The sequence below is a fragment of the Syngnathus scovelli genome, chromosome 1 (assembly GCF_024217435.2).
Source record: "Syngnathus scovelli strain Florida chromosome 1, RoL_Ssco_1.2, whole genome shotgun sequence".
Lineage (NCBI taxonomy): Eukaryota > Metazoa > Chordata > Actinopteri > Syngnathiformes > Syngnathidae > Syngnathus > Syngnathus scovelli.
Genome location: NC_090847.1, coordinates 16,167,854 through 16,288,665, shown reverse-complemented (window position 1 = coordinate 16,288,665; position 120,812 = coordinate 16,167,854). Strand labels below are relative to the sequence as shown.

Genomic DNA, 120,812 nt, shown 5'->3' with positions numbered 1-120,812 from the left:
ATTAACTTATTTGAAAACTATCGACTAAAGGAGAGCTTACGCCTTTTGGCAACCCGTGTCAAGAAGGGTTTTTCTTTTTAGTTCAGATAACTTACTTTAACCAGGATTCCTTGATAGCATGGCCAAATGTAGAACATTTGGAGTGTTTGCCAGTAAGTTCTTGTCAGAGGCACTGCCTTCTTTAAAAATGGCATTTAAACTGCCAGAAACTAGTCAAAGTCAAAATGGCGCCTTGTTTACATCCAGTGTAATAAAACAACCAAGTACTTTTTTTTGTTGGCTTTTTCTAAAAATCTGCCTGCGAGTGGGCTCTTACCTTTTTAGCCCAAAGACATCTAACAATGGGGCTGATGTACATAATAACCACCCCCAACTCCACTTTCTCCACCTCTGATCAAGCTGAAAGACAGCGGAAACACCCGCATACCACATGGATGTGACGCCCCTGTGCACATGTTGCATTTATTTTCCAGTCATTACTTACACACTGTAAAGTAGCACATGATGTTTAAAAAAATGTGCGAGTTATACACAGTCAAGTTTAACAAGTGGAGAAAATGTGACTTTGACAGTTATAAAACTTATTAGGCCTTCCTTTTTTGGCACACTAAAGTGTGATGCCAAAAGCAATGTGGTGCCTTGGATTGATGCACGGTGACACACTGGTTAGCTCGTCGCCCGACGGCTGCTGGGATGGGCTCCAGCACGACAAACGGTCCAGCGAATGGATGGATGGTTCAGAGCATTTTAGTAGTTCATAAACTAGTAGTAGTTTATGAATGCCGATCGCTCATATTACTTTTTCCAGTTTCTTCCCAGCACTTTTATGTATGTTATATAGTATATCGATCCATCCATTGTGTGACCTGCTTGTCCTTAGGTGGGTTGCAGGGGTGCTGGAGTCTATCCCAGCTGACTATGGGCAGTAGGGGGACATCCTGAACTGGTTGCCAGTGGCAGGGCACAGACGAGCAACCATTCGCACTCGTACTTTCAATCCGTCTACCATGTTTTTAGCATATGGGAGCAACCCGGAGTTCCCCGAAGAACCCAACATAGCCACGGGGGAAACATGCAAACTCCACACAGGAAGGCTGGCGTCATAATCAAACACTGTGAGACTGACATGCTATTTAACCAGTGCACCTCTGTATATATGTATATAGAATACACCATAGTAATTTTTGCTATTATCAAAATACTACTATTATTGTCTATAGATGGCAGCCCCCTCAAAAAACCTAAATATTTATGAATGGATAGTATGGATGGTTGAAAGTTAAAAAAAAATCTTCATAAATGATTTAGTTATCACACTTACAAAGCAGTGCCATTTTTGGGACAAAATCACATAAGTCATCTTTCAGAAAATCAGTCATTGTCAAAAAAAAAATGGGCATGCAAAAATAATTCTATTATGACTATTTGATCTATTTAAGGCTCTAATGTCATATGAAACCTTGCCATTTTTCTTTTTTTTTTAAATGCGGATACAGAATAGGTCGTTTTTCTTTATTGTGCATTTTTGGACCTTTACTGCCTATTTGGAAGAAAAAGAAAAAATATATATACATGTATGGATAGGACTGATGACAACATTTTGAGTAAAAAAAAATATTCATAAATGACTGAGTTATCACCTTTCAAATGCAGTGACATTTGCTGGGCAAAATTAAATTAAATTAAATTAACACCCATAGGCCTAATGGTCTAGTGACAGTCAGTAGCCTGATTTTGAGATAAGTGAGCATGCCTTTTCACTTGAAAAGTGAAGGCAGCAAGACCTCCCAACAAGCAGCAACTACCAAGATTCAGATACACGCTTCGGTTTAAAACGAAAAAATGTGTAGTGGAAAAAAATTGTATGGAAGGAAAGTTCATGTAAAACACAAATCGAAACCCTGAACTCTCACAACGCACTAGCACAAATGAAATTTACAGCTACCAGTGTATACACTGTCAATAAAAAAAAACAAGCTAATGGATATCTTTTTCTTTTTTTTTTTACATTTATTCAAATACTAGCTTCCTTTCCAGTGAATGTTCAATTCATTGGATTTATCACGTGTTAGCAATAGAATGTATTTACGAATGAAAATAAGAAGCCCATATATGGAGAAGGAAAGCAAAGCCAAGAAAGAAAACTCAATATAAGAGGGACTCGATATAGTCAAAGCCATAAATTTTAAGTTGTGAAGCGTATTCGTAAAGTTTGCATGTATCATTGTGAACATTTGCTCACCCCAATGATTTGCAATCTCATATCCAATCAACAGATCAAGCATGTCTCATGAGGACTGTGTCGTTGAATTTTATGCAGAGATCCACTTCTTTCCCTTTGTGATCATTAAACTTTCAAGATTTATGTATCAATGCAAATTTTTAAGATTTGTGCAGACTGCTTTAATGACTTTTGTGTCTTGTCTGTGCCATTAAACGGAGCCAATGTATTTTTGAATCATATCACTAATTATTTTACTGACTGGTTAAGAGACGAGATACAGCCTGGACATAGTATGCATACAGTATATTTGTAACATCTTCCTTTTGATTAAACACATAAAATCAATCTGCTTTTATGGCGGACAACAGAAATCTGGGAAAAATTACGAATGTTGAGAGGGGAAAACTCTGAGGACGCTTATATTATTAAATGAAACAAGGTCTTTAAAGGATTAATTGATTCTCAATAATTAGAGTAATATGATAAATGATTATGCAATTAATTGAACCTCAAACACGTAGACGGGCTTTTCATCTTGACAGTGGCTTCTTTTTTGGACGACAGCCATAAAAGTTTATATAAAATAAATCCAGCAATTGTCTGATATTTTCAGTTAATTTATTTGTTGATACAGCAACTCTCAGTCTGATGTGAATAGTTAATTAAATATTGCACAATAAAAAGCTCTGACTCATTCCACAAAGGTGAAATTAATAGTCTATGGAGGAAAGCAATTACAAAGCAAAAGTAGCAGTTTTAAAGTGTATTGGACATTTTCCTAGACACCAAAAAAATTGAAGTTTTCTGGGACTTGTATGGAAAATTAGCTTGTGGTTCTCAATTGTCACACACAAATGCACATATGCAGTTGAGACCAACCTCAGGCCCGAGACAGCTGAGCTAAGCTTTTTCACACACACTCCATCCCTCTAATGTAATTATGTATGTCACCAATGTTAACAGAAAGGCAGGGTGACCTGTCAGGCTATGGGCCCATACTGGTAATGTGATTAGCAGTGTATGAATCATAATGAGAGTATGACAAAGACAAAGTGGCTGGAGGAGGAGAGGCAGCGACATGTCACACGGAGAATAAAAAGGAGGCAGCAGGTAAACACTAACGTAATTGTCATTACATCAATGTGATCGTGGTAAGAGATCACTGCATAGGATAAATATAGATTGGATAAAACCACTGAGGCACATTTACAGGATGACACAAGACAGGCACAACCGCAGTGACCCGTTGCTTTATATTCAGACAAATATATGAAACTGAAGCTGAACTGCTGAAATGAAAACCGCAAATTTACGAGGCAAGATGCTCCTAAAATGTGAGGATCAATCTGGCTCTGACTGTGACTGCAGTCTTGTACAGCATGGATTCTAGTTTTCCTTGTGGAGGTAGCACAAAGCTGCAAAATTACATTTGTCAAATTGTGAACATGCAAAAATAGAACAGAGACATCCCTAAGCATAATTATGACCCCAACCATGTCAACATTTCCAAGCAAACAAGTACCTTTTGCACTGTCGGAAGCTAATGTTACCTCGAGATTATCTGCTCATCCCACAATACTTAATGTGCTGCTGCTGCTTACATTTGGGGCTTTGATGTCGTGTTCTTGCACTTTGTGTTTTTTGTTGTTTTGTAATCATATCCAGACTGCAAATGATTTAAACCTAATTCTAAAGTAATCCTTTTGAGCATTTGGAATGATAGACAAGACAAACAATAGTTTAATATTAAAAATGGCTCAAATAAGTTCTTGCACTTGTTCAGTTTTGTGTCATCCTGAATGGTCTATTTTATGCTTTGTACTAAAAAAGAAAAATACTCGTTTTGTGTCAAACCACTTGTTGCTGGATTAAGACAATGGACCTTTAGTGCATACTTTGAGAAATGTATTATGGAAATTTTATTTTGTCAATATTTAAAATAGCACATTCAAGTTAGCAAGTTTGCCTGACAGTTTCAGCTCAGGCCATCCTGTGTGGCGTTTGCTTTAACTGTGGGTTTTCCTGCTTCTACCCACATTCCAAAAACAGCCATGATAGGTTAAGTGAAGCACACAATTGTGTCTGTGTGCCTTCACTGCCTTAGGTTTTGACCACTCCAGGGTGTAGCCCACCATCTAAAGTTAGCAGGAATAGCTCACCCATGACCCGGTGAGTGCAAGGCATGTGGAATGTGGCTGCTTGTGTATAGCTTGGCAAAACCTCTCAACTGAAAGCCTATGCGGGATGATTGATCACAAAGTAGGATTTTAAGACTATTTGATTAGATGACTTTAAAGTGCTAAATGAACACATGAACTTGGATTACTAAAACATCTTCCTCTTGCCATGTACTGTGGGGCAGTAGGAGGGATGACATGAAATTTTTTGTGCAACACTAAAACCCACCACAACCACACTGATTTTGTAGCCAGCAGACAGAATTTACTTCTGTTCACCTGAACTTTATCAAAGATGGCTGAACCACTCAGTGGCACCTCAAATTTACACACTTCCTGATGAGAAACACATCAGAATGGATCCTTTCTTCTGTCATGACAACCTTCTTTCATAATAAAATAAGCTTGCTAATGTAGTGACCCACAAGGGAGAGGCATTCACTAACAGCATGTTCCTTGTGGCTTAGTTCAAAGGGATAATAGATTTGAAAGGTTTGAAGGGGACTTGCTTGCTGCTTGTTCTGTAAACAATCAGCTTTGTGCTCAGAGTAAGCCACAACTCACCATCTCATTCAATGCATCTGCACACAAATTTATTCATTTGCTTGACAATTATCTAGCCATCCATGTGAACTGAGTATTTAAATAAATATACTTATAAATATGAGTGTTTCCCTTTTCTGGCTTTTATTGCACCTGTGCACTTAGCAGCCTGTCATCATGCTTTCTTTCTATTAGTCTTCAGTCCTGCTGTGAGGTCGAGGAGCTGCAGCTTCATTCTCGTATACTGGACAAAAAAGAAAGAGTCACACCAATGAAGCATCTAAATTAATGGAGTGGGGGGGGGGGGGAAGCAAACTTACAAGAGGCATGTTCTTCATCTTCATCATACTGTGCGGCCCACGGCGTTTATAGATGTTATCGTCCTCACCGGGGTCTTCTTCTATCACGTACAGCTCTCCAGCATGGACATCAGACGTATTGATCTTTAGGGATTGACGATTGTGACAAATGGCAACCACGTAAGACAGCCGATCAGTCATTCTCCAGAGGAGCTTTAAGAAAAATTGAGTTCATGTTGTGTGGTTATATGCGAAGAGTGAACTCCTACTTTATAGGTTTTGGGGTCAAAGCCTAGCCACAGGGTGAAGCGGAAGTTATAGGTGCGCACAGAGTAGCCCATCACCTTTATGTCTTTGAGGTCAGGGAGGTCCGAGTTCTCCTAATAGATAATGACATATTACACAATCAGACATCTGTACAGTGGACATTTCAGGACAAGCATCAGCAACAGCAGAATCACAGTCCAGTTTATGGCGCTGCATTGTACTGGAACAGACAGCAGCTTGAGCGTCAGACAAAACATGGGGGTGCATATATACGCGCACTCTTATAAAAGAGCGCGTTTCGCAGGGCACACAGCAGTCATACCTACAGGCAATTGGTGAGGTCAAATCGGCCTACCATGCAAGTTTTGAGGATATAGGAGGAAACTGGAGTACCCGGAGGAAATCCACACAGGCACGGGGAGAACATGTAAACCCCAGACAGAATAGCCAGCGACTGGAACAAACCTGCAACCTCTGCAACATGAGGCTGACAAGCTAACAAGTCAACCACCGTGCTGCCCCATATTGATTTAAAATTTTGCAGCCTCTGATGAGATGTGACGTCACCGGAACTGCTGTTTTGTTTATAAAGTAAGGTTCACGCTAGCCCTCTGACAGTTACTGACCAACTTGCTGGGGGAAATGGCAGTTGAGGCAAAAAACCCATTTCCTACTAAGAAATCCTACTTTCTAATAATATATTGCGGAGTCTTTCACGCAGTAACGACAGCCATCAAAGGGAATTTCATCACTTGCTGGATGCTGCCAGAGTGAGCAAAGTTCCGGTTACCTTTGCATTAACTAGGAAATTGAACCAGCGAATGGATTTGAAGTTGGACCAATTATCAGTCCAGAAAATGAAACGATGGTTAGAAGCCCACCCTGGGATCAATTGCTGGCCAGTGTATGGCGAGGGGAGATTAAAGTGTACATCCGGATATCCCAAATTGAGGTCTTGATGGTACATCAAACTGTAACCAGGGGGATTATTTTGGCAAAAACAATGTGGACACAAAAATGGGTCACACTAATATGTATCAAACTTTAAAACATTGCTCCTTTACCCATCAAGACCTCAGTGTAGGATCTCCAGATGTACACTTTAACCCCTCAAGCAACACCTAATTTAAATAATCTGCTCATCAGCAAGCTTTGTACAAACATGATGGCGTCCTGATCATTTCAATTAGGTGTTTTGTAAGAGGGACACATCTGAAACACTGGACGGGTGCCCCAAAGAACCAGAGTTGGTGACCCCTGGTTTAAAGCAACAATGATACTCATGATAGTACCTGTGGTGTATCAGCAGGCCGTGGATATTGGCTGAAAGCCACAGAATCTGGATCGATTGTTTTTTCACGGTCAAAGTCTTCTGCCAAGTTCCTTCCATCTGTACACAGCACCTCCTGAAAAAAGGAGAAACATCAAGGCGAACAATAAAACAAAATCTCATTATTAGGCATGCTTGCATCTTGGGTTTTTTGGGGGATCATTCTTGTAAACAACCCCTTATGAATAAACTACACCCACATGGTAGGGTAAGAGGTGGGACTGCACCATGGATTGACCAATTGGAAATTGAGCAGCTGACTTAAGGCAGCCAACCATTCACATATGGGCAATTTACAAGAGTCCAACGTTCTAAGACTGGACAGTCAAATACCCAAAGCCCAAACTACTGCACCACTGTGCCTCCCCTGATGCAACAATGTTCAGCCAAACTAAATAGTTTTGAGAGGTCATTAGGGCGAGTCTCTCCTCACCCTTAAAACCCTTCCTACCTCACTGATCTACTACACAAACCCCACCCCTCACCTTTGCACAGGCAGCTTCTGTTCCTCTATTTTAAGCCTACATTTCTGACCACGCAGAACCATAAACAGAACTTTGAGTTATTTCATTGCTCCCCATGCCTCTGGATCACACATGGCAACATTCACAATTGCACAGATCTAGACACCTTCAGAATCAGTGCTCAAAACCCAAGACTCGCCTTCAAATGCCATTTACCATTTTAAACACTATAGTTTTCCATGCTATGTAAAACATAGTTTAGCATTCTAAAAAGATAATGTACATTTATCATCATTATTTGGAGTGCTTAACCTAAAGTGTTGGCCCAAGTGGTGTTGCTAAGCAGCTTTGTAAGGCACTTAAGCACAGGGTGCCCAAGCCATCCAGCTGGTCACAGACTCATTTTAACAATTAATGCAACTAATCACACTACAGCACATGTATTTAACAATATTTTGAATCTGAATTAACATCAAGAAGAAAAGTGAAGACTGTTATGGCTGACTTCCATACATACTGGATGTTTTATTTAATTCTAATGTTATCAAGTCTTTGGTGATAGTATGATTGTTGTGGTTTGTCTTTATGTCCATAATGTATGAAATTGGGGAATGATCTCAGGAATATTATCCAAGTCTATTAATTTAGGAAGAGTACAGGCTCAATGTAGTTTTTTCCTTCATCTCAGCCCAAGTAGTTGGTACTAACATGGTTACATAGCTATACTAACATGGCACTTTGTTTTAATTGTTTTGTAGGGTAAAAAAAAAAATGTCTGGAATTATTTAAAACGTCATGATAAATACCTGGTGAGGAACTTCAGGACAGGAGTCAGGCATTTTCAGGCCAGCCAAGTAGCACACTGTTGGAAAAACAGCCACCAACTCCGCCACATTTTCTACGACTTTATCATCTTGAAAAGACACAAGTCAATAGTTTCAAGAATTTCAAATCGAAGAAGCTATTTCTAAAATCGATAGCACTCAAGATGTATAGAAAAAATAAAAATTCTGACAATGCCATAATCTAAAATTAAGCATTGTCTTTGTAAAGACAGATTTTTTTTTACGTGGCTTGTATATTAGCCCCATTAGAAGGGGGTCCATATAGCGTCAACAATCTAATTTGAAATTCAAAGTAAAGTGAGTTCTTACTCTTAAAACCGAACTCTGGTTGGCTAAAGACATCCAAAAATGGAAAGGTAGGTTCTTTCAGCCCACTTTGAGATACAGGAGGCTCAAGGTCATAAATGATAAGAGGGACACGTGTTGCCACACCAAAGTTGGAGTATTTTGCCCATTCACCATGCTCGCCTAGCGACCATCCTGAAACAAGAGCAAAAAGAACAAGGTGTCCAACAAATAGAATTTCCCATCTTAGCAGGTTATAATGAATTTGAATAGTATTATAGACTGTACTTTATGCATCAAGCTAGATTGAAAACTATTCCCCTAAAATAAAATATCATTACTGTTACAACACTGCCCTCTAGTGGCCTTCATTCAATTGAGGTACTTAAATAATGCTGATAAGCCAACATGCTGAATATACTCAAAAAAAATCTCCAGCAAAACCAATGATCCCAGCATGTTTTAACTACAACATCCCACACAAACCATTTCTCAAAACATTAGTCATGGCTAACCATGATCGGAGGTGAAAACCACTATCGTGCTCTGAGCCAGCCCCAGGGCATCAAGGGCACTGAGCAGCTGTCCAACCTGGGCATCCATGTAAGACACAGCGGCATAGTAGTGCTGGCGGATACGGAGCTAGAAGACAATGACATCTTGTTCAGAAAGAGAGACACAAGATCATGTTCAATGATTAAGTTCACAGATACATACTTGGAAGTCTTTAGGAATTGGTCCATACGGGAAGCTAATATTAAGTTTTTGGACATCGTCTCGCTTCCTAATGTCTGTCCAAGGGTTATATGCCACAGGGGGGAGGCGTTTCGGAACATCTGTGTCAGGGGCCAGAGGGATCTTCTCTATGGGATAGAGCTGCAGATACTCCTGGAATAAAACAGTACAGAATATTTTCATTATGTTACAATTACATTTTAGTCAAATCTTCACCAACAAAAACGTGTATCAGTATGACTCGTAAATGTAGATATTCTTTGCATTGTTTTGCTTTTGCTATCATGGTATGACACCTTGCCATCAGCAGAGTGTGGTTTTTCACATGTGGTAGCTCTACTTACGAAAGCCGACGCTTTTTTTTTTTGCATCTACTTCCAAACCAATTTGCGACATCTGAACCGACGCACACGCATTGAGTGATAGTCGGAAGCCATTACCAGCTTGTTTTCAATAAAAAAAACAAAAACATGAACACACTTGTGTTTGTCAATTTCTCTCTTTAGAAGCTAGGTTCCTTTTCTTTTATGGTTCAAGTTCTCACTCTCGATCTGCGCAAGGTGCAATGACCTCTCAGTCGGAAAACCCATGATTTGACCAACAAGCAATGAAGAGTATGTGAGCACATTGCAGGGATTATGTCAAAGCATATAATAATTTATTAGCCTGACTTTTTTGTGTATTCTTGGGGGTATTTTTAGCAAGTGTAGAAAATTAGAACAGGTTCCTCCCTTCCCAAGCAAAGTTATGAGGTCAAGAATAAAGTGACATATTTTTGTTTGTGTGTTTTACACAAAGTAATAAGGCAAAAACTAAGATTTTTGGGATAGTCCAGCACACATTTTCTTCCTATGGAAACCATTGCTTCTACAGGTGCCACCACCCACACGTTTTTAAGTTTTTGATCTGTGACAAGAAAATGACCTCTCTGTTGCAAGACTTTCAGAGGAGAGCGCAATAGTACTAAAACCATTGTGTGGTTGAAATCCCAAACAGTGGAACAACTTCATAGCATGCAGTACCTGCGGTATGCGGAAGGGAATGTGGGGTTTGTGAAAGCCCACAGCCAGGAAGAAAGGATTGCTATCTGTGGCTCGAGTCTTCAAAAGTCTCACTGCCTCTTCTACACTCTCCATGTCAGGCAGCGTTCCTCCAGGCTGCTCTGTGACATTCACTGCACACAGCAGGTTGGCATGAAGGCGACCGTCTTCTCCTTTACACATCTGAGAACAAAGTTTAGTGTCAATTTAATGCATGTACACTTCTTGCTTTCTGTAACACTGGTCAATCTCTGCTTTGTCTGGCCTGCAAATTTACCACAAACTTTGTCACTTTGATCAAAAGGAATTGCAAGTCAACAGGAGCTGAAAACCCGATGAACGCTTTCGATAGCATGATTAGCCTCACTTCAACTTTTGCTACTAATTTGCACACTACTACATCAGAAAATGTATATGGCAGATGTGGGGATAATGCCTGAAGGAGACAGAGTCAAAGTTGTCTGAACCACGTTTTAAAGAGCTAAATTGTTTAAGTGCTGTATGGTCTCAGCCAGGACAGCGTTACAATTGCACAGGTCTAGTACTGTACTATAAATCTTCATTTTTGGTTGTACCTTTTGTTTCTCAAATTTGAATGAAGCAGGGTGGTACGCAGGGATGGACCAGCTGTAAGGGTAGTCATCAGTGTAGTTTGAGGAGATGCCTGCAATCAAATACACCAGTCATTGTTCTCAATATTCAATTAGAAACTGGAATGATAAAGCAGGTTGTTCAAAAATGCAGAAATGACAAGAAAATGGGCAAATGCAGTATGTCAGGAATTCAATTTACCTGGGTGAAAAACTTTTCCCACAGACATGGTATCGTAACCATGTGATTTAAAATACTGTGGGAGAGTGGTGAAATTTCCAGCATGCACTCTCCAGTAGGATTTAAAATCATACAGCCTGGTTGTATCCGGTCTGCGACTTGTCAACATGGACGTTCGACTCGGTGCACAAACGGCTTGCTGCAAACACAAAAACATTCAAATATGCAAGCAAGCATCTGCAGTAGGCTACAGTCTAAAAAAAATTGAAATCCCGAGGTCAGCTAACCTGTGCAAATGCATTGACAAAAACATAGCTTTTGGATGCCAGTTGGTCAATGTTCGGCGATTTTACTGTCAAGTCTCCATAACAGCCCAAAGAAGTTCTCAGGTCGTCAGCAATGATGAAAAGAACATTTCGCCTGTCTGTGCAAAAGAACAAACATTGTTTAAACATAAAGTGAATTATTTCGAATGTTGAAAAAGGAAACAAACGCTGCATGGTTATTTTACAACTTAGTCAAGCGACAAAGTGGATAACAAGCAACTAATCATCATGAATCACTGCAAAATTAGATTAACATTATTTGCAAGATAACATGACAAACTTTGAGGGTTACCTTGTTTCCCAACGACAAGAATCACATGAAGGAATACGATGAGACATTTAAGCACAGTAATGCACATGTTGCTATGACGTCCAAATGACACTTTAGACAGCTACATGAAGTTCACGGCAAATATTTAGAATCTCGAATACACAGCTGCAGTCAGTGTGTGGCCACCTAACAGAGAATTACCACTCAACCTCATTGCAGGAATTTTCGATAAACATATATATACTCTTCGCTTCCGATTAGCGTCTGAATACTGTATTTTAATTGGACCACTCCGAAGTAACCCCGCCCATATATTTAGACGATTGCGTACGTATTCTCTTGGCTCAATAAAATGTCAATCACATTAACCATGTGCAGCTGCCAAGAGTTTATGCGCCCCGCCCCTCCCATACAACTTTGTAATGACGGACAGTTCTGATGAATCGAGTAAGTGAACGAAATGAGTCGAATCAAATGAATAAATAAATCATTGCAATCTGAATTGTATATATTTCTGGGTGAACAATAATACTTAACAGATTATAATGATAGATTTCCAATTGATTAAAAAACGAACTAGTAATTACAAAGAGACCGTGCACGCACGCTCGTACGCACGATTCTTCCAGTTTTGTTGTTAGTTCGAAGTGAGCGATCTTTCCATTATTAACTATCTTTGGCATTGCGGAAGTAGCGTCAAACATGGCGGACATTTCAACTAACCGTGAAAGTAATCCCGAAGCATTCGATGAATTTACTCAAAGAACCAAAAAGACAAAAACAAACCACGAAGATGGACAAGGAGAGAATGGAAGGGAATCGGAAAAAAATGTCCTGTCAGGTTTTCAAACTACTACCGTGTTGAGTGATTCTGCCACGGAGAAAACCATCTTCGTCCACGGAAAGGTAGATAATTAAACATCCAGCCTTTCATTTTCTGTAACATATGAATTTAATTTAATATATAGCTACTGAATTGGAATAGAAAGCGGTCATTCTTAACGTGTGGTTTTGGTTTTATTTGTAATCGAACGAGAGTGAGACGTTTTGGCTTTGAGCTCTAGTTTTGGTAGTTTACTAGTTACGTATTTAAGGTGGATTTTAAACAGTTCTCTAAAATTGTTTTATTTTTTGCAACGTAAGACGGGAGATTTTATGACTTGGAGTCAACCTGACATCAAGTTGTTTGGGGGGGGGGGGGGAGTATTATCTCCTTATATTTATGTTTGGGTTGTTCAATTGGTCATCAGCTTGCTGACCAGAATGCTGTAGTCATCCTGGAGAAGACTCCCATCAGAGAAGATGATCTGTCTGAAATATTTGATGCATCCACCCTGGAGTTAGATATGAGGAATGACATCTACTCCACCTACCGTCTCCGGTCTCCACCTCACCTTAATGGTACTGCTATGACAAATTTATAAATATCTGTGAAGAAGGATGGAAGCTGGATGACTTTTCGATTTGTGCCTTTTAGAGATGAAGGCGACTGTGGTGTGTCCAGCCACTGAGAAGCATGTGCAGAAATACCAGCGTCAGGAGAGCTTCTTGGTGGAGGAGACAACAGATGACTACCAGTCCATCACTCTTCCCTTCATCCAAAAGCAGAGTTTTAGTGTGCAGGTTAGTGAGCCAGACAAAGATAACGTTTAAATCCAGTGGTGATGGTCTTCACGTCACATTCACTCCCTAGTGGGTATACAACATCCTGGAGAAGAAGGCTGAGTCTGAGCGCATAGTGTTTGAAGATCCAGACCCAAAGCTTGGGTTTGTCCTCCTCCCGGATTTCAAATGGGATCAAAAACAGGTGAAACACGCATGATGCATCTTTTATCCAAATGAGTTACTGTTCATCCATTCCCTCTTCTTTGCAACCCCAGCCAGTGATCCAGACACATTCTGAAAATAATTAGCTGGTTGTTTCACATAATGAGTTGGTGTTGTATCCTTTTTCAGACTGATAATTTGTACCTGATTGCCATCACTCATCAGAGAAACATCAAAAGTCTGAGGGATCTGACATCAGAGCACATCCCACTCCTTCAAAACATTTTCCAGAAAGGAAAGGTGAGACACCACACCAACTTTATTGACGCACTTCAGCCATCTAATCGTGTGGCATTTTAGGAGGCCATCCAGCAGCACTTCAGCCTTCCAGGCAGCAAGCTGAGAGTCTACTTGCACTACCAGCCATCTTACTACCACCTTCATGTCCACTTCACCAAACTTGGCTACAATGCGCCGGGTTGTGGTGTGGAGCGAGCCCACCTCCTCACAGATGTCATCCAGAACCTTCAGTCAGACCCACACTACTACAAAACCAGAACTCTCTCGTTCCCCCTCCGGGCAGATGATGGATTGCTCGCTCAGTTTAAGGAAGCCGGGAAGTTATAATGCTCCAGCTGCAGATGAAAAGGTGCTTTTGAGTCTGTCATTGGTCGTTTGATTTGATTACGGCGAGACTCATTCCAAAGTCTTGACAGCAGTTGTGATTACATACTGTTAGCTCATAGGTGAATGTGTAGCTTTTATCTGAAAGTATTTGTTTTAATGTAGGAATTTTAGGGTGGATTGATCATGTGGTATAACCTAGATCATTCAATAAACAAACGGCTTTTGTGCCTGTTTTATACACAGTCTTTGTAGGTGTGTATCGTATACATTTATACTGATGCTGATTGCTGGTGATTTTTTTGGCACACAAATTCAAGCCTCATTCATGTATCTTTCTTTTCACCTCATGTACTGTATGCTCTGAAGATTGGAAATATGTATTTATTGAGAGCAAGTTTAATCATGTTCTTTTCAGAAGTCTCAAAGCAGGCTCACTGAAATCTCTCTAATTTTCTTTGTTAAATTACTGACACAAGAGCCACATGATAAAAAAATACATGTGTATATTGTTTGTGATTGTGACCTACGTGAAGTGTTTGCTGTCCACATTAGGACAACGTGATCAAGCTGAAGGGAGGTGCACGTAATCATGTGATTTTACATTAAGTCCTGCACCTTTGTCATCCCTGAGTTCAGCACCACTACGGGGGTTGGCGCTGTGACAATTGCATTAATTAGCCACTGAAGGGTGCTGCAACCTGCACAAATACCAAAGCCATCCCTAATCTTGCCGCTGGTTGACGTATTTTCCCCGATGAGAACAAATGAGTGGGGCTGGGAGTTGCGAAAGGTCAATCTGTGAGCCTCTAGATCAGGAGTGGGCATCCTTGCATGTTTTCTATGTCTGATGCAACACACGAGATCCTGACCATTTGCATCAGGTGTGTTGCAGAAGGAAGACATAAATCACGCAGGACACCGGCCCTCAAGGACCAGAATTGCCCACCCCTGCTTCAAATGTACCAAAAGCAGTTGGAATTCCACACTGACGCCATTGAGCGATGGACTGCAAAATGGCTTCTGGAACAGTATACAGAGCTGACAAACCAAGTGAATTGAGCGAACACCTTTATTCTGGTTTAAACACATTTTCATAGTCAGTTGAAAGACTAGATATTTAAATCATCACTTCAAAATAGTCAAAGAACTCATCAGAATTAATGTTTGTTTATACTTGTACTTTATTGTTCCACATAAGCATGCCAAGATGCTGCCATTTGGCCTCAACGCTGCGAAAATGTCATACTGTGAGATTATCTTGCACTGTTAGTCTAAAGTGAACAGAACTGAAGGTGGCGACCGCTAAAGAAACAATAAGGAAAAAAACACATCAGAATGGAGCCGATTGCCGTCGGCGTGAAGACGCCCAGACAGGAAGCGGCCCTCGGACGGCTGTGTGGTCACATCAGCCGGACGTGACTCTGCGTCACTTGCCACACCAACAGCCAGTTGATGGTTTGCAGGTCCTGAATTTGATAATCAAAGTCCTGCTGGCGCTCACCGTTGAAGGTCAACTGGAAAGCACCACTGCCACACTTGATGACAATCTAGACGGCGGAAGGCAGAGTATGGGTTACTTTCTACGGGTTTAGAATTTGGGTGACGATTGAACGCCAACTTAGCGACAGACGTCACCTCGAAGGCGAGTCCTGCTCCGAAAGGGCGTTGTTGGGGAAGGGTCCCGGTCAGCTTGCTGCCCCACTTGTAGCTGACTTTGGCGTTGACAGTGAAGCTTTTGGTGGCAAAGTCGAAGTTCAGATGCAGCGCCGTGCTGCCCGTCTTCTTGCCGCTGCTCTCACGCACCTCCAGGTTGATCACCAGACTGCAAGCACAAATGTCGTGTCGGCTGCTTTCTTTGGCTTTGTGTGTGTGTGTGTGGGGGGGGGGGGGGGGGGGGGGGGGGGGGATAATTACTTGGTTGCTCGAGGAGTGGATTGTCCCTTGATGATGAGTTTGCGGCCCACGCTGAGACCGCCCAAGACACCTTGGAAGCCGCCTGTCTGCGCACGGAGAAAGATGGCAACAAGTAGGCCATGCATTTTGGGGACAGCTCGGGTCCTTGGACAAACATTCCTCAGTGAGTCCAATTTACCAACGACGTTGGCAATCATTGATGTTACACTTGAAGGTGTTTCAAAAGGTTCACATGATTGCCACGGGAGCGTAAAAATGCTTTTGAGCATCCACAGCACTAACTCACCTTGCTGAATTTCATGGCGAGCTGGCACTCGCACGTCACATCCTGAGAAGAACACGACGCCCCATTGGTGGCGTTTGCGCACATGCCCAAGCCTAGAAGTAGATAAAATGCCAAATATTAAATACATTTAGGCAAAAAAGTGACTACACACAGGTTCTCGCTTTGCCAATTACAAAACCATGCAAACTTCAAAATGGGGGAGTCGACTCATGAATGTTGTTGTTTTTCATGTCCAATGACAGCCGAACCCCTCTTTAGTGACAAATTCAATTATTTTTCTCAAATTCAAGACATAAATGTATTTTACTGGTGCACAAAATGAGCCGTGCATGATCATCACCTTGTTCAAAGAACAAAACCAACACAGTGCATGAACTCACAACAAATTACATACCTGTAAATCAGTGTGCCTTTGCGAGACCAGTTCAGATATGAGTCATCACAAATCTACATGATAAATCAGGTGTGTTCGGACCTCCGCAGTGGAGGCTCTGCCGAACCCCTGAGACCGACTCACCGAAGCCCTACGGTTTGATCGAACCCAGGTTAAGAACCACTGGTCTAGACCAAAGCTGATCGTTGAAAATGCGTGGCTTTGATGGCGGTTGCAACGGAGGAGCCTGATGCCCTTCCCCATTTGGGCAGGAGGTAGCGGCATCGTTTGCACACAGGAAGTCTGCCTTGCCCGCTTGATCACACCTTTCGCTAGAGGAGGAACGCGTCTAGAGTGTCACATTGATACACAAGCTCGTGGCTGTGTTGCACAAACCTTTTTTATGAAAATCACGCTGCAAGTCAAAGGCTCTCAAAATTTGACATCCAATTTGGTCGTTAAAAAAAAAGGGACTTTTTTTCCTAAGTAAATATCACCCGCACCAAATAAATTTTCAGTGTCGTGACACGCTAATGCTGCAGCCACAAAACAAGGTGTGCACTCACTCCCTGGCAGCTTGCAGATGTAGCCCTGGTTAGCGTTACAGTCGTCGTCGTTCCAGCGACCACCAAAACTCCGCCGCATCTCACCGCAGTTCTCCAGTCCCTTGTGGTAGTCTGGCTGCATGGGTTCCCAGGCCCTGCAAGAGAGGAAATGCAAAGGTTTGAAACCAACTATTCCAGTCATGTTTGCAAGTCTTTTTTATGAATATTGAGGTATCGAGTTGAGTCATCATCATCAAGGACACTCACGAGTAGGAGAAAGGTGTTCCATCTGTCCACTGCCACACGCTGCTCCCAGGCGTCGCACGTCGCAGGCCAATCCAGTTTTCAGGGTCTTTCACTCTTCGCTGCGCCAGCCAGTCCTGCAAGAAAGGCAAAAATTGCGACAAAAGAAAAGGAGGCGCGAGTGAGTGAGTGAGTGAGTGAGTGAGTGAGTGAGTGAGTGAGTGAGTGAGTGAGTGAGTGAGTGAGTGAGTGAGTGAGTGAGTGAGTGAGTGAGTGAGTGAGTGAGTGAGTGAGTGAGTGAGTGAGTGAGTGAGTGAGTGAGTGACGTTACCCTCTCCTGTTGGTCCCTAATGCTCGCCAGGTGGCCTCCCTTGGACACACAATAGTCCTCAGCCTGGGTCCAGGACTTACTGTATGTTCCAAAGAAGTAACAGTGGTTGTTGTAGTCCTGCCATCCAGTCGGACACATGGGCACCCCTGGAAAAAGAACAAGAACCAGATGAGAGCCGTGCCAGCATCCAGCTGGTGTCACCTCTTGGCTTGCACATGTAGCAAGAAGAAAAGGTGTGGTGACTATACTTGTCCTGAGAACATGCTTTCATGAAATGATCCCTTATTTCAAACCTGTGCCTTTGAAGAGATTTTTTGATGGTTGTCACAGTTGAACTTTACAAATTTGATGGCGTATATAGGTCGTGCTTATTTAAATAGGGAAGTATCACCCTGAAATCCGCTGAGTCAAAAATCATAGAGACCCAGTTAGGTCGATTTACCTGTCCAATTTTCGACCCAGCAGTTTTACAAGTGTGCCGGGAAAAAAAACTTTCAATACCTCACTGATTCCAAAAATACAATACATTAGCTGACGTTTATACACGGTCTGCATAATCGTTAGGCAAGTGAGCATTTTGACGATAGTACAAGTTTCATGCGTATTTTCCAACTTTAGGTTGTTTATGCACAAACTTTGTCAATAAAGCAGATTCTAATTTAAACTTGAATGCCAATTGGTTTTAAGCATATCAGGTGACGTGTATTCATGTAATGCGGGAGGGTGCAGCCTAAGGAGGTCAACACCCTAAATCAAGGTGTGCATAATTATCAGGCAGTGTCGATTCCTCAGGCAAGATGGGCCAAAAAAGAGATTTAACCAACTCTGAAAAGTCAAAAATTGTGAAAAATCTTTCAGGGAGATGCAGCATTCTTGAAATTGCCAAGATATTGCGGCGTGATCACCGAACCATCAAACGTTTTGTTCCATATAGTCAACAGGGTCCCAAGAAACGTGTTGCGAAGAACAGACCTAAATTAACTGCCAAAAAACGTGAAGCCAACAGGAACCCGTTATCCTCCAGTGCTGTCATATTCCAGAACTGCAACCTACCGTGAGTGTCCAGAAGTACAAGGTGTTCTGTGCTCAGAGACATGGCCAAGGTAAGAAAAGCTGAAACCCAACCACCACTAAACAAGAGTTTGTTGAAACACCAAGACTGGGCCAGTGTCTGGGAGGCTGTGGTTGCTGCAGCATGGAAAGTTGATTGTCAGAAGATCAAGAAACTGACAGACTCCAAGAATGGAAGGCTTGTGGCTGATATTGAAAAAAAGGCTGGCTATATTGATCACTAATTTTCTTTTGTTTTTTTAAATGTCAGAATTTTTCATTTGTAAATTTTATGTTTATTTGTAAATTTTGAGTTTTATTATTCTCACTTAAACAGAATAATCAAGTGATGTGGGAACATTTTCGCTTTTCATTTAGTTGCACGTTCTGTACACAAATAGTTGCCCGATAATTATGCACACAGATTTTCTCCTTAGAAACCCAAAACCTCAGTTTTACTTTATGAAATGATCAGATCGAAGTTTATTAACATTTTGGATTAACTGCAGTTACTGTAGTTGTTCAATCATAAAGTTAATCCTCAAAAACTACCTAATAATTGTACACACGGTGTATTAAATTATACGGAAGATGATCCTGTCACTCCCGCCTCCCCCTCCTTTTTTTCTACACTGGCCCTAATCCTCCACCGTAAAGTTAAGTTAGATTCGACCAAAGCATAATAAATGCAATTCTGTCTGTCTGCACCTGATATATAAAAAGGGGGGCATTTCCGTCTTAATAGAATAAATTGAATAAATGCTCACCGACACAGGTGCGACGCAGTGCGAGGGCAATCAAGAACCAGGCAGCGAATGACAGAACCATGTTCGGGATGTGAGGACCCGCGCATGGACACAACTCAGTTGGAAACAAAGCAGCAGACCACTCGGAAAGATGCTAGTGCGTCGTCGACAAGTAGTCTGCACCTGCCCCATACCTGTCTGCACTTAATGCATGTGCAAGCCAGCTCCTCCCAAGTCACGCCCCCCCCCCCCCCACACACACACACACGCACACACGCACACACGAGCGCACGCGCACGCATGCACGCACCACGCCACACAGGATGCCGAGATGATGTTCTTCGCGCTTTGCGTGACCTTATACAAATTTAGTACACTATGTCCCCTCTCTGCATCCATTGCAGCCTGATCATTCTGGGAGGGGGATCCTCCTATCTGTGGTCTCCTCAACCTCCTCTTTCTCAACAGGTATTGTATCTGTGAATCTTGAGGATTTGAGTCTAGTAAATTGTGCTCCCAAAAATCAACACTTGGTGGCAGTGTTTCAGTCCAAATTAATTTAACAGCCATAGTGCAAATTAATTCAATGCAGTCATTGTGTACTTTACCATTATTCATTATCCGATGTGCGAGTGCGGATGGTTGTTCGTTTCTGTGTGCCCTTCGATTGGCTGACAACCAGTTCAGGGTGTCTCCTGCCTACTGCCCGATGATTGATGGGATACGCTCCAGCACCCCAGTGGGGTCAAGTGGTACAGAAAATGGATGGACGGACGGACGGACGGACGGATGGATGGATGGACGGATGGATGGACGGATGGATGGATGGATGGACGGATGGACGGACGGATGGATGGATGGATGGATGGATGGATGGATGGATGGATGGATGGATGGATGGATGGATGGATGGATGGATGGATGGATGGATGGATGGATGGATGGATGGATGAGAGGCTGAATGAAAACTTGTGGAATGATATTGAATGATTTGAAATAACAACGCAAGACATACAATGACTGGGAATGAGCTGAACATGTTGAAGTTGTAATGAGTAATTGGTCAAAAAATGTAGAAATTCCATAAGAAAAATAATGTAATCTCTTGTAGGTGTTGTAATGGAGAAAATGTTTGAAAGTCAGAATTTTTGGTAATCGGTAGGTGTAAGCTGAAAAGTTTAAAATTGAAATGGTTTGAATCAGTTACAAAACGTAGACATTACAATTTTTAATTTTTGGTGGGTATTTTAATAGGAGAAAATCGTGAATCTGTGTTATAAGTGATATAATCTAGGTATAAACTACACAGCATTACTAAAATTGAGAACATCACACAGAAGTTTTTGTTTGATCCGGTGCAAAAAGTATTTGACTTCTGTGAATGTGTTAGGGTTTACAGTGTAGGCATTCTTCAGGTTGTCAGTTTGCTTCATACCTACACTTTCCACTGAACTAAGCAATTTAAAGTTGGGAAACTCCACTATAACCGCTATCACAGCAGGTTAACGAAAGAGAGTCTTGTGGCAGACTTTAGGATCAGGCCTCTCACCCAGCAAGCTTGCAGTTAGGGCCGCGGCCACACTTGGGGTCCGACGAGGTCACGGATCTCTCACAGGGGTCGCCGCTGGGAGGATGAGGGTGTGGTGCTGACTGTGGAGTGTAGCTGTCCTGTGGGCTTTGTAAATTTTGACTTGGGTGTCACGGGGGCTGGCTCAGTGAAAGAGTATTCGTGTCTCAACTCTAAGTTTGTTTGATTCATCCTCAACCCTGGTGTCCATGTCGAAGTGTCCTCAAGCAAGACACTGAACCTCAATTTGCTCCCAGTGGACCTGGCAGTGGGCTCTATGTAAATCTAACTGGTGATTATTTTATTTTTAATCCGTATCGGACATTTTCAAACAGGTGCTTTTACAAGGCATATTTCCCCTGAATTTTCTGACATGTTACAAACCAACACATTAACTGAATCATTTGTTTGTGCATTTTATGCACTCTATTTGAAGCCTTGTCCTGTTCTTGAAAAATAAATTCATTTAACAATTGTGAAATAATTTAAATTTTTTTTAACAAATTATTTAAGAAAAAGTGGTAGTCGTAGCTCAAAACTGAAAAGCGATTGGCTCGGTATATCGGCGAATCACACTCCTGGTCCTATGGCACAAAATACTGATCGGAACACCCCTAGCAGGGTTATCAGACTTCAGAAAATGATACATTTCCACCAGAAAAAACATTTCCACCAGAAAAAGATTATTTATTTTAAACCAAGCTAAAACAGCCATCTATCCTTTTCCCGTACCACTTATTCTTTCGGTTTTAAAGTAATTTGCCCTATGACCTGCCTTGTGACGACGTGTGTGCCTTCAATGCCTTTAAGTGTCGCTGTGGACCCCAATGGTCAAGCTGTCAATTGAATTTTTAGAGCGTGTCATCAATTGAATCTTTGGAACACCGAAAATATATATATTTTTTTAGAAACTCAGAACTGCAAAATATACTGCAAGTTGATTGCCATAGCCATACTGCATGCACTAAAGTGAAGAAACACTATTTTAATAGTTAAATTACGTTGTGCCATGTCCAGCTTTTATTTAAAATTTACCTTTGTTACTGTCGATTTGGAAATGTTTATTAATCATACCGCGTTCAATCTCTTTTCAAGCAGTTTTGGAGAGATAATGTGCTCATCCTATAACGTAGTAAATGTACTTAGAAACGTCATTTACTTTTTAGTATTTTCTATTTTCCGAGGCGGCTTTGAACGCATCGTGGTAGAACCGAGGAAGCTGGGCAGGACTGAGACAAATAATCCAATCATTAGTCCACCAACAGCGCTGATGTCTTGGTTTCACTCCCTGAGAGATGACTTCACTCTGAGGCCGTTTGAGATCCAGGAAACACCGTAAGTGCTTTTTGTTTTCATAAACCTGAAACACACCAACTTTGGCTCTTATGTGCGAGAGCAACTTTGACTTTGGTTTGGCGCAGATGACGAATTTGTTGGCTGCGGGGAGTAGTGATCGGTGATCGATATATGCGGTCCATAAATTTGTTGAAATTAGTATTTCAATCTGGGACGGTGACATTTCATCCAAAGCTACTTGTGTTTCTCTGCAGATCATTCATTTTCACTTTTAAGCGTTTTTGTCCTATGAACATTCCCAATTAACAGTGCGTGATTTATTTAAAGGCTGCTTTGCAGGGTTGTAGTTTAGAATTACTTGGCCCCGTGCGAGGTAGAATTCTAATCTGTCAATTTTATGACGGCATCTTGTCACATAGTTTAATTCCGTTTCTCCATGGCACAACAGTATGAGAGAGTACGGTGACCGTGTTTGACATAGAGACAAATCAAGGGCGCTGCAGATTAACCAGTTATCTTTAACTGCGATGGAACGACTGTAATCCTAAACACAGAGATTCTGGTGCACACGCCTGTTGGTCTGTGCGTGCGCGTGCACGTGGATATGTACGTACGTGAACGGGCGTGAAATACACTGGCCCATATAAGGAAATAATAATTTAATTCTATCTCCCACTAGTACCTTTTTTGTCCGTATAGTAGTACAATTCACCACATTAATAGACTATGACTGGGGTGCACTAGTTAAACGACTTTGACTCATTGTTAACTTTTCCCCCCATTACTGATTTCCACTACTGTAGGGCATTTCTGCATACCAATAGGATGGTGTAGCATGTGGATGTTGACTAGTTTTTCTCCACTTGTAACATGTAGTCGGTCTTTAGTGTAACCAAATAATTCGACCTGCACTATTGCGCAACTTGTAGACATATTTTTGCTCCCTCTAGCGAGTGAAACTGTGTCACTTGTAACAACAAAGCCGATGCTTGTAGGTGAACGATTTAGTACACTAGTCAGATGTTTAATGAATTCTTCAATAGCTTATTGTAGGCCCTTCAATTAATTGTGATATTGAGTATGTCCCAGAGTTCTAAATTGATTTCTGGGCCAGATACTTCACTCAAAAACTGGCCCACATCTCGATTGACCGAGTCAAGACAGTGCCTGCTTTGCCACTCTTGGGCCATGTTCTGTTCACATGCCTTATGGCAGTGCCGACTGAATGCCATCTGTGCCAGCTTCATGCCAAATATGGGTCAAATGTCTTTGCTATGTGGGATGTGTTTAACTATTTTGGATAGGTTATGTCCATTTAAAAGCTTCAGAGCTGTTAATCTAACTGATAGGCTTGGTGTGCAAAAGTACGTGTGTGTTTGCGTGTTTGTGCGTGTGTGGGTGTTTGGTTGTGGCCGGACGTGCCACTCTCAGGCATCCTGATTAGAGAAGCCTGATCAGGTCATCCCTCACTCGGTCATCAGACAAACCATGTGAGAGTGTGTACAAAGATGTCATGTTCAGTTCTCTATCGTGATAGTACTTCAGTAGACAATCCAATGCTTGTTGTAACTCACTGTGACAGGTACACTATGTCGCCATGGAAAAGCTAATTAGTTTCACCATTGATTGTCCCTCCATGATCACACTGTTAGAGCTGCCCACACATGGAATAATTGTTTTTTGAAACAAAAGGCATCTATTTATACAAAGCAATTTAGCAACACATGAGACATGTGACATAGGCCTCAGATGGACGGTCAATGTAAATCAATTTACAAAGTTTGTGTGTATATTTGGTAGCTGTGCCACACAGTGGGATGATTTAAAAACTATAACCCAATACATATAGTTTGGTGTAATAGTATTTATGAATGAAATGCGCCACGTTTAAGACCAACTGGCAACCAACATGAAGCTCATGGGCATCAAGTAGCCCCCCCAAGGGCCATAGAATCTCTCCGCTGTGAAGCAAAGGTGGTAACCACAACTTCACTGTACAGCTTGGAATCCTGAATATTAAATGCATTTTTGAGTAAAACATCTTAAGTTAAAGCCTATTTTTCGATCTCATATTGTTTTAATTTGAATATATTGTTGTAGTGTATACAGGCAAACTCATAAATGTGTCATTTTCTGAAAACCTCTGCCACCAACTCCCTTAAGAGTTTCAGTGTCCTAAACCTTCCTTCACAATTTCAAACAACGGCTTACAACTTGGAATTCTCCAATGTTGGGTTTAATGGTCGGTCATTTATGAATAGTATAATTTTGACCCATTTTGGAGTTTGCCGTGACGTTGTCACCATACAGACATTCTAAGATGGAACAGTATTGATCAATTTTATAAGGTTTCAGTTTCAGACCATGAGTTTAGTTTACGTCAACCGGCGGCCCTCTAGTGGTCTGTATTAGTATTGCAGGGGGTCCGGAAAATTGGAAATGGAAAATAATTGCAACATTTTTGAAAATAAAATTGATTTATTATATAGACTTGATTTATTTTCCAGCTACATTTGCTCATCCGAATTATGTCAAATGTTGCTGAGATTCCCAAGATAGACATACAGATGCAAATAAATAGCCTGTATGGGTCTATCCTCCTTTGGTGAAAAATAAAATAATATTTAGCCAAAACAGTGGGCCCTGAGTTGCCTCTTGATTATAATGGTGGTCCCTTGGACCATGACAGAAAAAAAATATAATCTGCACACAGAAAGGATATTTTTAGTTCCAGGTAACAATTTATACAGATACATTTGATTTTATGTGGATTTTAATCCAAAAATGGCAATCATTAAAAAAAGGGAAAAAGAAAAAGAAACTAATTTTACTCATCAGATAATTCAACTTCACATGGGACCTCAAAGCCAGGAATGTAAAGTTGTGCCAAGTTTTTTGTTCTTTTTTTTTTTTTTTTACACGAGCATCATGCAAACCCTTTTAAGGGGAAAGTATGTTGGTAAATTTGGGGAAACAACAGCGCTGTGAATGGTTAGTCTACAAATGTTAGGGAAAAAAGATTTTTGTAGAGCTACATGAACGTGATCCAAATCATAGAAACCCTAATGGAGAAGATGTCGTAATTCCACCGCATGCATGGACACACACACACACACACGTTCTTGATGTAGAATTAATGAAGATTGTTGTGTTTTTAGTACAGCATAAATCTCAGCTTGGGATGGCGAAGAAGAAAAAGATGATCTTAGGTGGAGGAGTGCTTTCTATGTGAAAACAGACTCGCACAGCATGGAGGGTGGCAAACTGAGGGCAGGAGTATGATTATAGGGTTATTTACATTACAGCAACGAGCTACACCAAAAATCAGTGAGTGTTTGACTAAGAGAGAGAGAGAGCGAGAGAGAAGATGGCTTCCAGATGTGAAGTGGAATTCAGGGCGCCAGAGAGCAGCGACGGCGGCGACTCCTCCTCCGCACATGAAGAAGATACAAAATGAGATCTGAAGAGAGGATGGGTGGAGAGAAGTCACACAATAAATAAGACGGAAGAGATGATGTCAAAAAAGCAGCATGGAAAATCTTCCGTGGAAGGTTTCTAACAAAGCTGTAACAAAATTCACTTAGTTGGGTAGGTCAGGCAAGGCCAAACTGAATGCCACGGCTTTCAGATTTGCATACATGAGTCATTTTGAAAAAAGAAAAATTGGAATGGGCATGATATTCATTTGTCAATAATGATGTTAAGTAGGATTATCAGGCCAGCGTATATCCACACAGACCTCCACAATGACATAACTATTCCCGGCAGCAATCTGCTCAGTGTGACACTGGCAATCAATAAGAATAGAAACAAAAATAATTTGCCTCATAGCTCCAGATTCCATGGTTTGAATGTCAGCCTTTGTAAATTTAGCATGTTTTCCCTGTGCTTGTGTGACATTGCTGTACTGCGTGGTTGCTCTCAGAGGGACGTTATGACTGTGAAATCCCTTTAATGTTTCATTACACTACATACCGAACAAAAAATTGATTTGCTTTTGCGGGGCACAAAAAAAAAAAAAAAATTATGTGGCAAACCAGATATGGACCTTTGACTTGACACCTCTGCTCTCGAAACTATCCATAGTTGTGAGTGCGAGTATGAAGAGTTGGTTGCAGTTGGCCGGTGACCTGTCTGATGTGTTCCTTGCCCCACCGAGCTCACCCGCATCTCTCTAAGGGCAAGCAGTAATATGGATACATGGGAAATGACAAATAATACATTTGATTAAGCTTGAACATGTCAGGCCTATGGCCTAATTTCAACTTTGTTCATTAATGCTTTAATAAATCATGAGAATAAATCCAAAGTGGGGAATTCCAATACTTCTAACTGGTGGTCTCTGCAAAACAGGGCTTCTTACAGAAGATGAGATGGAGGCCTTAATGGTTTGACAGCAAGACTTGCCTTGTTGAAAAAGTCCAAGGAGACAAAGTGGGTGTTCTCCAGGCTCATTCAGGAAATACCAATTTCCACGTTTTTTTTTTCTTCCAAGGGAAACTCACTTGACCCACATTCCTCTTGGCTGTGTAAACACATAGTCACATAATTGATAAATATGTATCCTCACACTTATTTTGGGAGGGACAAGCCCTTCTGCTCTTGGTTGAGCTTTGAAAACATTAGAGACTTTCAATTCACGTGTTTTTTAAACACTTTGAGAACATCCTCATCTGATGATCCTACACGTTATTTTTCTTGTTCATAGAATCAGTGTTGCTTTCAGACTACTCATTCTGTGGAAGTTTTATACAAGCAGCATTTAGCAAAAGAGCATCACATTTCCCTCACAAACCAGCTTGGGACTTGTTGTGAGACTTTATGGCATGGGCTGCGGCCTTAGTGGTGCAGGAAGTATTGCATCGATTTTCCTAATGGAAATACTGTCCATATCTCCCACTTAACATGGCGCAGAGTTTCACCAATATAGCTCAAATATGTGTACAAAGAAAGAAAGAAAACAGCCATTTTATCTACAGTAGATAGACACAATCGCAGTTTGTTCCATGATTATGGTCAGCCTCTAATTCGTTTATATTTAGAATTTTTTTTCCCTCTGTTGTGCGACTTAAGATGTGGATTTGACCCAAATTCCTCTTGGTTGGAGACTCCACTGGCATTGACTTGCTACTGTGGAAGTTTTGGTTTTATTCACTCAGTTATGTAAGAAAGTGATTTTAGCGACTGTTATTCCAAGTTTAATCAAGTAAAACTACAAAGATAAATCTTTTGAGGGCACTAAATGACTGCTAATGGCACCAGTCTGTCTTTGGTGTGTTGCTGTGTTTAACCTGCGCATTATTATGCACTCCATTTTCTGGCAGCCAACAGAACACACACTGTGACCTACTTTCTTTCTTTTAAGTAACTGAAGCCAGGCTTGAATGTGGTTTACATGTCATTAAATTTTATTTGAAATATTTTGGGACAAAAAAGCATGTGTTGTTTCAGTTAGAGATTGCATGTATGTACAGTTGGTTATTAGACGAGGAAGAGGTCTTCTTTTTACGTGGTGCCCCTCTGGTATGGTATTACATTTCATCTGGAGTCAATCAAGTCAGGAAAAACCAACATCCAAGACACAGCCAAAGCAGTGTAAAATGTGTAAAACATTTTTCAGACATTGTGTGAATACACGACTGCAAACTATTACACACTACTTTTCACCATTTAAACGTTTAATTTAATTACTGTATTTTCCAGACTAAAAGCCGCTACTTTTTGCACGAGCTTCGAACCCTGCAGCTCATTGTCCAGTGCGTCTTATGTATGATTTTTTTCATGACTTTGATGATATTGTATAATTTGTGCATATTCTTTTACATATGGAAATTGAACATTAAAACATCTGCGGCTTATAGTCCAGTTCGGTTTATATATGAACAAAACAGGATTATCCCCAAATTTTAGCTGGTGCGGCTTATATTCAGGTGCATCTTATAGTCCAAAAATTGTTATGTATGTTTTTAGCACTAAAACATGAAGACATTTCTTTCTAGTTTGATGATTACGCAAGAATGTTTAAAGACAATAATGACTGTACAGATGTAAATTTTAGCAGTCCTATAAAATATTGATTTAGATATACTACATTATACAATAGAAAATTAGGAACATGTTCCGATGGAACAAGATGAAAGTTGTGACAATGTAGAGCTTGTTATTTTAAGCTGGTTTCTTTCTTTCTTTCTTTCTTTCTTTCTTTCTTTCTTTCTTTCTTTCTTTCTTTCTTTCTTTCTTTCTTTCTTTCTTTCTTCAGAAAATGGTCCCTGTCACCATCACGTTTCTTCGGTACACACATGCCATTTCTAATGGAAAATTAGAACTTTTCTTTTTGGCAGTTTTACAATGCACCCACCTTGGGACATTGCATTATTGAACCACACACACATCTTCAAGCAATGACGCACAGATGACTAAGTCAGAGCATGTTCGAATTGAGAAATTTAGTCTGTTAGTGGTACTCATGTTGTTCCAATTTCCCCTCCTTTTTCACATCATTATTTTTGTGACTAGACCAAGTTCGATGTGCTGTGAGTCAACGCAGCTTTATTCCATGATCTTTTTTTTTTTTTTTTTTGAAAGCTCGATAATTCTCTAACAACTTTGACCAAGTTGAAGTCTGCCTCTTCTGCAATTTCCCTCCGAGAGGATCCACCTTGGGAGGATTGAGCAACAGTCCAGCTCAAAATCAAGCCTCATGTCACCTCGCGGCCACACATAAACACACAGATAAGCCTGTGGAGCTGAACTTGCAGTCCGTATTTACAGTAAGCTCCCTACTTACTGTGATCAGCTGCGACAGGCCGTTTGCAGTCTCTTGCCCCTGAGCTTAGATCAAATGAATAACATAAGGCCCGTCAAGCATCCCTTGTCTGTGTTAAATCGAACAATGATGACCACATTACACCTCCGGCTCATTCCTTTTTTTGTTCACTTTCTGGTAGTGGTGATGCATCTAGTGGCTGCAAAATGAATGGAAGACCCATCATAGACATTTAGTCATCAATACAAGCCGCAGTATTGATTTTTGTGCACAATGGAAACTCATTTTTTGGAAGTGGAGCATGACAATGTAGCGGGTTGTAACTGTTAAATCCGGTTCAATACGCACCAGCAGGCAACAACATTATGACTACGTGCACATTATAAAGATATCCAATGACTACGTGCACATTATAAAGATGGCCAATGCCAATGGAAGATCAAAATTAGAACAATTTTTTTTTTATATTTGTGAAGACAGGTTCATAACTGGTCAGTGTTTCTATATTTTATGTACACACAGCACAATATGCTATAAACAATATGCTAACATGAAGTCCAATCTCAAAGCAGTAAGAACAGTTGCTGAATTATTTGCAAAAAATAATTTGGTATCTATTTGTGAGGCTTAAAATGTTGGAAGCAACAATAGATATGATGCAGTGTCAAATAATACACGTGCACACAGTGTCAAGCTTTCATGTCTTAATGTGTGACATTGCTCTTAGATTGGGTTATAGTGTGCATGTCCCATCAATGTTGTAAACACAAACAGTGAGTGTGTGTGCTCCATGGGCCACTGGTGAATTGCTGAAAATCAATCAATCAATCAATCAATCAATCAATGAATAACTCTACAGTACTATATCCTAGGATAACTACTACAATGCAGTGCAAACATGGCAACACAGCGAAATGATGGTTGTGAGCTAAAAATCACTTAATGCAGGGATGGGCAATTGTTGTACCCTTTATTCCTTAAAAAAAAAAATGGTAAAAATGTGTTTTTTTTTTATACAAACCCAAATAATTCTTCAAAAAAAATGAAAAACATTCACTATATCTTTCCATAAATTGTATGGGAAAGAAAAACAAAAACAACAAAACAAATATTGAAAAACAAATGTTGAAAAAATACAATATGCCAATTTGCAGATGCTAAACTGCAAATATGCATCAACTGTAGTTTTAAGTTGTAATACCACGATTTACCACTAGGTGGCAGACATGTCTTGGTTGTGCTGCTTACTACTTACTACAGTACTGTAGTAAGGGTAGTAGTAGTAGTAGTCGTAGTAGTAGTAGTCGTAGTTGTAGTCGTAGTAACAGTAGTAGTAGTACTCTTGCCCCATACGAGAAGATGAGTAGGTCTAATATTTTTTTGTGAGTTTGGAATGGCATTCAGGACAAACATAGTCCCCCAATACCTTTTGAGTGAGTTGAAAAATTAGGTCTTGTACTTGATCTTGGCTTGCTGTTCAGCAGTTTAGTGCCATCCTTGAATGGTAAAATTAGATGCAAGAGTCCTTTGCATTGCCCCCCAAAAAATTGTTATTTTCTTGTTTTGCTTCAAAATATTTGTTGTTGGTTTCGAATAATGGATCTTTTATCGACGGTTTCATCATTGGCTTCACCAGACTGTTGCATTCTTTATTTGAAATGATTTTCCAGGCCTTTGCTTTCAGTTATTTGTTTCTTGATGTTTTTCCATTCAGTCTCCTCTTCAGAAGGTAAAATGCAGACTCTATTGAGTTAAGGGATGTGTTGGGTCATTATCTTGTTGCATGATGAAGCTTCTTGGATTTAGTTTGGAGGCATTTTTCTGTAAACTGCCAGACAAAATAGATTTCAGAATTCATTCTTCTGTGACCGTCATGAGGTACATCATCAATAAAGCTGCAGCTGTAAAAAAGCGCTTTACATATAATTTAATGGTACAACTGCAAAGACAGTGAAAACACAAATTAATATACATTAGTGGTAAGAAATATATATATAAAGTAGACACCAATGAGACATTAGCAACAAAGTCAGTCAAAAGCCATAGAATAAAAATGGTTCTTCAAACAAGTTTCTATACAGAGAGGGGGCTTTCCAAACATTTAAGGGGAGGTCATTCTAGAGGGAAGGACCAGCAATAGAAAGGGCCTGCTTTGTCTTCTGCACTTCCAGTAGACTCTAGTCTGCGGACCTGATGGTCCCTCATTAGAGCCTGAATTTTAGCTCTCGAAGTGGAGAGTGAAGGGAGAAACTATCTAGATGTACGTAAATACCATGAAATAAAAGCTAGTGCAGATCCAGTCTTTATCAGTGGCTGAAGAGGTGGCTCTTCCCTTTCCAAACAATAATAAAACACATTGTCCCAATGCAATTCAGAGCTCTATATTGGTTTGCAATATATTATAATAATATCCAAGAAATGTCCAAACGTTTGGTTTAACATTTTGAAACATAGGTGTCCAACTCTGATTTTAAAAGAGAGAAAAAAAATGCAGTGTTCAGAATTTAATCCTGTGTAGAGATGGAAGCAGCAATGTTTAAAGTGCTCTGCTAATATCAATGCTACTAACTTGATCGCCGTGAGCTGCCGTGCAGACGGATAACGACCATAGACACAGCTCTAAAATGTCTCTGACTGATCATCAATATACCTTAGGTCTAAAGAACTATAGTATATTTTACACACCTTAACACTTGTCTCACTGACATTTGCCGGATGAATAAATACTATGCCGTGCAACATAGCATGCATCATTATGGGCCATTAGCAGATTTTGCGTTTGTTACCATTAAAAATGTCCCAAGATTTTTTGACTTCTTTCTACAAACTCAACTATATGTTTAAGAATTTGCAATATGCACAATTTAAGACGACAGAAGAGTAGAGTCCAGGAAGTTGAGTGGGCAGTCTCGCCCTCCTCCCTCCTGCGGCCCTCCCGCTGCCCTCCTCCCTCTGCAGCATTACCATCCATGGTGACCGGGACGAGAGGAGCGAGGCATGCAGCAGTCAGCCACTTAGTCATGTAGTCCATTGTTTCCCCTTTAGTTAAACATTGCACTGTAGCTCTCAGAGGATCGCTTGCAAACTACTGAAGGAAAAAAAAAAAGACAAACTATTTTTGAAGACTCACAAAATCCGGATTCATCTGAAAAGAATGATGGTTTTGTGGTATTGTGCATTCAAATCCTGGAACGGGTAAAGTTTGCCTTGCTTTCCTGCCGTCCTTTTTTTTCCTTTGGCCAACATTTGGTTAAAGGGAATTCTGTATGTAATCTGACTACAGTGAAGCTCCATAAGTGGGAGGAACTTCAGAGGATAGTTTGACTGGGACGAGAGTAATCATCTCACACTGAGAAACAAATTTAAGACGGAAAGAGGTCATTGCTTCTGCATTTCATGCAACAGTTTCTGCAGTTGGACAGAGATACGCGAGGAAGATACATTTGATTATTACAACCAAGATTTGAGTCGTTCTACGGCACCGCCGGAATGTATGGATGCTTCAAGATCAAAAAGTAAGTTTCCTCTGTCAGTATGTCTAGCAAGCAGAATTAGATGTCTGTTTCTTCTTAATGGCTGCCAGGCCATTTTTATACACATTACGTGGTTAGTGGATATTGATGAGCTGAGTGATTATGGGTTTGCACTCTGCGGGTTAAAATTCCAAGTGTGCTGGTTTTAACTTGTATGTCATGCTGTCACCCCACAGAGTTGAATCAGTCTTTTGTTTCATGAATGCCAGCTAATGATGCTTTTGTTTGTCTTTGTTTGTTGAGACAGTTGATGACTTGTAGTTGTCACTGACAGTCAGCTGGATGACTCAGAGCTGATGGACTGATTTTTTTGTTTGTTTCTTTTTCCACACTGTGAGTAAATGATTGGTTACACAATTTCAAAAATGAGCCTGCTTTTTGTTGGTGTGCAGAAGAATCGGCATCGGTCATATTCTTGCTCAGTTGATAGCTTGCTTTGGATCTTGCTGAAGTCCCCGCGTGATTTACTGTTGGTGCTTTGAATTGGTTACGCGGTATATATAGAATTTTACTGGGCTTGGCAGTGTGATTTGAGCACAGACGTTTTGTATAATAAGCGCTTTGAGCTACATTCAAACATCATTTTTGTACTAGATGTGGTGTGCACTGCTTGCCATTTGACCTTTTTTTAAGCAATGTGAGCTTTTAAGCTTAACTTGGTAGATATCAGAGACAAACATTTGCTTTGTTTATGTGGCACGTTGATAGAAAATATGCTCATACATACTATAGGTGGTCAGATTAACTCTGAGACGGGCACATAGCTTGCTTGAAAGAATTATCCTTATAGTTTTCATTGATTATCATTTTAGCTGTCAGAAAACACAGTTTTAAAGTTGACTATGTGTTTCCAGCAGTTGCACATTAAATGGATCACATCATTTAATTAAAACTGCTGAATACTTCAACTTGATATATTTGTGCCATGAGTAGCTTTCCTTAGCAAAATCATTCTGAACAAGGCAACATTGTCACATTAAGTGGCATAATGCTGCCCAGAGAAGAATGTTGTTGCTGTACAATTGCTTCAGCCAGCAAACTACAATTGTGCCTGATGGTCAGACCCTTGGTCATGGAAACAGAAGGATATTTATTTTTGAGCTCTCTGTTTCATCCCAGACACAAAGAAGTTGGGTACTCCGGTAGTGCTGGATCAATGTGTTCCTAAAATGGACCACAAAAATCCGCTTAAAGTAGATGGCCCATAGAATTTTGCAATGAATGGGGCTGCTCCGACCAGCATGATTACTTTCTCCATAAACAAGCAAAGCTGCTTAATATTGTTTTGTTTGTTTTTCAGTGTATATTTACATCAATGTAATACGTAACACGTAAAGAATAAGAATGGCCTTTCATTTCACAATATTAGATGGAGAGGTTTTTACTATACAAGCAAAAGCCCACGAGTGCAGCAGTTGGCCGCGTTTGTTTAGCAGGACTGGTGATGTGAATGAATGTAGCACAGACGGGGGCAGAATGACTGATGGCAATGTTTGGTCAGGTTCTGTCTGGAGTCCTTGTAAGGTTCGTTGCTAAGAAAACAGTTGCATTTCAAGTAGGAGAGTGTGTGTGATGGTGGGGGCAAGGGTGGTTTGCAAATGTGTGCCTTTGCGCATCCCAAGTGTGCGTATTTACAAGTATGCTGCTGTACACCATTCTCCAGATAAGAGAGGTTCTGTTCTAACCAATGAGACGAGTAACAAAGGTCCTAATGAAATTTATACCAGATATATACTGTATACTCTTACAAAGTACCACACTGTGTCGAACACATTGTAAAAACTTGTGTAATTGTCCCAGTGAGCAGTAGAACACGGTTCAGGATATCCTCTTTGAGAAATTCCTCACATTTCCAATTGAGTGATTTCCCCGCAGCTATTCAGGCCTTGACTAGTTCACTTTGTTACAGGCATTTTTATTTGAAAGACTCGACTCGTGGCCAAGCTGCCTTGTGACTGACTGTTGGATTACTTGCGTGCAAAACAGCATTAAAATCAAAATTCTAGAATCAAAAACACTCAATCGGAGTGTTCCAGCAGCATTCATACCGTAGAGTGGAAGTTTACAGAAGGCCAATTTATTTTCACTGTAAAAGTTGTAGTGGATTTTAGGTTGAAATTCAATCAGCAAATTCTCAATCACTTAGATACGCATATATCATCTTCGGGATGAAGCTTCACTCTTGTCACTTTCCACTTTATCTCTTCTGCATTCTTTGCGTATGACGCTTAGTGCTACTGCTCATATATTCTCATAGCCTTCTTTCCAGATTCCCTTTTGCATTTCCGCTTCTCTCTGTAAATTGAAGGCCTGTGGCTCATCATCAAGTCACCAACGTCACATTACCAAACTCAATCCATCTGCACTCTACACTAAGCAATGTGCTCACAATATGTGTGAGTGTGTGGGATATTTTTATAATTAAGTTTAATGTTTGCCTTGTACAAAACTGAACTCAATTTAATACCACAATAGTGTTTTTTTTCCTGCAGGAGCTTGTTGGGAAATTCTAACTCTGATATTACTATTAAAAAAACAAAAAAAATTGAATCTAGTCAACTGGGATATTACTCCTACAGTGTGACCTTTTATGCCATGACTACTCCATTTAAATAAAAGATGCATGAAAACTTCACGCTCTTTCCTAGCATTACGCCATTCCCTTACATACGGGAGCCATCATACCTTTGTTACGGCTCAAATATATATCTCAATGTGTCATCATCCCTTCATTCAATGTCAGAACTGCGAAGAGAGAAAACAAAGTTTTTGAAAAATATGAGGCAAAATAATCAGGGTAAAGGGAATGAAAAATCCAGCTTGTACTGCCGATATTTTAAACACTAATAGGGAATTTCAGAAAAGTTTTCCTGAATAGCACAAGAAGCCAGACAGATACTACCACGATAACCTCGCTGAATTCTGCAGTAGTGTGCCTTCGTTGTAAAGCTTTTTTTTTTTTTTTAATTCAGATTTAGAAAGAATGAAATACATTTTTATGTTCCAGGCTAGAGAAGATGTTCTTGTCAGCAGTCATCTTATTTAGCCTGGATGTTGTTCATTAATAAGTGCTGTGCGCCTGTAGTGCAGTGAGTCTGGTGACACTGGTTTCATTGAGCAATTAAGGTGAATTAGACTGGATTTTTGTTGTGTCATTCAGGCAGTGGCCATAAGAATAAGCTTCACCAATTTGACTGTTCGCTTGCACACATCCCTCACTTCTGCAGGAATTCTGAATGCATGTCTAACCTCGGCAGATATTTTGATTGTCTCATTTGTACCCACTGCTTTGACGCAAGTCTTTATATACTGCATGTTTAGATGCGAAACTGATGTTATTTTATCTGCCTAATAAAGGCAGGCATTTATGTGCTAATCCATTATGTAAGAATTCTGGCACACATACACGCGCGCACACACACACACATGCACACAAATACACACACCTACACACATGTACACACAATACACACACACGCAGAGACACGCACGCATAGACACATACATGCACGTGCTTGCCTAGACTAAGGCTGTTGGGTTCCAGCTCAGTCATACCATGTTGACACTATTGTGGTTTTAAGAGAACATTTAATTTTTTTTTTTTAATTATTGCACAATCATCTTGGAAAGAAAGAGAACAATCAGATGCCTACACTTGTTCAGACCTCCAGAATGATGAATCTTGTTTTTATAGGTGAACTTAAACTTGGAGTGCATCTTGTGAAATGTTTCAACAAATAATACAGGTTTCAGAATTAAGTTGGTGTAAAACTATATTTTGGTTCATTCCTGGTCACCATTTTTCAATTGTGCTAACAGAATGTTTATATTCTGCCCAAATTTATTTCTAGCAATACAAGAATGAACCTCCTACTCAAGCTGGAGCACAATAATCTCTGTTTTGTAAACATACTTTTGTATCTAAAATACTCTTCAGAAAGACTTTATACATTTGTAGTGTCTCAGGGAGTGTTTATCCATGCCATTCAGAAGAATTTAGTGAGAGGTCACTAATGTTGGGCCAGCAAGGTCTTTTTGCATACCACGTTGCACGGATTTTGCATTATATTTTGTATCGTTTTTGTAATTTTTGTGCATACTGAAATATATGGTAGTTATTTATTAAAAAAAAAAACTTGATCACCATGACAGTGTCCTGCAACAATCTTTTCCAAGTGATTTGTTGCTTGACCCTTCATGTCTGTCTCATCGACACATCCTGTGTGCTTGACCCCGCACACCCTCCCAAGTTGATGCCCCCTTTATCCAAGTCCTCTTGCGTTGGATATTGAATGTTGCCTACTCTTATTTAAGTGTTCTCCTCCATTCACCCTCTCAGTTTGTAAAGTCGTGTTTATTCCATTCATTAAAAGTTCTTTTGAGATATCATGAAAGTTATCTAAGACTAGAGAGTTATCAAGGACATTTCAAGGAAAGTTAGAGGTTATAGATGATCCATCCATACATTTCCTCTTGAGTTTATTCAGTTCAGGGTTGCGGTGTGCTGCAGCAAATCCCAACTGACATCAACTTAGACTTGAACCTGGACTGGTCGCTATGCCCCTTTTAGAAAAACGTGAATACAAATTTCCCAAAACACCAAAATATCTGTAATGTTCCTTTTCCACAACACTGCGCTTAGATAAGCAGTTATTGCTGCGTGCCACATTAAGACAATTTGATTTGTTTTCAACACAGAGATGTGATATATTGGGTGTTAAACTTCCCTCTCATGCACGTAGGATGCATTATACTTGTTAGGCCTCAGAAGCTGGCAAATTGCTGCTTTGACTCGAACACCCCGTCCCGCGGCAGTATGTGGACACCGAGCTGGTAAAAAGATGGCAAAAAACATGTCAGTGTGTAAGGGTGTAACAGTGGGCTTTATACCATGTTTAGTTCAAAAGCTCACTGGTGCGTTCTGCTGGAAGGGCTCTTCTGTTTACTGTAAGTTTGCTTTCCTTCTCCTCTTCCCGATCATTTGTTTATCTAACTGCTTTTTCTTTCTCTTCATGTTGCTCTTTCCCACAACCCCATCTGTGACTCCCTCTGCTCTTGCGATCTTTCTCCCTTATTTGTCGCCACTGTTTTCTCATAAACTCCCCCTCCGTCACTTCCTTTGCGCTTCATGAATGACCTCATCATGACTGCTCATCTTTTCTCTTCCTTCGTTCTTCATTATCGTCCCCCATCTTTCTCATAGATGAAGCGGAGGATGTCACCGTGGGGAGCCAGCTTTGGAAGTGGGCGAAGGTCAGTCATTTAGACCCCCAGCTCCCTGACACCGAAAATAAGGCTATGAAACCTTGTGGATTTCTTAAAGTGGACAATACTAAGGACATTTGGTGTGCAAACCTTTATTTGTCTTTTATGAACACACAAAAACTGTCACTGTACAATGTTGGCAGATGACTGATAATAAAGGCCCAAGCTCAAATGCTTCATGGGCTTGAGCGGGTTAATGATCCTAACCTTTTGCGTGAATGAGGGGGGGTAATTATTGGGGTATAATTTTAGCATGAAAATCGGTGCAGGTTTAGCCCTTCCTTTAACATGAAAATTGTGTTTTAGAGCCTGAAAAATCATTTTTAGAAATGGTTTAAAAGAAGGAACATTGTCATTTCCGATGGAGTGCTGAAAGTGGTGTTTAGTCTCGGCAGGTCTAAATCATGTTGTAGTGTTTCAAAGATCAATGTGCAACTTTTGCACAACAGAAAGGTAAACCATTTCAATATTTTATTTTGATTGTCATGTCGACGGATTGTGAATGACTAAAATTAAGGATACGATACAATAAACATACATACAACTTAAAAAATCAGAACAAGTTAAATGTGCGATCATACTAAAAATTCTGAAATGTAAAAATAAGCAGAATTTACATTGAAGATAACAAAACATTTCATCGTGTCATTCAATAATCACCAATCTGGCCTCGGTCACTGATGTTCTTAAAGAGACTCACAAACATGTCCACCAGGTTTCCCTCTTGTTGGCATAGTGCATTTAAGTTCCCCCCAAAACCTCTCTCGAATACCCAAATCATCTAAGCAGGACAGAACATTTTCAGTTGCAATAGATGTATTGGGTAATGCCCCTCAAGTGGCAGAGAATTTGGATCCGGCTGCAATGTCTGAACTAAACCGAGACGATGGGGGGTCTTGCCTACACCAGATGATCTTTTCAATGAATGTCCTTTAAAGATTAGCAGCTGCTACTTTATCTCCTCTTCCAGCAATCTATAATATCTCTTTTTAGCCAATTGAAGGCCTCTCTCTGCCTCTCACAACAAAAAAGTGCATGTGATGTATTACGCTTGTAATTTACCGGCTTGCAGCCTTATTTGGACTTTAACTGTTGTTACAGCATACATTTTATGAGCAAAGAGACATTGGCAAACAGTCATACAATAACTTGATTTCATTTATATGAAATTTGTTGCCTCGTGTTTATTTGTGCCTCTCCATATATGTGAAATTCTGGCACACAAATGCGTAGGTCTGTCGCTGCAGATGGTTAGACTTCCTGATTAGTTTTAAAACCAGACAATAGTTCAAAATGTGGGTTGCTGCCGCCTTCAAAAGTGAAGTACAACAGCAATGATCCAAATATACTATGCAAGCAGTAAAGTCATGGCGTTCCTTTGTTTGGCAATCATTAGCTTTGACTTTCCCTGACAGGTCATTTACAAGCGTGACTTTAAATGGATCACTTTTAAAACAGTACGACATACACTCCCTTTTAGTCTAAAGGAATAGGAAGAGCTCAACGCCAGAACCGAAGTAGACTGCGGTTGCCAGATGGAGAGCAAAAACTGCATCATGTGATGTGGTCCATCAAAGAAAATTGCCTGCGAGCCACGAGTACACATTCAGTCTTTTTCCAAAAAGTCAAAAAGGGCAGGTTGATCCGGATGTTGGTTTGATTGTTGAATTTTCTGACCCCAAGGTTTAAATCAATTGTTGGTTTGGTCACAAAGCACTCAAATCCAATTCTGTTTGTCAGTCTCACTACTGAACCCACAACACACGCATGCACATGCACATTCAGTATACTGAAAACACAAGACTTACACAACCTAATAACAAAAGACTAACACTGGCACTTGTGATACTGAGGGTCCATAATAGTCTTTCCTGAGAACTGTATTGTTTACTGTGTTCAGATCTGGGAGGAAGTGAGTCCATCACTATTTTTGAGATTATTACTGATTTAATGTCTGTGCGTTGGGGTAAAATGCTGTTTAGAATCAAATTGTTTTACAAATTCTTTCCGTTCTGCAGAATGGAGAATTAGGAAAGCTTTTTGCAAAAGGGGGTTGGTTATATTTGTTGTTGTATAAATGCCATCAGCATGTGATAAACTCCAGAATGTTCCATTTGCTACGATTTTATAATCTAAACACAGATGACAAGAAGCTTGTAGGCTACTTCCTTAATGTAAAAAAAGAAGACCCTCTTCAAAACAGAAACAATGGTGAGCGTTGTCGACATGTAAACCTTCTAAAAATACAATTTTTTAAAATGCCAGTACAACAAAAATTAGTAGACCATTTAAATAATAATAAAAATAATAATAATAAATAAATAACAATAATAATAATAATAATAATATAAAATAAAAGCTGGGCTTGCTTCATAATGATGTGAGAATTTACACTCAGAAGTGATTGAACGAATAATTAATAAAATTATAATAAAGGATTATAATGAAATATTAATAATAAAAATAAAATAAAATTGATAAAATAATTGTGTTACACGGAATTCCTTGTGTTCACAGCAGTGTGACTAATACTGAAAGAACATACTGTAATTCCATCACATCCATAGACCCCTTTGATTCAGTATTTTATTAATGATCACCTTTCCAAACACAAAATAGCAGGCAAATGATAAAATTCAAGTACAAGGAAAAAACTAAAAACTTTAAATCTAAAGTCGTCAAACTAAAAACTTTAATAATAATTGCTCAGCATCCAAATATTCTATCATTTCACAATTTTGGGGCTGTACTCTTATTGGCTCAAACTTTTTGGTGTCCAATAAGATATTAACGTTTAACGAGAAACTGCAGGTACTTTCAATATGAAAACATTTCACCATGTCTGGCTGAGTGACAGGACATGGGCATCAGCAGCAGGCGATGGTAAATATAGCTCAGATGCCCCCGTGGGATTATTTGAACTTGATTGTGCAGTTTGTTTGAGGTTCTTGGATTGTAGTAAAAATAGAAATGCCTTTATTAACTGAAAATAGTTTTGTCCTACCCAGCCATAACGAGACACAAGTTTAACTTGAATTACACTTGAATCACATAGTCATCATGTGAGTTCAATCCCCTTGCAAGTGGACAACAGTCACATTTATTAAAAAAAAAATTTAAAAAAATCTCTTCAGGAGGGGAGAGGCTCACCATGCTCATTTCTTTTGCAGCAGTGACCCTGCAGCCATGGCATCAGGACCTCCAGATGTGATGGCCAACCAGGAGCCTGTTGAGGTTGTGGAAGAGTGCTCAGGTATATTCATTTACTGAATACAACATAATGTAAGTTATATTATTCAAAAATTCTGGATTTACTTTTAGGCAATGTTATTATACAAAATTTCAGTGGTTGTACTGTTTTATTTTGCAAAAACTAAATCTGCTTATTTGCATGCAAAAGTAATGTCTACAAAAACACCTACAGTTTGTATTACAGTCAGTGGAATCCCCAGAGTTGTCCAAAATTTATTTTGTAGTTCATAAACATAATAATCAGGTTACAAAATTCTCAGAATTTCCAAATTGAAGTTTGTTTTGTGATTGTTAACTTACATTTATTATTATTATTATTATTTATTTCCCAGAATTTTAATATTTGATAATAATTTCACGGTTTTAGAATTTAGAGGTTGCACTACAGATTAAAAGAAAAGATACATAGAGATACTTGCAGAAGGATATTATTTTCAAAGAAAATTGTGTTTTATCAGCGTATCATGCAGCAGATATTTACAGGCCACTGGAGATATTTCTCTGGTCTTACTGAAGGTGCTAGCAGGAAATGAAGCAGAGATGCACCTAAAATTGTCTCACATGCCCAAGCACATCACATTGTGCGTCACGCAGATAAATAACACGTGATGATGTTATGATTGTAACAAGGAGGCAGTGTTGTGTACTGCTCTCACACCATGTCCTGTTGTTCTTAACTTGATTCCAGTGATAGTACTGAACAGATGACTCATCTCCCTTTCGGGTCTCGTAGAATCTTTTGTGCTTTGATTGGATCCGTAGAATGAGATTCCTTGGAGCTGTCCATCAGCCCACGGACTAGCCGTTTAGTACTGACAGTTAATTGTTAAAATAGAAATTGCATTACATCTTACTTTTAAGAAATGTGTGTTTATTTAAAACCCATAAATCCGTGATAGGCTTTTCTCCTGCTGCTTGTTTATTCCTTTTTGTTCTTCCAGTTAGTACTTGAAAGTCATAACGCCAACTGCTCTGAGAGACAGCATGACCTCATAGTGTCATTCCTAACACATGCTGATGCAATGTCAGTATCAATGTGCTTCACCTCTCTTCCCTGTCAAAGGTCACAGTTTTCCCGGGACATGTGCTGTTGGTCGATTCCTATTGCACCACATGATAACATATATGTGTGCAAGTAATAATAGTGAACGAAATTGTATTGAATAAAATATCCCATTTTTTTCCAAAAGTTACTCAGGCTGACCTTCCTTTACCTTAGCAGTGTATTGCACCTGAAGTAGCAAAATAAAAGTACCTGATGGTGTTTCAACCTGACTTTCACGTTTGTATTGCAGAAAGGCCCCTGAAGACTCATCAAGAGCATGCTGGAAGCTCTTCAAGTACAGCTAAAGCTGTTCACTTTGTGAAATGAGAATTAGTTGCCAACATCCCCACAAACGCACAAAAAATGACTGGGAAAAACACGTTCCTTCATGTTTGACATAAAGGTAGCTAATCTGGTTAAATGCGGCATTTTCAGGCAAAATGTGCACTAGTCCTCAGATTCCAAACACATTTCCAACTGTAATTTAGTTTAATCGAGACTTGAAGGAATACCAAGAATTCTTTCACATATGACTCAGACAAGTAAATGAGATTCATGTCAAATGTTTTAAAACACTAACATAATAAGCTCTTCAAGCGGTAACCGTAATGTTTTTATGTCTCCCTGCCGCAATATAGCCGATTCTAATGATCAGGATGCTTATACAGCTTCTGCAAATTGATGGATTATTTGATGATTTGATTTAAGTGTGTTGCACCAGGGAGACATAGAAAGCATGTAGGACACTGGACCCCAAGAACCAGGATTGTTGAACCCTGCCCTAAACTGTATGTTTGGGTGTTTTTTTTCTCATCTCAGTATTGTGCTAAAGCGCTGAATTGGACTTTTTAGTTTTTTCAAATAACTAGATAATGCAGGTTAGGATTAGGCTGGGAAGTCGGCTGTCTTTCACCTAATGTACACTCCGTCCTGTATTTAGTTTTATTTTTTGCTGTAGCTGTTGTATTGGAACAGAGAGACTTAAATTAGAATGAAGTGAAAAAAGGCTTGATCATTTTTTTGCAATAGCTTGTATCGAGAATGTGACCCATCGGGATCATAGAATGGGCTTTCATGACAGCCTCTCGTTTACTTTTGATTGTATCTTTAGTTTCCTTTTCAGCATTAAAATGCATACGCTTTAGAGTCAAAGATGTATGGGCAAGCCCCAGAAGAACCCAAATCATGACTGTAATTCACAGATGAGTGCGTATGTTTGGGATCAGGTTCTTTTTTTTGCTCCAAATTGTCCATTACTTGGGTCAAGGTTAAGCTTTGTGTGATCAGTCCATAAATCTATTTCTCGCAGAATATAAAAGACTTCACTTCTGCGTTCTTGCAGTTTGTTGATATCACTTTATTCTAAGGTTTATTTACAGCTCTCAAAATGTTAGGTCTGCATCTGCTCCTGTTTTTGGTCTACTTGCTGGATGTCTGTTTCTTAATCCACCAGTAGTTTCTTCCTTTGTTAGAACAGTCCAAACAGTGTTAAACCAGCTACTGCCAATGTTTGTGCCTAGACTTTCTTCGTTCCTAACTGCAGACAGCTCTTGGGTTTTCATCTTGTTTACATTTCAAAGTAGTTATTAGTTGTTATTAAATGTAGTCTTCAGGAAAATCCGAAACGGCATTTTTTTTTTTTTTGCAAGATAAGTAAGGGCTAATATTGGTCTTAGTCTTATTGTGGAGCCATTAACTTCTGGTATTAATAAGTTGAACCAGTTAGAATTATGTTATACATATAATTACTAGCTACAGCTGAACCTTGATTTTATGTGCTTCAATTCCACGAGACTTTCTGTCAAATGCGGTTTGGCCATGAACCCCAATTTTCTTCGTCATAAATACATTTTCTTTTGAACTGTGAGCACTAACCTTAAAACATTTGGAAAACAACACAAGCGCATGGCTGCTTATGCGAATAGGATAGGACATCCCTACGTGATCGCTACCACGATTGTTAATATAATAATTTGTAATAATTATATCATATTAATTTTCATCTAGAGCAATGATGTTATTCCCCAAATGCAAACACGTAGCACGTATTTCCCTACTGCAATTTCCTGTGGCTTTGATTTTACTACACTTCCAAGACTTTCTAAATGACACGCTTTTGGGGTTCCCAAATTCTGGACCTCAAAGTCCGCATATAATCGAGGTTCAGCTGTATTTTGAAAATCATTAGATAATAAAGAAAATATTTCATTTCCATTCAGTCAGTGAAAGGGTAGCAGGCCGCAGTAGCAAATTTGCTCATTATGTCTTGAAATCAGTCTCATACTCTTACACTTAATCATTCTCAACCCCCCAACTTCCCCACTTCCGTGACTTTCTCACTAAAAGCACTCTGTAGCTGTTTAAAAGCTTATAAAAGAGTTGTTGCGTTTTCTGCTACAGTGCTAATGGAGCCGCAGTCACTTGGGCACCCTTTACAGCATGTGTGTTGTGTTTATGTGCTTATCTGTGTAAACACTCATACGCGTGGTTTTCCCCTCATGTGCCTACCTGAGCTATTAAAGCCAACAGGCAAATTGCGGGAACTGCACTTCATATTTTGGCAGTGTATAAAGATGCTGTGTGCGTAATTGCCTCATAGCGTACCACCGCGGTGTTTGTTTGAATGAGTCAGAACACGACCAACCGGAGAGCAAAAATTCTGCTTGTGTATTTCAAACATGGTTCTCTCATGTATCCCTTCAGGAAAGAAGAAGTCCAAGTTCCAGACTTTTAAAAACTTCTTTGTGAGGAAGAAGAAAAAGGAGCCGTCAGGAGATCATGCAGAGCTTAAAGGCAGCCAGTCGAGTGATAACATCAGCAAAACATCCGAAAACAATACTCTCAGTCGCTCGGAGAAGGGGAAAGGGTAAGATCATACTCGTACACATGCTCTTTGCAAAAAGTCCAATGTCTGTTAAATAGGGACCCAAAGTTTTTTTTATATTCAGATGATAATTGTATTACTTAATTTTACTCAGAATGTTAACAAGGAGAGCAACACAATGGCCAAATGTCTTTCTCACAGTGTTGAGATTCGGGGTTTGAATCTCGGCTCCATCATTACAATGCGGTGATTGCATGTTCTTGCCATGGGTTTGATCTTTGTACTCTAACTTTCTCACACATTCCAAAAGGATGCATTTTTGGTAATTTAATTGATTTTTTTTTTGTGTGTCTATAAGTGCCTTCTAAAAAGGTTTGCCAAATGCCCAATGCAGAGTCACTAACCACCAGTGTCAATTGACCTTTGCTATTACATGCAACACGGTTAACATGCATGGGACACATTTCTAGTTTACTATTTTGTACTGTACATGCTGCTAAAAAAACAACCACTGTTAATCGGTCTGGGATTCCTTTACGATTGTTCTGTTTATATGACCGATCCATGCTCAAGGGTTTCATGGTTCGGAGGAAGAACATGCAAAAAATAATAAACACAGCGTTTGTCAAGTGAAGTGTTATTTTCCTAAATATGACTTGACTAAATATTAATTGTGATCCTAAGTGTTCATCTCCTGATCTCCCAGTCTCTGGAATGCAGGACTGCTTTTTCCCGTGTTTGTTTAAAAAGTGGAGCATCTCTTCCTGAGAATAGTACTAATTTCCTTTCTTTAAAGAAAATGTTTTACTGCCTCTTCCTGTTGTGGCTCAGTAGACAAATATACCCCACTTTTAAAATGCAAGAACATGCCATAGTAGGATGAAATGTTACTCTATTACACATAGAAGTAAAGGAGGAAAATAGTTTTGTGGCCTAACCCCCCCCCCCATATTTCCTGTTTTCTAAAGGTCAAAGATTAGCCTGGGCAGCAAGGCCTTGTCACACGACTCCGTCTTTGTCTCGGACTCGTCGGAGGCCAACGAGGCTCTGGGGGCATCTCAGGACAGCATTCATGGAAAAGTGAAATCTCTTCAGGTACTCTTGTAACTATCATCACAAGAGAAATTCATCACAAACTGAGCCAAACATTTGATCTCTGCAGCCATCAACAAATAATTGTAGCCAAAATGTCCAATACATGAAAAAAAAAAAAAAAAAAAAGCTCAGAGTTGAAAGAACAAGCCCTTCATGTCATTGTGATTAAACTCAGGGATGGGAACGTAACCAAAGCGAGTTTTTATAGTGATATCATCTTGATGTGCTAATAGTAATGTAAATTCCAGGCAGTCAGAGTTAAAACTAATGATGGTAAAGGGAGCAGACTGACAGAACAATGTGTGTCAAAACAAGTGACTAAAAATGGACGATGTAAGACTGACCCGCAGTTAAACCGCTCCTCTAAGCTGTCTATACAATAAAGCTCCCTTAAGCAGATTTGACACTCAGGAAACTTTTGCTAGTTTCTCATGGTCACATTATTTACAGCGTAACAGAATTCTAAAGAATGACTTGTTCATTTGTAAAATATTTTCGAGCTTCAAAATATACACTTTTGAAGAACTTGATTATGAAATCCTGGCCGTAAACCTCAACTCTGAACCGGCCTGTCATTTTGATATGCGAGGAGTCAGATTCGGTGCAAACATATTATGTAACAAGCAAGCTGCACATGGGATAAAGATTGCACGTTTTGCCACCCACATTGTGGCCTTGTTTCTGAATGTTTGCCCTCCATCCCACCACATGATCCAGGTCAAAGTATTATTTTTGTGTGTGTGGTTCCAAGAGTATCACGATACAGGCCACAACGTGTATCAGCTGAAAATGTTTGGACATTTTTATTTATGATGACTGATTGACCTATTGATGATGGAAACATAACTCTTTAAGTGTCATGTACTTGGATCTAAATCCTGTTAACATTACCCCTCAAGGTATTCTGTTATCCCTACTGTAAAAATGATTTAAAAAAAAAAAGAAAGGAACATACTGTGTTTCTTTTGCACCTTGATAAATGAGTCACTGATTGACAATACCAGCGTAACATGCAGCAAACCGATAAAGTATGTCGGTTTTAGTTTCTATGATACTTCACGGCAAACAGACACACTTTCAAAATTAAACACTCACCCCTCTGTGGTGACTGTATGAGCAAGTCATTGTCTGTTAATCATACTCTACATCAGTGAGACTGTAAACATGGGAAGACATTCTCAAAGAACCGTCTGTTGCCTCTTACAATGACAACATTTTTATAAAGGCCTCGAATTCCACCTACTGCGTCTACTCTAGTGAAACATGAATAAAAATGCTGTCAAATCTATCACTTTTGGGAAGATAGGATCACGTAACGAGATCCAATACAAAATTCTGTGTTTACATAATACACGGCATAGTGAGTGTGGTCAGAAGCAAAGCTAGTTTGTCTTGGATTTAGCGTCTGAACCGGACTTGTGGTTTACTATAGCTAAGTGTTGACATTTGGTATTTGTGTGTTGGATTGTACTGTTCAATAAGATGCATCAACAACTGTTGTGTGTGCCTTTTACACGGAATTGCAGCTTCAGCTGAAGCAGGCCATCAGGCTGGGCTCTCCTCCATCGCTGATGTGTGTCAAGAGGACGGAAGATGCCGGAACCATGTCGGAGGATGACGGTCTGCCCTGCAGTCCCCCTGAGTACACATCTTCTCAAGCAGCCACGGTAACATGCACACTACTGTCACGCCACCTAATTGCCACACCTTTTCACACATGCATCATTGTTTCTTTCCACCTGTGTCTTTCAGAATCAGGCTGAGAGGAACAATTCACTCAACCGTACGGGGGTAGATAGTGACGAAGACCAGGTAATTGTAGAGATCGAGCCACACAATCGGCTTGTAGAATCTTCTATACGGATGTCTTTGGGTTTAGGACAGTTCTAATATATACAATATCAAGGCATGAGCTCTGTTTGATAAACTGGTTAGTGTGGTGGCGTAAGATTAAATGTTAAGATTTCTAGAAAGGAAAAGTAATGTTTTGCAGAATGTAGGCCAGGAAAGCCAGCTTGGTAAAATACTTGATGTGATTTATGAAAGCCGTGAGGACACTTTAGGCTGTGCAGCAGAGCTTTGTATTATTGAGATATTTCCCATGTGACTACGTCGAGATAAAAAAAAAAAATCTCACGATTCAGTTGAATCACTTGTGGTTACTCTAAAAGCCTTCATGTGTTTTGATCTCCTTCCTCAGCTCCATCTCACCACCTTGTTCAGACCCTTAAAACTGTGTTTGTCTTGAACCGCACTCTTTATACTTCACTTGTAAACCTCTTGACCTTCTGTTTAGCACAAGCCCGATGGGCTAAACAGGCATAGTTTTACATCTATGGTAGAGAAGCTCATTTCAAGGTGGGTTGACAAGTTTTCTGCCTTTAAATGTGCACAAAAACTGCAGTCAGTAAAAGTTTGACTATTTAAGTAAACGTGGGCTTTCCGTGCTAAAAACAACCCTAAATGATGAGCAAAAAAAAATATGTGGGGGGGGATAAAAAAAAGAGTTTAAATATTCCTTTTACAGTTGGGAATATGGTGAAAAAACCACAGTAAACTAATGCAGCTGTGAGGGACATATTCCAGAGCGTTCTAGGGCGTACTCACACTTGGCCATCTGAACCATGTCAGACTTGTGCGGGGATTCCGCTCTTCTTCTGCCTCCTGCTGTGCGTGTTTATGACCATTAGTTCCAGATCTTGGCCCACCAGGATGTCTACCAGACTTGAGTATGCATCAGAGCATTCACACTAGCCAAACTGGTCTTCAGGTGTCAAATGCACTCAAGCATGGCACGGATTGTGTCATGCTGGCCTCAGCCATTAAAAGTCACTAAGGACCGAGGAGCATACTCAAGAAGACATGTTGCCGTTGCTTCAACTAAGGTGTGAATATGAATGCACATAGAATGGATAAAGAGGATAGATGGAGATAGATTGAAGAGGGTTAATTTGAATCTATAAGCTAAAATGTGTTTGTACATTTGGAATTAGGCTACAACATGACAAATTGGGCGAGAAAGTGAAGAGGTTGAATCCAACACTTAAAACGCAACTGGGAAAGTGAGTTCTCTCTGTCATACTTTAGTTTTTCTTGAAACTTTTCCAAGTTTGAAATCTTTTCTTGATGGAGCAAAGCACAAGACTCTGCTCTACTGTATAATCAACACCACAAGTGTTTAAAGCACAGCTAATATTTAGACAGCTGGATGTAGTCACACACAGTCGTGCTCTATTTCCTTTTTGGTTTCCTATCTGCAGACTTCATCATTCAAGGAAGAATTGTAACTTTTCAACACCAACTGACCATCAGTTCATGGTGTGCAGTTTCCTTCTCAACACCAACTGACCATCAGTTCATGGTGTGCAGTTTCCTTCTCAAATCCACAACAAGTCAGTGACTCATGTGTGATGTGAGTTGCACTGTCTGGAACTAATCTCTCCAAATAATGGCAGACAAGGTTGTGGTTACAGTTGGTATTTGGGTTTCATTTCTCAAACGTAATCCTTAAGACTTGTTTTTTTAACGGAACATCTTCCTTCGAGTGGTTAGTATGTCTACTTAGTTGAGAAGCTTCAGGTTTTAATTATCTTCTCGACGTGCTTGCATGGGTTTTACTCTCTGGTTTCCTAAAGAATTTGCATGTTGGGTTTAATGAAGACTCTAAATCATCAGTGTCAAACTCAAGGTCCGGGGGCCAGATCTGGCCCTCCAGATCATTTTATGTGGCCCGCAAATGCGTATGTCAACTCAGTGTTTCTTGTTAAAATACCCAAATTGTAAATTGTCTTATCTTTTAATAACAGTAAGGTATTGCAACATTTTTTTTTTTTAAAACCCCACTTTCAAAATAAATTAGAAATTGTTTTTTTAATGCTGCTGTGTGTATACGATAATATAAGATAGTATTAATGGCCCCACAAGGGAAACCATAACTACGATATGACCCGCAACAAAAATGGGTTTGACACGCCTGCTGAGTCTAAATTGTCCAAAGGCATAAGTTTGAGTGTTTACAGTTGTGTTGCTAAACAATGCCCTGTGATTGGCTGACAATCAGTCCAGGGTCTACCTTGCCTCCCGTCAGCTCATGAGGACTGAAGAAGATGGATGGCAATGTAAATGAAGTGAAAAATGTAAGTCAAACCTTCTTTTCCTGTTCTCTCCCCAGTTGTCCAGCAGAGCAGTGAGCCCCCTGGTGACGGTTCCGGGGGATTTCAGTCAGCCGGCAAGCCCTTTTGGCTGTCTGGATAATTCTGCTGCCAAGCACAAGCTGGGCCTAAGACACAAAGCCTGTAACCGGAGGAAAGCTGCCAATGTAAGAACACAAATATGTGCGGTGTATTGCTCATACTGTTGAAAAGTGGTCCCGCCCTCGGAAACAAACTGTTGTAGCATCGACATGCTGAAAATGATGCAACATTTTTACTGTGACAATCAGCTCTCCAACTTTCTGTCACCCATTTTAATTGCTAAGACCAACCCTACAGAATAGTATTGGTTCGGAAGAAAAAAGGCTCTAGGTTGTTCATGTACAAGATGCTGTACATTATGTAGACAAATTTATAGAACTCAACAAAACTATATAATAATAATAATAATAAGTATATCTTGTCTCATCGGATAGCTGGTCACCAATATACAAAATTATTATTTTGCACAAAATTATTGGGTAATTTATTGGTTCCTATAGCTTCACTTTCTTGTCTAGTTTTAGTTTCTCTTCAACACACTAAAACTATTCATTCCTTTTTTGATGGACTCCAAGTGTTAATTATTTCCATTTTAAAATTCTATCTGGCTTAAGTGCAGATCCTCATCATGCTCAAAATATGATGTAATACCTTGGATGTAACCTTTATGTTAAAGTTAGGCCTTTGAAAAAGCCTATCAAATCTTTGCACAGACGTCAAAGTTAAGAACATTTTAATTATTATTGTGATTTGAGCGCTTCTTGTATATCCGAAACTGTCGCTGCTTATGGGAACGATGATAGTTTTGACCTGTATCTTGCTTCTTTCCTTACTCTCTGAACCAATAGTATCCTTATGTAGTGCTGATGTTTCTACTACTTTGTGTTTGGTCCATGCAGAAGCTTGAGATTAAATCAGAGGAACACAATGGCATGGATGGATCATTGAACATTTCCTTCCCGGACAGTTTAGAGGCACCAGAGGAAGAGGAGAAACAAGGTTAGTGCTCCCCCTCCCCCTTCTTATTCCAATCTACCTCTATGTGTTGTTTCCTTCATCTGTTTCTGCTTATTGATGCAGATGCAAGCGAAGATGCGCTGAAACAAAAGCCAAAAGAGGAGAAAGAAGCTCAGGAGAAAGAGCAGCCATTGTTGCACGAAGCAGCGGAAGAGGATGAGTTGGACGTTTCACTCGTTCAGGACACTTCCTGTCACTCGGGGGTGGTAGCAGCTGACATTCAGCTTTCGCCCTCCCCCGAACTCAGTAACGGAGGCTCTTCTCTGGACAGTCCCATGTGCGTAAACATCATTTTCTAATTGTCTTTATTGTGGTGGGCTCTCCTACGAATAAGACCTCACCATTTCTGCTTTCAGAGCCACACCGGAACCCCCTGCTGGCCACCAAGATTTCTGGGACCATTCTCTTGTGAATGGAAAAGAGAAGGGCATGGATGGACTAGATCTGGGAGAAGAAGATGGACTTGGAGAAGGTGTGGAGGGTGACAGCTCCTTCTTACAGGAAGTGCTCAGCTCCTTGAAGACGCCCCTACCTTCTTGCACTCCATGTGTGGCCTCTGAGGATGTTGTCCTGGATCTGAATGAAGAGAACAAGGAACAGGAAAATGAAGAAGAGGTGAAGGATGAGCCTGCATTTCCTCAAACTGCTCCATGTGACATCCTATTGGATCAGTCCAGCGAGGAGGAGGAGGAGGAGGAGGAGGAGGAGGAGGAGGAGGAGGAGGAGGAGGAGGAGGAGGAGGAGGAGGAGGAGGAGGAGGCAGTTGCTTTGACCAGTCCTTTCCTACATGTGGATGAAGAAGAAGAAAGTGAAGATGACGATGAAAAAGAAGAGGAGGAGGAAGAACTTGTTGTGGAAAGATTCAGTCAGCCTTGTGTAAGTATTTTTTATTATTAACATGTCATTGATGCATCCATTCACCTAAAAGTTATTTACGGGGTCTTTTGACTTCATGACTTCATTTGTTTCTTCTTTCAGATCCATTTAGAGGATGAGCATCACGACTTGCCACAAGAAGTGAAACCTGAAGAACAGCACGACTTGTACAGAACAGAATCGAACCACAGGGAAGAATTGGAAACTGAAGCAAGTAAGGAAGATCAGAAGTTAATCAATCTTCAACTGGAGGCAGAAGGTCATGAGGTGAGGGCGTATGTGGAGGAAGAGGAAAAACAAGAGTGGATTGAAGTGGCAGAAGACGAAGACTGGGAAATGCTTCCCGTTGAAACATGCCAAGAGGTTTGCAATGTGACGTTATTGCCGGAGCAAAGGGAAACTTCACATGTCGATGCCATGGGTAACCCACAATGCACACATGAAGTTGAAACACTTCAGGAGTCATGTGATCCAGTAACCGACCTCAAGAGCCAAATGTTTCCCAATGAAAATGATCGTGAAAGTAAAGCAAGAGAGGAGAATGAAGACTTCAAGCATACAGAGCTCCATTCAGGAGAAGACGATGGGAAGGATGGAGATGTGGAGCAAGAGGAATTGCTGGAGATGGAAGAAGAAATTGGAACAAAGCAAACGATATCATTTAGATTATCTTCTTCACACTTTGAATCGCCTTCACAAGACACTGAGACCTTGGCTCTGAGCACAACAAACACTCCCAGCGAGACTGACCCTCCCGCCGAGACCAACACTCCCATCGTTCCCTGTGAGACTGTCACTCTTGAAGAGACCACCATTTGCACCGAGAGCCTCCATGCCAGTGAGACCTTCCCTCATGCTGAGGTCAACACTCCCACTGAGACCTTCTCTAACTACCAACCTCTAACCACTCCAGTCCACACAAACCTTGTCTCTCCGTGCTCGGAGTCGGGCACATTTGCCTTTCAGTTGTCTCCATCTGACGAAGATCCTAAAGTTGCGGCATCTTATACAATAACAGAGCAACATGTTGATGAAGAGACCATTGACACTGGAATGGAAATCAAAGAAGAGCCAGTGACTCCGATTTGTGATACAGATGTTGTAGATGAAGCCATGCCTCCACCTGAGGAGGAAGTAGTCAACCAGTTACCGGAACGTCCCAATGAGAGCAAAGTTCGCTTCACAATCATCCCTGCCTGGCAGAGATCCCTCTCTGGTGGGGAGGCCAAAGAGATCCCGCCCCCTTCATCAGCACCAACCCCCAGCCAAGAGCCCGGAGATGAGGATGTGGAGGAGACCACCAAGAAGGACCCACAGTTGGAGGCCCAGATGGAGAAATGTGTCAAAACAACAGTGGCTGGTGGGACTGCTGTCAAAGCTCTCAATGATGTAGTCCAGGACCCGGAGACAGCACAAACCTCTGCTGCTGCAGGTAAAGAAGGTGAGCAAACATAATGGACGAGCACTTCAGCAGAAGTGTGTGCAGACCCCTAATGATTTTTGCAATTCATGGATTCACTCATTTGTTGATTTTTTTAATTTTATTTATTTTTTCTCCCCGGGAACTTATTCTGTCGTTGACTGAAAATCTCACAAATTTACCTTTTGTGCACAAGCCAAAGCATTAATTTGCTGCCATCTTGGTGTTAAGGAAACATGTTTAATTTAGTTGTTTTATTTTCCCCAAACAAATAAAAAATCAGTCAGTCCCCTGCTGCCATCTTGTGGCATCTTTTTACGCCTGGATTGGAACAAAAAGAAACGACACAATTGCACAACTAAAGGCTTGGCCATTTATACGAATTGTGTTAAAAAACAATAATAAAAAAATAAATGTTAATTTAAAGGAGTCGTATCTTTCACACCTAGTTCGGTTTATCCTGCACTTCTATGTACAGAGAGCGCTGTGGCGATGGAGGGAAACTGCAACAATCCCTTTGGAATTCGGCTGAGGAAGACTGCAGTTCTGCATCGCTTTAGTTCGGAAGAGGAAAACACAGAGGTGAAAACCAATCCCTTATTTATTTATCCTTTTGGGGTAGGATTGAATGTTCTGGATTGATTAATAATACTGTAATTGGCAAGAGGTTGTCTGTGCCTACTGCCACCTAGTGAAATATTGATTTGTTTGTCTGTCTTGCTGACAGATGAATGAAACATTATTTATGGTTAAAAAAATATTTTCATGAAAATTGTGATTTTTGTTTGTTTTCAAAGTGAAATTTCCTGTGGTAATGTGCACTGGTGAAAGCCACCCGCAACTTCATTTTTTCTCCCACCACCAAACAAAACCTGGTGTTTGTAAAGCAAAATGCCACAAGAACAAACAATATACAGATTTTTTGGGCAGTTTCATGATGGGCAACTGTTAAATATGTTTAATAGGTTTTTACGATTGATTTAGTACTATAACCAGATCCCAAATCAAACAATTGTGGGGCCCACTGCAACATTTCCAGTGTTTGTCTGGTGACTCGTAGTGGTTTCGACAGACCATGTAGCTATGAACGTGTCACTGCATTTGATGTGCTCTTTTTTTAGGCACCCGTTGAGCCTCCGGCGCAGCCTGTTACTTGTAAAGTTGAAATGAGCAGTTGTAAACCGTCCATAAGTCCACCGGTTTTCACCAAACCTGCCCTTCCCAAGAAACCAGATGTCCACGGGGAGACTGGAGTGAAAAGCAAACGTGTCTCAGGTGCATACGAACGCACACAAATGCACTCTTGGGAACACGGAGCCAAACTAACATTGGCATGGTTATTAAGTTCCCATAAAATTAACCCTGTGACTCATTTAGAACCTGCTGCAGCTCGTGGTGTCACCGTTGAATCTGAGGGTCCCAGCTGGATCTCCATGGCCAGACAGAAACAGAAGATCTATAAAGAAAATCCACTGGACGAGATGACCGTCAAGAAGGTTAGTTTTTGCTTAATTTTTGATCTAAAAACACAAATCCTAGTGAGACTGCATTTGTTCGTGATGATTGTCCATCCTGTTTTTTGCTCCCCCTCTCGTTGCATTTGCATACATAAAAGACATCAACATACAGTTAGAGGTGCTTAAACTAATGAATGTGGTTCTCTCCTTTGTCATCAGGAGGACCAAGACAGTAACTCTTCATTGCCTTCGTATGTCAGCCAAACATCAAAAAAGGAACTCTGCACTAAAACATCCGACTTCATCGGAAAAGGTCTGAACACACACAGACACAACATCAAGAAAGGAACACACACGCAAATGTACGCACACACGTACCACAGCCAACTTTATCCTTGTGAATTATGCTTGCTCTTAGAGAACCAACTTTGTCTGGGAAATAATATAAACATGCAGTCCTCAACATCAATTAGTGTGCCCCATTTTATAAATTGAATTTATACCCTCATTTCTCAGTGAGCACAAGAACATTTGAGAATTTTGATGCTGACTGGACTCACATGTGGTTGAATTAAAAAAAAATGATTTGCTTGACTTTTATTGACGTGCAGAGATTTTTCAACCGTATTTATGAAAAAAATACATTTTTATGTATTTTGTACTTGAGTCCAAGGGCATAAATATGTTCTATGTCAGGAAATGTTGATTCTGGATGCAAACCAGAGTTTTTTTTTTTTTTTTTTTTTACAAATCAGTTTAGTTGGGTGTACTCGTTTACTCTGGTATGTTGAGTATTGTGTAATGTCCTCACCATGCAAACTAATGGACAGCTAATTTTAAACTTGCTGTGTATTATTTCTTTTTAACTTTACTTGAGTATTTTTTTCTCAACAGCATTTTAACATTTACTACCTGCATTTAAAAGCAGATATCTGTACTTTGGTCTTCTAAATTTGACATAATAAGCTTGTTAGTTTACCAACCAGCGTGGATGATGAAAAAAAAAAACAGCAGCTAAGAAAAAAAAAAAAAACAAGGACAATAACAACATGAAGTAATGTGAAAGGAGACATTAGAATGGAAGCTAATTCAGAGTAGCAAAGTATTTCTTATCTTGCCTTAAGAGACCTTACAATACTGGTGCATTAGACTTAGGCCAGAACAAAGATACCTCGCTAAAAGGCAGTGGACGCATGGAGTTCCCTCGGCCAACCAAAATCAATGGACATGTCATTATTGTCATGTATGGCGACATCTGTATTATATGTATATCAAGTGACACAGGTTTTTTTCCTACCGCGAAAATAAGTTCTATAGGTAAGACAGTAATTTTTGAATTTATTAGTTTTGAATTTCTAAATAATTGACTTGACTCCTATCATTTGATTGGATGCCCTCTTCACGAAGGACAGATCGTTTGAGTCAGTAATTGTCAAAGTGTGGTAGGCAGGCTCCCTCTAGTGGTAGATTAGTAGTTTTTTCTGGACAGTATTTTAGAGCAGCGTTATGGTCAAATTGTGCTTAACGTTACAGTGAAAATATCAATTTTATAATTAGAAACTCTGGCTTGCTTTTGCTGACCACTCAAGCCTTCTATTATTGTATTGCTGGTGTTATTGGTGAGCGGAGTGTTTTCTAGCATGATTTGGATAATTTATGATGCATTTCTCAATAAATGATTCACCTGCATTTTCTTCAAAAATGCTCACAATGAAATTCTTTTTTTCCTTTAGTGAGTTCATCAGAGATCAGTAAGTCTTCATCAACTACCGAAAACGAGACCAGGAAGCCACTCTCCCCTGTTACTCCAGTGCCACCTCAGCTTCCCAAATGTCAGCCACTCCCTTGCCCTGTTACCCCTAAACCCACTCTTCCTTCAGTCATCTCCAAACCCGCACCACAGGCCCCCTCCTCTCAACGATCCCTATCCCCTCCTACTCCTGTTCCAGTTCCCATAAAAGCTCCTTCTAGCTCCAACCCGCCCGCTGTGTCCAAACCCCCCATAGAACCCAAGCCAGCGCAGAGCCCAAGCACGACACTCACTTCGCCCCCTTTTCCATCAAGAATCAACCCTCCGCTGACGGCTTCAAGAGTTCCTGCACTTTCTGGTCCGCCGACGGCGTCTCAGCGTGGTCTCCCACCTCCATCTTTGCCCCAGGATGAGCCACCGTGGATGGCTCTGGCCAAGAAGAAGGCCAAAGCCTGGAGCGAGATGCCCCAGATAGTTCAGTGACAAACAGGGACGCTTCGGTACTCTGGCTCACATTTGATGATTGGACTCTACAGAGAGTCTGAATGGACCAGAATGCATTTGCACATTATTGAAATCTTATTATTGTTGACTCTTGCTTTCTTGTTTCTAAGCATGTCTCACACAAATTCTTTATTTCCATATTGTGTACAGCGATGTTGCATGAATGGCAGGGTAAGTAGCTCCAAAATATATATGTAGCTCTAACTTGAAAGGTTTATCCACACATCTGCACTTTTAGTTTATAATAAAGTGCCTGTTTGTGATAAGAAATAATAATAATAGGATATTATGAGTGACTATCATGGTCAAACAAAAAAATGTAAAAAGGAAAAAACCCAAGGAAAAAAGTCATAAAGTCACATCAATGATCTCAGAGTGCTATTACAAGACTAAAGTTATAATTTGTCAAGGAAAAGAGGATAGTTTACAGGTGAATGGAAAAAAATACCACACAACATAAACACAGCCATCTAAGACCTGCTACTTTATATATAAATTGGGTAATGTCAACACTTATAGTTCGATAAGATGTTTCGTCTGAATACACTAATATGAATGATCCTTCTTGGGGGGAAAATTTTCTGAAAAGCCAAGACTTGACTGTAGTAAATTGCATTTTCCCCCCTCATATTACAACTGACTTGTTATATGTATTTTTTTCATAACTAACTTTTTTCCCCCCCTCCTGATTTCATATTGTTGAGGTTTACTGTCCTAACACAGTTAACAAAAGCCAAGAGCGACAAAGTCCGAGCTAAAAGAATGTGCTTATTTTAGAATCTAATACCAAGCCACATTTTGGAGGAATCTGATCCGATTGGAGCAAAATCTACATGAACTGACCAAAGTTGTGCTGGTGTTTCACCAAAATGATCTAATCTGCATTTCCTTAAGGGGCCACTATTAGTTTTCGGTGGCCAATGTAGTATTTTTAAGTCTTCATCATCATACAGGAATATGATCTTAGAATGCTTATTACATGGATTTAAGTATTTTTAGTTTTGTTTCATCTTGGCAGCCATATATGGACTGTTTAATTTCTTAATCACTACCAAATGTACAGATAATGATTCAGATAATCTACAGACGCAGTCAGTAGCCATTTGGAGATTGTTTTTCTGCAAATGCAGAGAAAATCATCAAGGAAGGCAAGAGAGCTTGCATTGGTATCAGATTGGATGAGATTGATTATCTCACTATGAGTTGTTTGTTTTATTTTGTACTGCCTTTTGAGTATTTTTTGTGTACATATATGGTGCAGTAAATAACAAATGAGAGTTTTTTTTCTTTGCTTTTGTTTCGTCTCATTACTACTGTCTTTCACAATGATAAAAACGAAAGACTTCAATGCAAATTATTCAATTCATACTGATAAAAAAAAATTACCTTGATGCAATATTCTCATCTGCAAGTATTAACTGGTAATCCATGGGACTTTTGCTACTTTATCAAGAAAAAAGGGGCAACACACACACAACAACAACAACAACAACAACAAAAACACAAAGAAAATCCTAAAGCAGCACACCGTAGTGGTTCATTTTTCTGGTATCTGGCAGCATGGGTTCAGTTCTCACCATGAGACTAACGGTTGTCTTTTTGTGGCCCGTGATTGATTGGGGACTCGTTCAGGGTACACTCTACTTTTTTGCTTGATGCCATTTGGGATAGTCTCCCATTTCCTTACTTGTCAGTAGTGTTTCAAAGGGGACGTGTGGGGAGCGACTGAGGCTGCTCCTCTAAAGTTCTAAATAAACAACCAACAGTAGATAACATTTTAGTTATGAAATTAGCACATTTTGTGAGTCCACTGGGAGAAACGGCTGCATTTTGTGCAACCTACCTAACTTCTACTGTTGATAGTAAAAGGCAGAATCAAACTTTTTTGAAAGGAATCTATTATTTCAATTGATAGACTGAGTGTACTGTATATAGTATAATTATTGTACAAAAAACACCCTGAACCAGCAGATTGCTGGGTGCATTGTTTCCTAACCTGTACCACCCAAAAATTAGGAAAATGAGCAAGAAAGCAGAGTGGTACAGAAGATGTGTGCTTAGCCCTTGACACAGGTGCTCTGCTATCCAAGCGTCTTTTCTGATGTGGAAATAAATACAAAAATAAATAAAAAATATTCAATTGAATATCAATTAATTTTTAACATATTTTTGATTTTTTTTAAAAAATATTTGTTTATATTTTTACTTTTATTCATTTTTTTTTAAATTTGACACATTTGGTCCTTCAGACATGGTATATTTATTTGACACTAAATTAGAGATCACTTTTTTGACAATGAGAGCTACCTCTTGTGTAAGAAGTGCATAAAGCTTACAATAGCAATTCAAGTGATGTAACAAATTAACTCAAATTGCCTTTAATAATAGTGTGTTGTTACTCAATTACATTTATTGTCAAACACTGATTATGTTAATGATGCCTCACATTTAATTATATTACATAGTAAACTTTTTTTCCATTAATCCATGGAGGCGAGATCCGAAGAGATATAAACTCTGAAAACTGTCAAACTGGGGAAAAGAAAACCGAAAATGTTGGTGACAGACTTGAAGTGGGAAGATCATGTAACAGAGGTGTCAGAAATTACAACTCATTCATTGTTTGGAAAAGCAAACATTCAACCAGCAGGGGAAGACATTGTACAAGATAAAGACGCTCAGCCATCCAAAACGGCAGCCAACTGAACAACTTGCACAGAGGTGATTTCAATGGACGGAGGGCAAATAAAAATGGAAGAAATAAAGACAAGCCAAATACAACCGGGGAACAGAAAACTGAGGCAACCACAACACGGAGACAATACAGCTTGTCCTCAGTGTAGAAAATACAACTAAAACGTACATTCAGTGTGAGCGAAAGTACCAATCAGTTTAAGAAAACCCTTAGCTGCAATATTAAAATTGGTATAAATGTTGTTCCCCATGCAATGCCACTGAATCAAAACAAGACCTAGTCTGGCACAAAAATGTACTGCAACCTGCAGGATGTAACTCTTGTGTCTAACACAGATTCAGACTACACTCATGCAGTATGAGGTTTATTCTTTTATATTTCATACCACGGGTGTCAAACTCATTTTTGTTGCAGGCCGCATCATGGTCATAGTTTCCTCTGGAGGCTTATTATGACTGTCAACCCAAATAAATGTAAGAACGTCTAATATTATATACAGCAGGGGTGCCTAAGTTTGGCCTTCAAGAGCCCCTATCCGGCCTGTTTTAGGCGGAACTCTACTACAGCACACCTGACCTGATTCAAACGATCAGCTTCTCAGTAAGATTTGAAAAAGCCTGAAAACGAACCTGATGATTTGAAGCAGATGTGCTGCAGCAGGGATACATCAAAATAAGGCTGGATAGGGGCTCTTGAGGACCAGACTTGGACACCCCTGATATACAGTACAGCCTACGCAACAACTGATGAATAACTACTTCTGAAATCAGAGGTTAGTAAAAACTGTTCATTTAAAAAAAAAAGAATGGCAATAAAACTTGCTAGCAACATCTCTGTTAGTGAAGACAATTTGTAATTTTAGTATTGACACATCAAAACTGTCTTGGAGGGCCAAATATAATGTACAAGCCAAATTTGGCCCATGGGCCAGAGTTTGACACTCCTGCTTTATACTAGTATATTTTTACACTTCTTTTGGATTGTCCATTATTTCTCATTGTTTAGTTTATTTCTGTTGCCCAAGGTGGCTGCTTATCATGAATAACTTGAAAAGAATAAATGTAGTTTGAAACCTGCTAGACTAGCGCAAATATCAAAACGTCCCAGATTTTAGGTGTCAAGTGAGCTCAAGCACATCATGTACTGCCTTATAGTAGTTGCATGTTGCTAGCAGAATAGATTGCAGGAAGTAGCTCTATGAAGGCAACCGTGATTCTTATCAGATATTTCCTAAATTGTGAGCAGAAGAGAGTAGCTTTACCTGATAGGAAGTATTTTGAAATATCTCAACTGAGATACAAGCTATGTATGTAGATGGGGAGCTTCAGTCTGCAAAACCTTTCAGTTCAAAGTTAATATCATGAGATGAATTAGAAATGATTGGTTTGTGTTTTGCAGTTTTTGCTTTATTGATTGCTATTCAATTAGTGGCCCACGGGCCACATGCGGCTTAGAACCAACCCCGGAGTGGCCAAGCTTGTGGCCCAGCCTGCCTGACTTGAATTGCATTCAAGGGATGCAGAAGGTATCTCAGTTTGCAAGATTTAAAAAATTCCAACATGTTTCATACAGTGACTACAAAACTCACATTGCCTCACCACATTGGTGATGGTAGTAAAACAGTAGTGGCACTATACTGGGGGGGGGGGGGGGGGGGAAAGATTTAAAAACTTGTGTGTGCTGGCTTGTGTAGAATTTCATATTAAGTATCAACTTCCTAAAAAAGATATTTCTCCTCAGTCTTAAACAATTCCAGCATCATGTTCATCCCCTCACTCCACGTGTGTGTATGTATGTGTGTGAAAGTGAGTAATTATAGCAATCTCACCAGTTGAGCAATTAGCCGTGGCGGCCAGATGGCGATCATGCAGCTGTGCAGGTCGTCTTTCAGTGAGATCATGTGAGGAGAGGAAGACTTCCCTTCTCGCTGTCTGATGACAGCTAGCCTACCAACCTGGCAACCTCATTTCCTCACAAACACATGCAGACTCTTCCATTGCCTTTGGCATGGCGGTTGGTGACTACACGTTAGTGTGTGTGCACATAACACGTGTGCAACCCATTTGGGGACTTCTTTATTATATACAGTTGTGCACCAGGGGGCTGATTCCATCACAGTGTTTGTTTGGCCATGCAGGACGATACAGACCTGAGGCATCCATCACACAAGAGACCATCCAGAGCCGAGAGGTGGTCCTTGAGATGCACGCCACACTAATGAAAACCAAACTGCTTTGTTTAAGCGACTATGGGTTGACGACTGATGGACGTGAAGGTCCGCTACTTAAGTCGCCGTCTGTTTCAAAGTCTGTTTGATTTCCTGGCCTCCCCCTCACATAAGGGTTTATTTCCATTCTTTTATGAGAGGAAGTGTTCAGTCAGTGCATGTGTGTGTGTGCAGTGAAAAAAACTTAATGAGAGAGGACATCAAGCATGAAAAATCCCAAAGTCCTTAACATCTCCTGTTGAAAGAGAGCGCAGAGTCAACATGCCAGTTAGCGGGAAATCATTCATTGTCTTTGCTCTGCTGTCTCTCAACTGTTGTTAACTCCCTCACAGCCACACATGGACATTTTTTTTTTTTTTCATGATTAAGTCAGGTTTAAAGTCTGGTGGCAGAAGCAAAGAATGAGATGCAAGGCTATTTTGGGACACTTTTGCCATTGGCATCAAGACCCAAACAGTAGGTCTATGTCAAGATGATTTAGTCCAGCATTTATATCTTTAGAATCTGAATACCTGCAGCATAAAAAGTAACTTGAAATGGCAACTAAGACTTGAGAGGAAAACATGTCAGTCATGAATATCTTGTGGCATAGCATCTCATATATGGATGGGCTTTATAATTATGTTTATTTTGTTAGGTTATTCTCGCTGTGTATATTATTGACCAATTCAGTAGGTTCGAACAAACATTGGAAGGCCATATTAAATGAGCTAACAGTGATACCTTGGGTCATCGATTGTAGATGTGCTGTGTAAGCCAGTTCTTTGTATCCGAAATGTGAAATGATCCCAAACTTTGGACATTATCTGTTTTTTACACACTCTTTCTCCTGGCCCGCTGCCATGCGCAGGCTCATTTCTAATCGGAGTAGTGCACAAGGCCCAGTGTAAGCACGCCCCTAAGGATATTTGAATGTACTTTATGGGGGGAGCGCAAAAAAAAAGAAAATCCACAGATGGAGTTCTGGATGAGGCAGCAGGATGGGTTTGGGTTAAACTGGAAGGTTAAAGCTTATTAATTTGCTCATATTACCCACATTATACAGTGTTTATACAAAGTGTCTCCACACGCAATGACCTTCATTACCATCCTCCCCTTGAGAGGCTCAGGTGTTAAAAAAAGGCTTGTAGAACTCGTTGAGGCCTTGCTTGATTGATAATGTCACATACATCTTGGTATAATTAGATGAGAATATATTAGGACACTGTGGTCCAATTGTTAAGGATGAACTGGAGATGGATGCTCATCATGATGTCTGGAGGTTTTCCATTTCAACATAAACATCGGGCCAAGACACTTCACTGATGCTTTGGTCCTATGTGATTAATGCTGATCACATCGTGACCTCACCTACCGTTCTAATTACAATTAAAAATCAGTCAGAAACCATGACATTATAAAAAGGGTAACTCCATCTCAGCTGAAATGAAAACAGAGGCTCCCTTGGGGTGTGTCATGGAGTTAAAAGTGTCCATTAGAATTATGAGCGATGTGTGATTTCATTTCGATTATAATTAACTTTACTTTGTGATACAAATTCTTTCCGTGTGACGAACTCGTCCACTGCACATGATAGGAATTGTAAGTTTATCGACGGTGCCATTTACAGTACTTTTTTTTTTTTTTTTTTTCAAATAGTGGTTTGCAGTCGTGTGTTCAATATATGGCATAGCTTTTCTAATGTAAAAGACAGAGCTCAACTTCACAGCAAGCAGCAGTTAGGCAACTGGTGCTCAGTTGATCAAAAAAGAGACTTCCAGATTTTTATTGCCACTCCTAGTAGAGGTTAAATTAAACACAAAGGAAAGAGAATTACCCCTGGATGTAAAACAAGAGTCAAGAGGCATAGCTTTGCTTTAATGAAGTCATAATGAATAATCTACATCCTCTATGGCTAATATTACTGCATCTTACTAGAATCACAGTAGTAACCAAAGAATAAGTACAATGGAACCTCAGAGTTTGAACGACTTGCAATTTGCTAAAATGGAGTTTCGACCATAGAAATCTGTGGGAAAAACATCTCTGCGTTCGACCTAATTCTTAGAACCCGAACGCATGTTAGCTGAGGCAGGCCAAGCGATGTCAAACGCACACGTGACGGTAGTGAGACAATTTTGAGTCAGAGTTCCAACCAAAGGTGTTTTATTTTCTCCAACGGAAGGCAGCAGAAAAAACAAAAGGCGCCTCAAGACGAGGGACAAAAGGCAAAAAACAAAGCGCCTCAAAACAAGGGGAAAAAAAGGGCTGGAGGCAGCAAACAAAGGGCGCCTCAAACTGAGGGTAAAATACTCTGGCAAAAAACCCTAACTAAACAAATCACAGAGCTGGGCAAAAGGTATCTTCTCTCTATCTTCGCTGGTGTTCATGACAAGGTCAAGACGCACTGGCACCGGACAAGGGGAAAGACGCAGGTTATATACACAGAAGGAGGGGAACACAGGTGTAGACAATTGGGTCACGACACTTGGGATCAGGGAAGTAACGTGACCGGACGCACAGAGGAAGGACACATGAACTGGAACGAGAGGAGAGTTACAACAATAAAACCGGAAGTGACAAAAACAATACACCCCCTCTAGGGCCGGATCCCAAACGGGCCAGGAGCATCGGGGTGAGCCGCGTAAAAGTCATCAAGCAGTCCGGGATCCAGGATATAACTTCGCGGCACCCATTGCCGCTCCTCTGGCCCATAACCCTCCCAGTTGACCAGGAACTGCCAGCCCCGACCCTTCCTGCGCACGTCCAGCAACTCCTTGACCGTGTATGCAGGCCCACCCCCCACTGTCCGCGGGGGCGGGGGCTCCGCGGGAGCCGGGACCATCCCACTCTCCCTAACCGGCTTAATCTTGCCGACGTGGAAGGTGGGATGCACGGCCAGGGACCGGGGCAGGCGGAGTCGCACAGCGGCCGAACCGACGACCTTGGATATCGGGAATGGACCCACAAAACGGGGGACCAGCTTCCTGGAGCCCACCTGGAGGGGAAGGTCCCGGGCGGACAGCCAGACTCGTTGGCCGGGCCGGTAGATGGTCGTCTCCGGTCGGCCATTCCTCTTGACCCTGTCGCCCTGGCGGATCAGGGTGGCTCGTACCGCCGCCCAGATGCGACGACAGCGTCTCATGGCGCGCGCCAAGGTGACGGACACCTCAGGCTCACTGTCGGGGAAGATCGGAGGCTGGTAGCCGAATACGCACATGAAGGGGGACATTCCGGTAGCCGTGGTAGGAAGGGAGTTATGGGCGTATTCCACCCACGTTAAGTTCTTGCGCCAGGACGAGGGGTTCTGGGTCACCAAGCAGCGGAGGCCTGTTTCCAGCTGCTGGTTAATACGCTCCGCCTGGCCGTTCGCCTCCGGGTGGTAGCCCGAAGTGAGACTCACGGTGGCCCCTAATAGCTTGCAAAATTCTTTCCAAAAACGGGATACAAATTGGTGGCCCCTATCGGACACGACGTCCCGTGGAAATCCGTGAATTCTAAAAACATGGTCCATAAGGATTATTGCCGTTCGGAAGGTAACTTGGGCAGGGCAATGAAGTGTGCCATCTTGGAGAACCTGTCAACTACCGTGAGTATCGTTGTCTTCCCGTTAGACGCCGGAAGCCCCGTGACAAAGTCTACCGAGATGTCAGCCCATGGTCGACTGGGAATGGGTTGCAACAAACCCACATGGCTGCCGGGAGTGTTCTTATTTCGCGCACAAGCGGGACAGGCTGCAATGTATTCCCTTACGTCTGACCCCATGGAGGGCCACCAGAATCTTTGTTGGATCACTTACATGGTTCTCCGTACGCCTGGATGACAGGCGAGTCTTGAGGTGTGCGCCCAGTGGACCACTTGGGACCGCAGCCTGGGAGGAACATACAGTCTATTCTCCGGGTTTCCCCTAGGGGGTGGTTCATCGCGGTTTGCCTGCTTTACCAGATCTTCTATGGGCCAAGTTACGGCTCCCACCACACAGTGAGGGGGGAGAATGGGTTCAAGCTCTGTGGACACTGGGTCTGGGCTGTAGATGCGCGACAGCGCATCGGGCTTGACGTTTTTGGCCCCCGGTCTGTAAGACAAGGTAAAATTGAAACGATTAAAGGAAAGGGACCAACGAGCCTGCCGTGAATTCAGTCGCTTCGCATTTCGGATATATTGGAGGTTCTTGTGATCAGTCCAAAGCAAAAAGGGTTGTTGGGCTCCCTCTAGCCAATGTCTCCATTCTTCGAGGGCCTGTTTGACCGCCAATCACATCCCCCACGTCATAATTCTGTTCAGCGGATGTCAGCCGTCGGGACAGAAAGGCGCATGGATGGAGCTTGTTGTCGGCCTGGGATCTTTGAGACAGGACGGCACCAGCTCCCTGACTGGCGGCATCAACCTCCACCACGAACTGACGAGACGGGTCGGGCAGTGTGAGGATCGGGGCGGAGGTGAACCGCCTCTTCAACTCCTGGAAGGCGGCTTCCGCCTCCGCCGTCCAACAGAACGGGACTGTCGGGGAAGTTAGAGCATGCAGTGGAGCCGCTGGGGCGCTGAAGCCTCTGATGAACCGCCTATAAAAGTTAGCAAAACCAAGAAATTGCTGCACATTTTTGCGGCTATCAGGCCATTGTGTCACCGCGCTTACTTTTGCCGGGTCCATCTGTACCTTCCCGGGGCTATGATGAAGCCAAGGAAAGATACAGTCTCGGCGTGGAACTCGCTCTTTTCGGCTTTTACATAAAGTTGGTGATCGAGGAGACATTGCAGGACCGACTTAATATAAGACTAATGGGTCTTCACATCCGGTGAGTAAATTAAGATATCATCCAAATATACAAAATCAAAATGTAAAAAAATCTCTCAGCACGTCATTAATCATGGCCTGGAAAACCGCGGCGGCATTGGTGAGACCGAACGGCATCACAAGGTACTCAAAGTGTCCTCTGGGAGTATTGAATCCCGTCTTCCACTCATCGCCCTCCCGAATGTGCACGAGGTGATAAGCGCTACGCAAGTCTAGCTTGGTAAACACCCGAGCTTGCTGCAACTGAACGAATACGGCGGACATGAGTGGGAGGGGATACCGATTCTTAATAGTGATTTGGTTGAGGGGACTGTAATCTATACAGGGGCGTAGGGTACCGTCTTTTTTGCCCACGAAGAAGAAACCGGCCCCCGCAGGGGAGGACGACTGCCTGATCAGCCCTGCTTTAAGTGACGCATCAATATAGTCATTCAAGGCCTGCTTTTCGGGACCCGAAAGTGAATAAAGCCTCCCCTTAGGTATAGCAGCGCCGGGCAAGAGTTCTATGGCGCAATCGTAAGGACGGTGGGGCGGTAAAGAGCTAGCCCGGGCCTTGCTGAATACCTCCGCAAGATGATGGTAGCATGCGGGTACTTGGGTCAGATCTGGGGCTTTGGAATCTGGGGCAGGAGAAGCAGAGTCGGGAAGAGAACTAAGTGTAGGATCTATCGAGGGGTTAGGTTTGATACAAGATACTTGGCACTGGAATCCCCACCCCTTTATCTCCCCAGAGTCTCAGTTCATGGTAGGGTTGTGACGTTTCAGCCACGGATACCCGAGGATAAGTGGATTCATGGGGGAGGTTACTACATACAGAGTTATTAGCTCATGATGATTTCCAAAAGACAGCAAAAGGGGTTCGGTTACGTAGGATATGTCAAAGAGAGCGTGACCATTAAGCGCCTTGGCCTTCACGGCCGTGTCCAGCAGTTCAGTCTTTACCCCTAATCTGCGAGCGAAGGCCCAGTCAATCAAGCTCATCAGCCCCGGAGTCAATCAACACACTTAGTTTGATGACCTTTCCTTGGCAGGTCAGCGCCCCGATGGGTAGGGCCCGACCCTTCTGCTGGACCACGGAGAAGGCGCTTACCATCAGGTTCTTCCTCTCCGGGCAGGAGAGGAGGAGATGTCCTTGCGCCCTGCAATAATAGCATGTGCCCTCCTGGCGTCGACGCTGCCTTTCCTCCTCGCTCAACTTGGGCCGGCCAAGCTGCACGGGTTCCGTCCCAGCCGGTAGCAGGGCCGGGTTCGGCCTTTGGCGGTGAGTCTCGAGAGGTGACGGTCCCACCACTGACACAGGGGGGGAGGCGATCGTGCTTCGGCTTGCGCGCTGCTTCTTCCAGTCTTGTAATCTGTTGTCCGTTCGAATAGCCAGCGCGATGAGAGCGTCGAGATCCGCGGGAAGATTGAGGGGGATGAGTTGGTCCTGGATGGTTCCGGAAAGGCCCCGGAGAAAAACATCATACAGGGCCGTCGAGTTCCACCCGCATTCCGCGGCCATAGTGCGGAAGCGGATTGCGTAGTCGCTGACCGTCTCTCGACCCTGGTTCAGTTGACACAGCTCCCGTGCCTTCTCTCGGTCCGAGGGGACTGGATCAAACACCTTGCGCAGGGCCTCGACGAATTCGGAGAGGGAGCGACAGGTAACGGAATCCCTGGCCCATTCTGCCGTCGCCCACGCCCGGGCTCTTCCCGTCAGATGTGAGACCATGTACGCCACCCGGGAGCGTTCCGTAGGGAAGTCGCCTGGGGACTGCTCGAACTGCATTTCACACTCTATTATAAAGGCTTGGCTCAGCCCGGGTTCACCTGAGTATCGTTCCGGGGGGGCCAATCGGACCCCCATCGCCATGGGAGCGGGAGCAGGATGGGTCACCGGGGACGCAGCTGGTGGACTGGGCGTCGCTGCTGGTCCCGAGGTCAGCAGCGTGAGGACGTCTTGCATTTGTCGGCTCAACGTTCCCACCTGGGCAGCCACCGCCTCTCTGAAGTCTTCCTGAGTCTTCCCAATCGCTTGGACACCAATACTCAGGGCATCTAACTGCTTCTGGTGTTGGGCGAGCTGCGACGCCTGGGAGCGTACTGTGGCGGCCAGCTGCTCCGCCTCTGCCGAGTCCATGTCTGGCCAGTGCGTACTGTCTGGCTTGGAGGAGGGAGAGGACTCGAATGCAGAGTTCCAACCAAAGGTGTTTTATTTTCTCCAACGGAAGGCAGCACAAAAAACAAAAGGCGCCTCAAGACGAGGGACAAAAGGCAAAAAACAAAGCGCCTCAAAACGAGGGGAAAAAAGGGCTGGAGACAGCAAACAAAAGGCGCCTCAAACTGAGGGAAAAATACTGTCAAAAAACCCTAACTAAACAAATCACAGAGCTGGGCAAAAGGTATCTTCTCTCTAGGATCTCGCGGGGAATTTCTGTGAGTTTGTGATCGCTGGTGTTCATGACAAGGTCAAGACGCACTGGTACCAGACAAGGGGAAAGATGCAGGTTATATACACACAGAAGGAGGGGAACACAGGTGTAGACAATTGGGTCACGACACAGGTGCAGACACTTGGGATCAGGGAAGTCACGTGACCGAACGCACAGAGGAAGGACACATGAACCGGAATGAGAGGAGAGTTACAACAATAAAACAGGAAGTGACAAAAACAATATATATATTTTTAAATACTTTACAGGGTGTACATGTTATTACATCAATAGACATTTACATGGCGGTTGGGAACGGATTAAACTCATTTACATTAGTATCTATGGGAAAAATGTTTTGGCAGGTTGAACAAATCAGATTTGGAACACTTTACAAGAATGAAATATTCATCATATTTTCTGCATGACAATATCATATTGCTGTCGCCAACCTTTTTGTTTCATATAAAGACATATTTTTTTTGTTATTCAGCTCATTGCTGTTGTAGAAGTTTACTGGATTATGCAGTTGTTCCTAATGAAGTGTCCAGTGAGTGGAAATGAAACCTTGAGGATCAGTCAAGGATGTTTAGCGCAAAGGTGATTATAACAGGAATTTCTTAACCTCCTGTGTTGTTCCGTCTTATCGCGTTGACATCACTATTGACATGTTTTCTTCGGACAAAGGCCTTACATCATTGCAAAACTAACAGGAAACATCTTCAACATGTGATGCCTTTTCCTGTAAGATACTCCTTCCATCCTTCAATTGAACGTTTTTTAACCATCTGCCAAGCTGGTATGTGGGATGCAATCATTTAGTACGCATTTCCTCAATGACCTGGACCGTTTGACCGAATGCTGGACCCACAGGATCCCCACCCTGTGCCAGGCTTGAGAGCCTCTAAGCCCCTCATTAGAATGGGTGCTGGGCATCTGCCAACATTTGTCCGAGCTTTCCTGTTAAAATCATCCCCTCCCACTCATTTTTTACCCACATTTGTAGCTTCACCACACTTCAAAACAAAGTGTCTGAAAGTAAGTGACAAAGACGCTCTGATGGCGCCAACTCTCTTTTTTATATCCATCAGTCCTTTTCTTTATTTCCTGGATGTTTTGTCATCCGTGATTAAAACGGTGAATACTAAGTAGAAGCCTGGTGGAAACAGTGCTTGTTTATTCTCCTCGTGTCTGCACAGCAGACCTTAATGACCCCTGAGGTACCATTACTGGACGCCTTATCAGCCGTGAAAGCATCTCAGATACTGCCAGCATCTTCTTCTCACTGTTAATGTGCGCCACATTACAGTTCGCAATAGCAGTATAATCACTGGGTTGTTCGTATATGAGCAACAGGTAGCTCTTATCTGAAGACGTTTATGTTGCACTCATCCTGCGATTTAAAAGCCGCTGCTATTGCCGCTGCAATTGCCGCTGCAATAAATCTCCAGTGTTATGAATAATGGGGTGTAATGAGAATTGAGTACATGCAATGCTGTAGGGTCATGTTTTTTTCACTTCACAGTGCTTTTTTAGCTAGATAGTAATGGATATAAAATGTCTACACACTCTTTTACAAATTCATTTTTCTATATGAAAAACTGAGACCAAGATAAATCATTAAAAAAAAGGCCTACTTTGGTGTAAATTGTGACCCGTATGACAACACGAAGAAAAAATCATTCAAGTAAAAGTGAAAACAACTGAGGTAATTTGGTTGCATAAATGTACACACCCTCTTATAACGGGGGATGTGACTGTTGTTCAGAATTAATCATATTCAAACTCATGTTTAATGGGGATCTGCACACACCGGACACCATTTCAATTGTCTTTGATTTAACACCAGATAAAGTTCAGCTGTTAGAAGGCTTTCCCCAACAATTTTTACCTTCAAATAAAGCAGTTCAGAAAATGGTTGAATGGGTGGCTTACAGCACAAGCCACCTTCCACAGAGCGCTTCTGTAGCATCTGAGGGATCTGGCAAGTGGGTGCTAAATCCAATTCAATTTAAATGTGATTGGTTAGTTCTGAACACAGCCAAATCCCACTTATAAGAGAGAGGACACACTAGTGTAACAGTAAACACTGATGTGGTTTACCAAAACTATTTACTTTGGTCTCATCTTCTCACAGAGCATTCTCCTAGAAAAAAAAAACATTAACGAGTAATTATTTGAGGAGTAATAGTATAAGATTATTGTTTTTTGTGTGTGTAATTTGGTCCAAACTGTTTCGAAATGAATACAATTGTATGCTACTCATAAAAAACTATTGACAAGGGTACCAACCTGTTAACCCTTGTAAAGCTTTTTTTTTTCTTCTTTTTTTTACTGATAGACCTTTAAAATAGTACCGATTAACTTTAATTTAGCAATGACGGAAACCCGGTTAAAACAACGACGGAGTGGCAAACTGATGACTGATGGATTGGCGTGCGAGTCGTTGGTGAATGACTAATGACTGACTGGCAAAGTTTACTACTACGCCCACCACCAAAATAAACATGTGAATGCCAAAGAATCTGTAATTGCAACAACTTTCTGGGACAAGTTGTGCATTATCTGACCAAAGCACAGGGGTGCCACTGTTTGATACAATATGTACCTAAGTTGCAAGAGTCCATATGTTCAAATGAACTTTTCTTTCATTTTTTTTTGTAGCTAAGCCCTTTTTGGCTGTGGTTTCAAGCATCTGAATGCACTTTGGATTTAACCTGAATAAATCAAATGTTCCTAGAGATCCTCAGCATGATTTCTTTTGTGGATTTGGGACTTATTTGCGAGCCACTGGGCTTCAGGCTTTATCCTTGCTATAAAACTATGCAAGGAGTGGTGTGATTAATGGCCAGTGATCCCTCTTGCATTTATCTTTGTGAGATTTGAACTTTCCTTAGCTATTAATGAGCTCTGCGGCTTGTTAGCACTACCGTACAGAGGATGGTAATGTATCAAATGAGATTAACACACAGCCAGTGAACTTGCAGTTATGTGTGTAATCGCTTGAATGTCTGGTACTGTACTGGGTGGCTTGTTTAATTGTTCTGACGTGAAACATGGTTGACTTGAGAGGAAACCTGAAGTTTGGTTTCTTTGTGCCAAAACGCTGAATAATGAACATTGAAGAGAAGATCTAAAAGATTTCATCATCTCAGCAATGTTCTACGCACAGCATTAATCTGTCTAATGAGATTCAGTGCAAGTGCTGTGCCAGAAAATGAACCCTTTTCAAAGACAGAAAGTAAAAGAGTGTTTATAAAAACGGACTTTTTTAGCTTTTTTTTATAAAGTCAAACAATGGACTATTCCAAAGACCTTTGCCTGCTATTGCTAGTGACCTTAGCACTAAGTTCTGTGCCCCCCCATCACGAGTTACTTGACAAGTGAGAAAAATGCACATTAACCCTTCAAAGGTGCTCAGTGACACCGAGTGGCCCGAGGCAGCACTGTGGCACCTCCTGCTTCTTGAAGCCGGACAACTTGATTTCAATGCGCACACTTTCAAAGGCCTGTCATGGATCAGCGCCTCCGCAGCGCCATGGCCTTTTCATGCCTTTAGCTAGCCTTGACGGTTCCCGTGGAAAAGCGTGGCGAAAGCTTGGGGGGGGTGGGGGGCGGGCAAGAAAACTGACAAACAGCAACAAACAAAAGAAATTGTGAGGGTCCCTTTGGAGAACATTTAGTGTCGGACTGAACGTTTTCACCATGACTTCACGTGACGCTTTGCTTGTGCAGAAGGGAAACCATTTCAAACAATGAATGTAGTGAACACAGCATGCCATTAATATCACATGTGGAGGAAGGCCTTTGCTCCGATGGCAGATCAGGTCTATCAATTATGACACCCAAGCCGCTTGTATCAGTCCAAACATCTTCAGCAAGTGGCGAGGGAATGCGATTGAAGGCCCCAGGTAACGCAATCCAAGGTCAGCCTGTCGCCTAAACGTAGGTATCGCCAAAATAATCGTGTGCCTTCGGGTTCACCTGGGCAAATAAACACTCGTCCTTGCCGAGCACTGAGGTCGTTTATTAAAAATGTCGGCCTGTGACAAGCAGGCCGCTGTTAAGAAAGCAAATAAATACAAGAGGACGGGAGGTGGAATGGAGGAAGAAAATAAGAAGGGTAAAAATATACAAAGGAAAGTATCTCCTAACAAATTATACATTGTGGGGGCCTCCCTTGAGGCAGGGCTGGCGCACCAAAGGGGAAGAAAGAAGTGGGCATCCCTCTGTTTTTTTACAACAGCTCCGCCCCCAAGACACCCTTAGTGTGGCAGTATCATTCTTTCAACTGGAGAATGCAATTTCTGTTGACATTTGCTTGTCAATGCTGACCTGAAATACTGGGGAATAAGTTGAATTGTTCAAATGTCGAATGAGGCTTAAAATTGTAATGGTGTGAATCGCTCAAAAGATGTGGAGGGAGTTGGTCAAATGTAAACTAGTTGTATTTCCACTTAGGGCTGCTTGATTATGAAAAAAATATCAATCACAATGATTTTGGTAATAATTGAAATCACGATTATTCAAATGACCATTTATTTTGGGTATAAAGAAATTAAGAAAATTTGAACGTAAAAAATATCAAAAATTCTACTATGGTTTCCTGGTATAAACAGTGCATCGGATATCAATGCATATTTGGAAGTTTGAATGGTGTGGATTTGTGGAAATATTATGGAAAGATAAAAAACATCTCATTCATTTATTTTCTTGAGGAAAGTTTGGATTTGTGGGAAAACCTACTATGTAAACTATTTTATAAGGCATACAATTGCAGATGGCGTCAGTGTGGAACCTCCAAAGTGCCTCCGTCACATCATCACTGTAGCTGTTTCTCCCCCTTACCCACCCAGGCCATACATCTTATATCTACAGTCCCACTTGGCCGCTATAACCGAGAGGCTGCTGACAGCCATGACCTCACATTTACCCCGTCATTCCCTCAGTGTTCAATCCCAAAGCAGGTGCCCGGACCCGCCTACAGCTGCTGCCCCTTTGGTGTCCCCGGACTACAAGTGCTGATAAAAACTCTCTGGCTTTGTAGAGTCAGGAGCGAGGTTCTACCATGAAGAAAACAGGTTTCGCTCAGTGTGGTCAATTACAATGGAGCCACCTTTTGAAACTCTTCCCAGGTCATTCTAGCCGATAACATTTGATTGGCCGACAGATTTAGGTGTTCACCCCCAGAATTACATCGACTAGGAATTAAGTTACCTGGACCGCTACCTGATCGAACCATTTAAATTCTAGGTCCAGGGAAACTGTTCTATAGATATCGAGCCATAAGAAAATACAAAATTCCCAATGCGCATTTTTAATCATATTTTCACCACAGTGCATGGCTGGGTGCCCAGTCCTGTTCTGTTAACACATCAACAATCAACTTATACCTTTCCCCTTTTTTTTTTCACAAGGTAGAAAGTAATAAAAGTTTTTCTCATCTGCGCCTGAGCGTTCACAGGGGTGGAAGTAGTTAGAATTCAATAGCGAGCCTAAGCAAGATGGATGCGGGCCTTACAGTATTTATTCAAAGTGTAGATAGTTTACTGTCAGCTTGGGGCTTACATACATCCAGCTATTTACCGCAGTGGATTCTTGGCAGAAGGCGTTTCGTGGTTCTTGGCCACCAGTGAATTTAAATCTCACATTGACTTCCATCTTGTCAGTAAATAAATTGACTGTTCTCTACTTTCACCCAATGTATTAGAGGTTGTCATCATCAAGTGGAGAAAATATGGCACAACAGTGATGTTACTAATAGGTAAACATCCCTCCAAAATTGATGAAAAGAAAGCTGGCCAGGGAGGCTGCCAAGAGGCCGACAGCAACATGGAAGAAGCTGCAGGATTTTCAGTACTGACTTTTTAGTGACAACAAACTCCCATTTTCGTCACAATCTGGGCTATGTGGTTGGGTGGCAAGATGGACTCGTTGTCTTGAAAAGAAAACAAACAACTTGCAATCTCCCAATGGCAAAAGGGAAAGTGTTTTATGGTCTGATGACACCAAGTCATCCAGAATTTTTAGTCCAGAATTTTCAGTCCAGAATTCCAAAAGGCATGTTTGATTCAAATACATCACCAAAAAACACCATAGCTACAGTGAAGCATGGCGGTGGCATCATGATTTTTTTCTTCAGCTGGAACAGGGGCCTGAGACAAGGTGGAGGGTATTATGAATAATTCCAAATACTGACTACTTAAACACTTAAATCATTAGGAAGGTCATGCACTCAGTAATGCTTCCTCTCTCATAAAACGGAGCTACTTGAAAGCCCCTATTAGCATCTATTGACTTATTTGAGCTTGTGACCCATTTATTTTCCTGCTGTGCTCAGAGCCAAGAGTTCTGCAGGACTTCCAAGCACTCCAAATTTTGGCTCGGACTTTATTTCGGAAAAAATAAAAATCACGTGTCACTGTTTATGTCGGCCGTAAGTAGCCTGGAGGACCGGCTGCCTTAGAATTTGCTGCAAACGACCTAAACATTTTCTCCTCCATAGTCAGTCATTCACCCCCAACCCCCAGATGCATTGAGAATTTGCGCCTGCTTCCTGTCAAACTGATGTGACGGGCAAGTAAAAACATTTTCCAAGTCTGTAATTTTTTCAAATTATATTATAGAATAATTGAATTTTCAATGTAAGCTCTGGATGAATTCACCTATACACTTTTGAAATGGATTCCATTTTGTGTTAACCATTTATAATGTAATTATCCATACTTGGTATTTTAAGTGTGTTTTCACAGTGGAAAAGACTGTGAGCAGCAGCACCATGTAATTTCTCGAAGTCAGTCAGCTGACAAAAATAATATCTTGAATGAAAAGTGTATTCTGAGCTACAATGATATTTTATTAACAACTATGACATTGCTACACTCGTCTGTCTGCCTTTGTCTATTGGTGAGAGAAGTGAGAAGTATATTGCTGTATAATTAATATATATTCCTTAGTTGATTTTAGAATCAATTTTGCGATTGATTATTCCATCAAATCACAGAGCAAACCCCATCCACCACCACATTCCTTCCCCACCAAAGATGAATAGTGTAGTCACCAAGCTAGACTATGATGACAGTCTCATACACTATTTTGCCACTTTCTTTTGTCCTTTACAGCGAAAGGATAGACATCATCATAAAGATTCACTTGAACTCATGAGAACCTGTCAATACAGCATCAAGTCCCCTGAGGCCTCCCTTAAGTGAGCATTCAACGGAAGGTGGAGCGTTCCGCCATGTTTGCGTCCAAGTAGAACTCCATACACGGCTACCTTGTGCCGCTTCGCCGGAGGAGCTGTCATCCTGGCCGATGTTTTACAGCTTACTTTGCAGACAAAACACCTCCGCGGCAAATCCCCTCAACGACATCTGCTGCCAATTTAGTTGAAGCATTCCTGGAGCCTGCTTAATATTCACAGGGGTTAAGATCTGCCTGGATGAGAATGGTGGTGGTGGCGGTGGAGGGGGGATCCCGGGGTCCGAGCGGCCAGACAGGGTGAAAAATGAGGGGTTAGCAAAGAGTGATCTGGAGCAGGGGCGGCTTGAGGCAGGGACTAATTTGCTGGGATAATAATAGTGTTCATGGCAGGCCAGACTGTGCAACCACACAGGAAGTTTACAACATGGCCTCACCTAATCAAAACGCATTTAATCATCATGCAAGGAGGGTTCTGGGGTTGAAGACTCATTTTTGGAAAACGACAGAATGGCCAATCTGAACCCCTTAACAATTGAGAATGTTTGAATGGATTTTAATACAAATGTAAAGGTGCAACTGCTCCTGCATTTACGTACTTGTAGCCTTGAGCATTTGTCTAATTATTTTCATATGAAGCATTAAACTGCCTGTAAACCTGGATGCATTTTGACATTAATAGGGAAGAAACACTATTTTTAAGGAGCACATGTGTGCATTTAAGTGGGAATAACAAGCTAATGAATTGATAATTAAACCAAAGCCCTTTTTAATAGGTTCCCACAATGCCCTCATGGATTGTTGAGAAACACTAGATCCTAGGTTAACAACAAAGGAAGCACATTTGTTTGCAGGCGCGTTTATGAGAAATGTATTGTATAGCACATGGCGTGTTTGTTTAACCCAGAAGAAAATAAAATACCTAAACTCACCAAATCTCTAAAGACAGATATGGTTATATTGGTTTTCTACGGGATGCTCTTCTCAATCGTGGGAAAATAAATCCCCAAACGTCAATAACTAGCAATTCATAAAAAAACTAATTGAGTTCATCTAACTTATACATTTTATATAAACAATTGGTATATATTTGACATGATGCATCCTTATTCCTACACCACCTGACGCTTTTTGAGCAATTGACCCATTCTATTGGCAATTCTCCTGAGAGAAATGCTTCTACCGCACCCTGTTTCCATGGCGACCGCATAAACGTGTGAAATAATACGTGGCTATCATTTATGTATAACCCATATGCGTTGTGTGCCAGGTGACAAGTCGCGCCATAATTCATATTCATGCCAAGTCCTGTTCATTATCGTGTTGTGTGCGTAAAAATAGGAAGAAAAGCCGATGTCTACCAAAGCAACAATATACAAGTGTGCTAATTTCATCCGAGTACCCCACAGATCAAGAATTACAGTACAGTACACCTGCTTTAGCCTATTTTGAAGCGGTGGTCCTGTTTCATGCAGATTAGCCACTGCTCACCCCGACCCCCTACTGTATGGCCAATGTCGAGGACCCCCCTCCCTCCTTTTTTTTTTATTATTATTATTTTTTTTTTTTAAACCATTCTGACCCGAGCAAGGACCTCATTCCAATCTCCCCAATTATAGTTTTCATTTAGTGTGCGGATCCATGAGCATGCTGCCAGCAGCAAACATATCGACAAACACCAGAGGTGGGAAGAGTTTTTACTCTGGAAATAGCGCTGTCACTTTAGAATAATATGAATCTCGTGAGAGTAAAAAGTAATCCTCCAAATAATAACTATTCAGTGAAAACTGGCGAGTAAAATCAGATTTTTTTTTTCATGAAAATGTGAACATGAACAAGGCAAAAATATAGGGGGACTATGCAAATTAAGATTCATATTGCCAAACAATGTCATTTCAAGTGTTTTCAAATCTTTTAAAATAACATACATTAAGCCAAATTCTGCCTGAATTTCTTTGTTTACATTCAGGGAAAATATTTCATTCAATATGTCATTCATTTCTATTGTCTTTTTCCAGGATTCACAAAAATTCGTCACGTTGAAAGTCTAATCTTTGAAGTCTGGAGTTAACTGCGATCTAAATCTGCATAGTGGCGGATTTGACCAAGTGTTGGTATTTTCACAAATAATGGTGGAAATAAAAAGGGGAACACAGTCAACTTGAATTATTGCTGGTGGAATTGACTCTTCTCATTCCCTTTTAGCACAGCGTGCGAGTGCACTCTTTTAAGTTTAAGAACTATAAAATAAGTGCCAATAATTGCATCATTGTCCTTTAAGCAGAAACAAATGATGCGTGACATCATCATACACCAACAGTGACATAGTGTCAGCCTAATAGCATACGTAATTGCTTTTTAACTTAGTCACAATATCAATAAATAATACCAATGTGCTTTCGAAAGACTGTTGCTCCTTCTTTGTTGGTGTAGATTAGTCATTGAGATCCTGGTACTCCAGAAAGTTTGAATCAAGACAGATGGACCTTCTGTCTCCATTCAATGTTGTTGTTTTTTCTTAAAGAAAAGCAAAAAATGACTGAGGCAATTATGCTATCACGTCTATTTAGTGACACGCTACATCAGTGTGTGTGCATTAAGGAAGCCTCTGGACTAGATAGTGTGCATTTGGAACATACAAGGAAGTATGGGAAGGAAACAGTCTATCTAGAGGAGCTCACGTGCTGCTTTTGAACCCATGATGACGGGAACACATGGAGTTTGCTTCCAGCCACGCACATGCACACGCACGCGCATGATTTATCTCTCAACTTAAGTTAAGAATGTGCTACTGAATTTCTCTGTCTATTGCTGTTAAGCTCCATGTGTGAGACCTGTACATATTTGGGGATTTAACAAACAGTCTGGTTTTACAAAACGTAACCCCTGGAGCAATTTTAAGACTTTTGTTGATCTAACGAAAGTCCACGTACGCCTCTCCTGTGATGGTCGCTGGTGATTCGATTTAATGTTGTGTCATTGCAACGTCAATATTTGGGTGCGAGCAGACGCTCACAGTGCTGATCACCAGTAAAAGCCTTATCAGTCAAAATGGCTGCAGGTTAGTCTTTAGCCTCGCTGTTGTTCTGTCTCCTTATTGGCTGTCTGGCAGAGGCCTGACATAGGCCATCTGCCGCCACTGTTTACTTCTTGCACAAGCAATCATTTGAATGCATTAGACCGAGGGTCTTCATTCCTAGTCCTTGGGGGTCAGTTCCCTCCATGTTCTGTATGCCTCCCTGCTGATTCAAATGATCAGGATTGTTATATAGCTTCTGCAGACCTTGCTGATCATTTGAATCGGGGGTGGCGCAGCAGGGAGACTACTGCTGCATTCAAGGAAGGAGTGAAATCAGAATTATCCTATGCGGATTTTCCCAGTTCCGACCTCAAAGTGTTTGAGGTGAATGTAAACAACAAAGATGGCTGATTCCGAGAGATTGTTTGTTCTCATTTATCACAACATCTTTTGATTTCCAGCAAACCTTCATATTTCCATAATGTACAAATCACGTGTCATTTAAAGTAATCTTGAAAAACTAAATTGATTTAAGAATAAACAAATAAAGGTAAAAACATGTTTACAATCTTGCTTTGCCATTCACTGACTGTGCCTCCATGCGGTCGCCATCGTCTCACTGTAGTTGGTCGGTAAATTCGGGGTTCTTTTATTTCTTCACAATTCGGACCTGCCTGTTCAAGGGGAGTTTCTACTGCATGTTTCCTGGTGGAAAGTCACAAAGGTCCAACATCCCACTTTCCTCAAATGCAGCAAACATAAAAAATCCAGGAAACCAGCCAAGAACCAGGATTGAAGACCCCTGCATTTGCTCTTCCTAAATTAGACGTTTCAGATGAGTACAAACCCCAATCTTGATAGTTACTGTATTACGTAAAACCAAATACAATGATTTTTTAACTCTTTTCAACCAATATATAGTCAACTAAATTTGACAAGATATTTAATGTTTAAAGTGATGAACTGATTTTCATCTAGTAAACATTTGAGCTAATCCTAAATATGTTTGAAAAAAGAAGTGAATCAGAAAAGTGCAATTTTGCACAAAGTAACCCGCAGACGATGAATGAGACTTGTAAGTAAAGCAGCTTGTGCTGTTTGGAGCATTAACCCGCTACACCTCCGACACGCTCGGCATCCTGACTCATCTCCGCTCCGGCCTCCCGTGGGCAGTGGGCTGTGTGTACCTGATGCATACTGCTGATGTGTGTGTGCACACTATTATCCAGAGATGTCACCTACTCCACTCACATCCACACACACTCAAACATATGCATAAACGGTTGCCAGGGAGGAAATCAGCTGGTATTGTTTGAAAAACAACTCTGTGCAGTTAATTAGCTGATAAGACGCCACTTTGATTTACTGCGGGGACTATTGCCTGCGAGCACAGTCTCCCCTCGATTAGCATAATGTTGAATTTTTAATCAATTAACATCCTGAAGGAGAAATGGGAAAGTGTTGAGGCGCTCCAGTGGGAATGTGTAGCCAAGGACAATTCTGTGGTATTTGCATATGGCTCTTGTTTGCCCTCTTGTGTACATTTCTACCGTGAAAAACCGGCAAAATTCCTCTAATTCTGCTCGTCTGGAGTAATTCCACATGGTGTCTGAATTGCTTCTGAAAACCTACAATGGGCACTGACTGAATGTTTCAGGCCTTTCCACACATGTTCAATTGGGTCTTCAGAACAACCTGACGTGTTGTTCACAAAGTAGCCAAACAGCCCCAGAACAACTAAACTGAGACCAAGCTTTCTGACTTGGGGCAGCACAAATTGTTCCAGAATGTTTCGGCAGTCTTGAGATTTTCATTGTAGGGTTTCAAGAGACCCCGGGGCATGTAGACTCATTAACTTTTGTTGAAAAGCAAAATCACAGCCACTGAATTCTTTTAACAGCATAGACGTAATAATCATCAAATTTGCAGGTCAGAGTATGTAACTCAAGACAGATTTATAGTGTTTATGTTGCCTTGAGATATGAGTGTAATTAGTAGCTACCATACTCGAAACTTAAAACACCAACCTATATGAAATCGTCTTTCCCAATTAATGAATGGGAATGCCAATACATTTGAGACTCCCCCCGAATACAACCAAAACATTTTGTTTTGAATATTGTGCTGCATTGTATACAGTAATGAGATGAATGTTTTTTTTTCCTCTGTTCAATGGACATGTGTTGTAACCTTGTTAAAGCTGCAAGCTGCATGGCGCCTTGTATTACAGACATGCATGGAGACGATCACAGCTCCGCAGTGATACTAGCCTTTCTTTGCAAAGGATAAAGAATATATCCCTGTGCGTCTTGTGTGTATCTGTCTACATGTGCTGTTGGACTGTGTTTACACAGCCATTATTTTTAACAACACAACCCCGCCCCAAAAAAATCAACAGAATGACTGTACGGAAAACTAACTCAAGTCACCAGTATCTCAAGACCACTGTACTTCAGCAGCAGTCTTTTTCATAACATTGTTAAAACAACAAATCTAATGGTGACTTTTATACAGCACTGGATGTTGCTCCAAATCGATTGAATTTTCAATTTTTCAACGGTCTCAAATGCACCTACTTACTTATGACCACTCAGATGGTCGGCTGAGTAACTGTGCTGCTGCAAGCTTGGCAGTGGGCTCACGTGTGCTTCTCAGCTGTGCGAGCTGATAAGGAAGTCAGCAGAGGCAGAGCTGCTGATTCGGGCTTTTATTCCGAGCAGCTGGAGGTCGGCAAGCTTGACCTGCATTAAAGACTTCGCAAACTGCCTGATGGCTAATAGCAACACTTTTGCAGAGCATCCTCAGATGCCTATTAAACAGTGGAGTTTGGCTAGTGATTTAAAGGAAATCTGCTATTATGTTTAAATAGAGTTTGGCTAATCCGGGCTGGCACATTATTCATTCACGGCTGGATGCAGCCCAAATGCTTTCCAGTTAACTTTTCTCCACGTGCATGTTTGATTTAGACACACTCAAATGTTTTCTTAGGCAGCCATGATCCTGCGGTTGAAAATTCATGCATGTTCATTTTCCTCAACCATCCTAGACATTAAGAGCTGATGTGCCCTCTCGCCAAGAACTGAATTTCTCCAATTGCACATATGCTGCTCACCTGATTTAGTGCATCACAAATTACGTTTTCATGTTGTGATCATTAAAGGGTGGCCACACACATCTTGCCATGCTTGTAAAATGGAGATCAATCGTTATTATCATTATTTTTTTTTTATTTATTTATACATTCATCTTCCTAACCGCTTATCGTCACATTTAATCACGTGCAACCGATGCACATCTTTGATTTAAGTAAATCCTAAAGATTTCTTCAATGAAGTAATCCAAAATATTTCTTCAGTGAACAAAAACAGTTTTTGTATGCTGTCTAATATACTGATAAAATGTAATCTTAATCTTAACTGTTTTAGTTGTTGTTATTTTTATTAATTTTTACTTGCTATTTGTATGAAATCATTTTTATGTTCTTTATTAATTTAACAATACTTGCTGTGAAAAAAAAAAAGCAAAAAAAAAAATTTAAATATAAATAATATTCACTGCCTATTTCCAGATAGATATTTAGTTGACAAAAATCGTCTTTCTATTCCAGGATTACTTCACCTACTTGAAGCACCCTTATGTGTTTCTACCATCACTCGTCCTTCACTTGAATTTCATTTTTCCCAGCTTCTGCTGCTGATTGGAGAATCACTTTGATTTGGAGTGGGTTGCATCTGACAGCCATTTGGTGATCCGGCGCAATTGCACAACTGCCCTCATCCCCCTTTAAGGCCATGGGGCTCTCAGAGTGGCGGCCAATCACTGGTCCTGTGTGTAATTAAAGGTCAGCCACGGTCATCCGTTGTCGTCTGTTTCTATGTTTGTCTTTTGGCTCCTCATGTAATCAGTTGGCAGCTTCTCATTCTTACTTCAAGTGCGACTTCCATGCACACAAGAGGAGTGAATTTTTTAATGAGGAAGCAAAAATGTGTTACTTATTCTACTAATGTACTCCCGTAAGTCCGCTTTTGCAGTTACATATTTTACATATGTTAATTATTGTCTTATCATTTATGTACATCACTTTCTTACAGTTGCGTTTGTTGTGCAGTGTTCTATACTAAAATCCAAGGGACGAGATAGTGATAGCCTGGAAACTACACCTGAACCTCGATTTTACGCGGACATCGGGCTCTGGAATTTGGGAATTGTGTTACCCCCATAAGCGCGTTGTATAGAAAGTCTTTTCTTTTTTTTTTTTTTTTTTTTAGAAAGCAATGTTATTATGCTGAAGGACTTTGTTGTTGCATTATGTCACGCATGTTATGTTGTTGGGCAGCCGAAGGGGTCCGTCTGCCATTCATCGATTTGAATGCTCCCCACACTGTTGACATTTTATTAAAAGGGAAGCAATACGCAGATGATGATATCGGGCGGATTGAGTAAGTGTGTGATTTTGATGCTCTGTGAATTGTGTGGAAGAGAGAAAAAAGAAGCCACATATTCTATTACTGTGTCCGGCCATACTCTTTGACTTGTGAGTGACTGTGTGGATGAGGTGCTTCCGCGAGTTTCCCCCTGTCCAAATCAAAAATGGTCCTAGCTATCTGTAATATCCGTCATAAAGATCAAACAGCCTGACTTCTTATTATGTAACGCCTTTAAATTGGTCACAGAAATTCATCAAATCACTAGTGCTATGGTTTGCGCGCCAGTCATTTAGCTTTGTACGGTCCTTACTACTTGAAAATGTACGTATTTATGACAAAAAAAAATTGGGGTTCATGACCAAACTGCGTTAGACAGAAAGGCGCGTAGGATCGAAGAGAGTAAAATCGAGCTTTAGGTGTACGTGTTGAAGTCCCTTGTTGTGTACAATCTTGGTTGCAAGGTCTGACAAAAACAGCAACACGTCCTCACAATTTACTCTTTTAAGGCCAGGGAGAAATATGAGGGGAATATCTTCGTCAGCAGCAAGATCGGTGTAGCTGTCTGTCTGAGACTGTTAATGCCTTTGCGGTTCAACGGGAAAGTGACGTGCTCCCAAAAGGCTAGGATCAGTGCTCAGAGACGTGGGTGCTTAACTGGTCTTAAGATAATAACACTCCACATACAACCCCCCAAACGCCATCATGGACAAATTGTTTCTTTGGAGATGGGGGAAAAGTGAGCTTGGCAAAAGCCAACTAAGTGGATCCTGAGGAAAACGATAGAATGCAGGTAGGCCTTGGATAAACATGCCGCTTTGGTTGAGCATAGGCCTCCAAAGTCTTGTTTCAATCAAGCAAGTCTCTGCACAGAGATAGTATGAAGAAGCACTTAATAAATCGGGGTTTTTGGCTCATTGTTTTCTTCACTGCATAGCTCATGGATGTAAGCGCAAACTTAATGTGGATGGCTGGTGTTGTCAGAGTATTCATACCATTTAAATAAATGACAGCGTAGTAAATTAGATATCAGGTACATTGTGGGTCTTTCGAATAAGTACATTTTATATGGGTTGTCTTTATAGGCTATAGAGTTCAGTTTAGTTTTGCAAAATGGGCATTCAGGTATCAAACGTATTTCCATCTTCCAATGGAATGGAAAGAATAATTTAATACATTAATACATCATCTTCCCAAAACACAAGCTAGGGGTTTTATCTTCACCATATTGTCATAAACCCATCTGTACTTTATCACTCTGAGCTGGATGGATGGCTTACAGTTCTTGTGTCTCTCAGTTTAAATCCTCCAGGCTTTGCTTGTTTCCTTCAAATTTGTAAAAAAAAAAAAAAAAAAAAAGCGGCTCGTGTTTCCTCGTCCATACGTCTCTTTGGAGACTCGTGTAACCATAGTCTGCGACTACTGTTTCCGTTTTTAATAGGAAAGGAAGTTCCCAATAAGAGGACATGACTTGGGGCTCAAGGCACATTTTTAGCTTTCTGTCAACAGGGTGTAACGTTGTCAAGACGGCAAAAATATGAGGCTGATTGAGTTAGCCTTCAGCCCTTCCGAAGCATTTTCTTCCGAGCTGCTGTTCATCTTCTACTTCCTAAGCCCTTAAGTAGCTGATATTCAAACACAAACGGCACACCAATACATATATTCAAAATTTTCAATATTACTTTTTTCATATTATTTCTGTTTTATTTTGCTGAGAGTTGAGAGCCGCTTGCTATAAATTGGGCTTCAAGGGTGGGAATCACTTTCCATCCACCCATCCAACCATTTTCAACACCGCAACAACGCTTGTCCTGTTGAGGTTTGCAGGGGGTGCTGGAGCCTATCCCAGCTGACATTAGGCGAAAGGCAGACGACACCCCGAACTGGTCGCCAGACAGTCACAGGGCACAAACAGAGACAACCAATCACACTCGCATGCACACTGCCACAGAGTGGGACTCAGTCACATGCTCACTACGCCTTTTCTCCATGGCAAAGAACCTTTGTACAACCTTTGTCTGTTTATTTGACTTATCTTGCTTGCTTGTTTATATACAATGGAAAGTTGACATGCGGCAAGAGTAAGTTATAGACGGATGTAGAGAATATGGTCACTTTTCAAATTAAAATATTTTGAGCCACGGTTAATAAATGAACTTGAAGTTCTGCTAGGTTTTCTTTTTCTTTCATTTGTGCGGCCAACCCTGGCCATTTGATTGATGCAAAGTGCGAATAAACAGTTTTATTCGTTCTCATTATATTGTATTATTAATGCTATTTTCTTTATTAAAAACACATTAGGAAAATGTTGGGATCTATGTGATTTGAGGCACGGAACAAATAATCGTATCGTTCTAACCGTACACTGAAATAATTTTCATGAATTATTTTCTAATGGTCTGTCGTCCTCCCTCAGTTGCTACTACAGATGTAAAATTAGTAAGAGCATAAATAAAAACATTCCAGTAACTTTTTAATAGTTGCTGTGTTGTTTTGAAATATTTCAATTATTAATGGTAATCAACCAATGCCAAAGTATTTATATATTTAAAAGGAATAGAATAACTGCGGACTGGATAAATTTAGACGCCACATGACAGCTTGCCATGTTTTTTTCCACTACATCAAGATGACATTAATAGATACAATAGGAGAACTGTGCTTAACACCTGTTCGTTATGGGTTTGATCTTTGCTTGCCTTGTGAACTTTCACTACACAGGTGCTTAATGTCCATTGTTTTGTTTTTTTGTTTTGTTTTGTTCTTTGGTGGTACCATGGGTGAGCCAACAACACTAAAACCTTTTACGATGTGGCAGGAGTTGATTCCGGGAGTCACTGCCAAGAGCCATCCAGATGTTTCTCCTTACATCTGTTTCAGCAATACGCACACGCACACGCACACACACACACACACACACACACACACACACACACACACACACACACACACACGCACACACACACACACACACACACACACACACACACACACACACACACACACATAGTAACACAGTATAGAAGCAGCGACGTTTTAAATTTTGAATCATAATGAAGCACCAATCGCTTAACAGGGCAACACGGAAGAATAATTCACAGCTTCCTAAAAGGAATAACAGTTTTGCTTTTGCTCTGAGGCATTGTGCTGACTTCCGGTCACTAGGGTAATGCTAGCGATAAGAATGACGCATCAAACTCTTTAAAATATACTCACTGCAGTTACATCAAGCAAGTGTAAATGACTGATTCCTTTCTAATTGCTGAAAGTTAATCGAGACAGTGCTGCCTTGTTAAAGTTAGTGCATAAAGAATGTTGCAATGTCTCATGGCAATCATTACAGCGCAACTTTGTCTTATTATCTACGCTGTAGAGGTCTCAGTGTTTTATTTTCGTCTTAGCGTCAACCAAACATGGACCGCCGAACCACCCCTCCCCTCAGCAAAAGTCTAGTGGCTGACTGGCAGTGACAAGCATTCCAACAGTGACAGTGAACAGGACCCGAGTCACAATGCCAGTTGGACCTTGAACTCTTTCAAGGAACGTTTGGCCCTGCAGCAATGCCGCCCTTCCCCCATAACACCCCTCTCCCATCCCGTCCCTTGACCACACACTGTAACCCTATATCTTCGTTGTCACGCTCCATATCCTCCCGCTGACCCCGGGCAAAGTTATACAGCTGACCCAGGCTCGATGATATAACCTTGGGTGTCTTTTGGGGACTGCTGGGGATCAAGGGGGTCCACCTCTTGTCTATCGTGACGTGTCAGCTCTGCGAGTGCGTTAACCAGACACTTCCTTGAGTGGTCCCATTGGGGGTTAAGGGGAGGAATAGTGGCTCCGATGTGAGGCCCGCATTGTTACAACAGATTCCCAAAAGACCCTTTCAGCTGAACAATATAGCTATGTTTACATGGAAAAAAATTATTTTAGCCGATCAGGGTTCATATTAAAAGTATGATCGGCTGCACTGTTTTCATGGACACTAAAAATTTTGATCGATTAGGACCTGCGTGTTCATGAATCACACTTTCAATCAATCAGAACCAATTATTTTGATTCAATATACCAGATATGGTAGTAGCAGAAAAAAATACCGTGTCAACAAAATATCGCTCCATCCATTTCTACTTTAAACGTCAGCGTTATTTCGCACGTACGCATTTCCCGTTTGCGCTATTCTAACGAGTTAACTCTTCCTAATAGAGCTGCAATCCTTCACCACGCACTTTTGCGTTGATTTTTAAGGCACAAGGCCAGCTTTGCGTTTATCTCCACACAATGATAAACCAAGAGAGACGGCAACGAATATCATTATTATTCATTCATCCTCCGAACCGCGTATCTTAACAGTCTTTGGCCAGTAGGCGCGGGGGACACGCTGAACTGGCCGCCAGCCAATTGCAAAGCACACACAGACAAACAATCATTAGCACTCACAATCACACTACGGGCAATTTGGAGTGGAAACTCCACACAAGAAGGTCGGAGCTAAAATCAAATCCTGCACCTCTGAACTGTGAGACGGGTGTGCTAACCAGTGTGACACTGTGCCACCCCATAATAATAATAATAATATAAAAATATCTATCCCCTCAAAGCTAGAGCCTACTATTAAAATCATGAACTTTTTCTGTGGTCTATGCTTGCACGCCTGTATGGAGGAATAGTAAAAATTCACTTTTTGCATCAACCATATGGATTTACATTTCAGACCAAATTTAGTTTTGACTTTGCTTTTTTTATTATCGATGGTTCCATCATGATACAGACCTATTTTTAAATAGCACTCAGGGCGAAACTTTATGAGAACATTTAAAATCACAATACCGTAAAGAAATGCCACGGAGTAATCAATGTATTCAAATTAGGTTGGCTAAGGTCATGGCGACGTTAGAATGCTGCCGGTGACTTCAATACTTTTAAGGGACCTTGGTAGTCAAAATGTTTGTCTGTGGTTGGCATGTCTGAGGAAAAGACACATTTCCTTAATTTGTTATGCTGTATGCATTCTTGTTTTATGTATTACCAGGGTTTACTATTTCTAATATCTGCCAGCAAGCAACCTTATACCGAATGTTTAATGTTAATTGCTTTGGATGAGCCCCACTACTAATATGATTGCAATTCAAGAAACAAATACGCAGAGAAAATAATATATTGCACCTATACATTTAACTCATACTTACTGAATAAGATATACTCCAGTCAGTGGTGCCTTGGTGACCAAACTCATGAGCTGCTTCTTTTTCAAAGAGGCTTCAAGCTGCTTATTGCCTGTCTTGGCTTAAAATAACTGTCAGACCTAATTTAAGACAAACAGAATTGCATATATCATTCATATATATTGCATATATTTTTTTTATAGTCGGTACTGTAAGATATGTTTTTGTCCGTACATTACGTACTGTATGAGACATTTCAGATGCATGAGTGCATGCTTAGCGGCCGCCATTCATGAGGAAGGCGCAGCTTAGCATGCTTAGTATGCGTTATAGGCACTGCACCAGCTACTGTACCTGTCTTAACAGGATGCACTCCTGACCAGACTAGCAGTTCATTTACATTTCCAAAAGGTAGGGAGTGAATTCTAATACACAGGCTCTTAGGTAGCGATGAAGGGGCACATTTTCTGTTATAGTTTTGCACGCAAACTTCTATCAAGTGCTATTTGACTCAATCTAAATGTTCGAGTGCATACTTCCACCTATTGTTCAACAACACTCTCACTTTGTTTTCTCCTTGGTCCAAGATGACTCATCCTCGTATTAAACTTTGTAGACGAGTGTGTTATTTGATGTAATCCTATTTGCAAGTTTTCAATACACAAATTTACATTTTGCTTTTTTTCTGCTGTTTCTATAAAAAACCTAAGCTGTCACAAGATGGCTTCAAAGGCAATAGCTAATAGTACGATAGTTCGAAAATGACTCTGTGGGCACACTTTTATACCGACAACCTGACACAGTTGCATTTCCTGCTGATCAACAAACCAGGCTCACTCAAAGGCGCTCCTTTAGATAGCAGGCATCATCGTTGCTGAGGTTCTGACGTCACTTTGTTCCTTTGCTGTTTCCAGAGAAGAAAATACAGTTTGCTGCAATGTATAGTTTAAATTTAAGTTAAAATTAAAAATTCACGGTGAAGTCTCTTCTGTATTCATAATTCTGCATATTTGATCGCTGCAGTTATATTATTATGACTATTATTATTTGTATTGACTAAACCCTATATAGTCAATTCAATAGGTTGAAAACTGTTGGCTTCCTGTCAATCACTGCCATGTTTGAGTTCGCAATGGGTTTTCATATGCTTCCCAGTACAATGCATTGAGTTCGCAATGGGTTTTCATATGCTTCCCAGTACAATGCATGTCAAAGCATGAGAGTCCCTCTCGTGACATGGAGGTAAACAACAACAATACACAAATAATGCAATAGGAAAGGTGTTCAAGTATTTGAGATAACGGTGGTATATTTGTAATTGAAAGTAAAAAAAAAATGCAATTACAAACCGTTTTAGCAGTTATTGAAGAGGATTAGGGCCAGTGAAGAAAAATAATGGGGGGTGACAAGATTCAGACTTTTTTTCCTCAGAATTCTGACTTTAAAATGAGAATTCCCACTTTTGGATTTTAAAGTCAGAAGTCTGACTTTATTCTCAGAATTCTGACTTTAAAGTGGGAATTCTGAGAGAAAAAAGTCAGAATCCTGTCAACCCCTCCTTTTTTTTCTTCACTGTCCCTAATCCGCTCCATAAGTAGTTCTTACTATTTACGTCTGTATATTTCATTGCATTTATCAATATGTAAGCTATTCAGTTAACCACTCTATTAAACAATATTTCTTTTTGAACTGTGTTAGGAATAAAAGCTATTTATCAACCAGGCATGAATCTATTGCTATTTTAATTTTATTTTTTTAATGAAACGTTTTAGACTGCCATCACCAGGTAGTAATTCAGTTCCAGTTTTTTTAACTTACTGGTATACTAGCATTCCAACAGGACAGTGTTCATGGTGAACTTACTGTATTAGTCGCTCAGAACCTGCAATAAAGGGACCATGTCATGTTAGCTTTTTTTTTCCTGTCCAAAAATGACTCCAAACCGTGTTTTCTTAAAATAAGATTTTTAATATTACTTATTATCATAAAGATATATTTACACACTTTACAGAAATAGAAAATAAAAACACAAAGCTACACGTGAAAGGGAAAATAAGTACTCCAAGAGCTAAAGCTTATCTTTTATAAATTAGAAACCAAAAGTTCAAATATGTACACAGTATTTCAACCATTTCTGATACACTTGTTTTATTTTATTTATGTCATTTATTTTTGCCCAGTTCAACATCAAAACAGAGACAGGGGACTGTACATTTGGCCTGGTGAGTAATATTGAGCACACACCTTAAAACTGAATGTAGGAGTAATACATTTTCTTTCTGCTCGGGACCTCATAACACTGTTATGCCAGTCCGCAAGTCTCCGCGTGTGGTGGGCATGATGCTTTTCACGTGGATGGAGAATGTTTTCAAAATCAGGGCAGGAGGGGGGCCTGTGTGCTATTCTAGGTGTAGGCAGTCTCATTTGCCAAGCGCCGAGATAATATCAGATCATAGTCGTTTCCCACAGGAGGAAAAAAAATAACGAGTCATCCTTTGGGTGGCCCAGATGATTGGAATACACAGAAGGCTGACATGATGCATTTTGGAAAAATGTTGGACTTGCCCATACCAATCTTCTGTCTCTAATTTTGCATCGTTTTGTAAGTCAAAGTATAAAATTATACTGGGATTTAAGCAGATCTTATTTCGCGAAATATGTGTCTTCACCCGTAACACACCTACTGTAAATTTTTACACCCAGTCAAATGGATATGGACCAAAAAAACAAACAAATATGGGGGCAAGGTGTCAGAACAAACATTTTCTTGAAGGAAAACATGCTAACAAGTGCATAGAAACATTACTCAGGCCTTGTGATGGTCAGATAGAAGAAGAACCGGAGAGGAAACATTGAGAGGCAAAAAATGGTTTCTCTTGCTGCAAAAGACCATTTGGGCAAATGGTTAAACTCTTCGAGCATAATGTATTGGTTTACCGTTTCAGCCTGAGCCTGAACATGCTTGTCCTTCCACACCACAAGGCCCATTAACCTGATGTGCTCTGGGCTACGATCTACACAAAAAAAAAAAAGGGATGCCTGAAAGCTTTCACGTGTCCACGACATATTGTGCTGCAGACTACTTTTCTATTTTGTTACATCCACAAAAGATACAACATTTCAGACTGTAGTCAAAAAGGTAAGCTTTGGACAACCAGCTAGACAAAAAAAAAAAAAAAAATAAAAATAAATAAACGGACAAGATAGAATTGTCACAACACACTGGAAAACCTTTTCAAACCAAGAGACTCTTGTTTTCAGGGCATATTTTTCCAGCAGCATAATGTAATTGCAAAAGTGCAGCCTGGTGAACCCATGCAGAGAGGCCTTGGAGCAAAGCCACGCTTATTTGTTGAGATTACTTCAAACCAGATACTTGGGACCTGCGGGATATTTGTCTTTGAATTTTTTATTCAGCAAGATTCCGTGTGGGGTTGACGTTGGTTTGCTCTGGTCTCTTGAAGGGCAGCGTGGCTGGTGCAGATGGTGAGGATACATTCATGACGAAGAATGCGGATACAGACGTTCGGCTCCAGTTACAATAACTTCTGAGATGGGGCGTGGGGTGGTGGATATCAATATGAACCCCTTGTCGTGACCCAGTCGACTTCCGACGTCAAAACTTCTGTCCCCCGACTATCTTCCCCCATCACAGACAACCTCACACCCGAGTAGATTTTATAAAATCTACATTTCTGTCTGGCAGGATATGAAAAAAAAAAACAATAACAGTAGAACTGGAATTATTACGCTTCACAGTGCTCGAGGATTGAATACATTTTTAATCAAGGTATAATCTTGGCAGTGTTGACTACCACTGGGATTTTTGATGCGCTCTTCATAAAGGCTCGGAAGCCTAACACGCCTATTTGTTTGATTAAAATATTTGCATGAGATGCAGCAACAAAGAGACTTGGGGTTTAAGTTAAGTCACAGTTTGTGCTTTGGTCCTCAAGCCTAACAAATGGCGATGAAAGGTCTTAGTGACCTGGTTACACACTGAACCAGGCTGGCTATGAAGTGACGGAGGGCATTGAGGGGATGGGGGTCGAGGCTGAGGTTCCAGTCTAAGCCAATTTAACCAACGAGCTCAGTCTACGTGGCCCCGGTCAGCCTCGGGGAGATCCATCTGAGAAAGATTAACTCAGCGTTATAATGAGGGTACGGATCAAAGCCTCAACCACCTGTGCTGTGGAAGAGCTGGCGGACTGGCAAGGCAACTGTACCCAACTCAATGTAGGCAAATGATCACCACCGGAAAGGGCCACGACATGGTTACATGGTTATATTGTACTACACGCAATGAGAGTAATGATGTTTACGAAAATATGCTGATATAAGCTTTAAATGTTGCAAACTCTATGATTGTTTTACATGATAGACTGATCTAGTACAAGCCCCTACGCTAGCACCCTGAGGAAAAAATAAAGACTTAAACACAGAGATCATAGATAAACAGTGGTGTATTCCAGTATGATGCAAAGGCATATCGTTCGGTCAAAGGTTTAAAGTCACTATAGGATTAGACAGCAGGACCATTCGTGATAGACTGATCTTGATTTGGGGCATGAGCCAAGGAATAACCAGGTAAAAGTGGGTGTGCCTCCAGTGAGGTTTCTCATTTGCGACACTTTCTTCTAATTAATGCAGGGGAACAAATCCAAGCATCAAGAAGATGCCCACCCTTGAAGGTGTATAATTCAGATAATCCCAAACTGGGAGTATTTAGCCAAGGGTGAAGTGCCATTTGAGGTTTAGTAATTGAAATGGTATGATCCAATGTTGATTCACCCCTCGCTTCAAATGCGTGTCAGTATTTCAAAACTTTAACAGAGGCAATTTCTTCACACCCTGGCAGCATTTGGAGTGGATTCATTATTTGGCACTTCATTAAAAGGCAAGGCAAGCCTGTAAGTGGCACAGACTGCCGATGCCAGTTAACAGTCGTGTGGCAGGAAGGTGGTAGGGTTTTGGAGTAACGACTGAAAATGAAATTTGGAGTTTAAGACTCATTTGAGATGACACATGCTGCTACAGAGACCTCGAGTGCAGTTCCGAACACCAAACTAGCTTCAGATTACAGAATCTCCAAAATATAGTAGTTCTGCCACTTAAGTCGATTATTTGGACATGTGTGCAATTGTTTCTGTCAAAAATGAAATGTGGATGGCATTAGAAAATGCAAAGCACAGTCAAATGCAACACTCTTGCCTTTCTCATTGCTCATTAAACTGTTGACTCCTTTAAGCAGTAGAAATACAGACTAGCAAATAATATATGAATAATAATAATTAATAATATTTGACCAATTAACTGTTGTATGATTAGCTCCTACTTCCTTTGCAAAAGCCATTAAGCTGCTACACAGTGACACAATTGGGGGCCAACCTTAGATTCCATTGACAGGAAAATTACACGGGAGAAGTGACAGATGCTCTTAGAGAGAGAGTCTGAACCATGTCATGCTAAGTGTGTAAGACTCTCAAGGAGACTGCTATGATTGGTGTCTAAAAAGCAAATCATAGGTAAAGAAAAACAACATTTGGGAGAAGACAGAGACAGATCAAGTCATTTAGGGTGACAGAGGATTAGAATCAGATGGCTAGGGGCTCAGTAACTCCCCACCCCCCCATCACTGCCCTCCCTCGTTCCTCCTTAGAGCTAAGGGTTGAGCGGCTTGTCCTGATTTTTTTTTTTTTTCTTGTGGACAGAGTTGCTTGAAGAACCAGCAGGTGCTATGGACATCACTCTTCAGGCTGGGCAAGCATAGGCCCTTAGCAGCAAGGCCCCCCATGGCAAAGGAAGAGCATAGAAATCAGAACCTGGGGGATGGCGCTTAAAGCAGTGCCTAAAAAAGAGAAACACAGAAGCGTCATCAGAATGTGTGTTCATGAGTCATGCAGACTTTTAAATTTCCTGTTTGATAAGTGTGCTCCCTTGGGCCACATCGAACAGAACCTTCTGTGTGTGGCACCGCATGTTATCTTGCATATGAAGAAAGAGTGAAGTAGAGCTTTATCCAGACATGTCTCAACCAGATTTCATGGGTCTTTGATTCAAAGAGTTCTACAGTATATGTCTCATGGACAACACAAACTCATCCTTATTCTACACTTGGGGCACAGGATCAGCACTTGTCCAAAGGGATATCTGTTATCTTTATTTGGCGTTTTATTTTCGATCCAGTCTGTGATCATTTCCAGAGATTCCCCTTGGGTTTGAGCTCTGTTGCAAGAAAACAAGTTGCCTTAACTGATAAGGGCCCATTCTTGTTTCAAGTTGGCATAGTTCTGCAGTCATGTCATGCCCAGTGAATTGACATGCGTGTATCTGATCTGCACTGAGTTGTATACACTATCTGTTTTGTTTGCTGGGTCCTCAGAATGATCTCACTACAACTGTTTGAGGTCATCCCAAAGGAGGAGTTGCTGGACTACTTTTCTTTTTTTTTTAAATGGAAAAATCATTGTAGGACTCCAGCTCTAAGCTTTCTCACATAGGCCTTCAAAAATTGCCCGTGGCTTCAAAATGTGTAATATCCTGTCGTCTCTCTGTCGTTTAGTGGCTTGACTTTTATAATGTTGGCCTGGCGGAAAGTTTGAATGTTAGAGCTTGCGATCAAGAGTCTTTCATCTCACATCTGGAATGTGTCAAGAGGAAATTTTCACATCGCCTGTGGTGTTTTGAAGAATAAAAGATGATCTGTCCAATATTCCTCGGACATTAAGATGGTGAGATGCTAGTAAATCACACAGCTGGTAGATTGGTACCACCATCTACCATAATCACCTCAACTTAGAGGCATCATTTTTTTATTCGGCTGTAGTTTTAGATGCATTTTGGATTGTGCAGGAGTACTGAATGAGTTGTGTAGTGTCTAGCTCATCATCTGGTTGTATCATTTCCTGGCGTCAAGTGCAAACTCTACTAGGGGTAGGTATCATTTCTGTGCCCTGCAGTACGTTCTCATCAGTCCGATTTGTTGGTGGATTCAGACCACCGTGCCAATGAGCCACAATCTTGCCATTGAAGATTTCAACCAAACATACCCTGGGTTAACTCTGGAATGCAGCAAATATATCTGCTTATTTTCCTTAAATTGAGAGCTACTCAGTGATGACTTGACATCCAGAGTCGATGAGCTTGTCTCTTTTGCACTCCTTTTTACAACTAATTTACTGATGCTACGAGTCTACCTATGCAACGGATGCCAGCTTGAACTGCGCGTAGTAAAACTTCACTTCCCATAGCCTCATATAGAGTGCTGACTGCTAAGCCTCTTAACTGCGTAGCCAACTTACTTTTCCTATAAGTCTTTAAATGAACAGACTTTGAACCGGAGAGGGGTGTTAAATGATGTTTGCAGAGACAGCGTCGTAATTTATGAACCATTCAGTTTTTAGAGCCACTTCCTTATTGTGTTGGACACACTGAACACTCACAAGTTGTTGAGGGTTCCCTCTTTCTTTATTGTTTGACACAAGAAGACCGGGTGACCAATGTTCTGCCAAATGCGTGTTACTTCTGAATCATTGTTTACTATTGTTCTTTGCCCTTGAGCGTCCTGAATGGAACGCACAACATAAAGGAAGTTTTACAAAAAATAAATAGAAAAACACAATAAAGATCATAATTTTCTGTGGATTGTAAAATGTTTGTCTCGCTGTCCACATTGTAGGACTTTTTTCTTTTAGCTGATTAACCATGCCTTGACGTCCGCAGGTTGCAGCCTCGTCTCACTTCGGCTTGAATTTATGACGGCCCTTTGCAGGTCAGTGATGTCTATATGGCACCCCCTGAGGAGGAAATGTTGTCTGAGAGAGTTCCCCTGTCTCTTAGCACATTTGGGAAAGATTCCCTAATGGATCTTGTGTTTCCGTATGAATACATACATATATGTTGCTGTTGCTTTGTGCAACGTGCAAACATTGGCGAGTGCATAGGCCAAGCATATGTACACACTGTACATTTGATCATGTTGCCTTAGCATGTTTTAGTTTCTCAGTGACGCCTCGTCTGTTTTCTTTTGAAATAAAGGGAGGTTGTTTTGGTTCAGCTCAGAAAATCAAACTGTGAATAGGTGAGAAGTAAAATATTGTCTCAGATTTTTGATAAAAGATTATTCGCACGACGGGTTGTTTGACTTGACAGCAAAATTAAACATTCTTTTAAGCGCTGGAGGTTAAGACGAGAAACCAAACTCTTGAAAGTGTTATCTTTGTGTAAGGGTTTTAATTGACTTAACCAAATGAACACAACCTATTTATTCTAGTGGAATGAACCCAAAGGTTAGGTTTCTAACAATATCAATCTCCCGTATGATTAAATGAATGACATTGCTGCAGGACCCACCTTTGTGGTACAATGAAGGCATGTAAATTCGTTAATCTGTCAACAAAGTCAACAATGGCATTCTTGTGTTGAATACAGACATGCTGGTACTATTGTAAGAGTTTCAATATTTCGACTCTTTCATCAGCAGAAACATTCAAAGTGACTGAATGCTGTCTAAGAAATGTTATGAGCCTTGAACCTCACCTTGCTCTAGAACGGCATTGGCCCCTTGTGGGAAAGGCGGGGCCGTGGGCGTCTCCGCTTCCATCCGGCTGGTCTGTGGCTCTGACCGCTCCTCAAAGGGCTTTGCTGCACCAGCTTTCTCACTGAGGCTGCTTCCTCCAGCTCTTTGCCATGTTCCGTGGAGGCCATTGGACCTGTGGAAGCCATACACAGACCTAAATATACAAAGCAATAATTCCAATACACTCGTATGAATATCACATTTTGATCATGGTCTATTATGTGTGGAAGAAAAGGATAATGGATAATGCACCACGAGACATGTATGTGTGTATGGAGAGCCCACCAAGCATCATTGTCCATCAAGTGTGTGTGGTGGTAGCTAATGCAGAGCAGATTTACATCTGCCCATCCCTTGTGTTTCACGTCTCTGTCACTCTGCCTGTAGATGATAATAAACATCTCACAGTGACAGAACCAAATCGTTTTGTTTGTCCCAAGATTAGAGATGATTCTGTGTGTACGTGTGTGCGTGTGTGTGTGTGTGTGTGTGTGTGTGTGAGTGCGTACGTGCATATGTGTGTGTGAACGCAGGCGTGTTTGAGAGTAATCCCAGATGTTCTCATCCATTGGCAAAGTCTGGCCTGGGTCGTGTAAGAGCCTTTGGCCGAAACGCCTAGGTCCACCCCTGGTGTGTCTCAGAGTGCTCAAACCGCCATAAACTGAATGATCCACAGCACTCTCATTTGTAATGGGATATTTATCGTAATGATTGACTTCATATACAATTTGTATAACTCCATAGAATACATGAAAACCTGATGCATGGAGCTGAGGATGAATTTTTGTAATGATTTTGATTGTCTTATTGGAAACCAATTCAGTCCTCTCTCTTTCCTTGATTTAATTTGAGTTCACCAATCTTCTCTGCACTCCTAAGACTTCTTTGGAACAAAAAGAGGGGGAACACTAATTCCCACTGGGCACAGTCAAAAGTTGATTGAAACTACTGACATGGGGTCATGACATTCCAGTTTGCTCACAGACACTGGCACCATTTTTAGAGTTCCCTAAAGAGTGACCTTTGGAACCTTTACAATGGCTTGCTTGAGGACACAGCTTGAGATAAGTCACAGGGTGGACTGCAGAGGTGAGGTTGGAAGGGAAACAGCAGCTCAAGTCACTAAAAAAGGTTGGCATTAAGTTACTAAAAACAATTTTAGTACAACTGACATTGTTGAAGGTTAAGCAGCTGGGACTGTTGTTATTTTTTAACCAAATCTCAGTGTCAACCTTTCAATAATAGGTATGTATTCTACCAATGACACTTTGGCAACATAGTGATGATTCTTTTTAAGGGCCTAGGAATGGGAGGGCAACCTCAGTGATCGAGGGGGCCACATAGGACTTCAAACTTCCTTACCAGATGTATGACTAAAATGCCATCCTAAATATAAACAAAATATGTGCATATGGCTGTGTTGGAATCTAACCAATGTATTAAAGCTGTAAATTGAATTTGAGGGTGAAAAAAAACTCCACACATAGCCGTCCTACTATAGTGTAAGTGGAAGCTGCATACAACAATCTTCTCCAAGGTCCCCAAGGTTGATTTTATGTGTGGTTCAAAGCCTTTTGAATCATTTCCTATGATTCACAACCTTCAGCTATACCATACTGAAAGAAATGTCAAAAGAACAACTGAAAGCATCTGAATGGCATTCGTTAACTGTGTCAGTAAGCTAGTTCATTGAGTGTTTTCTACGTGTTATCCCTGAAATGCCAGACATCTCGAGTTCCATTTCCACACTAATCCCCCTTAGCAAGCACATTACACGCTATATTTGTGGCAGAACACTAGGCTAATTCATAGACCAAGGGGAAAAAAAAATCTGTTGCATATTTCCGCATTTAAAGCCCATCTTTGCCGCAAGGCACTTTAATCTGCACATTATCCTTTTGTTATTCCTCGATGCAGTGAAAGATGAACGTTCACAGATTCTTGAAATATTCAGATAATTTTTTTCCAATCCTTGAGGCTGAACGTTAATACGCGTGTTGTTTAGGTAGGTTTTATGGCAAACTGAAGCATCCAGGAAGGATTTATACTTTTCTCTGTCAATTGGACCCAGTATTTAGCCTCAGAACTAGCTGAAATAGTTCAGGTCTCACTTTTAATCACATGGACAACATGCTTTCACCACTTTAAATTATAAAGGTGCATATTCGTGCCTCAAAGACAAATGAAAAAACAATTGGCCTAATAATAATTTCGAATGAAAGTTCTCTCTCTAATGGTGGTTTCTTATGGGATGGTTTTGGTGACATTGGAAAGGTTATCACAGATTTTGGTGACTTTGGAATATAGGCTACTTTGGACTAGTTCCTACTTCTTGACAATTGACCATCACTTAAACATTTGGTATTGCACATATACCTGCAGTCACACTTTAATGTCTAGTGGATCTGCAAAATGACTGTGACCAACGCAATCATAGCGCCAAAAGTCATCTCCTGTCCCAGATGCTGATATTGTCACACGCCAGAGCCGCAATGAGACAATTTAGATGTCCACTGCCACAGCAGCCTGTCAGTAATCGCTGTGCACTGGAAGCAACATATTGTCCAATCGCAATCAATCCATTGCGTCAAAACAGATAGAAAAGTGTAATGAAAGCTGTTAAAATATCCTGTGGCCGGTGATAAGACTGGCAGTATAGATTGACTCGTGCAGCCAGTAAGAAAAGTTGCGATGTGACTTATGACCGCATTTGTGTGTGTGTGTGTGCGTATATCCACTGCATATTTCATCTCCATAAACAAGGATATGTCAGCCGTTTTATTGCCCTGAAATTGGAAGCAGTCCCTGTAGTATCTTCTTTAATCTTTTCCCAGGAGAGATACTCGTGTTTCTTCTGAGCTGGTAAAGCACAAAACTAACTGGATAACATATGTCTGACAATAGTAAACCTCTTAGCTCTTCTCTCTGATGACTTTGGACCCCTTCTTCTGTCTTTGCACCAAATCTGAACTCTTATCTTCCTGTTGCTAATTCTCAAATTAAAGTTTAATATATTCAGAAATTGAAGAATGACTGGATGTTATTTCTGCAAAGATGGATGTAGCATGCTAGAGTTGAATGCAAATTAAGTTTGAGTAGGTTGGGGAATAGTTGTCACTGTCAAGATGAGCTGCTTGATTCTCCGCCCTGGTTTCCAAACACATCCTGAGGCGATACGTTGCCTCTCATCAAATGCCGTGCTGTCCTTCTTATCACGGCCCAGTGCAAAGAGGAATATTGACAGCTTCTCTGTATTGTTACTGCAACAGTCCATCATCAGAACCGCAGCCTTTAGGGATATAAAATATAACTTCCAGGGAAGAAAAATGGCCATTCTTTGGTTTAAAGCCGAGTTCATCAGCTGCCCTCATGGCAGGCGAGAACAAAGTGTACATCACAGTGCTGCCAATGGGCCAGAGCTGCTTATGAATAGTCGTAAAGCTGATTTGTGTGAACCGACTGCCAAAACAACCTCATAACAAATGTCTACGCTTGTAAATGGAGCGACAACACACATTTTTCTGTCATTAGTGCAGCGCAGATTAACTTACACAAGACTGCGAGAGAAACAATTGCAGCGAGCACACAGAGGCGCTGTGTTCAGAGTTTAGGTCGCACTAAATGTATAGAAACACTGTTTGCATTGGCCATCGACATTTAATCCACATTCAATATTCTCTGATTGATCGTCTCGTGGATCTTAATGGCCGTTTGTTTACCCATCTTACCTGCTGCTCATCTATGTCGCGTCAATGGTGAATCAACCGTGTCGCAATCGCATTGATCAAAACTCACGGCCGGATAAGACCCCAACAAGCATTTAATCTGTCCGCCATGTTCACTTTACTCTGCTTGCATCGCTTATCTGACATCTCTGTGACACACACTGTAGATTGTACTGGCGATATGCGGAAACAAACAACTAGCAGAAGAAGGAAGGTTGTTATCGGAGTGCATTTTACTTTACAGTATGTCTAAGTTTTGGCCACTTACAGAAACGGAAAAAATGTTCAACCAAATCTTTGACGATATGGTGTGGCTATTAGTGTGATTTGGCGCTTTGGCATATTAATGAGGAAATAAATTCCCTTTCACTTTCAGTTTATGGTCAAATGAAATCTAAAACTAGGAGAAATATAGATTTCAAACAAACACAAGGTCAAGTCTTTTGTCTGCTCGCTAATGGAAAACAAATATATAAACAACCCTTTAAACATCATGTTTGAAAACAAATGGCACAACATCACGTTTAGACATTGAATATAACAGTAGCTCATAATTTTTGTGCTCGAATACATATTTGTTTAAAGCACATTGGAGATTTTTTTTAAAGAAAGGTTTTACATGTGGGTCTCTTTATTTAGCAGATTTTCACCTATTGCATGTACGTAGGTCAGGTACATATCCCCCTTTGATAAAAGTAGTGGTTCACTAAACAGCGCTGTACACTGGTCCTACTTGTAGTGGTGAAGTGGATCTCACAATTCCGTCAGAATTTGCTTTCACTGACAATAATGACAAAGACAGAAATGAATTGACACTGATTATTAAAGATGAGAGCCATCACCACATAACATGGAATGATGCTGCCTTGGTTTGGAGCAACATAGAAAGGATATTGCTTTTGTGTCCCTGAGTGCCTTTAGCACTTTTGCAGAAGAATCACTAATTTGGACATTGTTAAATCTTTGGACTGGAGAAAATTATAGTTCAACATTGAGTTATTTGATTGAATTCTAATGATCCCTTTGAATGAAGGATAAAAATGAGCAGTAAAAAGAGTCTATTTTGGTCACACAATAGAATTACATATCAATGATTGTCTCTCTGCAACCGCACAATTACATTATGTTCCTACAATTATTGCAAATAATAAAAAGGATAGTATAAAAGAGAATAACATGCTCTGTGGTTGCAGCCCATTATACGGACAACTTGCAAACCTCCTGGGTAAGCAAACATCAATTGGCTTTGCTGTGGAGAGGAAGAATGAGTTCCCTGGAGGGTGTAGCCATGGTTATCGCGTGACGTCGGAGGAGCAGACCCGCTGTCTCAACCCTGCTTCTCCCCTTCTTCATTAACTTAGAGGCGACGAGTGGCATTAGCCGGTGAATCCACATCGTTACCAAATACACGCTAACCCACACAGCCAGATGAAGCAGAGATGCTTGCCACGGTATAAGCGGATCAGGATTATTTAGCCGGGATGAAGTATTAATTGTGCTAGAACAATCCAAACATTCTCTTAGCCTTACATTGAGGGATTTGTCATCCCTTGCCACACACGTCCACCCTGCAGATGTCCAAACAGGTAGGCAGTTGATGCTCATCGCAGACCCCCCCCCCCCCCCCCCCCCCCCCCCCCCCATCCTCACCCTAAGTAATTTTGGCCATTGGCAGAAAGTGGTACCAATAGCTGAGTTTCAGACCACGTTACCATGGCAGCCACCATGAAGCCACTCAGTTCGGAGCGAGATCAATCACCTTAAATTATAATCCAGGGCGGTCCAAACGACAATCCGGGGGACATTTGCATTGCCCTGTGAGATTTTTGCCAGACAGTAACGATATTTAAAACTATAAAGAATAATATCCTCACTTACACTGATTGATTAGTTTTAGCGTGTTAAAAGTGAAGAATGTTGAGGCTTTTTCAGCCTTAATTTATTTTACCTTGAGTAAAAAAGGTTAGACACCCCTGTTCCAAACTCAGATTTCATCAACGTACCAGCATATGGTACAGTTAGAATCAATGATCGTTTTATCTGTGATGTTAAGCCTCCTCTGCAGTCTCAGGAGCATTTGTTTTGTGTCGTCTTTGATTTCGGCTGGGGGCTGTTTGATATGCAGCATTGTTGCGCTATGATAATGCTGCGCTTGTGGCCGAGCTGAAGGCCGTCTTTGTCCATTAGGAAAGCAAAGTGCATGAAAAGTTTCTCCCGTTTAATGCAGCTTTCTATTGCAACCCCTCACCGTACCCTCAGTGTGAAGGTTCAGAGAAAATTAAGATGAAAAACAAGCAGCCCACTACTTTCTGCAGATGTCCCTGTGAGTCAGCCTGCCTTGTGCCCAAAGTAGCGAGCGTATGAAATGATGAGGTGTGAGATGGCGTGCTCGCTGATGATCAGAGCGCTACCAGTTCAAAGTGCTGCCGGCAGCAGCACTGAGCCGGCTAATGAAGCTCTCGACTCCCCTCGCTACTTGACTGCCTGTCGCTTTATTTGCAGTCACACTTCTAGTTGGAGGGGTGAATTTGTGGCTACAAGGTTACTACAAGTTGGGGGCTTCTGTACTCCAGCAGCCAAACTAAATAAGTGCTCAAACTTTGCCCTGGTGAAGAACAAAATTTGAGTTTGCCGGCCCTGCTGCCAGCCCAAACATGATGAGCAGTTGTGGAAGATGGTTCCAGTTGAAGTCTACAGTATCAGTGCATTAATAGTTTAAAATAAATGTGGCACAATCTAAACACTCATATTATTTAAAATACAATTACCAACATTACCTTTCAAAATAAATGATTTATAGATTATTACTTGAAAACATGTGGTAGGACTCTCCTCTAAAAACACAGGCTAAACTTAGCTCCTCCCCAACGTACAAAAATCTTAGTCTCTCAGTCCAGATGTATCACCTCACAATACTTCTCGACACCAATTACTTCTTTCTTACTATGGCATCAGACATATGTGATCTGTCAGGGCGTAATTGAAGGAGCACCTCACCCATCATGCTACAGTCATGCAAACAAACAGAAACAAAAGAAAAATAGTTCTTCTTCTACAACTATAAACAAAAAACAACTGGTGATCCAGGAAGATGCTGTAATATTATTCATTTATCACAGTGAAAGAAAAATGTTTGTTACGATTGTCGATTTGTCATATTAGCTGTCTAAATGTGTTGCCCCACCATTTGTGTCCAAATATGGACGGCAATCCATGTCAACAATGTTTTCCGCTGATTGTTAGCAATAAGGTAAGCATACTTTGCTAAAGAATAACTGTGATGTTTTAAATACGCAATAGGTAAATTTTGCTTTTGTGTTTAATTATACAGTAAACCTCAACTGGGAGTGCCATTATAAGCTGTAAGCCTTTTATTAATGAATTGTTCACTATTTGCCCAACTGTTACTTTTGTGAACTGAAGTGGCTTGAATTGAGTTCACTGCCACCATACAGCTGAAGTTTGACCACCAATGTGCAGTAGTGCATGTTTCTTGAGGAACGGTACTGAAGTCGGCTACATCCACATTTGTGATGCTGTCTGAGAGTATCCTTAAAGATGGCATGTCAAGGACAAAGCAAAACACAACCCCGCTCTCTCCTGTGTCATCATCATCCTACCTCCTCTTGGGCTGTGAACCTGCCTACTGCCATTTGACAGGTTGGAGGAGGAGAAACAGGAGGGAAATGTCACTATGCAGGGGCCTTGGCTCTCCCCACAGTACACTGTATATACACTTGTGATGACAGGAAATAGCAGCTACGTTGCATCAGACTGCATCACTAGAGGAAAAGCGTTGGCTCAGATGCCCAACCTGGACACAATGGGTGTAAAATGATGCTCGCTTTGAACCAATGTACTTATTCTAAAGTTGAACTTAAATATCTTTGGAAATCATTGTCATATATGACATGAATGGATTCATAAATAAAGAAAAGATATAAATGAGATGAATAGAGATGGAAGGTTAACTCAGTGACAGCCACCAGTGTTGCAGATGAACCTCAAGGTCTCGCTTGGAATAAACTGTTTTCATTATGTGGATAAATGTTTATAAATGGTTTTGGTAATTTTATAAACATCTGTTTCCATTCTCCCTAACACTAGCGAGGGGCCCGGTACTGATCCAGGGGAACCACCTGCGCGTAGGCTAGACCGCCACTATTATTCAGTGGCAGGTCATTTGACCGACAAGATTATAACATGTAAAATAGTCAACAACACAATGTGGCGACGAATGCAATGAATAATGCATGATTTCACTCTTTGCGAGTGATCTCCAATTGCGTAGGGAACGAGAGTTATGATTTTCAAGCGCTTCAGTCAAAGAGAAAACACTGTGAACATGACAGTTTGAAACCACTCGAGAGACGCCACAATAGCTTAGTGATGGAAACATGTTGCGCAAAGCACCCCGTCACGCATCCCCCGCAGGGGAACTTTAAAACTTGAGACCGAATCCCACTTCAACGGTCGGATCTCCTTTCTTTACTGGCATCTTTATTGCAGACTAAGATCAACCAGCTGCGAGTTGCTTTTAGCCACATCTGAATTTGTGAGCCTCAACATAAACCATGAATGGGCTTCTACCAAAAAATGACATGTCCAAAGCAATTCTTTGCAGTCTTTTAAATTGAGTTTGAAGGCAATTAAAGCACCTACATTCCTAAAGAGCACAATATTTATTCTGTGATCTGACAGCTTGTTAATAAAAGTGTCTCCTCAGATCTCGATCAGGAATTAAATCTGCCAGGGCTACTGCTGTAAATGTATAAACACTTAATGTTCAAACAGAGGGTCGTAAATAATATTTTCATTGGGCACTGGTGGAAAGCTGTTAGCGGGGTGACTGTCTGACTCTAATTAAGGGGGGACAGCAAGATCACATGAGGTCTGGTTAGCCAGAACTTGACCCACTCCACTTCATACAGCTTCATGCCCAGCTCAGGTTATGCACTTTGATTGTTAAAGGCGGCATACACGGTACTCTGATTTATAAGTTTAAATTGTTCTGTAACTAATCACATAACTCAATTTCCCGGTGCTTGTATGTATATGTAAAAATACCCGATTGAAATGAGCTGAAATGCTACGAATCAATTCCAAAACACAATTTTTGCTGACATATTTTTAAGAAAGAAAAATACCACTGTTTTGCATACAAATATTTCAAATGTGGTTTAAATGATACAAATAAATAAACTGGTTTTATGATTTGCAATGACTGCACAGACCGATGTGTGGCTTTAAAAGGTGTGGTCTAGTGAGTGATGTTAGGTGCTTGAGATTGTTTTCTGACGTGGCAGCAAGTTGTACAACAGCATCTCCTTGCAAGTGATCTCATTATGAATTCATGAATTTGACCATAGGTCCCGTTCAATAAAAGGCTAACACTCTAGCTCACATTGTTTTGTTTACTGTATTGTTTGCTCACAACATAAAGGGAAAAAGAATTGACCAAGGCTTGTAATTCTAAACACTTGCAAGTCGGGCCACTTGTAAATCAAGGCAACACTTATTAAAATAGTTCCTATGTCACGCTTTTTTCAAAATACATCAACCTCGTGCAAGTGAGTGACAATGTCACGGCCAATGAAACGTATGAATTTTGTTGCCACGATGAGCATGGCAGGCAGTTTTACTCATGGAAACGACAATTCATCCACAACATTGTCTCCATGTATTTCTCTACAATTTGTGTTCAAATATCTGTTGCTTAAAGGGTAATGATGAGACAACACTGATGCTATTTGTTAGTCGTTGGAAGGAATTTTGCATTGTTTGTTTGCATTGAGCTAAAAAAGAAAATTACAAAGGACAAGCTGTGTGGTTGTTTTAAATAAACATGTAATTCTTTCTTTTATGTTTAGTTTGCCAGTAAACTTCAACAAGGAATGGAATCAAACAGCTTGATGCCTCTTCTTTGAAGAATTATTGACTCTGGAAAACAGCTGCTTTTGTGTTGAATTGAGTTCACTAACACCGTAAAGCACTTATGTATGGATTTCTCACTTGCAATTCAAAGCAAGAATCTATCTATCTATCTATCTATCTATCTATCTATCTATCTATCTATCTATCTATCTATCTATCTATCTATCTATCTATCTATCTATCTATCTATCTATCTATCTATCTATCTATCTATCTATCTATCTATCTATCTATCTATCTATCTACCTACCTACCTACCTACCTACCTACCTACCTACCTACCTACCTACCTACCTACCTACCTACCTACCTACCTACCTACCTACCTACCTACCTACCTATCTATCTATCTATCTATCTATCTATCTATCTATCTATCTATCTATCTATCTATCTATCTATCTATCTATCTATCTATCTATCTATCTATCTATCTGAATGTTTTTCTCCTTCCTAAAAAACACATTTTCAATTTGGGGGAGATTGGAACAGATTGGAAGATGATGTTTTAAGTTACGAGTGTGACCGTGGAACAATTTGAACTTGAGTCTCAATGTACGACTGTAGTTCCCATAAGGGTCTGGAGTGCTCCACATGTCACCACAATAAGTGTCAGCTTTCCTCTGGCTACAGTATAACCATCTGTGAGATTTTTGATGAGACAACCCTGCAAGATCCCATATAGCCTTGCTCCTTGTCCACCTTTTTATTTTATAGTCCCTCAGCTTTTCTTTTTTAACTTGTCTTTGCTCTTTTTTTCCCCTCCCTCCGCCGTATTGGCTCTCCAGGGAAGATCTAAGTGAGTAGATTTATTCAGTGAAAGGCTTCTGAATTGCATTATGGCTGCACGGCACTCACATATGCCAAAGTCTTCAAGAATCTCCAGGGTGCGTCGGCGCAAAGGTTACCCTTATATCCTGACCAAATGACGCGTGATTTTTCTCTAAAACGCTTCCTTAATTCTCACTTGCTCCAGAGCAATGGTGGGTGCCATTCACTCAGCTCGCATCAGCCAATATTATGCAGACGTCTGCATGTCTTTAAAAATCTGCTCATTTGAGGCCAGAACGTCTCCATTGGGAGGCCACGCATCACCTCAAACACTAGGCCACAAAATTAGGTCCACCTGGTCTCAATCCTGTGAGATTCCTTGCAAGAGCTGGTGACTAATGTTGCATTCACAAAAACAATTAATGATGATAAAAAATGGTAAGCATTGTATCCCACCAGTCGAACTATGACAAAAAACATAGAAATGTAAATAATAACACTCTATAATATTGTACTGTATAAAACCATGGAGTAATGGTATAATTAGCTAGGATGTAAAAGAAAGAAATAGTTTGTGCATCATGATTTAATGCTTCAATTCAACTCGTTATGCATCTCCTTCTGGTGTGGTCACCAGGAGGGAGTATAATACTGTACAGGAGGCAGTATAATACCGTACAGTCCTGCATACTCAAACAAAGAAGATTGCTAGTACTATTACTAGTAGTAGTCCTGCTGCTACTTCTACGATCACTTAGTAAGTCTTAGTATATTACTACTACCAATGTTAGTCGCTCAGTAAGATGCAATAATATTAGTCATTTTGTGTAGAGGACAAACAATATATGACTTATATTATCTGTCTACATGTGTAGGGCCACTATTTGTATTCAAATATCATTGCTTCTAAAACTACTGATGCAACCTGTTAGCACGTCATTGTCGTTTTGCACTGTTTGTGAGCCTTCGGCTGAGAGGACTTTTCTATGTGGTTGTTTTAAATACACGTGTGATTGTGTAACGTGTGTTTTATGGCTAGTGTGACAGTAAACTTGAATGAGGAGTGGCAGTTTTGATGAATTGTTTAATATTTGTGAAAATGCTGCTTATTGTGACACAAAGAGATTTGACGTTCGAGTTCACTGCCACCAAACGCCACCCATATCCAAATGACGACTCGTATCTCAAGGCATGGTAGTGTACTTCATTTTGTATCACTGTTTCTAATATTTTGGTTCCCCACCTTCCTTTCTTCAATAATCCCATAATAACATTGGTCCAGACCGGCTCCTCCGTGTCATACAGCACTTATTAAGACATTCCCGAGCATCTGGAAATGTTTAGTTGCGTTTGTTCTCTCCTCAGTGACCATAATCACATCCAAAAGCACAAACACCTTCTTTGCATTAGCACGCCCCACATAATGATTTACACTTGCCAATCAGACCAGACCAGGCGCTGTTTTCTGCCCCCTTGTGAGATACCTCACTTACTGTTTTTGGCTGTAGTTTGACCCGAGGATGATCGTATGAGCATGCTGCACTGCGGTGCCTTATGCGTGCGTCCAGCCCCAACAGTACATCAAAGTTTCATACGGAATAATAGCAGCGTTGACAGGCTCACATGATATCGCCCGCTTTCCAGGCAGTCGATTTCTCGGTCAGATAAAAGCACAGCCCATCAGGGCTTCATGACTACCTCACCTGTTTAACCCAGCTAGCACAATTACATCAATGTGTGTTTGTGTGTTTGTGTGTGCGTGTGTGTGTGCGTGCGTGCGTGTGTGTGTCTGTGTGCGTCTGCTGTCATATGTGTTGCTATGGGGTGCAGAGAAAAGGATGGATGCTCATGCGACAGACACAAGGAAGGACTGTTTACGTCTTGAGAGTCAGAGCGAGAAAGAGTGATCGGCCTCGGGGATGAATTATGGATACCACATGTCTAAAGCTGGAGCCCTCTCTTGAGCCAGAGTGCTTTTCAAGGATGGGTAATTGAAGTGCACATCTTGGGGATGGTAGTATTACACGCAGAAGGCCACTGCTCCTTTTTTGTTAGATGATTTAGAATTTTACAAGGTGCTCAGGTACCATTTCCACAGCACCATTGAAAATGTATTATTTTTTTCTTTTTTTTTTTTCTTTTTTACAAGTGCCTTTTTGACCATTAGTTTTCATGGCAACAGTGTTTTAGAGAGTGGAAACGATTGAAAGGGTTGTCTATAAAAACTCAAGGCATAAATGGTTATTTGACAAGCTAAAAAAGTAAAAAGGACCGCTTCTACTTATCAAGTGATTTTTTAATTATGTACTTATGTGGGTGGTACACCTGATAATGAAATATCAGTATCAAATATCTACGTACAGTGGACATAAAATAGCTTCCCACCATGACATGTTTTTGTGGTGTAATAAATGAATTGAAGAGCAATCACTTCAAAACTTTTGACGTTAATGTGACCTACAACCTCAACCTCTCATGCCTTGTGATTAAATTTAATCATTAGTATTTTTTTAATGTCTTAACATTTGTTTCTATTTCCATAGTTTTTTCATGTTTTATGTAAAGCATTTTGTAGATACATGAATGTGGTATACATTTAAACTTGCCTCATAACTGGGGCGTGGATGTCTTTGAAATTAACTAATCACATTCAAGCTCCTTAAATAAGCCAGCACAATTTTAGTTGTTCTCATATATATTTCCTATGTCTTTGTCTAGTGTCGAAGCAAAGCATGCTTTAAAATGATTTTTATATTTGGGGAAAGAAGCTTTATAAATTGGACTTTTTGTTGAAGTACCAGATTGATTGATCGGTTATATTCAAAATATGACCAAATGTTCCTTCACATGGTGGAATTACTAAAAATTGGCCTGGCATGTAATTTACAGTTTTTCAGTCAGTTTTGCTTGTGAATACTTTGAAAATAATGCTACCATTAATCAAACTTTTGAATGACAAATTTATGAAAAGTTTCCAGTAAACCTCTGACTGCAAGACTCCTTTAAGTATAAATCTCCAAAATGGGTCTCAGTTCATTATTCAACGCTTTAATTCCTTGCATACAGCTTCACTTCCCTTTGCATTTTACCTCAATTCCCAGACGCTTACACGGCTGAGACAGATGCCCAATAAATCGGAAGTGCATTTGTCTCAAAATAAAAGACTTCACACCCACTGCCTACACGTAGGAGCTTCTTCTGACACCTTTCCACGACGACGCATGCTGCTTGTGCCTAGCAGACACACTCCAGCTAGCATACCTCCCCACACCCATCACCGTCGCAACACTCTTGCCTCCCTTCATCTCTACCAGCTCCCCTTTTCTCGTTTCCTCCCCATCAATGGAGCGCTGGTACTCCACAGTAGCAGCCCAGGGTAAGGAGGGGTAGGAATGGGAAGCACATAAGCGGCATGACTGGAACAAACACTAAGAGGGATAAGCTGTGGTGAAAAGCTCTGTTTTTTTCACCGTGGGGCTACGCGAGGCGCCGAACACGCTTCGCCACACACAGTGGTGCGAAAAACGACACTGGCCATGATGCTAGATAATTGCTTCCCATTTGGTCGTGCACCCAGTAGCGTCAGACAAAAATAGCGTGTGTCGCTGTACGGCAAATGTGCAGGGAAGCATGGGAAGTGGATGGTGCCGCTCTGGTAGATCAATATCGCAGAATGGACAGCATCCCGTTTGCACAGCCTCTCTTTTTCTACCTAAGTCTATCATTCCAGGCATGTAGCCTTATCACTGCAATCAGTCTGGACTCAATCACCTCTCACAGCCTATATCGCCTATAGCCTGTGTGTGTGTGCGTGTGTGTGTGTGTGTGCGTGTGTGTGTGTGTGTGTGTGTGCGTGTGTGCGCGTGTGCGTGTGTGCGTGTGTGTGTGTGTGTGTGTCTTCCCCGCAACTGTAGTTGGGAGGTAGGTGATAATCCCAAGAATGGCTTGGACGTTTACACAAGGCCTAGCTGTTGTTTCTTCACACTACAGTGTTACCTGCATCACATCTGCAAGCTTGGCCCATCACTCCCCTCAAAGAAGCCACCCTTAAACCCTCCCGAGGCAATAATGTGCAATATTAGACTTCACAGGCATCCATATATAGTCCAACAATGTCTCCGGTGGCACTTTACGGAAATTTCACGTGGCAAGACGTCAAGACCGAATCCTGGGAGAGAGGATCCACACATCTGGGATGTGTGTGTGTTCTCCCCACCAACCCTTACAATTATACCATCCTCGTTATCATCAGCGCAGGATGCTTCTATGAGCAGCGTGTTGCTCTGCTGCACAATCAAAGTCACGGAATAATCATCATGCAATGCAGGTCAGATGGAACACAAGCTGTCAATTTGTCAAGATTCCCTCCCGGGCTTGTGGAACATGTGCCATGCAAAGCTTACATTTCATAACAACAGTATGCCATGCATCCATCACCCCACGCACACAAGCCCTCAGTACTCCATTTGCAGCTTGGCTTCACATCAAGGTGAGACGGGGGGAGATTCATGAGGGATGATAATGATGCACCTAAGCCAAGAGAACAACATTCAAGTTGAAGCCTTGTGAACCACTGCAGTGCAGTACTGTACCCGGCCAGGTGCTCCTACAAGCCTGCTGAGAGCCCTCACACGCTGGGTAACTGATCAACCACACATACAAACACAGATCAGCTTGCACGAGCACAGACAGGACAGAAATAGAAGAGGGAGGAAAAAGAAGAGAAGGTGTGTGAGGGGTGCCTCGCTTCTACTCACCAGCACTGGCAGAACACAGCAGAGACACCAGGAGCACAATCACCAGCGTCAGAATCTTCACATTCATTTCTGCACTCCCCTCTGGCTCGCCGCTCGTCGCTCGCTGATATACTGTAGTGCTGTGTGTGTATGTGTGTGTGTTTGTGTGTGTGTGGATGGGAGGGAGGAGAGAGAGAAAGAGAGAGAGAGCGTGCAAGTGAAAGAGAATGAAAGAGACTGTTTGCTCTGTGTTTGTGTGTGTGTGTGTGCGTGTAAGAAATGAGTGTTGTCTAAATGTGTGTTTGTGTGTTATATGTGACAGCTCCACTCCAATGACTGGAGGCACGTCTCTATCCAAGCTCCCCCACGGTGTGTGTCAGAAAATGAGCAGCCAAGTTCAGTGGAGCTGTGAGTGTCTCTGGAAGTCCTGCACTCCTCGGATAAGGAGGCTGTCTGGTCATGTGGCTTATGTATCTCGGAGCCACTAGGTCACAGAAAAGCCACCTCCCCCCAAAGTCAGTAAGTGTGCATGGACTGGGAGTTGCCAAAAAGAGAGGGAGGGGTGTGAAGAAGAAGAAGCGGGAGCATGGGGGTGCGTGCAGGTTTATGATAATAGCCCAACAGATGCTCTTGTTGAAAACTCTTTTGAAATTGCAAAGCAGGATGACATGCTAGGAATTTGGGGGAATCCAAATAAGCGCTAATAGCGGATGAAAGAAGGAAGGGTAGGTGCGAGATGAGCTTCCTGCTTTTGTATCTCCAACCCTCGCTCTATTCTATCAACGGCGCGCCTCGGGCTAAATCGGTATGGATGGCTTAAATCACCAAGGGCCGTTTGAAGTCGGCCTCCGTGACACTTGGGGAGTCACTGCAGGAAAAAACGTATCAATTATTGACCGCCACCTCCTTTAACCAATCATTTTTTGACGTTTGGGATATTCTTTTCACAAACAAAGGCCGATAAGAGAGCAACTTATCTCGTTTGCGTTTGTTTACCGCACAATAAACAGGAAACGTTGATTTTTATTGCAATGAATTGTGAGAATTGGGAGTTTCCTTATCGCGGAAAACCATGTAGCGCCATCAAGGCGACATGCTTTCTGCATCTGCAATTGTTTTTTTTCTCCTTTTAAAACTGTTTTCAAAATATGTAATCTATGTCTAACATTAGCAGTGTTTGATTACATCACAGGACTTTTTGTCTGGTTTCTGCTGTAGTGTTGAAATTCAATATAATTCTATCCAGTGCAACTCACAAATGTACCTAGAGCCAAAATAACCTTTTTCTTTAGGGCTCTACACAGGACAAATGCTAGACAGAACCAAATGTTCTAAATTGCATCGGTTTGCATCCAAGTTACGGAAACCCATAAGAGAACCAAATTAATCCTTAATTTAGGCTACTCACTGAAATGATTAGAAATTTAGTTACCCTACTTGAGAGATTTTGAAGATATGAGTTGTCGTTCTACCAAATTTTTGCCTTGACATGCAAGCTAGAGTTTGAGGTCTGAGCACTTTATGCTAGTTAGGAACTCTACTTAACTCAGTTCCCAAGCAGCAATTTGGCGGATAGTGAACAGTTCTTCACCAAAGAAGAAGTTTTTGCCATGATAAACTGTACAAATGACACAGATGCATGATCAGGGGATGAACGGCGGTCTCCAATTGCCCAGGTCACCTGCATGGCCAACTACATCAACGGCAAGGGAAAATTTTGCAGTTTACCCGCCAATTTCATACATGGACACAGCAAGTCTATTTCAGTACCTGCAGTTTCACGCACAGCCTACTACTGATCGCCCTGATTTAGATGCAAATTCTTATACTGCTCTCAGATGATCAAATCATGCACAGGAACATTTTAAAATTCATAATAATAAGAATAAATTAAAGAATAATAATAAGCAAATATTATTTAGACTACGAGTAAGGTATACCTAAGTTTTTGGCCTGCTGAGTGGCTCAATCTGCTTACATTTGGGATTGTCGATTACAGTCCCCGAAGGCATGTAGTGACACTTGATGGATGGGCCGCCTTTGGGCCCCCGCCCCCCAGACCCTAACCCCCTTCTCCGCAAAGCTTCTTCTTTCTGTTGTCACTAAACAGTCACACTTTAGTGGCGTGGACCTGAGAAGAAGGGGCCTGTGACCCTCAACTTTCCAAATCCTGACTCACAACAGCCCGGCTATTGTCTCCCCCAAGGGTCCTGGGTCCAGCAGGGAAAACCATGTATGTGCCACCCACTTGAGATCCAACAAGAGGAGCACCTTCCATTTTTACACAAGGCACTTGAAGGCCTCTCCTGTTCACGCGGATCGCTCCTCTTGGCCCCCTGGGCCGTTTATCCGAGCCCCTTTTCTTAGCCAGAAGATAATTAGCGTGGTTGCTTTTAGAATAATTTGTTCACGACATCTTTTCAAATGTGCTCACTGATCACTGACAGAAATCCTTCCCAATCGCCGCTAATGGCAGATAGATGGGGATTACGGCGCTATTACCAGCCCACTTAGTAGTTAGGAGTAATTCCAAATTCAATTTAATCCAACATTCAGGAAGGATTGCAAAACCAACCCGCAGAGATATTCGAAATGAACAGTAATGTGCTTGAGTGGGCTATTAAACAGTTTTGCGCTATCCAGGTGTTTGAATTCCCCGCGCCATATTGATAATTCATGACTGTGGCTTTAGCAGTCATTAAAAAGTCATATGGATATGGATGGTGATATGGCCGACATTGTAAAGTTGGCAGTACCAGCTCAGACATTTGCACTCTATTAGATTTAATTGTCTTAGCTCGGAGCAAAGCCGTGTAATGAAACTGTAGCAGATGGCGTTTCCTCGCCGTGTGTCAGTGGACGTTTGCCATGACGTGAATTCAAAGCCAGGGGATGACTGCACGTTTACATGCGGGGGAGCCAGGTGATTGGGGTCAACAGGACACGGGCCGAGGTCGGAAGGGAGCAATAGGGCCCAACATCTGCCTCAACACAGGAAACACTTGGCTGTTTACAGGAAGCGAACATGAAGGAATGTCGTGTATGTCTGCATTTGATGACCTTTCCTGATTCCTGACTTCTTAACAGGGAGACATTCCTCACATATCACGTACTGTATGATGCAAATGGTATCATTTTCCGATGTCAACGTCCGTAACAGGAATTGTCAACAGGTGGCTTTTTGATTCAAGAATTGGCTAAATTGAGCCCATGAGCCCACGAGTGTACACAAATTGTTGAAGTGTTCCTGTTTATTTTCCGTTTCCATATAAAGCTGCTGATTCCGGAAATGCTAATGAAGTGTTCGGATGTTTATTTGTATTGTTGTTGCTGAGATAGATGTTGATTCTGTTGCTGAGCATGAGTGAAAAACATCCAGCTCCATATGCAGGCTGCCTATTCTATATCAAACCAGTGATAACTTGTTGTCAGGTCTTTGATTTGTCCTTTTGAGAAATTTTCAGCAGAGTAAATCAATGGCATCTTGTGGATGGTTGAAATATTGGACTTTCCTTTTGAGATGGGAGAATCATTTGTGGTGTTTTGCACTTCTGAAGGCGGAACTGTGGTCCCTACTTTCATCAACGAATGTCTTGGAGGAGAGCAGAGCCAAAACTCATACAAGTCCTATTTTAAGGTTTCTGTGAAGATGATTCCTCTGAAGATGCACAAGACCCTGAGTTTTAGCCACTGTAATGCAGAACGTATGGCCTCTCAAACCATGTAAAAATCTAGCAAATATTAAGACTTAAATCCAAATCTGAATCTAAATCCACGCAAGTGCTACTTTCTAGTTCCTTGGCCGCTATGTAACAAAACATGGTAAACACACATTACTTCAATCCCAATGAGCATGTGCAGAACCTTCAGGAGACCCTCATGAGCGTGTCAAAGGCAGATATTACAGAAAAACAAATAGTCACTGAATCAGTCTAATCAGAACACGAGATCTCGTGATGGTGTGTGTTCAGGTGCCAGGTGATAGCAGCACCCTCCTGCTCCTCTGCTACCGTTGATTGCCTCTTCACTTGTCAGCAACCATCTTAAGCGTGCCCTTTAACCTCACCCGTGTACGTCGGTATGTGCACCGCTGGTGGCAGTTGATGGCTACATCTCAGCTACAGGCACCATCCAATAGTCTTTTGGGAAAATATACCCACCCCTTGCTTTCCCTGAGCGCTCTTGTCATTGTTTCTCAGCAGATAGGCAGACGATCCAGCTTTGTTTTTCATTGTCCAATGGCTTCAAATGCAGTCAAAACAAGCTTAAAGCAAGAAGGCGTTGTCTCCAAAGTGGCGCTCTCTCTCGCTCTCTAATATTGTTGCTCTTATCAGACGTGTGATCCGTTTAGAAATGGCTGATTTGTTTTTTTGTGGACGCAGTCTGTAAGGCTGGGGGCTGAGCGTGCCAGGGCCTGGGCTCGCCGACTCAGACCGGGACGGAGAGATGTGACGTGACAGACGAGAGATAAGCAAATGTTTTGTAGGGAGGGGGCACGAGGGGGGACGACGGCCCCTGCCTGAAAAGAGACATGATGTGTCTTTGAAAGAGATTTTGCGGCGTTGAAATAAAGGTGCCGAGGAAAACAGAGCTCATTGAACCTTTCACGACATAATCTTAGGTCTTCCGCCTTCAGCAGCAAGACAAAGGGTCTTTTTGTTTTTCAACTTAAAACACGAGAAGCTGAACTCTTAAACCCTTTTAATGTCAAAAATGGTTTTGCCTTTGCAGGCTTTAATTTATTATTCTTCATGATGACTTATTATTATAAGCGCATACAGGCATATTCCTTCCACATAGACATGACCTGTGCTCAGAGATGATGTTGACATTAAGACATCAAGTATTTTTTATTCTTTCCATCCAAAATATTTGTGTTTTCAAATCTTTCTATGGGTGGCACGTTAGATAACATCCATCTATCCATTTTCTATTTAAAAACATTTTTTTCTGATACAGGTTATTTTATATTTCGATAACTATATACTGTATATCCACTGATGTAGCACACAAAAAAATAAGTACAACGCAGTGCTTCAAGTAAAACGAACTGTTTCAGAGGTTTACAAAAAGAAGATTGTCAGCTTGTACTGTAGGTTTGACTGTGTTGTCTTAATCTGAACATTCGGGGCACCATTTCCAGTCCGGTGCGAGCATCTCGCCATGTTTTTATTTTATTTACTAATGTATGTACACAGTGTACAGAAACTAAAAAACAAAACAACAAAATATATATATATATATATATATATATATAAAGAACTCTGCTGAGACATTGTGAAATGTATTGAGTTTGTCATGCATTACCACCACTACCTTTTTGTCACTTTTAGCATTACTAATAAAGGGAAAGTCATTGCGGTTTTTCACGTATTTTTTCATTGTAAAAACGATAGTTAAAGTGAATTGATCAAGTGGAGACTATGGCACAACAGTAACATTACTCAGAACTGGACATCCCTGCAAAATGATGAAAAAGCAAGAAGAAAACTGGTCAGGGAAGCTGCAAAGAATCAATTACTTAATCTCTCATCTTTTTTTCATGGTTGGGCTTTGAGGTATAGTGGCAAGATGGAAGACTAGATACGATTATTCTATGCTTTTATTTTTTTCCTTTTAACAATTAAAAAAAATAACAATTGAGATGCACTTGTAATAGGTCACAGTATTTGTGGAAATTCACATCACGTTACACAAATGTGACACTTGCATAGGGGGGTGTAGACTTATAACCACTCCCACTATGTTTTGTAAATGAAGATGTGGTCCACAATGAAAAGAACAAATACAAATTGTGTGGGCGGGGACTCATAATATTGTGAGACTAACCTGATAATATAATAAGAATAAATGGTAATTCTAAATAAGCTAAGAATAAAGTAAAACATAACTCCAATCATGCACACATAAGATTTATTCATAAAGCAGCATTACCATGGTGAATATGGTCACATACAGTATGTAGCAGATCCGTTTTCTTCGTGTCTTGACAAAGTGTAAAGAATGAATGGAAAAGAATTTGCAGTCATGATGAATGCTTTCAGGCAAGCGAGCAAGAGGAGAGGGGGGTGGAAACTTTTCAAAAGAACAAAGTGGCTTCTTTTGTTCTTTTGTCTGCTATCTTGCTGTAAAACTTGTCTTTGTTTTCTTTACTATTATGAAATCTCAATACTCCCCTTGCAATCCCGTGTTTCAACATCTTCCTTCTTTTTTCGCTCTCCTATTACGACGTGGGCAATCAAATGCACTTATTATTCAAGCATCCTCGGCCTATAAAGTCAAAGCAGCGTCTAGTGGTGGCTTCATCTTGAGTTGCTTTATGGACACAGTGACTGAAGCCAATTCATTAATGACCCATTAGCTTTTATGTGGACTAGGCTCAGTTCGTTGCTCTTTTATGAGAGACAGCCCAGCTCACCTGCCTCCATTAACCAAGATGAGGGCCATTAAAGGGACTTTTAAACTTACCTGAATGAGGAACACATGGAGAGCACCTGACTAACGGTGGAATATTCCGTCCATTCATCTCTTTACTCTTGTGGTATTTAATAAACAATAGAATATGTCTGGATTTGATTCTCAAAATAAGTCAAAATAAGGAAATCTAGAAATCAGTGTGTGTGTGTGTGTGTGCGTGCGTGCGTGCGTGCGTGCGTGCGTGCGTGCGTGCGTGCGTGCGTGCGTGCGTGCGTGCGTGCGTGCGTGCGTGCGTGCGTGTGTGGGGAGAGGAGGTTAAACAAAAGGCCGAAAAGGATATTGCGTCCTTTGTACTTGATATGCTGCTTGATGAATGGACGACTGTGAAGCAGTCTCGTCTCCAGAGGACGTTTGACCCCCTCGCTAACACAGCAACCAGCATTTCCTTTTTGGAATTTTACTTCAATGCTTTTTTTTAAATCTGGGAATGCACACAGACTGACATCACAGGAAACAATTCACACAATTCAATGTAACGAATAAAGAAATCTTTCAGCTTACATTAAAATACATGAAAAAAATACATTTACATTTTGTAGTCCAGGGAAAGGGGGTAAATATATTTGATGTATTGTTGTATGAATTGAACAGGTCCTAAAATAGTGAAATGTTTAAATGCCAAACTCCCCAAAAGGCAGAGTTTGGAGTAGCCTTGAGGTATAAGTGCCATGACTTAAGTTTTTTGAGACGCAATGTCTTGGAAGCATTGTCTTGAGGTATGAGTGCTGAATAGTGGTAGTGGCTTAAAATCCCAACACAATGAGCAAAAAGTGAACAGTTATTTTTTTTTTTATTTTGCCTATGTTACGCAGAGAAAGGCAAAAGAGGAAGCTCCGATTTGACAACCAAGCTTGCGTGGCTGCTTTTGTCGTGGCATGGAAAAACTGATGTTGACAAAGTAGTGTCTATTTGTGCGGCTTCTACAGTAGTTGTTGACATTTGAGTTTGTGGTTTCAGCACATTTAGAGCAGAGGCTTAGGTTTGATTTTTCATGATTTTTTATGCTTTTTCATGATTGTATCTATGATATACTACTACACTCTTCTCTGTTGTGTGGCAAATTAAATAGACATATTTTCACTGTAGAGCAACTTTAATAAAGCTCTTATGATGATGACACATGCAAGAAATGGCCAATGAGCGCTAACTCGCATAAACACATCAACACAGGGAGGCTGGAAGGTTTGAATCCGTAACACATTCCCAACTGTTAAAATCTTTAAAACATTGGTTGGCGGTTTATAGCAGAAGAAAGATACACATGTTGCTGCATCTGTTAAAGCAAACGCCCAAATATCTTTCATGTCATTCCAATTTCTTGACTTTGATTTAAATGTTTCGGTGTACCAGCCAAAGT

The 120,812-nt window shown here is 41.1% G+C and overlaps 5 protein-coding genes across 11 annotated transcripts; 2 read left to right on the top strand and 3 right to left on the bottom strand.

Moving 5' to 3' along the window:
• Positions 1–4,972: 4,972 nt before the first annotated feature.
• ids (iduronate 2-sulfatase) lies at positions 4,973–11,818 on the bottom strand. Its single transcript, XM_049741416.2, has 13 exons — positions 11,599–11,818; positions 11,268–11,404; positions 11,002–11,179; positions 10,785–10,873; positions 10,192–10,392; positions 9,152–9,322; positions 8,950–9,076; positions 8,459–8,629; positions 8,111–8,217; positions 6,803–6,916; positions 5,513–5,623; positions 5,265–5,387; positions 4,973–5,188 (listed from the first exon to the last, which is right to left on the bottom strand). The coding sequence occupies exons 1-13, from the start codon at positions 11,663–11,665 to the stop codon at positions 5,120–5,122; spliced, it is 1,665 nt and encodes a 554-aa protein (XP_049597373.1). The 5' UTR covers positions 11,666–11,818; the 3' UTR covers positions 4,973–5,119.
• Positions 11,819–11,924: 106 nt separating this feature from the next.
• On the top strand, positions 11,925–14,213 carry dcps (decapping enzyme, scavenger). Of its 2 annotated transcripts, none has more exons than XM_049741440.2 (6): positions 11,925–12,024; positions 12,828–12,978; positions 13,055–13,200; positions 13,271–13,384; positions 13,534–13,644; positions 13,705–14,213. In XM_049741440.2, the coding sequence occupies exons 1-6, from the start codon at positions 12,016–12,018 to the stop codon at positions 13,969–13,971; spliced, it is 798 nt and encodes a 265-aa protein (XP_049597397.1). In that variant the 5' UTR covers positions 11,925–12,015; the 3' UTR covers positions 13,972–14,213. The 2 variants fall into 2 exon arrangements, with proteins under 2 accessions (XP_049597397.1, XP_049597388.1); XM_049741431.2 differs by lacking the exon at positions 11,925–12,024 and adding an exon at positions 12,200–12,483.
• A 915-nt stretch (positions 14,214–15,128) lies between these two features.
• On the bottom strand, positions 15,129–19,661 carry LOC125981387 (uncharacterized). Its single transcript, XM_049741451.2, has 8 exons — positions 19,481–19,661; positions 17,664–17,809; positions 17,357–17,469; positions 17,111–17,244; positions 16,172–16,263; positions 15,886–15,971; positions 15,607–15,793; positions 15,129–15,518 (listed from the first exon to the last, which is right to left on the bottom strand). Exons 1-8 carry the CDS (start codon positions 19,539–19,541, stop codon positions 15,372–15,374), a joined length of 966 nt encoding a protein of 321 aa, XP_049597408.1. The 5' UTR covers positions 19,542–19,661; the 3' UTR covers positions 15,129–15,371.
• A 2,571-nt stretch (positions 19,662–22,232) lies between these two features.
• Positions 22,233–58,601, top strand: zgc:66433 (uncharacterized protein LOC321250 homolog). Of its 6 annotated transcripts, none has more exons than XM_049733740.1 (17): positions 22,255–22,361; positions 37,825–37,874; positions 41,057–41,139; positions 44,887–45,049; positions 45,976–46,102; positions 47,629–47,769; positions 47,855–47,914; positions 50,274–50,420; positions 51,195–51,294; positions 51,376–51,589; positions 51,669–52,188; positions 52,291–53,629; positions 54,087–54,190; positions 54,730–54,883; positions 54,986–55,104; positions 55,285–55,378; positions 56,799–58,601. In XM_049733740.1, the coding sequence occupies exons 2-17, from the start codon at positions 37,825–37,827 to the stop codon at positions 57,296–57,298; spliced, it is 3,915 nt and encodes a 1,304-aa protein (XP_049589697.1). In that variant the 5' UTR covers positions 22,255–22,361; the 3' UTR covers positions 57,299–58,601. The 6 variants fall into 6 exon arrangements, with proteins under 6 accessions (XP_049589668.1, XP_049589697.1, XP_049589675.1 ...); XM_049733729.2 differs by lacking the exon at positions 22,255–22,361 and adding an exon at positions 32,051–32,603 and having other exon boundaries at positions 52,291–53,620; XM_049733704.2 differs by lacking the exon at positions 22,255–22,361 and adding an exon at positions 32,052–32,603.
• Positions 58,602–93,679: 35,078 nt separating this feature from the next.
• Positions 93,680–113,436, bottom strand: apln (apelin). Its single transcript, XM_049739289.2, has 3 exons — positions 113,000–113,436; positions 97,773–97,945; positions 93,680–95,082 (listed from the first exon to the last, which is right to left on the bottom strand). The coding sequence occupies exons 1-2, from the start codon at positions 113,064–113,066 to the stop codon at positions 97,779–97,781; spliced, it is 234 nt and encodes a 77-aa protein (XP_049595246.1). The 5' UTR covers positions 113,067–113,436; the 3' UTR covers positions 93,680–95,082; positions 97,773–97,778.
• Between the last annotated feature and the right edge of the window lie 7,376 nt (positions 113,437–120,812).

Bases quoted from the DNA above. Each gene is read 5' to 3' on its own strand.
- ids (XM_049741416.2), bottom strand. From the start codon at position 11,665: ATGTGCATTACTGTGCTTAAATGTCTCATCGTATTCCTTCATGTGATT. The intron at 9,077-9,151 runs GTATGTATCTGT...ATTGTCTTCTAG, and splicing joins CAATTCCTAAAGACTTCCAA to CTCCGTATCCGCCAGCACTA. The intron at 5,388-5,512 runs GTAGGAGTTCAC...CAATCCCTAAAG, and splicing joins TTGACCCCAAAACCTATAAA to ATCAATACGTCTGATGTCCA.
- dcps (XM_049741431.2), top strand. From the start codon at position 12,280: ATGGCGGACATTTCAACTAACCGTGAAAGTAATCCCGAAGCATTCGAT. The intron at 12,484-12,827 runs GTAGATAATTAA...ATTGGTCATCAG, and splicing joins CCATCTTCGTCCACGGAAAG to CTTGCTGACCAGAATGCTGT. The intron at 13,645-13,704 runs GTGAGACACCAC...GTGGCATTTTAG, and splicing joins ACATTTTCCAGAAAGGAAAG to GAGGCCATCCAGCAGCACTT.
- LOC125981387 (XM_049741451.2), bottom strand. From the start codon at position 19,541: ATGGTTCTGTCATTCGCTGCCTGGTTCTTGATTGCCCTCGCACTGCGT. The intron at 16,264-17,110 runs GTGAGTGCACAC...ATCTACTTCTAG, and splicing joins CATCTGCAAGCTGCCAGGGA to GCTTGGGCATGTGCGCAAAC. The intron at 15,972-16,171 runs GTGAGTTAGTGC...CTCCGTGCGCAG, and splicing joins TCGCCATGAAATTCAGCAAG to ACAGGCGGCTTCCAAGGTGT.
- zgc:66433 (XM_049733704.2), top strand. The intron at 47,770-47,854 runs GTAACATGCACA...TGTGTCTTTCAG, and splicing joins CATCTTCTCAAGCAGCCACG to AATCAGGCTGAGAGGAACAA. The intron at 52,189-52,290 runs GTAAGTATTTTT...TTCTTCTTTCAG, and splicing joins AAAGATTCAGTCAGCCTTGT to ATCCATTTAGAGGATGAGCA.
- apln (XM_049739289.2), bottom strand. From the start codon at position 113,066: ATGAATGTGAAGATTCTGACGCTGGTGATTGTGCTCCTGGTGTCTCTG. The intron at 97,946-112,999 runs GTGAGTAGAAGC...TGGCTTCCACAG, and splicing joins GCTGTGTTCTGCCAGTGCTG to GTCCAATGGCCTCCACGGAA.